General features: G+C 46.1%; 1 long non-coding RNA gene across 3 annotated transcripts; it reads right to left on the reverse strand.

Annotated features, from left to right (window-relative positions):
* Positions 1 to 45,795: 45,795 nt before the first annotated feature.
* Positions 45,796 to 121,000, reverse strand: LOC104002349 (uncharacterized). 3 transcript variants are annotated; one of them, XR_674595.5, is made up of 6 exons: positions 120,858 to 121,000; positions 71,060 to 71,106; positions 48,912 to 49,016; positions 48,056 to 48,185; positions 47,138 to 47,179; positions 45,796 to 45,927 (listed from the first exon to the last, which is right to left on the reverse strand). It is a non-coding gene; the product is annotated as an uncharacterized LOC104002349 (long non-coding RNA). The 3 variants fall into 3 exon arrangements; XR_010151763.1 differs by lacking the exons at positions 71,060 to 71,106; positions 120,858 to 121,000 and adding an exon at positions 95,754 to 96,353; XR_010151762.1 differs by lacking the exons at positions 71,060 to 71,106; positions 120,858 to 121,000 and having other exon boundaries at positions 48,912 to 49,401.
* Between the last annotated feature and the right edge of the window lie 896 nt (positions 121,001 to 121,896).

Below are 121,896 nucleotides of genomic sequence, written 5' to 3' on the forward strand. Positions count from 1 at the left end.
TGAGTTGACTTCAGGCAGAAAAATAAAGGGGAGGGGGTGGTGCTTGAGTATAGAGCAACATATTCCAAATTAGGTTCACAGAACACTAATCCCAGAAGGGGTTTTGTGGTATCCATCCTCCCCTTCTTTCTTACCCATAGACCTCAGATTCCATTCAACTGATAATGTGCTCCTTAGAAATACTCACTCTCCCAGGCTCCTTTGCAGCTACAGTGATCAAGTGACATACTTCTGGCCAATGAGATGTAAGCAGAAGTCAGCTGGAGGATGCTTCCAGGATATAAAGGTTCAAACTCACCTTTGCACCTTGCCTTCTCCTTCTTCCTGCCTGGAATGTAGCTGTGGTGCCTGAAAGGGCTGTGGTCGTTTTGCAACCATCAGGATGAAAGCTACATGTTAAGGAGGGCAGAGCAGGAAGCTGGAAGGAGTCTGGTTTCCCAGTACCATGACTGAGCCACCACATCAGCCCTGGACTGCTTATTTCTGTACTGGTTCCTGGCCACTACTGAGGGAGGTGGTTCTCTTATTTGCAACTCAACACATTTCTAACCAATGCAATGTTTAATGATAAAAGAGTTCTAAGGACCAAATCAGTTTGTGTATACCAATTTCCACTGTCAGAGATTCACGAAATAGATTATTACAGGTTCTGAGAAACCTTAACTTGAAGATCACTGTCTAACCCAATGTTTCCCAAAATGTTTGTTCACCAGCACCTCCACTGCCAGGATGCCAATGGGCATGCCATGGAACACACTTCAGGAAACAAGCTATAGAGAAAGGAGTATGGGCTTCTGAGTCAAGAAAGATCTGGGTTATAATGCTGTGTGGCTTCAGGCATCTCACATAACCTCTCTGAGCCTGAGGTTCCTACTCCATAAAATGAGGGAGGGACATTACAGGTTACAGGTAATCCAGGTAAAGTGCTCGGCACTGTCTGTGGCTCCTAGTCAGTCGTCAACGATTCTTATTAGCTGCTAGGATCATGTTTTGGAAGGAAGATAGCATCAGAGACGGAAGACCCTGGTTTGAGTGATGGTTTGCCACTTCCTTTCTCTGTGACCCTGGGCCAGTGACTGCACTTCTCCGAACCTCCGTGTTCTGAATGGCAGAGGAGGAATTATAATGTCTACTTGGGCAAAAGGAGATATGTGGAAAAGCCTGGCCCTGGGAGGACATTCCCCTAGTGCAGGAGCCCAGAGCTCTGCCACCAGACCCTGCCTCCAGTCCCTGCAGGCCACCCCTCTGCCCCAAAAAGGCTACAACATTTGGCTTCTGCCTTTTCATTTGTAAGGCGTCTGCCTCGCCTCCCTGCGCACTTGTCTATCTTCCCTCAGGGATCGCCACTGAACCCTCCTGGTTGCTCCCCTGTGCAGAGCCTCCACTTCAGCCAGCTCTGTCTCCTCATCAGTCACACCTGCAGTGCCCAGTGCAGCCTCCCAGCCTTGGCTCAGGCCAGGGTCCCCTCCAGCCCTCCCAGGCAGCCACATTAAGAGGCTCAAACAAAAGCACAGGTGCGTGGCCTGAAGACCCAGACTGCATCTTCACGCTGTGTGCGAGGCCTTGGGGAAATGGCTTCCCCTCTGAGCCTCAGTTTCCTCCTCTATAAAAAGAAGGGGTTGCAACAAATAGAATTGAAAATGAAGCTGATAAGACTTGCTTCACAGAGTTGTGAGGAAGATTAAATGAGGAAAAAAAGCATATCTATACGTGCATTAATGATAACATATAATATTCATTGGTTACTATTATTTACATTTTATTTTCCCAGCCTTACTTTTGAGGCCTTTCATTCTCCTTAGTTATCCTCTCCCCTCTTCAGAGTGAGCTTGACTTTTTATTTGACATGTGCTGAGTGTTAACTGTGTGCTGGGTACACTGTTTGTATTATCTTATTTCATCTTCCCCCAAATTCTATGAGGTAAATCCTCTTTTTCTTCCTATGTTCCAGTTAAGGAAACAAGCTCAGAGAGGCTAAGTCATTGCCTTGGGTCAGATGGCATATATATAGCAGATCTGAGGCTCGAATCCAGGTATTCTGGTGTTAAAGCTTATGCTTCTAACTACAGCACTATCCTGCTTCCCTACTGGCTGTCAAAACCTGTCTATCAATCCTGACTCCAGGCAAATGAGGCAGATATTAACTTGCTCTTCTGTCTCAGGAACAGATCTCATGCCATATTAGTCATTGACATGTTAGTGTGAACTGAAACCTACTTTCTGAAGTTATTTTCTGACTCATCTCAGGCAGAGGTCCCTGCTGCCTCCTTTGTGCCCCCAAATGTCATGTAATTCCCCAGCTTAGCCTTGCCATGCTGCATGGGACTGGTACCTGTCTGTCCCTCTGAACTGAATTTGTGGATTGGTCAAGGATTATATGTATTCATCTCAGTGTCCCCAGTGACCAACACAGCACCTGCCACTAAGCAGACACCCAATTAAATCTGATGAATGAACAAATGAAGTGAGTTAATCATACCTCCTAATGAAAGCCATATGCATACGTGAATCTTGAGGCAGTTTTCATTTTAGTGAAATGACAGTGATACGTACTTAGAGTCAGGGCTGGTCCTACCAGGAAGGGGCTATAAATTAGGGAGCCCCCAAAGTTCCCTTCTATTCCCAGAAATGCTCCCTCACCTCATTGCTGCTCACTGTTCTAGCTTTCCTTTCACTGTGGGCAGACTTTCCTTCCCCTGGAAAGCCCTCTCCCTTCCTTTAAACTTCTGTTCAAGTCCCACCTCCTTCCAGAAGTCCTCCACCCAAATCCTGATCCATCCCCCTTGTCTCTGAACTCCTGGGTTCGATTGCAGCTCATTTTGTAGCCAGACACTAACAGAAACTAACCATGTATTAAACACGGAACACATCGGAAGGCTCTTGAGCAGTGCTCAGAGCTGATGCGAAGGCGGGAGACCCAGGCATAGGAGATGCACAGGGGTGAGGGAAGCCAGGTGTTCCGTCCCCAGCTGGATCCACACTGCAGGGATTACCTGGTGAGGTGGCCACCACTGGCCCTGGGCCTTGCTGCGAGGATGAGTACAGAACTGCCCTTACTTCTTCTCATCACTCACTTATAATCCGCCTCCAGCTTGGAAGAAGCAAAGGGGCCAAGCTTAGATCAGATGTCCACGTCCTCGGCGCAGCAAGGTGGGGCTATGTTCTGTACTGGGCCACACACCAGGGTGTGTTGCACAAATGCAGCAAGGGGTTGGGACCACGGCAGTCCAACCCTCTGGCTGCCCAGCCTTCATGCCCATCCCTCTGCTGTTCTCATGGTTTGCTGGGGCATGAGAAGTGAGCACATGCAAGAGCTTTTTAGGAGGCAAACTCAGCAAGGCTTGCAGATGAATTGGATATGGGATGAGGGGAAGTACTAAAGCCGCCTGCTGGGTTTCTGGCCTGCAGAGCTAAGGGGATGGAGATGTCATCAGAGGTGGGACCACTCAAAGAGGACTTAGTGTTGGAAACAGGTCAATAGCTCACTCTCCGTACACCCCCTCCAAAGCTCCCAGACTCACCTCTTCACCCAGAGCAGTTTCTCCTGGCTCTGCTCCATGCTGTCCTCTGGCCACACCTCTTTACCAGGCCACTATTTCCCATTTTAGGTTCCCTCTTCCTCAGCAAGGTCTCTCTAGCTTCAGCCATTGGTGCTTTTTCTTTCTTTAGCAATATATAGCCTGTAATCCCAGCACTTTGGGAGGCCAGGGCAGGTGGATCACTTGAGTCCAGGAGTTCAAGACCAGCATGGGCAACCTGGCAAAATCCCATCTCTATAACAACAACAAAAAAAAATTAGCCAGGCATGGTGGTGTGAGCCTGTAGTCCTAGCTATTTGGTGAGGCTGAGGTAGGAGGATCGCTTGAGCCTGGGAGGTCAAGGCTGCAGTGAGCCAAGATCGCACCACTGCATTCCAGCCTGGGTAACAGAGCAAGACCACATCCCAAACAAACAAGCAAACAAAAAACAATACATATAGGCCGGGCACAGTGGCTCACACCTGTAATTCCAGAGCTTTGGGAGGCTGAGGTGGGAGGATTGCTTGAAGCCAGGGGTTGGAGGTTGCAGTGAGTTGCAATCGTGCCACTGCACTCCAGCCTGGGCAACAGAGTGATACTGTCTCAAAAAAAAAAAAAAAAAAAAAGGCCAGGCATGGTGGTGCAAGCCTGTAATCCCAGCACTTTGGGAGGCCCAGGCGGGTGGATCATGCGGTCAGGAGTTCGAGAGCAGCCTGGACAACATGGTGAAACCCCATCTCTACTAAAAATACAAAAAGCTGGGCACGGTGGTGCGTGCCTGTAATCCCAGCTACTTGGGAGGCTGAGGGAGGAGAATCGCTTGAACCCTGGAGGTAGAGGTTGCAGTGAGCCAAGATTGTGCCACTGCACTCCAGCCTGGGCAACAGAGCAAGACTCCATCTCTGGGGAAAAAAAATCCCACATTGTACTTTATTGCGTGTCTACCATGCACCTGGCATTGTGCTGGGGGCTGAACTCACCTCCCACCCATCCTGCTTATGGGCTGGTGAGGCAGGCGCGAGCTTGCTCATCACAGGCAGAAACTCAGGTCCAAAGCTTCGAAAGAAACTCACCCAAAGGTTCACAGCCACCCCACAGCAGGGGCTGGACTCAGCCTCACATCTTTGTCCCTTGTCCCAACACAGCCCACCCCACTTGGGGCTGCCTCTCTACAGGCCCTGGGAAGAGAAGCTTTTTCTAATTGGCTAATTCTGTGGAGAAAGTTGAGGGGGTGTTTGGCAGGTAGGGATTGGCGTGAGAGAGGGGTGATGGAGTTTGGCTTCATTCTGGGACCCCCAGGCCAGGCTTCCTTCTGGTGGTGCTTCCCCCCTAGGAAGAGAAAGCATGAGGCCACTTGCACAAAGCCCTCTCTGAAAGCAGCTGCCCAGGCTACCAGAGCCTGCTCTAGAGACAGGCGCCTGAACCCCCAGCAGGGCCAGCTCTGGGGGGCAGGGAAAGGGCCCTGCTCTCCCTCTCTCATCCCCACATCTTAATGCCAGAGCAGGGGCCATAGGGAGAAAGGGGGACTCTGTAACCTGTACAGCATTGAGGGCCCCTTAGGATGGTCAGAGTGGAGAGGGGAGGATGGGGAGAGGAAACCAGAGAGGGATGGAAGTGGCTCCCCACCTCCCTGTCCTGTCTCCCTCCCTCCCTCCCTCTTCTTTCCCTTCAGAGTGTAGGAGCCCAGGGCCCCCTGCGAGGTCACAGTGCTGAGCCACACTACCTGGCTCCAGGCTGCGGCAGGGGGCCTGGTGGGGCTGGTTTGTGTCCATGTCCAGTGTGTGTCAGGGGCAGGGGCAGGGGCAGCTGCCAAGCTGTCTTCCCAACTGCAGCTTCCTCCAGAGCCCGCACCTGCCCTGAGAGGCCTGACGGTTCCCTCAGGACACTGAAGAGCCTGAAGATGCAGCTGCTACCTTGATACGAATCTCTCCCAGCCCACAGCGTCACCATGTGTTCTCTGTAAGTTATGCTTTAAGGTAAGACCTTCTATTTGGACTCAGTGACGTGTGTTAAGCACAAAGCAGCTGCCAGGCTCCCTGCACACACCCATTTGTGGAGTCTGCCAAGGAGGCCAGGGCTGGCGAAGGATTTTCCCATGCAAAGGAGGACTCTGCAACCGGAGCAACAAGGCCAGGCCCCAGAGGCACTGTGCTGGGCCGGGTGTCACTTGGCACCTTTGCTCTCCCCTGAGGTTCAGAACTGCTTTTCCCAGAACCCCCTTCTCTGTAGGGTTCAAGTTGGCAAGATCTGCAAGGTGGAAGTGAAGTGCAGGGTGTGGGGCCAGGCCAGGGACACGCACAGAGCAGTCCTGGGGCCCTGGCTTGTCCCCGCCCCGGCAGCAAACAGCTCCTGTTTCTGACTGCTGACCCTACCACCCATCAGCAACCCCCAGGCTACCACCAGGTGCCTCCACAGGGTCGCGGTCTTCCAGGCCTCCTCACGAGCTCTCCCTCCACAGCTCCAAAGGCCAGGGCCTGAAACCCAAAGAGGCCCAGGGAATGAGCGGCCGAGCTGGAGTAGGGCGCAGGCAGGTCGTGGGGTGTAGTGGCCACAACACAGACAGACAAATCCCAGCCCCGTCACTTACCTGCCTGTAAGAGCTCAGCGGGGTCACGGCTCCCCATGGAGCCTCAGTTTCCCCATCTGAAAAATGCGGGTAATAGTCTCTGTCTACAGAGTGGATGTGAGGGTTTGAGATCCTGTCCCAAAGCACCTGGCCATGGAAGGTACCCCACTCAATGGCACACTTCACAATGACCTCCTGTCATAGAAACACTCATATTACCTGTTTTCTAGAACATATGCCCTTTGCACATGAATGTACATTTAAAAAATAATAATGAAGAAAAATGAAACTTGAACTCCAAGTCTCTGCTGCACCCCAAGCCCAGCTTCCTGAAAGCCTGCTCCCTCTCAGAGGAACTCACTGAGTTCCTACAGCTGGTCTGAAGCCTTCTTTACACTTGGGTCTAAGAAATGTCCCAGTCCTTCAGTTTTCTAAATCAAGCTCACCTGTATCCCCATGCCTTCCATCATACCCTCTTTACAAGGGCCAATTTCTTTCTTCTTCTTGTTTTTTTTTTTTTTTTTGGAGACAGGTCTCACTCTGTCGCCCAGGCTGGAGTACAGTGGCACGATCTTGGCTCACTGCAACCTCCACCTCCCAGTTTCAAGTGATTCTCCTGCCTCAGCCTCCCAAGTAGCTGGGATTACAGGCATCCACCACCACACCCGGCTAATTTTTGTGTTTTTAGTAGAGACGGGGTTTCACCATGTTGGCCAGGCTGATCTCGAACTCCTGACCTCAAGTGATCTGCCCACCTCAGCCTCCCAAAGTGCTAGGGTTACAGGCGTGAACCACCGCGCCCGGCCCACAAGGGCCAATTTCTAGAGCATTTCTGCAGCACTCTATATCCCCACCCCTTCTTCAATCCTACAAGAAGTTGCTCATGGACATGGTGTCCCCGGACACGGGGCAGGGCCGAGCCCGCAGCCCAGGCTGTGACATTGACATTGATGCTGCCCCTTCCTCTGCAAATGTCTGCTACAGGACCTCTGGTCCCTGCAGCATGGAGCCAGCTACTGATATGTTCCAGTCTGCTGGCTGTGCCCAGAGCCACCAAAGACCCCTGTCCAGTCCCCTGACCCCCACCACCAGCCCAACAAAGCCCTGCCTACACTGGGAAGCAGGCACAGGACCTCATCTCCGGAACTCACAACCTCCTCATCTCCTCTCCCAGCAGAGCATCCAGAGCCACCATCTTCTTCCAGGTACTTTTTCACCCTCTCCCTGATCCTGAGGGCACCCTATCCCCCCAGGCCTGCCCGCACCCCAGGAAAAGCCAGATCCACCCTAAGATGACCAAATCTGGTGGCAGCCCCCAAAACACAAACGCTGTCACTCTTGCTCACCCCTCACCCACCTCTGCCCCACCCTAGCACTCAAAGGCTTGGATTTCCCTTTCCAAAAAGAGGGACTGAGATGCTGCTTTCTTTTTCCTCCATCACAAAACTAAACTATGATCTTAAATATCTTTTTCAACAATTCACTTTGTAACCTACACACTCGGGCCCCTGGGGCCCAGCAGCCTGCCCAAGATCCTGGAGTTCCAGAGAAAGAGCTGCTGCCCTGCTAGCTGGCCACCAAGTGCCCAGCCCCCAAAGGTGGACCTAGCTCCCCTCTCAGATCGGACTCACTCTCTGTGATTTGTTAACGGTGACACTAACATGAGTTTGCATTCATTGCTCTGACAAGGGTCACGTCCAAAGTGGAATGGGTGGGAACAAACGATTCAAAAATCCATTAGGAAGTGAGCCCACAGGTGGCAGAGTGACTGTGTGCTTTATCGTTCACCTGGGATATCATCTATACTTGGTAGGGTGACCGGATGATGTATTTTCTGAACAGAGACACTTGTAAGCAAGAACGAGGGGTCATTAGTAATTACGCCGGGCAGCAGGTGTAAATCAGGCTTTCCCCAGGTGCCTTGGACATGTGGTCACCCATTAATTGGAAACTGGGACCCATTTTTTTTCTCTCATTAGCTCCAGTGAAAGTCTGGGCAAGTTTCATGGTTTCCAATGCAGAAATGAAGAAACGGAAGTTACAAGCAGGGAGGTGATGTGCCCAAGGCTGGGCAGAGGTTAGGGCCCTTCCCGCTGGGCTCCGTCCTCTGCAGCCCTTGTGGCTGGCCCAGCCCCTCAACACCGTGGCTCACAGCTTACTTCATGTCCAGAGAACCTACAAGGGGTATACCCCTCAGGGCAGTTCCCAGCTGCAGGGCCAGAAAGGGATTCTGGAACTCTGGAGGCTGAAGACACAGGTATCTTTATGATCTAGGTGAGGAGAAACCCTGGCCAGAGACAAGGGGTTGGATGAGATGACCTCTGAGGACATCTACAGCTGTAGAAGAGGAACCAGGTCCCCACCTGGACCTTCGTGCTGCATTGTGCCGAATAACCACACGAGGGCGCCCTCGCACCAACAAAGAAACATGCCTTCAAACGTTCTCCCAAAGCTAGAGCAAAGGCCCTTTCACTTTTTGTTACCTGTTAAGTTTTAATTATTTTTCATTTTGAAATAATGTCATACATGCAGAAAAGTTGCAAGTACAGTACAAGTAATTCTCCCCCTCTCCCCGAACCATTAAGAGTAACTTGCTGAAATCACTCCCCAGGTTCGCCAAATTCTTCTTCTTTTTTTTTTTAGATGGAGTCTCGCTCTGTCGCCCAGGCTAGAGTGCAATGCCACAATCTTGGCTCACTGCAACCTCTGCCTCCTAGGTTCAAGTAATTCTCCTGCCTCAGCCTCCAAAGTAGCTGGGATTACAGGTGCCCACCACCACGCCCGGCTAATTTTTGTATTTTTAGTAGAGACAGGGTTTCACCATGTTGGACAGGCTGGTCTCAAACTCCTGACCCCAGGTGATCCACCCGCCTCGGCGCCCCAAAGTGCTGGGATTACAGACGTGAGCCACCACGCCTGGCCACCAAATTCTTTAGTGCCTGTTTCCTGTAAATAAAGTTATCTTCTAACTAACCTCTCTATAGCCATCAAAATCAGCAAATAAACAGTGAAGCATCACTGCCACATAATCTCCAGGTGCCGCACTCTTTTGCTATTTTCCCCATGATGTTCTTTGTAGCAAAGAATGCAGGTCAGAATCATGCTTCTCGTAGTTGTCAAGTCCCTAGTCGGCTTCTGTTTACAACAGCTCCTTGGCATTTCCTTGACGTTCCCACCACCGCGCTATTGTGGGATGTCCCTCAGTCTGGGGTTGTCTGATGTTTCTCATGACTAGATTCAGGTCCTGCATCTCTGGCGGGAATTCCGCAGGGCTGTTCTGTGATGCTGTCTCTTTGCTGCAGCCCACAGGCGGGGCAGGGTTTCCATCTGTTCCATTCCTGTTGATGTCCATCCCGATCACTCGATGAGGGTGGCATCTGCCAGACTTCTCCCTGAGACTTATTCTTTCACTCTTTGTAATTGGTATGTATTTTCGTGGGAGGCCCTTTGATACTATGTAACTATCCTGTTCAATTTATTCCTTTATTTATTCATGTGAATATGGACTCATGGTTTCTTATTTTACTCAATTGATTAAAACCTGTTACCGACATTACATATTTTGGTGCTACCAATGGGAGCCCCTTTGGGGTGGTGCCTGTGCCCTTTTGACATGTCCCCATCATTCTGTGAGCACTTCCTTGCTTTCTGGCCCCACAAGATGCTCCACACTCATCTTGCACTTTCTCTGCCCCAGTTCTGAACCAGTCGTTTCTCCAGGGAGTCCTGGTCTACAAGGCATTTCAGAGATCTTCAAGGGAAGCTCAGACCTAGATGCCCAAGTATCCAGAGAGGCGCCTGTGGGACCTCTGCACTTGCTGCCCAGGGCTGCCTCAGGACTCCGCTCCTTGTATTCTGATGCAGTGCCCCTTGGCTGTCCCAGCAATGACTCAACCAGGCCCAATGGCAGCTCGTGCTGCAGCTCTGAAAGGCACAGTAACCCTTGGAAGCAACCACATCATGCTGACTCTGCAGACGCATGGAGTGCATGAGCTGTGGGGCCATGGTGGCCTCCATCTAGATTTCAGAAGATGTCATGTGATAGCCTGAGGGCCTAGATAGAAACCTGCCACGGGGGCAGAGCTGCCATAGCCACCACAGAAAGTCCCACTAGTGCAATGCCTACTGGAGCCATGAGGGTGGAGCCACTCCTGAGACCCCAGAATGACAGAGCTACCAGTGTGCAACACATTCCCAGGAGGGCTGCAGGCACAAAACTCCTATCCATAGAGCCGCATTGTAGGCTGAGCCCAGCAAAGCATAAGAGTGGGGCTGCCCAAGGCCTTGGGGGCCCAATGCTACTCCAGTATGCTCAGAAGTTGGGACATGGAGTCAAAGATTATTTTCCACTTTAAGATTTAACATGCACCCTGTTGGGTAGTGGACTTACTTGGGACCAGTTACCTCTCTTTTCTTGCCTATTTCTCCCTCTTGGAATGGCAATGTCTATCCTATGTCTGTCCTACCATTGTATTTTCGAAGCACATAACTTGTCTAATCTCATAGGCTCACAGCTGGAAAAGAACTTGTTTCAGAATTCATCATGCCTTGAGTTTTACCCATATCTGATTTAGATGAGACTCTGGACTTTTGGGGCTATTGTGATGGAATGAAATTTGTATGTGAGGACATGAATTTTGGAGGCCAAGGGCAGAATTCCGTGGTTTGAATCTGTCTCCCAAATTTCATGTGTTGGAAAGTTAATCCTCAGTGCAACAGTGTTAAGAGGTGAGACCTTTAAGAGGTGATTAAGCTGTGAGGGCTCTGTTGTCATGAATGGATTAATGTTGTTATCATGGGATTGGGTTTATTATCGTAGGAGTGGTATCCTTATCAAAAAATCAGCTCAGCCCCCTTCCTTCTCTTTCTCAAGTGCTCTCTCACCCGTGTGCTGCCTCCCACCATGTTATATCAAGGCAAGAAGCCCCTTGCTAGATGCACACCCTTGATTTTAGATCTCCCAGCTTCCAGAACCATGAGCCTTTTTTTCTTATTTTTTTTTTGGGGGGGGACGGAGTCTTGCTCTGTCACCCAGGCTGGAGTGCAGTGGCGCAATCTCGGCTCACTGCCAAGTTCCGCCTCCCAGGTTCATGCCATTCTTCTGCCTCAGACTCCAGAGTAGTTGGGACTACAAGCGCCCGCCACCACGCCCGGCTAAATTTTTTTTGTATTTTTTAGTAGAGATGGGGTTTCACCGTGTTAGCCAGGATGGTCTCTATCTCCTGACCTCGTGATCTGCCCGCCTCGGCCTCCCAAAGTGCTGGGATTACAGGCATGAGCCACTGCGCCCGGCCAATAAATTTTTATTCATTATAAATTGCCCAGTCTCAGGTATTCTGTTAAAGCAACAAAACATAGACTCAGACACTGGACCACCCCAGACCCCCAGCTCTAAGAACACACCTACCTACGTTATGCTGCTCCACCTAATGGCTTTTGAACCATTGAGAGGAAGAAAGGAAGTGAAAAGAAAGAGCTATTTTTATAATTTTTTCATAGGATCCTGTTCTTATTTCATGATTATAACCTCATCTGTTAAATTAAGTGTATCCTAAAGGCATCTTCTTACATATTTTAAGTTTGACCTACAGGTTTCTCTGTACATAGTAAACTGCAGCCTAATTGGATGTGTAAACAGACTGTAACCTACTCTTGTGCCAATCACCAAGTTTTGGCCAATTAAAGATGGCCAACTGTTCAAACCATGTTTATATAAGGCAAATGCCAAGCTGTAACCAATCCAGCTGTTTCTGTACCTCACTTCCATTTTCTGTACATCACTTTCCTTTTTATGTCCATAAATCTTCTTTGACCAAAAGACGATGCTGGAACCTCTCTAAACCTGTTCTGGTTCCAGGGCTGCCTGATTCATGAATTGTTCCTTGCTTGATTGAACTCTGTTAAGTTTAATTTGTTGAAGGTTTTTCTCATAGCACATCTCATCTATTTCTGGAGTAATAACAGGTTTTCCTTGTTTATTTTGTAATTTCTTCCCTTGCAGAGCCTTATTCCTCCAAATTGCTCTATGTGTCTACATAGAGATCTTTCATGTTAGAGGCTGTCTTCAGCTGCCTGTGAATCTCTGGCTGTGGGCTCATGTGTGATGATGAGGAACGAGCCAGCTAGCTGGAAGTGGGTCGTCAACTGCCGGTGCCCTTGTAAGGAGGCCTGCCGGGTCACCTAGTTGGGGAGCTCCTAAGTCAGCATCCCTTTCTTTTTGAGGTGCTCAAATTCTTCAGGAAGGACTATTCCAGTCTCCTGCCTGAAAGGAGAAGCCTGGCTGCCAGGGCTTGGGTGGAGAATAGGGGTGGAGGGCTAGGAGGGAGGTGGTGTCAGCACCAACACGATACACTCACTCAATTCTCCAGCAGGTGATATGGGACCTCTGCCCTCAACTTTTGCTGGTACCCATCTGTCAAGAGACCCTCCTATATTACCCCTTCAAGAAAATAACCCTCCAATCTTTGAGGAGAGTGAGAGATCTAGCTGTAGACATCAATTTATTTAGAGGTAGAGAATCTGAGATCTGTCTTTTTCTTAAACAGACTTTCAGTCAGTTCCCTTATTTAGCCCCTCTTCATTTCCACTTCCAGAGGCATCTGGAGCCTCCAGTTTCTGAGCCTTCTAAAAATTCTGAATGTAATCCTGGTTGACTCTTGCTTTTCCCACTACTGGGTAAGTATTCAATTTTCTTGGGTTTCATTTACAGTGGCCCATCTGCTTTCCATCTTCCAATATTTTGTTGCTGTTGTTTCTTCTGCTTCCCAATCTTTACAGATATATAGATATATTTAAAGCCACTATTTACTGTTTTTCTAATGAGTTCTGAGAGGCAGCAAAAGTAGATGTGGTTGTTCAGTCATCTACTTTTCTAGTCCTAAGGACAGACTGACTCTTTAAAAAAATTTTTTTCCTTTTATTTTTACTTGACACATAATAACTGCACGTATCTATGGGACACAGAATGATATTTCAATACATACATACAATGTGTAATGATCAAATCAGAGTAATTAGCATATGCATCACTTTAAACATTTAGTCTTTCTTTGTGTTGTGAACATTCAAAATCCTCTCTTCTAGTTTTTTGAAAATATACACTAAATTATTGTTAACTGTGTTCACCCTACAGTGCTACAGAACCTTAGAAGGTATTCCTCTCTAGTAGTTGTAACTTTGTATCCATTAACCAACCTCTCCTCTACTCTTCCCAGCCTCTAGTAACCACAGTTCTACTCTCGACTTCTACCAGCTCATTTTTAAACTCCCACATATGAATGAGAACTTGCAGTATTTATTTTTCCATGCGTGACTTATTTCACATAATGTAATGTCCTCCAGGTTAATCCATGTTGCTGCAACAGAAAGGATTCTATTCTTTCGTAGTTCAATATATTCCATTGTGTGTGCCACATTTATCCATTTATCTGTCTATGGACATTTAGGTTGATCCCATATCTTTGCTATTGCGAAAAGTGCTTCAATCCAGTAAACATGAGGGTGCAGATATCTCTTCAATATAGTGATTTATTTTCCTTTGGATAAATGCCTACTAGTGAGATTGCTGGATCATATGGTAGTTCTATTTGTAGGTTTTTGAGGAAGCTCCATACTGTTCTCCATTGTGGCTTTACTAGTTTATATTCCCACGAACAGTGTGTAAGAGTTCCCTTTTCTCCACATCCTTGCCAGTATTCATTATTTTTTGTCTTTTGTTAGCATGATAGCCATTCTAACTTGGTGAAGTAATATCTCATTGTGGTTTTGATTTGCATTTCCCTGAGGATTAGTGATGCTGAGCATATTTTCATATACTTCTTGGCCATTTGCGTATCTTCTTTTGAGAAATATCTATGCAGGTTCTCTGATCATTTTAAAATCAGATTTTTTTTTTTGCTGTTGTGTTGTTTGAGTGCCTTGTATATTTGGTATATGAGTCCCTTACTGGATGAATAGTTTGCAAATGTTTTCTCCCATTCTACAGGTTGTCTCTTCACTGTGGATTATTTCCTTTGCTATACAGAAGCTTTTTTGTCTGATATATTCCCTCTTGTCAATTTTTGTTTTGGTTGCCTGTGCTTTTGAAATCTTACTCATAAAATCTTTGCCTGGACCAATGTCCTAAAGCATTTCTTCTATGTTTTATTCTAGTAGTTTTGTAGTTGTGGGTCTTACATATAAGTCTTTAATCCATTTTGATTTGATTTTTGTATATGGTGAGATAGGAGTCTAGTTTCCTTCCCTTACATGTGGCTATCCAGTTTTCCCAGCACCATTTATTGAAGAGGGTGTTCTTTCCCCAATGTGTGTTCTTCGTGCCTTTCAGACTGACTTTTTGATTGCCATTTGTGTTCATCCCAGCTCCTCAGCTGGACTGTAAGGCTTTGGCTAGACATCTGGGAGAAACTTGGTACCTGCTTGTTGAACAGAAGTGTCCTTTCCACAAAGGATTTGGCCAAGAAGGGTCCTCCCAGCTCAGTGCCACCTCCTCCAGGAAGCCTTCCCTGACCACACCACCTGGAAACACTTTGTCATTTAATCATTCCTTTAACATGCCACAAATTAAAGTGGCCCTAGCCAGGACATCCATCCCAAAGGCCTGCTGACGTCATCCTGTCCCTGGAGACACTATAACCATCCCCAGGCTGCTTCTGAGCCCTGGGCAGCCTTCTTCAGGGTCATGATGGTGCCAAAGAATGGGCTGAGCTTTGGGGCAACCATGACTGCATTAGCTCCCAGCGTGACTACTCCCTTGTGTGCCCATGGGCAGGCTTCCAACTGCCATGCCCACAAATGTAAGATGGGAATAATTAGTACTGTTCTTCCCCTGCTCCTGTTTCCAAGTGTTTCTCAGCACCTGAGTGATTGCACGGGGGTCACGTGACTCATTCTGGCCAATGGCTTCTGAGCAAAAATGATGTATGTCATTTCTGGGCTGGCTCATGTAATCACTGATGCAAGGCCCTCCAAGCCTTTTCTCTGCCATGGGGACCAGCCGTGTTTCTGATGGCAGCTGCTCTGCCAGTCTGGGTTGCAGAGTAAGAACAAAGAGGACGTGGAACAGAAGTCCCCGCCAGCCTTCAAAAGTCATAAGTGAGAGACAAACCTGGTAGAGGCCATGGAAATGAGAGGTTGCTGGAGCATAACTTAGCTTCCTTCACTGACACACCTGGTGGAGCTGTAAGGAGTCAGTGGTGACCTACGTGAACCCGCACAGGGCTCTGCCTGGCACTACGCAGGTATTCAAGAAATGTTATCTTGTTGGTGGCTCCAGGAGACCTGAGAGGCAGAGACTGTGTGACTCAGGCAGATGTTCCACATCCAGACACAAGAGTCAAAGGTCACTGAGGGGGTCGACAGGGGCTCCTCAGGGATAAATAAATACACACTTATTCTGCTCCCAACTCCGGGCTGGGCTTAACCAATGGGTACTGTGCAACCGCCTCTCCGAGGAAGGGAGACTCTCACTGAGTCGATTGATGGGCAGGGGAAAGGCGTGTGATGGGAAGAGAGGGTACGTGATGGCACAGGGGAGACTATGGGGATTGCAGGCTTGCCCCATCCCCACAGCAGAAGGGCAGTGGCAGAGACCTGGGTGAGTGGCAGTGCCCTTTCTGGCTTTTTAACACCTGACTGGAGCTCTCAGACAGGGTGTCCCCACCACTGCCTCACCCAACAGGCTGAGCACAGGCACCTGAAATTAGCCCCATCATCACCGTTAACTGGCAGTTTGACCCTGGGCCTCAATTTCCTCATCTGTAAAATGAGGATCATATACACGCTTGCCCTGTGTACCCCACAGGAGCCCTGTGAGACTCAAATATGAAAATGGGTATGACAGGCCTTTTAAAACATGGCAGTTCTTTGAGAATGCAAGTTTATCTCAGAAAGTTAAACCTTACCCTTCCCACGGAGCTGAGCAGAGCAGATCATTTTATCCCCATTTCAGAGACAAGGAAACAGAGGCACAGAGGTTAAGTGACTTGCTCAAGGTCCCACAACCGATGGGTGGCAGAGCTGGGGTCACGATCTGGGTCCTGTGAGTCTGAATCTAGTCTCTGCTTCCCCAAGTCATCTCCCTACAAAAACCCCCATGGAAAGAAAATCTCTGTGGATCTGAGCCCACTGGAAACGACTTCCCCAGACCTCAGGATCCATTCTTCTGGAAGCAGGTGAGGAGACACGACCCACAGGTACAGATAGGAGTCCTGCCTGTGGCTAACCTGACGCCATGGTGTTCAGGGGACAGAGTGAAGTCCATCATGGCCCGAGGCTGGAGTTGAACAATATGGAGCAGAAACAGCTCACTGGCTGCACCTTCTCACAGTGTCAGGCTCTTTCTGATCATGAAAGTGGCCTTGCCCTCAATTCCAGATGCCGAGGAGCTGGGCGACTCACAGAGCCCTCAATCTGCAGTTGTTAAACATGTCAGACCTCCATCTGCTTCCCAGTCTCAGCCTCTGTGCAGCCACCTGTGACTACACCTTCCTTAGTCAAAAAGCAAGTCAATATACTGGGGACATTTTGTGGGTAAAAGCTGTTGAAGATGTTGGGGGGCTGTGTGCTTTTTCTGGCATCAGGATCAAGGTGACTAACGCAGGCATGCATAATCATGGGAACAACCCCTCCTACTTAGGCAGCCTTGATAGTCTTCAAACATTTTTGCACACATGATCTTGTTGATCTCTGCAAGTATTTTATAAGGGGGGAAGACAGAAATATTCACCCTGGGGCACAGAGAGGCTTACGGGGGCAGAGACAACAAACAGGTGGAGCTCAAGCCATTCCTCAATTCCTTTGCTAGTGGCAGACATCATTAATCAATCATGCCATTCTTTCCAGTTCATCTGGGATGAGGCCTCAGAACGACTCAATACAACCCTTCAGGCAGCCACTACCAATCGATTAAGGATTGCTATCCTAGGTGTAGTAGATGTCAACTACGTGATCAGCTGGCTGACCTTGGGCAATTCTTACTGGTCTTCCCAATGGAAAAACAGGAAGATGGACTAGAAGTCCTGTGTTTCTGTGGAACGGCCTGTTGATAAGTCCTGTTTCATCCTTCTTTGCTTCTTTCCACACAGTGGTAGCTCAGTATCTTGCTACCTCTTGCATGGAATCCCTTGGTGGCCTCCTTTCTGGGCTCTAGTGCATTGTGGAAACTGTTGCCCGTTTACCCTTCTTAACATTGTCTGCTCAAGAACTTCCACAGGGAGGGTAACATCACATGCCGGGGCCTCTCAGGGGGTGGGGGGTAAGGGGAGGTAAAGCATTAGGACAAATACCTAATGCATGAGGGGCTTAAAACCTAGATGACGGGTTGATGGGTGCAGCAAACCACCACGGCACATGCATGCCTATATAACAAACCTGCAAGTTCTGCACACGTATCCCAGAATTTAAAGTAAAATAATAATAAAAAAAAGAACTTCCAAAGGCTCTCCATGCCCTTCCCAAGAGAGTCCCACTGCAGAGTGGCCATGCTCTGGCCCTTCTCCTCATCTCCAAGGAGATGCCAACTTGGCAACTCAATGCCAAGACTCCTCTTTACCCATCTCAGCTTTCAGCCAAAGGGCACATCCGTTTGTTCCTGTGTGTGGCCCACACTATCCCCATCCCACCCCCAGGCCTTTGCCCATGCTGTTCCCTGTGCCTGGGGGGGCCTGCCCCCACCACCATTCCTCATGTCTGCTTCTCAAAGCCTCCTCCATCTTAAAGGCCGTCTTAGCCAATGCTACCACATGCTTGACAACTTCAATGAATTTTCCACAGCAGGGGGTACCCACTCCCTCCTCTAAAATATTAGTGCATTTTTTTTCTCTTTCCACATGCCTGTTCCTGCCCCTCCCTCAACCTTCTGACTTACTCACCTAGGAAACTCCAGGTGACTCACAGCCAGCACTCTGGGCAACAAACAGGAGATTTGCCTTCCTTTCCAATAGCAGTCATGATGGAGGCATTTCCCGAGACCTACTATGCACAAGATGCCAGGGTGGTGGGGAGGAGCATCTGGCAGGGGTTCTTGGCAGCCACTGGAGTTCTTTCTCCCTAGGAGGGATGCAGCTATCAGAGGGGTGGCTTTAGTTCTGAAGGGAGATGGGCTTTGCAATGTCTGCACTTCTGAGGGGTATGAGGAGAGGGAAGAGAAAGACTGAGGCCAATGAGGGAACACAGCTCCTTTCTTCTCTCTAGAAAGCCCACGTCTTCCTCCTCTCCAGGAACCATCACTAACCATGCACTCTTACAGAGAACTTGCTGGAGAGAGTGAGGACTCAGACCCTGCCTTAACCATAGGAACAAAAGTGACAGACACTCACAGGCCTTAGTGCCTGTGCTCAGGCTATTCCTACTATCGGGGCTGTACTTCCACTCCCTCTCCTCAACCCCTTCTAGGTCCTCCCAGCTCAGTGCCACCTCCTCCGGGAAGGCTTCCCTGACCACCCCACCTGGAAATGGCCTGTGCGCGTGGACTTCCTTAGCCCTTTAGCCTCTGGTAGAGTATTCAGCCAGTCCCACCTCCCTGTCGTCACTTATGTTGAAGAGACACTGCCATCACCTAGTTCCATAAGGCCTTTGAGGCTAAGGTCTGTTTCTGAGCCTCCCTGACTCCCCTGGGCCTAGACATGCTGACACATTGGGCACCCAGAAAAGTCTGCCGTGCAGAATGATCAGTGAGCACCAGGCGTGAGGCAGAGGCTCTGGAGGATGTCTCACGGTGTCCTTTCTGGGAATTTGTCTAACCCTTGCCCTACCTTCCAGGGGAAATGGCCTGGAAAAGCCAGCTGGGCCTCAGAGAGCAGGAGAAAAAGATTTTGGCATCCTCCGCTGCCCCTCCTGGCTGAATACCTTCATGCTGAATCCAAGGGAGTGATCATAAAAACTGGAGCCTCCTTGACTTATTTCTAGGGCCAAATCCAGGTGTCTGGGCTTCCCTTCATACCTGCTCTCACACCTGTGACACCAGTGGGCCTCAGGCTATTTCACCTGGAGTGGGGGGGACCCAAGAAGATGCCAGCTAACTCAGAAGGGCTATGTGGCAGCCCTGGGTTAAATCCTAGCTGTCACTAACCAGCTGGTGACTGTGGGCACGGGGCTTAGTCTTTCTGAGCCTCCATTTCCTTCCTTTATTTTTTACTTTCATTTTTGAGACAGGGTTTGGCTCTGTCACCCAGGCTGGAGTGCAGTGGCACAGTCACGGCTCATTGCAGCCTCCATCTGCTGGGCTCAAGCAATCCTCCCACCTCAGCCTCCCAAGTAGCTGGGACTACAGGTGTGCACCAGCACACCTGTCTAAATGTTGTATTTTTTGTAGATATGGGGTCTCACTATGTTGTCTAGGCTGGTCTTGAAATCCTGAGCCGAAACGATCCACCCACTTCAGCCTCCCAAAGTGCTGGGATTACAGGCATGAGCCACCGCGCCAGGCCCCATTTCCTTCCTTCCTTCCTTTATATTTTTATTATTTATTTATTTATTTATTTATTTTATTTTTGAGACAGTCTTACACTGTCACCCAGGCTGGAGTGCAGTGGCGCCGTCGCTGCTCACTGCAACTTCCGCCCTCCCAGGTTCAAGTGATTTTCCTGCCTCAGCCTCCTGAGTAGCTGGAATTACAGGCACCTGCCACCACGCCTGGCTAATTTTTTGTAGTTTTAGTAGAGATGGGGTTTCACCATGTTGGCCAGGCTGATCTTGAACTCCTGACCTCATGATCTGCCCGCTTCGGCCTCCCAAAGTGCTGGGACTACAGGCATGAGCCACCATGCCCAGCCTCCTTCTTTTAAAATGGAGCTAATAATCACAAGAAGACAAACACTGTAGGATTCTACCCACGTGAGGTTCCAAGAGTAATAAATTCATAGAGACAGAAAATAGGATAGTTACTAGGAGCTGGCGGAAGAGAGGATGGGGAGTTGGTGTTTAGTGGGCCCTGAGTTTCAGTTTTGGGGATGATGGAAAGTTCTGCAGATGGAGGGTGGTGATGGTTGTATGGCAATGTGAATGCTCTTTCTACTGAACTGTACGCTTAGAAATGGTTATGAGGGGCTGGGCGCGGTGGCTCACGCATATAATCCCAGCACTTTGGAGGCTGAGGCGGGCAGATCACGAGTTCAGGAGATCGAGACCTTCCTGGCCAACATAGTGAAACCCCATCTCTACTAAAAATACAAAGAATTGGCCAGGCGTGGTGGCATGCACCTATAATCCCAGCTACTCCGGAGGGTGAGGCAGGAGAATCGCTTGAACCGGAGAGGTGGAGGTTGCAATGAGCTGAAATTGCGCCATTGCACTCCAGGCTGGGCGAAAGAGCGAGACTTTGTCTCAAAAAAAAAAAAAAAGAAAGAAAGAAAAGAAATGGTTATGAAGATAAATTTTTGGTTACATGTATTTTATCCCAGTTAAACATTTTCAAAAATCTTTTAAAAAGAGGAGCCAGTGAGAGCGCTTATCTTTACCTCACGGGGTTGTGGTGGGAATCGATGAGCAGATCCCACCATCACTGGGTCCGGTGTCTGGAATGGAAAGGACACTTAATAAGTCCTGTTCCCTGCCTCCCAGTCCCTTCTCTCGGGAGGGGAGGCCAGGGTCCCTGTGGCTGAGGCTGCAGCGTGTGTCACAAGGCAGTGGCAGTGGCCCAGCTGCCCGCAGTGGAAGTAGTGAGCTCCCCGACAGAGGCAGTGTGCGAGTGGTAGAGGCCAGGCAACTACACGTGGTGGTGGATGTGGGCTCTGAGCTCCCTTCTCACCTGAGAGTTCAGACAGTTTCTCAGCTCGACCTGTCTTGCCCTACCCCGCCACCATCTTCAGTGGCTGCACTAGGGTGTCCTGGCCATTCTGTCCTCTGCCAACCAGACCACGTCCAGGAGCACCCACAACACACCTCCCTGGGCCAGGCAGGCTGTAGGGGCTACAACCAGCCTCCAGGAGCCTATGGTCAGGTGGAGGTGAGCGAGGGAAGGAACAGGGGCAGAAGCAATCAAGACAGGTGGCACCTCCTAGGTCCTGGGTTGGGGACAGAGCAGGGACAGGAGGAGCAAGGTGAAAAGAATGGCTAAAACCGCAGGGCAGACAGGCATGGGCTCCATCCAGCCCTCTAGTCTCTGAGCTGGTCTCTTCCTCTGGAAAGGGACCTGATCATAGCACCCCTTCCATAGGGCTGTGACAATAGACGACACAATGCAGAAAGCGCTCAGAGAACAGCAGACCCTCAACAAATGGTGATGGATGTCGATTGTTAGTTTTTGAGTGTTGAGTGATGTGTGTGTGTGTGTGTGTGTGTGTGATTTGTTTTTGACAGACAGAGTCAGAGAGAAGAGCCCAGTCCTCACCTCAGGAAGCTGGCATCCCTCTTGGGGCAAGATGTCTTCCAAACTGCCCTCCCCACAGCTCAGCCACCACCACTGTCCCCTCCCTTCTTCGGAGCAGGATAAGAAGCCCAGAGACCCAGATCCCCAGAACTTCTGCGAGCCCCTAAAGAAGTCCCCACTTCAACAGTCCTCCTTCCCTGCACAGTCCTCCTTCCCTCTTCTCAGCCCAAGAAGAGCCCCCTCCCTGCCCATTCACCACAGAGGGTCTTTGGCTCTGCTGGCCTGCCAGATGTAAATGGAAAGCTCGCTCCATTTTCTTTGTCCCAGGGGAATTTACTCAACCATAGAAAGCTCTCAGTCAAGAGGAAACCTCTGCTCGTTGTCAGAACGCAATTCAGAAGTGACAAATTCCCAGGAGTAGTATTGGAAACCCACCCCAGGACAGCCCCTGGCAGGTGACAGTGGAGAGTACAGTGGTAATCAATTCTCTATTTAACTTTCTATGAACACCCCCCAGTTCCCAGTCAGAAGCCAGGAGGGTATGGTTTAGGTGAGGTTAGGGTTCAAATGAGACTGAAAGCCAGGACCAGCCCCTACAGTTTCCCACTGGCATGGTGACAATCATCACAATGATTGTACAGTAACACCGACAATAAGAAAGTTTATATCTTTCACCCACTTTTTGATTAGCTGGTTTGTCTTCTTGTTACTGAGTTGTAAGAGTTCATTGTAAATTCTGAATATAAGTAATTTCCTGGGCATATGTTTCACCAAAAAAAAAAAAAAAAAAAAACCTAACACATATTGTGTACTTGCTGTGGGTTGCAACAGTGTTCTTAGTGCTTTGGCCTCAGTTAGCTCCCACAATCTTTACCATGACGAATGAAATAGACATTATTATTACTCCCATTTTACAGAGGAGGAAACTGAGGCTCAGAGGAGGGAAACCCAAGCTACATAGCTGGCACATGGAGCGTGAGATTCCAGAGCCCACCTCACAGCCCCCCAGGTACAGTGGATAAAGGAGACAATCCCCTGCCTCAGACACCTGTGGGGGTCAAATGAACCAGTGTGTACAATGGTACTTAGTAAACTGTGAGTGTGAGTTCGGAATAAAATAACGGGTTCCTGGACAGGCGTGGTGGCTCATGCCTGTAATCCCAGCACTTTGGGAGGCCAAGGCAGGTGGATCACGAGGTCAGGAGTTCGAGACCAGCCTGACCAATATGGTGAAACCCCCTACTAAAATTACAAAAATTAGCCAGGCATGGTGGCACATGCCTGTAATCCCAACTATTTGGGAGGCTGAAGCGGGAAAATCACTTGAACCTGGGATGCAGAGGTTGCTGTAAGCCAAGATCATGCCACTGCACTCCAGCCTGGGTGACAGAGCAAGACTCTGTCTCAAAAATAAATAAATAACAACAAAAAAATAACGGGATCCCTCTCTAGAGGGCTCCCCCAAACCAAACACATAACCCACCTTTTCCTTCATGAACAGTCAGCAAGGTCAAAGGAGGCCAAGAAAGGAGTGGGCTGAGTTGGAACCGGGCTGGACTTATTAAAACCAGTCAGCATTGCTTTGATCTGAACAGAACTGGTTTGATCCCGTTAGATTTAGCCAGAACCCCTTAGAACCAGTCAGAATTTGTTTTAAAAGGTCCAAATTGGTGTGATCCAGTCATATCATGTTAGAACCAGTTTACGTCCTGAGATGATTGATGTTGGAACTGGCTTGGACTGGTTAGAAGCAGATTGAGCTGCTTTTGTGACTGGCTAGAAGCAGCCACTGGCTCTGGTTTTACACCAGCATGCTTCAGTAATGTATTTATTCAAAGATGGGTTGCAGTGGGATGAGATGTGAGTAGGAAGAGGGAAGCGGCTTTGGAAGGTTAGGGAGTTACAGCCAAGCTTGGCTCTGCCTGGGGAGGGCCTTGAATGCCGAGCTGAAGTGCATATGATGTCACGTCCATATTCAAGCCATACATAACCCTGTGGGGTGCTGCACGGGCCACATGCTGTAAATCAATTCAACTCTCACCCAGTGATTAATGGGAGTGAAGCTTTCATCACTTGTTCTGGGTAAGTTATTGCATATGGAAGCACATCTTTGATTTTATGAGTTCTTGCTGGAGCATGAAATTTCTTGGAGGCAGTTCCCTGAGGAACGTGGAGCCCCGACAGTCCCTGTTCTCCATCCCCTCCCCCCTCACAGATCCCACTCCCCACTTTCTCCTTGCCCACTCCTCCTCCTGCCCGGCTTTGTCTCTCCGGGAGCCTCTGCCTCACCTCTCCAGGCCAAAGGGCTCACCAGGGCTTGGAGGAAGGGCTGGGGGAGGCAGTGCTCGCTGCCACCTTCCGCTTAGGAGAACAAGGACTGATGGTGCTTTGTAGACAACAGGTGTGAGGAAGGAGGGAGGAATGGCACAGGGCAGAGACCAACTTGCTATCCTGGACAAGATAGAATCCAGATAGTCCAAGCCAACCTACTGAGGGCAGGGACCCGAGGAGTGGAGCGGGGCCAGGACACCCAAGTGGCTTCCTGCAGTAGCTGCTCTACAATGCCTTGGTGGCTCCAGATGTGAGTCCAGTTAGAAATCCAGACAGTTAGGAATTCTAGAGAAGATCCTTTGAAATGCACATAGGTCGGACCCTCATTTTTCCCAGAGTCCCTGAGTGGGAGGGACTTGCCAGGCTACACGACCCAGACGAGAAGCCGCTCCAACCCCCAGTCCAGAGGGCTGCCTCCCTGAGGAAGTGATGTCTGTCTTTTGGGCTGTTTCATCCACCCTGCCTGCACCTGCAGGACTAGGCTGACACTTCTCAGAGTCCCTTGGAGACCTTGTGAGCTCAGATCACCATGACATTGAAGCACACGGGGCCTACAGGCTCTGGAGCCAGACAGACCTGAGTCTATGACCCTGCTTTACTAGCTGTGTGACCTTGGACAAGAGTCTTTGCCTCTCTGAGTCTTAGCTTACTTGGCCACAAAATGGGATCACACTAGAAGTCAGCTCATGGCATGGTTGAGAAGTTTAAATGAACTCATATGCCCAGTTGATGATATTGCATGTTCACCTAATGGTGGAATCAATAATATGTATTGTTAGCATTTATGATAATGATTATAACTATCATTGAGCTTTTGTCCTGGGTCATGGAGGCACTAGATGAGGACTCTGAAGACTTGTGTTAGAGTCCCTGCTCAGGCACTGTCTCGCTCGCTGTGTGGCCTCAGTTTCCCCATCTTGAAAGTGGGGGTAAGTCCTTCTGCTCTGACTGCCAAAGTAGCTATGAGAATCCAGAGATGTGAATGGACTTTGAAAGCTGAAGAGTGTCAAATACACAGTCTGTTCTGCTGGACACAGAGAATGACTGCCCATCCCCCTCCAGGATGCTGCCGGCAGTGTGATCGGTGGGCACAGACGGCCCCAGCTGTCAGATCTTTCAGGGTCTGCCTGAGCCGCAGAGACCCACCTTGCCTGAGGTCATGCCTTTCCTGGGGCAGCCTACAGCTGGGGATTGAGCAAGGCCGAGGATAAAGACTCAGCCATTTGGGTCCACCATGGGACATTCTGATGGGCACTCGCTGAGGCTTTGCCAGGCCTGCCTTGAGGTTCAGCTTGTCCCTGTGCCCATCCTCCTTCCCTCCTCTTCCTCATGTGTAATGAACTCCTGTGTGTTCATCCCTCATATACATCTTGCACCCCAAATGTCACCTCAGTGTCTGCTTTGGGGGAACCCAACCTGCAAAAGCTATATAATAAAAAGGCTGCCTCTTGCTGACACAGCTATGCTTACCACACAGAGAAGGCAGCCCCAGGGCCTGAACACCCCTCCTCTAAAATGGGCTCTTTAACACCTGGCTCAGAATCCTAAACAATCTGGAAATACAGTTTGCCAGCGCTTAGACAGTTTAGATGGAGGCTCTCCAAGTGAGTTTTGTTAGAGTTGCAGGGAAAGCTCAAAGGCAGAGTGGAAGGTGAGGAGAGCTGCAGTCTTAACGCACCCCTCTTACTAGAAGCCCCTACAGAGGGACCCTCAGCAGTGAGTGTTTTTTGCACAGCAATGACCTGATACTCACTGGTCTACCAAGGCCACTGGTCAAACCACTGACCTCTGTGGGTGGAAATAGAGTTTGCCAATTCACCATGAAGTGAGGGAAGTTGTGATGATGTCATGAATTTTAGGGAATTAATTATACTTATCATAATTTTTTTGCTATTAAGAGAACTGCGTAATGCTGATTATAGATTGCAGGGAGTTTCGTTTTGTTTTGTTTTTAAGGTCCTCGCTTGGCAAAAGAATGAAGAAAAGGAGCACTGCGTCTTAGAAATCCAGGTCTGGGATGCACCGAATAGTTCCAAATCACCTGGACGAGGCTCCTCACGGTGCTGAGGTGGAGAGCAGGGCTCTTTAGCCATGGACATTTCTGGGGCAGCCAGTGGTTTGCAACTGCCCTTCTTGGGGCCTCACCCTGTTCATGGCTTGGACTGTAGGCAGGGAGACCTCAGTGCCCTTCCAACTCCAAGATGTCTGCGGGGAGACTCAGTGCTCTGCATAAGGTTGTGCGCTGTGACACTAAGCAGGCCTTAGGCACCTGCCCCTCTGCCCCCTTCACACAGGTCCTCCACACCTGGAAGGGGTCATGAGGGCCAGGATGGGTCAACAGCACCCCTCAGTGAACTGTGGGCCTTCCCACCATCACTCCTGAGCTAATTGCCACCTGCTCGCCTGCCGGGTGCCTGCCCGTGTGTCCCCAGCTCTGGGCCGCCATTAATGACATGTTGCAGCAGTTTTACGAAGCGTGGCTCATAACAATTTTACACCTCATTTGATTTATGTTCTGGGATTCCTTCCTCTCTCAGAGCTTCCCTCCCTCTGGAGAGACAGCATGTGTCACCCACCCTAGTTCCCCTGTGCTCCCACAGAGCAGACAGACCCCAGGTCCTGAGCAAATAGCACCATGACCTCCCTCCCAGGCTTTCTCTCCAGGTGACGTCCTTGAGCCAGGACATCTGTGACTGAGGCCTTCTCAAGTGGCTCAGTAATGACCAAGAGAATCCCAGAGCAAGGAACAACCTCAGAGATGGGTAACCAAACCCCAATCTACAGGCGAGGAAACCGAGGGTTGGAGAGAGGCCTCGGGTCCCTTGGGACACTTCTGAAGGTCACAGAGCCAGTCCATGTCTGGCACCTGCCTCCTGTCTCTGCGGCAGAGGACAGGGTCTGCACTGGGAGTTGAGGCCAGCCACGAGCCGACCTTCCAGGCGGCAGAACCACTAGACTAGACTCTCCACGGGGCAGTGATCTTGCTGAGGCGGAGGAATGGGCAAGCTAAAGGATCGCTTGTCTACCTCCCTCATTGCAGAGGAGGGAAGGGAGGCATAGAGAGGGAGAGTGACTTGCCTCAAGACACACAGCCAGTTAGGTGCAGAGTCAGGGTTAGAACACTGGCTTCTAGAACTCCAGGATTTCATCACTTTCTCCCTAAGAGGCAAGATCATTTCCACGGCTGGATCCTCTCCTTCATTCATTTTTGGTGGCCTCCCAGGAGCCAGGCATGGTGTCAGGCTGGGAGGATATGGTGAGGACATGGCAGGCCCAGTGGCTGCCCTCACAGCCTGCAGCTCCGCGGTGGAGGTCAATAAGCACTTGGGCTATGACGGTGCAGGGTGGTGAGGCTGTGAAGACAGAGTGTGGATCCCAGAAGCAGATCTTTTCCCCTCTGCATTTGGGGAACTCACCTCACAATGACTCCTGGTTGAAGGCCAAGCCCACCTCCCACTATAGAAGTTGGTATGGCCAGAAACTCACCATCCCACCCTTCCTGAGGTATGTGACCAAGGTTCATCCAACTAGAAGTACCTGTCCCAGTTTAGACTCAGGAGCTGATGACATGAGGAAAGAGAGGGCAAGGGTGTTCTCTGTGGCCAAGGGGCAGTTATGGTGAGGTCGAGGGCCCAGGGACGGAGGCAATGCAGATGGCATTGGTGGTGCAGACCACAGTGTCCTGGGTTCAGCACCATTCTGGAGGTGACCGGTCGTGGAGCTTGAACATGGATGATGTTCCTGCTGTGTAGCTCTAGGATAATGATGCCCCAGACCATCTAGAGGACACATGAGGCTCTCGATATCTTTAAGAACTCTACCTTTTGGTCTGGAAACTTTCAAACATGCACCAAGATAGAATAGTACAAAGATGGTTACCCTCAGGTAGCCACCACAGAGCTTCAACAATCATCATCCGCCATTATTGTTCATTTTCCATCTATGCCTCTCTACACACATTTTTTTCTCAAAATAATTTTAATTAATAGACTTCATTTTTTCAGAGCAGTTTTACAAAAAATGGAGCAGACTGAACCAAAACTTCCCGTATACCATATCTCCCACCCCACACATAATTGCCCCTATCATTAACATCTTGCATCAGTAGGGTACATGTGTTACAGGTGATGAACCAATAGCAATACATTTATTGTTATTATTAATTATTATCAACAAAAGTCTATGCTTTATTCAGATTTCCTTAGCTTTTATTTAATGTCCCTTTGCTCTTCCAAGATTCCATCCAGGATCCCATATTGCGCTTAGTCTCTATGTCACCACAGGCTCCTCTTGGCTGTGACAGTTTCACAGACTTCCCTTGTTTTTAATGACCTTGACAGTTTTGAGGTGTGTTGCTCAGGTATATTGTGGGATGCCCTCTACTGGACATTATTTTTCCTCAAGATTAAACTGGGGTGATAAGTTTTTGGAAGGAAGATCACAGAGGTAAAGTGCTATTTTTATCACATCGTATTCAAGGTACATACTATCAATCATGATTAATTGCTGTTGATGTTGACTTTGATCCCCTGGACGAAGTAGTGCTTGTTAGCTTTCTCCACTGTAAAGTTTGTCTTTTTTCCCTGCTTTCCATATGACTCTTTGGAAGGACGTCACTATGCATAGCACACACCTAAAGAGTGGGGAGTTGTGCTCCCCTCCTTTAAGAGTGGAATATCTACATTTTTATTTTATTTTATTTTATTTTATTTTATTTTATTTTATTTTGAGACAAGTTCTCACTCTGTTGCCCAGGCTAGAGTGCAGTGGCATGATCTCAGCTCACTGCAACCTCTGCCTCCCAGGCTCAAGCAAGTCTCCTGCCTCAGCCTCTCAAGTAGCTGGGATTACAGGCATACACCACCATGCCCAGCTAATTTTTATATTTTTTGTAGAGATGGGGTTTCACCACGTTGCCCAGGTTGGTTTTGAACTCCTGGGCTCAAGCGATCCGCCCATCTTGGCCTCCCAAAGTGCTGGGATTACAGGTGTGAGCCACCAAACCTGGTCATAATTTATTTTAAAGCAACTTCCAGACAACCCATCATTTCATTCATAAATACTTCGGTATATATCTGTAACAGATACAGACTTAACCCACACACACAACTATGTTAGTATATTCACCCAACACCATTAGCAATAATTCTTTAATATCATTTACTATCCATGTTCAGTTTTCCCTAGTTGTCTCCAACATGTATTTCTATGGTTGGTTGTTTCATGTCAGGGTTTTCATTTTGATTAGAGTCATTTCTCCTAGAGAACTTCAAACATTCTGGTCTTTGCTGGTTGCTGTATTATGGTTTTATTTAACATCTCCTCTGTCCTCTGTATTTCCTGGAAACTGGTAGTTATGTCAGAGGCATGATCAAATTCAGGTTCATTATTCTGGTAAGAATCTATCGTAGTGATGCATTCAATGTCAGATGTCCCTCTTTTCGTGTTGCTATGATTGCTCAGGGGTTGAGACTTATCAACATTTCTCCTCATGGATTTAGCAGCTGCTGATAATTGATGCCTAGACTCATGGCCTCTTAATAAATTCCTTTCCTTCTTAAAGAAAGAAGTCGGCCAGGCGTGGCTCATGCCTGTAATCTCAGCACTTTGGGAGGCTGAGGTGGGCGGATCACTTGAGGTCAGGAGTTCGAGACCAGCCTGGCCAACATGGTGAAATCTCGTCTCTACTAATAATACAAAAATTGGCCAGGCATGGTGGCGCATGCCTGTAACCCCAGCCACTTGGGAGGCTGAGGTAGGAGAATTGCTGGAACCTGGGAGGTGAAGGTTGCAGTGAGCCTAGATTGCACCACTGCACTCCAGCCTGGGCGACAGAGTGAGACTCCAAAGCAAAGGAAAAGAAGAGAAGAGAAGAGAAGAGAGGAGAGGAGAGGAGAGGAGAGGAGAGGAGAGAAAAGAGAGAAGAGAGAAGAGAAAATAAGAGAAAAGAAAAGAAAAGATCTATTTCTTGTGACAAAAAATATGACGGGTAAATCCTGGATGCCCAGTCTGGTGCTTTTCAAACTCCACCTGGCAGATGTCTGCCTAAGTGCTTGCTCCTGAAACAGGTATAGCATGGAGGTTTAGAGTGAGGACGGTGGACCCAGAACTGCCTGAATTGAGGTCCCACCTCTACCACTTATTAAATGTATGCTCTGGACAGCTTTCCTCGGTTTCTTCATCAGTAAAATGGAGATGCTGCTGATAATATCAATGCCTAGCTCATAAGATTATAATCAGAATTAAAGTACTTAATATATACAAAGCCCTTAGGCCACTGTCTAGCACACAATTAAGCACCAATAATTGTTAACTGATAGGATAATAACACTAATAACTTTTTTTTGAGACAGAGTCACACCCTGTCACCCAGGCTGGAGTGCAATGGCACGATCTCAGCTCACTGAAACCTCCGCCCCCAGGGTTCAAACGATTCTCCTGCCTCAGCCTCCCTAGTAGCTAGGATTACAGGCACCCACCACCAGCCCAGCTAATTTTTGTATTTTTAGTAGAGACACGGTTTTACCGTGTTGGCCAAGCTGGTATCAAACTCCTGATCTCATGATCCACCTGCCTCAGCCTCTCAAAGTGCTGGGATTAAGGCGTGAGCCACCATGCCCAGCCAACAATAGTAATTTTAAATTTTATTTTATTTCCTCATTCTCCTCTGACTCCACATCTTCTCCTTGGGTAATTCCACCCATTCCTGTGACGTTGACTATCATCGTCCCTGATACCTCAATGCCAAGAACTGACTTGACTGAAAGATACACCGTCGATATAGTAAATTTATTATGAGGGGTGGGGACAATCTAGCAGACTTTTGGTTGTGGCCCTTCCTAGTCATACGGTTTGATTTGCATACATGCCCTAGGGAAAAGGACATGTGAAGAAAAACTTGGGCCTTGGCCCAAGGCTCTGGGTGGTGGAAACTCTATTACCAGGACAATTAGATAGATTTGTCTCTGCTACACTTTGGGGGTGGCCCTGGGCAGAGGGAGAAGAATTCACTCTTAGATAAAAGGTGTCAGTAGCCATGGTGACCCACCAGGACGAGGCTGAGAAAGTGGTCCAGTGTCTGGGTTATTGAGTGGCTATTCCCAGACACAAAGTTAAGAGATCTGGACATTTTCATTTTCTTTTTTTCTTTCTTTTTTTTTTTTTTTTTTTTTTTGCAGTTACAAGATTTAAGAGAGTGAAAACAGATCTCCTATACAAAGGGAGGGGACCCAAAGAGGGTAGCCATTGCCGGCTCGAATGCCTGGATTTATATCCCGATCATTGTCCCTTCCCCATGCCCTCAGGCGATAGATGATTGGCTATTTCTTAACCTCCTGTTTTTGCCTAATTAGCATTTTAGTGAGCTCTCTTTACTACCTGATTGGTTGGATGTGAGCTAAGTTACAAGCCCCATGTTTAAAGGTGGATACGGTCACCTTCCCAGCTAGGCTTAGGGATACTTAGTCAGCCTAGGAAATCCAGCTAGTCCTGTCTGTCAGTCCCCCCTCTCAACAGGAAAACCCAAGTGATGTTGGGGAGGTTGGCCGACATCCGCTCTAACTGCTTCCTGCTGAATTGGGGCATAGTAGGGGTTATGCAGTTGAGATTTCCTCGGGAGGGGTGCCTTTGATGTCATTAACATCAGAGCATGGGCTCCAGGCTGGTCCAGGGGTCCGCAGTAGATCTTAGTCATGGACTGCTTCTGGGGCTCCAATTGAAGAACCATTTGTAGTTTTACAGCTTTGATTCTGGAAGAAGCAAACTTAACAAGGAGGTTAAAGATACAGGCATTGAAATGTATGGCCTGCAGTGTAGGGGACTATTTCTTTGGCACACTTCACAGGCCCTGACTATCTGCTTGACAGTTTTGAAAAGGCCTGGTCCAGTAAACAATGATTTGGCCATCTGATGGGTGCTAACAATGCCTAAGTGAAAGGTTTGGTGAAGGGTTTTAAGTAAGGTTCCGTTGGTTAGCTGCAGGCAAAAGTATTTTTCCTTCTTCGGTGGCTGGCCATCCTGAGGGGAGGAAACTACTCCTCGTGAGGTTCCCCATTCTATTTATTCTGCTGAGTACTGGGGCTTGATTTTCCAGAGGGGATTACCCCATACTAGGGGTCCTTCTATAAACATTTCTAATGGAGAGTCCCACTTTGTGGCTCTTTTGGCAGTTCCCTTCTATTTCCCTTTCCTTTCCTTTCCTTTCTGATGACCCCAGCAGTGTAAGACTGCCTCCTCTTTAGGTTTCTGTACAGCCAATAATAATAATCTCCTAATGGCTTCCTGATGTTTGATAGGTGTTCCCTCGGAAGTTAGGAGTTCCCTTTCTCTCCATATTGCTGCGTGGACATGGAGGACTAGGTAAGCATACTCAGAGTCTGTATATATATTTACCTTTTTTCCTTCTAACTCTAGTGCCCGAGTGAGGGCTATTAGTTCTGCCAGCTGAGCGCTAGTTCCTGGAGTGAGAGGATTACTTTCAAGTATTCCATTATTACTGACCACTGCATACCCCGCTTTTCCAAGTCCTTTTTCTACAAAGGAACTTCCATCCGTATACAAGTTGAGGTCAGGATCAGTCAAGGGAACTTCTAGAAGGTCCCCTCGAGCGGCGTAGGTTTGAGCAATCACCTGTTGACAGTTATGTTCTATCTTTTCTTCATTGTCTGGAAGAAACGTTCCTGGGTTAAGAGTTGCACAAGTGCAGGCCGGGCACAGTGGCTTATGCCTGTAATCCCAGCACTTTGGGAGAAAAAGGCAGGCAGATCACAAGGTCAGGAGATCGAGACCATCCTGGCTAACATGGTGAAATCCCGTCTCTACTAAAAATACAAAAAATTAGCCAGGCATGGTAGCGGGCGCGTGTAGTCCCGGCTACTTGGGAGTCTGAGGCAGGAGAATGGCGTGAACCTGGGAGGCGGAGCTTGCAGTGAGCCAAGATCGTGTCACTGCGCTCCAGCCTGGGTGACAGAGCTAGATTCTGTCTCAAAAAAAAAAAAAGGGGGGTTGCACAAGTGCACAGTCGCAGCACTGGCCCTTCAAGTAATAGAGCCTGATATTTAAGCAAATGGTTGTCCGACAGCCACAAGTCTCCTTTAGCAGTGAGTATATCGTTTACATCATGAGATGGCCACACAGTAAGATCTCTTCCCTGTATTATTTTAACTGCTTCAGATACTAAGATTGCTACTGCCGCCACTACCCAAAAACAATGAGGCCAACTCTTTGCCACTACATCAATTTCCTTACTCAGGTGTGCCATGAGTTGCAAGCTGGTCCCTCGGACCTGTGTAAGGACTCCTAGAGCTATTCCTGTTTTTTCTGTGACATATAAAGAAAAGTCTTGCCCCATTGGCAAGCTTAACGCTAGGGCTTGGGTTAGGGCCTGGAAAGCCGCTTCTGCTTCAGGTGTCCATCTTGCTAAATGGGTATAGGCTGTCTGAGTTTCCTTAATTAGTGTATATAATGGCCTGGCTATTTCACTGTGCCTGGGAATCCATATTCGGCAGAAGCCTGTTATGCCAAGGAACCCTCTTAGTTGCTTTAGGGTTTGGGGATGAGGATAAGCCAGTATAGGCTGGAAACGTTCCTCACTGAGGGCCCTGGTGCCTTTGGATAATTTTAGCCCTAAGTATTCAACCTGCTGTGAGCAGAGCTGAGCCTTTGGTTTGGAAACCTTGTAGCCACAGGTAGCAAGGAAATTTAAGAGTGCTTGGGTGGCTTGATGGCACAAGGGTTTTGAACGGGCAGCTAAAAATAAATCATCCATGTACCGAAGGACAAGAGTGTCCAGGTATGAGAACTGGCTCAAGTCTTGGGCTAGTGCCTGGCCAAATAGATGGAGGCTATCCCTGAACCCTTGGGGTAAAACAGTCCAGGTGAGTTGAGACATTAGGTTCGAAGGATCTTCAAAGGCAAACAAGAATTGAGAGTCAGGATGTACAGGGATGCAGAAAAAGGTATCCTTAAGGTCCAGGACTGTAAACCACTCTGCTTCCTCTGGTATTTAGGAAAGCAGAGTATAAGGGTTAGGTACAACTGGGTATAGAGGGACAATGGCCTCATTCATAATCCTGAGATCTTGCACTAACCTCCACTGTCCATTGGGTTTCTGTACTCCTAAAACTGGAGTATTGCAGGAGCTATTCCATGGTTTTACTAGGCCTTGGGCTTTTAGGTCCTTAACAATCTTTTGGAGTCCTTGTTGGGCCTCGGGTCTAAGGGGGTACTGCCTTTGGTAGGGAAAGGAGGTGGAATTATTTAACTTGAACAGGATGGGCATTCTTTGCTCGTCCACATTGCCCTTCTGTTGCCCAGACTTCAGGATTAATTCCTTCCTCAAGCAGGGGACAACAAATGGGTGTTCCTTCTCCTATATTCAGGTGTATAATGGCCCCTGCTTTTGCTAGAATGTCTCTCCCTAACAAGGGAGTGGGGCTTTCAGGCATAATTAGAAAAGCAAGTGAAAAGAATAAAGTTTCCCCAGTCACAACTTAGTGGCTGGGAGAAGTATCTAGTGACTAGCTGTCCTAGGACCCCTTGGATAGTGACAGATCTGGAGGACAGTTGTCCGGGACAGGAGAGTAAGACTGAGAAGGCCGGTTCAGTGTCCAGGAGACAGTTAACCTCCTGGCCCTCAATGATCAAGCATACCCAGGGCTCTGTGAGGGTGATGGCATGGGCTGGTGCTTGCCCCGGGCACCCTCTGTCCTGCTGCTGGATCATCTGGTTAGTGGCTTCTGACTCAGAAGACCTTCGTCCCCTGGGACAGTGGGCCTTCCAGTGATTCCCTTGACATAAGGGGCATGGACGAGGGGGCAGATTATTTCTATTCAGACATCTTTTTTAAAGTGTCCTTGTAGACCACACTGGAAGCAAGCCCTATTAGGCATTTGATTTGCCCAGCTTTTCCCTTTCCCAGAGCCTCCAAAGTCCGCTTGCCTGAGGGTCATGACTAAAGTGGTGGCCTTTTGTTTTAATCCTGTTTGTCCCATTCCGCCTGCTCCTCCTGATCTCTATTATAAAAAACCAAGGTTGCCAAGTGCAATAGGGTTTCTAAGTTTTGCTCCGGGCCTAAGGCGGACTTTTGAAGTTTTTTTCTAATGTCTGTAGCTGACTGAGTGATAAACTTATCCTTTAGGATTAGTTGGCCTTCAGTAGAGTCAGGTGACAGAGAGGTATGCTTCCTCAGTGCCTCCCTTAGTCTTTCCAGAAAGGCAGTAGGATTTTCTTCCTTTCTCTGTGTTATAATGGACATCATTGAATAATTCATAGGCTTCTTCCTAGTTTTCCTTAGTCCTTCTAGCACGCAAGTTAGCAAATGTCTGAGGCACCAATCTCCATGTTCTGATTTTGCATCCCAGTGAGGGTCTACACTGGGAACTGCCTGCTGGCCTGTGGGGAATTTTTCTCTTTCTTCTGTTGTCATCCTATCATTGACCTGACTGAGATACCAGAGATCGCCAAACTCTCAGGCTGCAGTTATGGCGGCACTTCTCTCATTTGGAGCTAGTGTCTGATTTAGCAGTAACATTATATCTCTCCATGTCAGATCAAAGGACTGTCTTAACCCTCATAAAATATCAATATAGCCATCAGGGTTATCAGAGAATTTACCTAGGTCTATTTTAATTTGCTTCAAGTCTGAGAAGGAAAAAGGTACATGCATTCTGGCTGGGCTGAATTCTTCTCCTTCCACTGCTTGGAGGGGGCATAATTGGGGAATATTGGTACTCTTTGGTTTGTTGTTTACCCCTTTGTCTATCTCCTTTTGGACTGTTTGGGTTGAAGGGGGATTCTTATTAGTTGGGAAAGGAGTCAGGGTGGGGGGCCACTGGGGTAGGGAGGCAGACTCTGAGGGCTTCCTGTAGGGCATAAATCACACTTTTTACATAATTGCGAGTTGTCTGTTAATGAAAAGAAAGTTTGTACATACAGCACTTCACTCCATTTGCCTTCTTTTCTACAAAACAGGTCTAGCTGTAAGATGGTGTTGTAATTTATACTTCCCTCAGGAGGCCAGGTTCCCCCCTTGAAGCGGATATCTGACCAGGCGGTACTGCAGAAGAATATAAGTCATTTCTTAGCATCTGAGGGTCAAATTGGTCCCAATTCTCCAGAATACAACTTAGGGGCGTTTTTGCCTTGGGGGGAATGTTTCCCATCTGAAAAAAGAACATAGGAATGCCAGCAGCCCTAGTCATTTTCTGATGAGCATTAGTCCTAGAGCGTCCTCTGTGGTCCTAATGTTTATTCCTTTCCAGGGTGCGTAACCACCCGTGGACTTCTGCTTGTCGGATTAGTTACGCTCACCAATGTAGCAGTCCTGCACCTGTTTTCCCGCCTTTCTTGACCACAAAGAAAGGGGTGTGGGCTGCTGGATTCTAGTGGTCCTTTACCAGCATACCCAACATTGCCTTTGTGCTCAGAGGTGAGTTCTAGAGCTGGGCTGGGTTCTTGAATATTTCATAGCAACCCAGTTGCCCCATCAAGATGCATTCCCATAAACAACAGTTGTTATGCAAATTCACTTCAGAGAGGGTGTAGGTAACCTTTTGAGTCAGGATTGAGATAGAGTTTTTTGATTCTGTAAGTACTTTAAGGCTTGGCTGAGTCCAAACAACTCTCACGTTTGAGCAGAAAAATTATTAGGCAATTCTCCTAACTCTGCTTCCACAAGAGTCTCCCTATCAGTTACTGAATACCCATTGTGAGTTTTTTTTTTCAATCACCTGGGAGGAACCATCTATCATCCTGTCCTGAAGGGAGTTCCTCCTAGGTCTGGTCGGATCTTTGTATGGTAATTAAGATTTAAATCCCCTGTTAGGAAATTTGCTGGGTTAAGGGAATTTTCAGTGGTTAATGTTAAATCAACTTTTTCTAACAGAAGAGCCCGATACTTTAAGCTTTTAGTTAGTAAGCTACCTTTTTGCTTTTTTGACTTAGGATAATTCTGAACTGGTGAGGTGTGCTCACAATGAGGTTTCCTCTAAAGGTTATTTTTCTACTTTCTTCTGTTAGCAAAGCAGTTGCTGCTACAGATTGAACGCATTTGGGCCATCCATTGGTTACTGAGTTAAGGATTTTTGATAGGAAGGCTACAGGTGGTCAGTGGTCTCAGTGTTTTCAGGCTACACCCTTGTTTACACTGACAACAAGGTAGTATTGGAGTATTATAGGGTCACGGAGAAGACCTTCAATTATCAATTATAGGTTTTAAATTTACCCTGGCTTTTAAAGGAATAGGGCACACTGTTTTTTCTTTACTACTTCTATCTTTCTCTTTCTCTCTTTGACTCCCTCTTTGTCTCTCTCTCTCTTTCTCTCCCCTCTGTCTCTCCCCTCTGTCTCTCTCTGTTTCTCTGTCTTTTCTCCTAGCCCTTTACAAACTTGGGGCCCTGGCAAGGGTAGAAGGGAATGGGTCCCACATAACTGCCCATGTCGAGAGCTGTATGCCTAAATTGGGAGAGACACCAGAGACAAGATTCTCTGGGTCCATAGCCTAGGGGCCTAAGGACTCAGCGTAGAGCTTCCTTAGATCCCTTTGGAGACACAACTTGCTAGAGGAAATGAAAGTCTGAACCATTAGTACCCAGGAGGCAGGGATCGGAGGAAGTAGATTCAGAGGTAAGGAGAATTTTGGGGCTACACTTTCAAGAACGTCATGGTCGGATCCAGGAATTATGGGTCAGAAGGAAAGGTAGGGGTGAACGCATGGGCGACTGTTGAGTAGAGACTTCTGGCTGCACCATGATCTCAACCAGCTAACATCGGGAGTTCGGGACGACAGCTTTTTACCTCTAGTCGGCCCTCTGCTTCCCCAGGAGAATTGAAAGCGGAAGCTGCTTCAAGGCAGACCAACATACCCAACCCAGAAGGGTTGGGGGTTGTTAGAAAGCCCTTTCCCAGACAGCCTCACACCTGAGTCTTAATTCTGGCGGCCACGCTAATCATTTTTAACTGGCCAACAGGTGCCCAGTATTTTCCTCCAATTCTAAGGAAGGATAAGACAGAATAGCAAGCAAAAGTGGTCCAATATTACTCAGTGCTTTGGAGATCCCTTCGTGGTTGCCAAAATGTTACAGGGAGGTCCTTGCTCCCAGAGCTCCCAAGATGGTGGCGGGCCGCTTCCAAGATGGCGGCAAGCCTCCTGTTCTCTGACCTGGGGTTCTTGGCCTCATGGATTCCAAGGAATGGAACCTTGGGCCATGCAGTGAGTGTTATAGCTCTATTAGAAGCCATGGGTCATGGAAGAGAACCGTGGAACCCAGCGACTAGTGTTCGGCTCGATTAGGATGAACCCAGGTACTTAGCCTTGCAGGAACAATGGCAAGCTTTTAGCCCAATCAGGAGCGGCAATGGGCGCCTTGCTGGATCAGGAGCACAGCGGACACCCTGCTGGATCCGGAGGGGTGGAAGTCAGTGGTGGGTCTGCAACAGTGGCAAACAGCAGTAGTGGATGGTGAGAAAAGCTCAGCTCGAGCAGTAACAAACATGGACCAGAAGAGTGTGCAGTTGCAAGATTTAATAGATTGAAAACAGAGCTCCCATACAAAGGGAGGGGACCCAAAGAGGGTAGCCCGACATTTTCTTTTAACAGAGTTCTGCAGCAGTATAACTGGTCTTAGGGAGCTCACTAGGAATCCCACTATAAGTGTATGTAGAGAGAGACCTGTGGACAAGGGATGTGAGTTGTGCTGACAGGTAGGCATGTCAACACTATTGCTGGAGGCAGCTCTTCAGCACTGTAGTTCCACTCAGGATGCCCCCTGAAGGGCAGGGGGTGAAGGGAAACCCTCCCAGGGACAGAACTTTGAGCAGGGCACCTGGTGTTTATCTTGCCTGGAAGAAAAGATAACTAAAGGATTGGATTAGATCTATGTTGATTTATGGACAGAGGCTAATAAATGTTTGGTCAGGGACTTGGAGGAAATGCAACTGGAAATTTGATGACAGGGAGGTATGGAAAGGAGATATTTAGACGGACCTCTCCAAATGGACTCAAAGGTGAAGATATTTGTATTCCAAGTAAATGCTTAGCAAAGAGCAATCTCAGCAAGCATGATCTTAATAATCAAGTGGGCAAGATGACCCATTCTGTAAATGTCGGTGGACTCATAAACAGCATTCAAAACCTCAATTCATGCTATTGTGCCTACAGCTCATATCCAGCATGGAATGAGGTTTTGCATGGGCCCAGCAACATGGACTTCCATTTATCAAAAGCAATCTGGTTACAATCACTGCCGAATACCCAACCTACCTACCAATAGCAGAGACCAACATGGAGCCCCCAACATAGCACTACTCTCTAAAGGGACCAGCCAACACCTGGTGGCAGGTTGACTAGGTTGGACCACTTCTATTTTGGAGGCAGTAGCCCTTTTTATCACTGGACTAGGTATGTTTTATGGATGTGAGTTTGCCTTCCCTGCCCACAATGCCCCTACCCCCATCACCATCCATGGACAGAATATCTTATTTACTGTCATGGTATTCCACACAGCATTGCTTCTGACCAGGGAACTCATTTCACAGCTAATGAGGTGCATCCATGGGCTTGTGCTCATGTAAGTCACTGGCCTTAAGCATCCACCTAATAGAATAGAGGAATGGCCATTTGAAGACTTCGTTATGGTGCCAGTTGGGGGGAGCTTTTTGCAGGACTTGGGTAATGTCTTTTGAGGTGCAATATGTTTACTGAATCTCAGTATATGGTGCAGTTTCCTCTGTGGTCAAAACTCAGAGGGTGCAGACAGACTTCAAGAGGTAGAAATGGCAGTGGTTCCCCTCACTGCTATTCCTAATGACCCACATTTTTTTCCTGCCCCTGCAACTTTGAGATTCTCTGGTTTGGAGGTCTTAGTTCTCATGGAATTTACAGAAAGAGAAATACAAATGGGTAAGACACATGTGCAAAAATGATCAACTCACAAGCAATCAAATAAATGCAAGTTAAAACAATAAATATCACTTTACCTCTTACATTCGTAATGATAAATGGTAATATCTAATGTTGATATTGGTGAGGATAAACAGATTTTCTTGTATACTCTTTCTAGAGAAAAATATATTCCAAAGGTCTTAAAATGTGCATCTCTTTGATCAAGTGATTCTACCTTTGGGAATTTAGTTTAGTGGCTCCAGTCTGGTTTAAAGCCCAGTTTTTGGAACCAGACCAACCTGGGTATGAGTTCTGTCTCTGACAAATACAGCTGTGTTCATTGGGTAAGCTGGATCTCTTCCAGATAAAGTAGAATACACACCAAATATATGGTAGCTATTATCATCACCTTTAGCAAAAAATTATCGGTGTTCCCAAAGAATTAGCCACATGGATGTTCATCATAGTATTGTTTTTAATAGTAAAAACTTGGAAACCAGTTGGGCATGGTGGCTCACGCCTGTAATCTCAGCACTTTGGGAAGCTAAGGCAGGCAGATCACTTGAGGTCAGGTGTTTGAGACCAGCCTGGCCAATATAGTGAAACCCTGTCTTTACTAAAAATACAAAAATTAACCAGGCTACTACAAAAATTAGTCCCTGTAGTCCCAGCTACTTAGGAGGCTGAGGCATGAGAATCACTTGAACCTAAGAGGCAAAGGCTGCAGTGAGCTGAAATCATACCACTGCTTTCTAGCCTGGGTGACAGAGCAAGACTCTGTCTCAAAAAAAAAGAAAAAAAATTGGAAGCCACCTAAATATTCATTAATTGAAGATCACCTAAAAAATTACAATGCATTGGTTGAATAAAATACTATATATCAGCCAGGTGCAGTGGCTCATGCTTGTAATCCCAGCACTTTGGGAGGCCGAGGCGGGTGGATCATCTGAGGTCAGGAGTTCGAGACCAGCCTGGCCAACATGGCGAAACCGCATCTCCACTAAAAATACGAAACATTAGCCAGGTGTGGTGGCAGGCACCTGTAATCCCAGCTACTTGGGAGGTTGAGGCAGGAGAATTGCTTGAACCCAGGAGGCGGAGGTTGCAGTGAGCTGAGATCATGCCATTGTACTCCAGCCTGGGTGACAGAGTGAGATTCTGTCTCAAGAAAAAAAAAAAAAAACCTATATATTGATTAAAAATATTTATAGGAGTATTTAATGAAATGAAATGGAAAGATATTAACAATACACTATTAGATGAAAAAGCAAGTTTTAAAATATATACTATATAATGTCATTTTAATGTTTTTTAAAAGTTATATGTTATGCATAAAACTAATGCTTGCATGATGTAAAATATAGTGGACATAGTTATTATTCTGTTTGAGAGACAGGAAATTAGATGATTTTCATTTTCTCCTTCAACTACTCCATATTCTCCACATTTATTTTGGAAATAACTACGTATTGCATTTGTAATGTTAAAAAAAAAACTCCCCCCTCAAACCAATGTGGGTTTAAAGATTTCAACTTTTATTTTAGATTCAGTGGGTACATGTGCAGGATTGTTACAAGCATATATTGCATGGTGCTGAGATTTGGGGTATGACCAAACCATCACCCAGCCTTCCCCTTCCTCCCTCCCCTTTCTCATAGCCCCCAGTGTCTATTGCTCCCTTTTTTTTTTTTTTTTTTGAGATGGAGTCTCACTCTGTTGCCCAGGCTGGAGTGCAGTGGCACAGTCTCAGCTCACTGCAACCTCTGCCTCCCGGGTTCCAGTGATTCTCCTGCCTCAGCCTCCCAAGTACAGGCACGCGCAACCACGTCCGGCTAATTTTTGTATTTTTAGTAGAGATGGGGTTTCAACATATTGGCCAGGCTGGTCTCGAACTCCTGACCTCGTGATCCACCCACCTCAGCCTCCCAAAGTGCTGGGATTACAGACGTGAGCCACTGTGCCCAGCCTATTGCTCCCATCTTTATGTCCATGTGTACCTAATGTTTAGCTCCCACTTACAAGTGAGAACATGCGGTATTGGGTTTTCTGTTTCTGCATTAATTTCCTTAGGATAATGGCCTCCAGCTATACCCATGTTGTAGCAAAAGACATGATTTCATTCATTCTTTTTTTTCATTCTTTTTTTTTTCCCCCGAGACAGAGTCTCGCTCTGTCACCCAGGCTGGAGTACAATGGCGTGATCTCAGCTCACTGCAACCTCCGCCTCTTGGGTTCAAGCATAGTATTCCACGGTGTATATGTACCATATTTTCTTTATCCAATCCACTGTTGATGGACACCTAGGTTGATTCTATGTCTTTGCTATTGTGAATAGTGCTGTGATAAACATACAAGTGCATGTATCTTTTTGGTAGAATAATTTATTTTCCTTTGGCTATATACCCGGTCATGGGATTGCTGGGTTGAATGGTAATTCTATTTTTAGTTCTTTGAGAAATCTCCAAACTGCTTTCCACAGTGGCTGAACTAATTTACACTCCCACCAACAGTGTATAAACATTTCCTTTTCTCCACAGCCTCGTCAACATTTATTTTTTGACTGTTTAATAGTAGCCATTCTGTCTGGTGTGAGATGGTATCTCGTTGTGGTTTTGATTTGCATTTTTCTGATGATTAGCGGTGTTGAGCATTTTTCCACATGTTTGTTGATCGCTTGTATGTCTCCTTTTATGAAGTATCTGTTCATATCCTTTGCCCACTTTTTAATGGCATTGTTTTTTGCTTGTTGATTTAAGTTCCTTATAGGTTCTATATATTAGACCTTTGTCAGGTGCATAGTTTGTGAATATTTTCTCCCATTCTGTAGGTTGTCTGTTTACTCTGTTGACAGTTTCTTTTACTGAGCAGAAGCTCTTTGGTTTAATTAGCTCTTACTTGTCAATTTTTGGTTTTGTTGCAATTGCTTTTGAGGACGTAGTCATAAATTCTTTGCCAAGGCCAATGTCAGAAGAGTATTTCCCGGGTCTCATCTAGGATTTTTTAGTTTTAGGTCTTTCATTAAAATATTTAATCCATCTTGAGTTAATTTTTGAATATGGTGATAGGTATGGGTCCAGCTTCAATCTTCTGCATATGGTTAACAAGTTAACCCAGTGCTGTTTATTGAATAGTGAGTCCTTTCCCTATTGCTTATTTTTGTTAACTTTGTCAAAGATCAGATGGCTGTAGGTGTGCAGCTTGATTTCTTGGTTCTCTGTTCTGTTCCATTGGACTATATGTCTGTTTTTGTGCCAGTACCATGCTGTTTTGATTACTATAACCTTGTAGGACAGTTTGAAGTTGGGTAATGTGTCTCCAGCTTTGTTCTTTTTGCTTAGGATTGCTTTGGCTATTCAGGCATTGTTTTGGTTCCATATGAATTTTATAATAGTTTTCTCTAATTCTCCAAAAAATGACATTGGTAGTTTGATAATAATGGCATTGAATTTATAGATTGCTTTTGGCAGTATGGCCATTTAAACAATATTGATTCTTCCAATCTATGAGCATAAAATGTTTTTCCATTTGTTTGTGTCATCTATGATTTCTTTCAGCAGTGTCTTGCAGTTCTCCTTTTATTGATCTTTCACCTCCTTGAATAAATGTATTCCTTGGTATTTTTTGGTATGGCTATCGTAAATGAGATTGAATTCTTGATTCAGCTCTCAGCTTGAACATTATTGGTATATAGAAATGCTACCAAGTTTTGTACATTGATTTTGTATCTTGAAACTTTACTGAAGTTACCCAGTCTAGGCAAACCAATGTTTTAAATTCAGGCAGATAGAGAGGGGAACAGGTGAACTCTGCATACCTGATCCCAGGCAGGATGCATTCTCCTGCATCTGGGAGGAGGCTGGCTGGCCAGAAAGGGGATTTAACTACATTAATTCTGTGACTTTCAGTTCACAGCCCCTCCTTGGCATGATCCCATCCCTATTCCAGCTGTCCCCAGGATGCTGGGTCTGTAATGGCAGGGAGAGAATTCCCTGGCTCTGCTCACTCACGGGATGGGAGAATGTCCCAGCAGCTGCCTCCATACCCGAGACCAGACATGCCATATTCAGGGCATCTGACAGGAATGTGGCTGCCTGGGAGAAACAGGCCCTGACCCAACACCCCCGGCCTGTGTGTATTGGCTGAGGTTCACAAAGACGCTGGCCTTCAGTCCGGCAGATCGAAAATATTTTTCAATGGAGCCCCAGTATTTGACTGGAGAAACAATAATATTCCTTCTCTGGATGTCAAACATCCGGATAAACAGAAGCCCTTTTTTTCCGCCTCCTCTCTTCCCCGAGTGTTACAAAGGATGCTCTGACATAGGGTTTTGGAAGAGAATTCACCCAGCCAGGGTGAGGGCCAACCTGAGCCACAAAGAGTGCTTATTTTTTTAAAACAGGGGGAAATATGTGGCCCATTGCAGGTTTGCTCAAATGGCCTGGTTTCTTCAGGAGCAAGAGTGCGAGACCTGCCTCTTGAGATCGGATGACTCAGAGTGGTGTGGTGGCTGCCACTGCCACTTGTGGCCTGGGGGTCCGAGCCCTATCCCCAGCAGAAGGCTGGGACGTGGGAGAGGTTATCTTACCCAGAGGTAGGGTTGTGGTGCAGCCAGAGGCAGGGTGCGTATGGGGTCAGGAGTAGAGAGCGAGGTGGAGGGCAGACATTAATTGAAGAACTCCTATTATTTGCATTGAACTGGAACCCAAGGATTACCAAGCCACAGAAAGTCAATCTCACCAACAGATGGACAAATCCAGTGGATGTGGCTAAGCCCAGAGGTTAAATGAAGGCATTCCTAACAAGTCCTTTATGAAATAGAACACATTCAGGAGATCCATTGGAGAATTTCTGGGAAAGAAAGGAGAGGGGATAATGACCCCAACCCTTCTCAAGTCTCACAAGGGATCATTAAAACTTTCCCAATTCCTTGGGTTCCTTTGAGCACCATCTTAGCCCAGTTTAGCCAGTGACCCCTCAACTGGGCTTTTTTTCCCATAACTCATTGGCTAGCTCCATATCACTGGCACATTCTGCTTCCTGACACATGGGCCCTGGAGCCCTTCCCAGAGCCAGGGCCAAAACACCTCCTTGCAATGCTTCATCCTGGTGTCTCATCCTGAGACAGCTGACAGCCCTTGGGGCCAGACCCACTGACCTGTCTTCCCTTTGGTGAGACATGTTGGCTTTCCCATCTTTGTGTCAAACCTTAACTCTGTAATAATCACATTCTCACAGGCAGAACTAGTATTCACTCAAGTATCCTTCCATCAAAGATGCTCAAATTAAGACTTAAGTGCTCTCATGTGATGGGATAAACTTGAACCTCTTCATCAGAACTTCTTGGAAAACCTAGTACAGAGTCCTCCATGTTTATACGGACTGGATTTAGCCCAACCCCTGGCAATGTGTAGAAATCCTGACTCCTTTGCAGACTTCATCACTGAGCCCTGTTGATTCCACTATGAAACACCATCGCCAATCTGTCCCTTACTCTCTACCTTCATTGCCTCTCCTCTGGTTCAAGCCACCTTTATCTCTTTGCCTGAGTTATTGCCATAACCTCCTGCCTGCTTCCACTCTGGTACACATCAAATCCCTTTGCTGCACAAGCAGTTCCCCTGCTTAAAACTCTTCCCTGGTCTGCCATTGCCCTGAGAATATGATGCAGGATCCTCATCCAGTGGCCCTACCATCTGTTCATTGCTTGCAGCTCACCTCCATTCATGGTTCTCTTCCCACCAGCCCCAGCCACAGTGGCTTTCTCTCTGCCTTTCTATATGCCCACCATGTTCTTGCTCTAGTACTGTTCTTACTCCAGTACTGTTACCACTGCCTGGAACAGCCTCCATCCCCAGGCTGGCTCTTTGTTACACTTTATCCTATAAGTTCAAGCTTCAGAAAGGCTTTCTCTGACCATTCAAGACAAGAAAATTCCTCACGGTATTCTCCTCTTTCCCCTGTGGCACTTACCAGACATTAAGTTGTGCATCTAACCAGGCTTTCACTTGTTCAATATCTATCTTGACTGCTGGCCCATGAGCTCTTTTACAGCAAAGATGATGTCTGCATTGTTCATCCTTTTGTGGTGTAATCCACATAATAGATGCTCAAAAATATTTCCTGAGTTAGTAAGTAAGTAGGTAAACTGTCTTTGTCTGTTTTGTGTTGCTATAACAGAATACTTGAGGCTGGGTAATTCATAAAGAAAAGAGGTTTATTTGGCTCATGATTCTGGTCGCTGGAAAGTCCAAGACTGGGCAGTTGCATCTGGTGAGGGACTCACATTGCTTTGACTCATGGTGGACAGGGGATGGGGAGCCAGCATCTGCAAAGAGATCACATGATGAGAGAGAAACAGAGAAAGCAACCGAGGAAGCCAAACTCTTTGTAACAACCTGTTCTCAGGGTAACTAATCCATTCCTGTAAGACTGAGAACATGCTCACCCTCACAAGATGGCATTAATCTATTCATGAGGGATCTGCCCTGATGACACAAACACCTCCCACCCAACCCCACCTCCCAACACTGCTACATGGGGGATCAAATTTCAACATGAGTTTTGGTGGGGGACAAACCACATCCAAACCATAGTATAAACAAAAGAGAGAGAGTAGGCTACAGTAAGGCAAAGGACACCAGGAGGCAGCTGATTTAACAACCATCTGAGCTCTGAGCGTCCTTTATTGGCATCTGAGATCAACCACATTCTAGCTGTGTGACATTGGGCCAATAACTTAACCTCACTAAGCCTCAGTTTCCTCATCTATAAAATAGTAATTATAAGACTTTCCTCACTAGGTGATTTTGAAAATTAAAGGTAATGTATATTGAGAGTCAGACCCAATGCCTGGCACTAAATAGATCTCTTCATTTATGCTAAAAACACATATTGAAAGCATCCATGGGCTGGACCTGAGCTGGGGTCTAGGGGCCACACAGGACCTGCACTCAAGGAGGATACCAGTTAGAGGCTCTGTAAATTGCAGCTATTCATAGTAATGGAACTACTAGTAGTATTAATAAACAAAATGTTAGGAAATTCTCTAGCCAGAGTGAATGAGCCAAGCCCTGTGGAAGCCTGCCTGGGAAAACCAAGGACATGAGAAAAGGGAACACAGTGTGAAGCAAAATACAGGAGCAAGGGTGTGTTTTACTATAAATTGTCCTTTGATCTTTTTTTCATGGGTGGCTTCAATTTTCCATTTAATCGAATTCAAGAATCCTCTGACGAAAGTTTTCATTCATAGAATGGATATTTACGTGTAGGTTGCTTTCAGCAGAAGGAGGTTCAGAGGTGACTGCAACATGCTCTCTGCCCTCAAGAAACTTATAGGGGAACAAGACACACAAAAAAATCCAATCACAAGTCAAACCTAAAAGACACACAGGTGAAGGGGATGGAGATTCAGAGGTGGGAGCCACAGGCTTCATGGCATGTGGCATTTGAGTAGACTGGAGGACACACAGGAAGAGAGAGCGTGGCAATGGGAGAGGTTTGGGATATGGAGTCGGATGACCTAGCTTAAAATTTACCCTTAGAAAATCCATAGTTTCTCTGAGCCTTGGTTTTCTCACCTGTAAAATGTGAATAATAATAGTAATAAAACTTCTCTGCATTGTTATGATTATTTTATGTCATCATCATCATACACACACACACACACACACACTCACACACTAAGGTTTCCTGAGAAATGTCAGAGCCGTGGGACTGAGAAACATCTCTTGAGATTCTGGTGAGCTCCCTAGCATCTCGTCCTCATTCATTTCGTCCCCTAGCAGTGGCAAGGTAGACTTTCTAGGCCTGGAGGGCATGTGCTTAGTGACAGGTGACAGTGGTTGATGACAGTTGTGCCGCCTCGTGCCTGGTTCACTGCTCCACATCCTTCTACTTAATCCATCTGAGATAGAAATAACACTTCTCAAACTCTCAAACCACTCCCATCCAGTCAGAGGACTTTCAGGAACACTTGGGTGGGTCCAGCATCTGAGCCCGGGTGGGCCATCAGCCCAGGCTGCCAGAGATGCCAGTGGGCTAAAGTGGGGCAGGGCAGACACTGGCCAGCTGTCCACCCAACCCATTTCCAGTTCATCCTGAGCACACGGCTAGACTGCATTCTTGCAGCTGAGTGTGGCCAAGCAACCTAATTTTAATCAATGAAAAGTGATAGACGTGTGCTCTTCTCAGGCCTGATGGATAAAACCCTTCCACACTCCTTCTCCTTCTGGTTAACTCCTTCTGGTTAACAGTGCTCTCCAGCATGACTTTGGAGGCCAATTTAAAGTTGGCATGCCTGCCATCAGCCAAAGTCTCTGAACCACTGCATGGAGAAGGATGCCCTCACGCTCACCATGTCTGACCCCAAACTAGAACAGCCCTGCAGTGTTAAATGAGGCATGACATAAACTTGCATTATGTTTGGGTCTGTTTGTTACAACAGCAATACTCACTAATATAGAAGAGCAGGGATCCCCTGCCTGAGGAGGACCAATGCAGGAAAGGCCAAAGAGCAGTTAGAAATCAGCATCCCGAGAGAACACAAGATGTTGTGACCAAGGTGTCTAAATATCAAACGCAAGTCTGTTGGGAGTATAAATGGAGTTGAGGGTTAGCGTCTAGGCAAGGCAAGGTCAGAAATACAAGGAGATGGGTTACAGGTGGCTGTTGAAAGCAGTGCTGTTGTGCCCAGCTTGTTCTCATGGGTTAAGGAGATGTGTTACAGGTGGCTGTTGAAAGCAGTGCTGTTGTGCCCAGCTTGTTCTCATGGGTTAAGCAGATTTGAAGGTTGAGGTCAATACTCTTGTTGTTGGGCCTGTCCCACATCTCAGCTTTTACCTTCTGTACTCAATCTGTTGCCTGAAACCCTAGGGCCTGGTAACTAGGACCCCGTAACCCTCCCCTGGGCCCTGGGACAAGATTGATAGCTGATATTTGGTCTGATGGTCCAACCCTGTTTTACAGATGAGGAAAAGCAGACCCAGAATAAATGAAGGGGCTAATTCATAAAGCCCAAATTGATCTTTCCACCTGGTCTTGGCCAGGGCACACTGTTTCCAGCAAAATCCTGCCTTTTTAATGCCCTGGCCAGAGCCTCCCCAAAAGGACCGCTTCTCTCCTCCCTCCCGTTCTTCTGGCAAGCTAGGTTTCCAAGCCTGGCCATTGAGAATTTAAAAGAGCTGGTTTCTTCTGGTCCCAAAGAAAAACAAGCTGGCCAATTTTCTGTTAGTCCCAAGGCAGCTCCTCACTGCCCTGGAGCCAAGCAGACACTGGCCAGTCTGTGTAGAGGGCTGAGGCTGCAGTACCCACCAGGTGGTAATGACTTCTCGGAGGGAGCTGGCTTCGGCTCAGGCCATTCCGGGTGGGGGGAGAGGAAACTGAAGACAAAACTGTGCTTCTCGTAAAGGTCTAATTCTAAAAATAAAGACAGAGTTAGCCTAGTGAGTGTCTGCAGGGATGCTTGTCTGAGTAGAGAAGTAACAGAGCCGTGCCGAGGTTCTTGAGTTAGGCAACCAGACTAAGAAAAGCGTGCAAAGTAAGCCTTCTCCTGACAACATCCGCATCCCAACAAGATCAGAGCTTTCAGCTTCTGATAAATCTGTTAAGAAGAGGAAGAGTCTGAGAAACTTAAAGCTTGTCTCGAATCTAGTAAAATAATAAAGAGAAATTATTTGTTTTGTATCTGGAAATTTCAGAAATGTGAGCTTCAGGCAAGGTTTGATCCAGTGAGTCAAAGATGTCACCAAGTATCCGTTTCTTTATGTCCTTCTTTCTGCTTTCCATGGAATCACTGGGTTGCTAGAAAAAGGAAGAAAAAAATACAGGATGTCTATTTAAATTTCACTTTCATATAGACAATTTTTTTTAGTATGAGTATGTCCCATGCAGTATTTGGGACATAATTATACTAAAAAATTACTTGCTATTTATATGAAATTCAAGTTTCATAGAGTGTCTAGTATTTTATCTGACAGTCTTACCCTAAGATGAGCACATATTCTCCCTCTCTCTCTCTCTCTCTCTCATAGTTCCTTGTGGTTGGAGATGAGAGAAGACAGTTCTCTTTCAAAACCTCAAGCAGACACCTCCTTGTATCTTCTTGGACTGAAATGGCTATTTCTGAACAAGTGTCTATAGCTGGAGAATAAGATAAACTGATTGGATTAAGGAAAGGAGACAGACTGAAATGGCCAAATGGAAGCCTCCACTGATCATCCTCCTTGCAGGAACACCAAATTGAACAACTACTATCCACACAAAAACACCTTCTTAAGAACCAAAAATCAGCGTAGGTACTAGCTTGGTCACAGTGGGGTAGAGCACCAACTACGCTGTTGGGGTCCCAAATTCCAGGCCCCAGCTCTTGGATGGCATTTCTGGACCTGCCCTGGGCCAGAGGGGAGCCCACTGCCTTGAAGGGAGAGTCCCAGGTTTGGCAGCATTCACCACAAGCTGGCTGAAGAGCCCTTGGGCCTTGAATGAACATTAGCAGTAACCAGGCAGTACTTGCTGAGGCCTAGGGTGGTGATGGACATGGGGAAAGGCTCCTCTGCTTGTAGAAAAAGAAGGGAAGAGTAGAAAGGACTTTGTCTTGCCTGGGTGCCAATTCAGCTGTAGTAGAAATAAAGTACCAGGTGGTTTCCTAAGGTTTCCGACTCTAGGCCCTGGCTCCTGGATGGCATCTCTGGACCCATCAGAACCAGGGGAAACTCACCACCCTGAAAAGAAGGATCCAAGTCTGGCTCGCTTTGCCACCTGCTGATTGTAAAGCCCTAGAGACTTGAGTGAATGTAGGTGGTAGCCAGGCAGTGGTTATGGCAGGCCTTGGATAAGACCTAGTGCTGTGCTGGCTTCATGTCTGACCCAGTGCAGTCCTAGTGGTGGTGGTTAAAGAGATGCTTGTGTTACCCCTCCGGCAGCTCTAGGAAGCTCAACACAGAGAGACTCTGTTTGGGAGAAAATAAGGAAAAAGAACAAGAGCTCTGCCTGGTAATCTAGATAATTCTTCTGGATCTTATCCATGACCACCAAGGCAGTACCTCTATGAGTCTGCAAGAGCCACAGCATTACTGGGTTTGGAGTATCCCTAATGCAGATATAGCTGCAGTGACCAAAAACTTAGATCACAGCACCCAAGCCCTTTTGAATACTTGGAAATCCTTCCCAAGAAGGATGAGTACAAACAAGCCCAGATTGCCAGACTTTGAAGACTACAATAAATACCTAACTCTTCAATATCCAGACCTCAATGAACATCCGCAAGCATCAAGACCATCCAGGAAAACATGAGCTCCCCAAACGAACTACATAAGACATCAGTGACCAATCCTGGAGAGATAGAGATAAGTGACCTTTCAGACAGAAAATTCAAAATAGCTGTTTTGAGGAAACTTAAATTCAAGATAACACAGAGGAGGAATTCAGAATCCTATCAGATAAATTTAACAAAGAAATTGAAATAATTAAAAAGACTCAAGCAGAAATTCCGGACCTGAAAAGTACAATTGGCAAACTGAAGAAAGTATCAGAGTCTCTTAACAGCAGAATTGATCAAGCAGAAGAAAGAATTAGTGAGCCTGAAAACAGGCTATTTGAAAATATACAATCAGAGGAGACCAGAGAAAAAAGAATGAAGCATGCCTACAAGATCTAGAAAATAGCCTCAAAGGAACAAATATAAGAGTTATTGACCTTAAAGAGGAGGCAGAGAGGGAGATAGGGGTAGAAAGTTTATTCAAAGGGATAGTAACAGAGAACTTCCCAAACCTAGAGAAGGATATCAACATTCAAGTACAAGAAGGTTATAGAAGAACATCAAGCAGATTTAACCCAAATAAGATGACCTCAAGACATGTAATAATCAAACTCCCAAAGGTCAAGGATGAAGAAATGACCCTGAAAGCAGCAAGAGAAAAAAAACAAATAACATACAACAGAGCTCCAATGTGTCCAGCAGCAGATTTCTAGGTGGAAACTTTATAGGCCAGGAGAGAATGTCATTACATATTTAATGTGCTGAAGGGAAAAAAAAAACCTTTTACCTTAGAGTAGTATATCCAGCTAAAATATCCTTTAAACATGAAGGAGACACACTTTTCCAGACAAACAAAAGCTGAGGGATTTCATTAACACCAGACCTGTCCTACGAGAAATGCTAAAGGGAGTTCTTTAACCTGAAAGAAAAGGATGTTAATGAGCAGTAAGAAATCATATGAAGGTACAAAATTCACTGGTAATTGTATGTACACTGAAAAACACAGAATATAACACTGTAATTGGTGTGGAAATCTCTCATATCTTGAGTAGAAAGCCTAAAAGGTGAACTGATAAAAAATAATAACTACAGTAACTTTTCAAGACATGGACAGTACAATAAGATATTAATAGAAATAGAAACGACAAAAAGTTAAAAAGCACAGGGATGAAGTTAAAGTATAGAGTTTTTATTAGTTTTCTCTTTGCTTGTTTGTGAGTTTGTCTATGCAGTCAGTGTTAAGTTGTCATCTATTTAAAATAATAGGTTATAAAATATTATTTGCAAGCCTAATGGTAACCTGAAATCAAAAAACATACAACAGATACACAAAAAATAAAACACAAAAATTAAAACATACCACCAGAGAAAATAACCCTTACTAAAAGGAAGACAGGAAGGAGGGAAAGAAGGAAGAAAAGACCACAAAACAACCAGAAAGCAACAAAATGCAGGAGTCAGCTCTTACTTCTTAATAATAACATTGAGTGTAAATGGAGAAACTCTCCAATCAAAAGACATAGAGTGGCTGAATGGAAACAAAAACAGGACCCAGTGACCTGTTACCTATAAAAAACACATTTCACCTATAAAAACACACATAGACTGAAAATAAAGGGATGGAAAAAGACAGCCCATGCAAATGGAAACCAAAAGAGATCAGGGGTAGCTATATTCATATGAGACAAAATAGATTTCAAGATGAAAACTATAAAAATAGACAAAGAAAGTCATTATATAGTGATAACGGGATTAATTCAGCAAGAGGATATAACAATTGTAAATATATATGCACCCAACACTGGAGCACACAGATATTTAAAGCAAATATTAGAACTAAAGAGAGAGGCAGACGCCAATACAAAAAGAGTTGAAGACTTTAACACCTCACTTTCAGCATTGGGCAGATCATCCAGACAGAAAATCAACAAAGAAACATTAGACTTGATCTGGACTATGGACCAAATGGACATAATGGTTATTTACAGAACATTTCATCCAATGGCTGCAGAATACATATTATTCTTGGCCGGGCACGGTGGCTCAAGCCTATAATCCCACCACTTTGGGAGGCCGAGGCTGGCAGATCACGAGGTCAGGAGATCGAGACCATCCTGGCTAACACGGTGAAACCCCAACTCTACTAAAAATACAAAAAAATTAGTTAGGCGTGGTGGCGGGCACCTGTAGTCCCAGATACTCAGGAGGCTGAGGCAGGAGAATGGCGTGAACCCGGGAGGCAGAGCTTGCAGTGAGCTGAGATCACGCCACTGCACTCCAGCATGGGTGACAGAGCAAGATTCCATCTCAAAAAAAAAAAAAAAAAAAAAAGACATATTATTCTCCTCAGCATGTGGATCATTCTCAAGAATAGACCATATGTTAGGCCACAAAACAAGTCTTTAAAAATTCAAAAAAATTGAAATTGTATTGAGTATCTTCTCTAACCACAAAGGAATAAAACTAGAAATCAATAACAAGAGGAAATTTGGAAACTATACAAACACATGGAAATTAAACAGTATGCTCCTGAATAACCAGTGGGCCAATAAAGAAATTAAGAAGATATTGAAAAATTTCTTGAAACAAAAGATAATGGAAACACAGCATACCAAAACCTATGGGATACAGCGAAGACAGTACTAAGAAGAACATTTGTAGCTATAAGCATCTACATCAAAAAAGCAGAAAAACTTCAAATAAGCAACCTAACTACGCACCTTAAAGAACTAGAAAAATAAGAGCAAACCAAACCCAAAATTAGTAGAAAAAAAAGAAATCATGAAGATCAGAACAGAAATAAATGAAATTGAAATGAAGAAAACAATAAAAAAGATTATTAAAACGAAAAGTTGGGTTTTTTGTTTGTTTGTTTTGAGACAGAATCTCACTCTGTCGCCAGGTTGGAATACAGTGGCGTGATCTCTGCTCACTGCAACCTCCGCCTCCCAGGTTCAAGCGATTATCCTGCAACAGCCTCCAAAGTAGCTGGGATTACAGGCACGTGCCACCACGCCCAGCTAATTTTTGTATTTTTAATAGAGACGGGATTTCACCATGTTGGCCAGGAAGGTCTTGATCTCTTGAACTTGTGATCTGCCCACCTCAGCCTCCCAAAGTGCCGGGATTACAGGTGTGAGCCACTGCACCCAGCCGAAAAGTTGGTTTTTTGAAAAGATAAACTGATTGGCTTGGTAAGAAGAAAGAGGAAAGACAATGGATGTTTGAAAGTGCCCAACATATATATACTACAGTGGACTTCCCAGTATCAGTCACAGAATCCAAGTTCCCCAAGGTTAGATGGGGCCCTAAAGATCACTAGAGGATTAGTTCAAACTGCCATATGAATGACAATTTGAACTACAATATAGTTCAAATTTATAATATCTATATAGTTATAGTTCAAGTTTATAATATCTCAGCCTTTATGTTCATCTCTCTACTATCAGGGATGTTACTTCCTTCCAAAAAGCTCATTCCATCTTTGGTTGTCCCTGGCTGTTGGACATCTAGTTGAAATCTTCTTTTCTTGTATCTTCCACTCATTGGTTCCAATGCTAACAGGAGGGATCTCTCTATAGGGCAGTTTCTAAACCAACTCCAGATGAATAATCACCTACTACGCACAAGGTCCTAGGCTATCTGCTTTAACATTGTCCATCTTATTTAATCTTCCCAACACCTTTGAATTAAGCAAGCCCCTTTTTATGGAAACACAAACTTGGGAGTTAAGCCACTCATCCCCAGAATACACAACTAGTGGCAGAGCTGGATTTGAACACACATCAGACTAGATCCAAAGCCAACCCTCTTACCCCTTCATCACGATGAGGAATCAACAGCTTTCAAATATCGGATGGCAGGGTCCCAGCTCCCTTCCTCTCCAGACTGAGCATTCCAGAGACTCTAGTCCCTTAAGTTTGTGCCCCAGATAGAGCATGCTGCTCAGATGTGGTCAGAAAAACAGAACGTAGCCAGGGATAAAAGAACTATGGGGATGGAGAAGAAAGCAGCCCTGAGAGCTTCACATACAAGTTACTCATCACTTGATTTCATCCACTTGTTGACATCAAGTTGAGTGCCTGTTATGTGCAGACACCACGTGAGGCAATAAGGATGAAGAGAGAAAGAGAGAGAGTGAACAAATGAGTGAAGAACAGAGAGAGGAAGGGAAAGAGAGAGAAAGAGAAGGGAGGGAAGGAGGGAGGAAGGAAGGAAGGAGGGAAGGAAGGAAGGAAAGAAGGAAGGAAGGAAAGAAGGAAGGAAGGAAGGAAGGAAGGGGAAGGGAAGAAAGGGAGGGAGGAAGGGGGCCCAGTGTGGTGGCTCATGCCTGTAATCCCGTGTAATTCCAGCAGCACTTTGGGAGGCTGAGGCGGGAGGATCGCTTGAGCCCAGGAGTCTGAAGCTGCAGTGAGCTATGATTGCACCACTGCACTCCAGCCTGGGTGACAGAGAGACCCTGTCTCTATTAGAAAAATAAAATAAAATAACAATTTTAAAAAGGAAAAGAAAGAAAGGAAGAGCCTAAAGCATGAGGGAGCTCGTGGCCCAGAAAAGAAAACAGATGTAAAATCAATAATTACTGTAAAATGTTATATATGTGTGTATTTATATCTATATATCAATATAGATATATGTTGATATATGTTTACTTATATATATCAATATAGATACATGTTGATATATGTTTACTTATATATACATCTATATTTATATTGATGTATATATAAATACACATATATAGAAACATATACAGAAACATTTGAATATTTAAATAACAGCATAACTAGGGTGCCGTGAGTCTGGTCATGGGGCAGTCCATGGGGAGATGGCAGGCAGGCCAGGCAGGAGGAAAAGCCTAGGCATGGCACAGAGGGGCAGACATAGCTTTCAGACAGCTGAGGATTCAAGAAGAACCTAGATGGAAAAGTATTCCATTCAAAGACTGCCGTACACCAACGGGACTATTCTTACCTTAGTGTTGGAATGACAGGACCTTTGCTCCCAAGGCACCCCTGAACTGGGCCTGCCTTCCTGAAACCCCAGGCTGTTTCTGCAGCAAACATTCTCTCCATACATTTAAAAAATTGATGATTCATTCCCACAGAGAGGAAACTTATTTTGGCATTTGAAAACATAAATGGGCGAAGGACACAGGCGGCTCACATAAAAGGAAGCATGGTTAGTAAACAGACTCGAGGAAACACAGTCAACCTGGCCAGTAATCAAAGAAATGCAAATTAAAACAACTGAGGCGCACATTTCCACCTATTAAATTAACAGCCATAACAAAAAGGTTGAGATGATTATATTCCATTCTGGTGAGGTCTGGGGGAAAGCAGTAGCTCTGACGTTGTTGGAGGTAGGACCAGCCCCGTGATCTGCAGAGTCCAGTGCAAACTGAAAATGTAGGGCCTCTTTTTCAAAAATCATTAAGAATTTCAAACGGCCAGGCGCAGTGGCTCATGCCTGTAGTCCCAGCACTTTGGAAGGCCAAGGCGGGCAGATCGCTTGAGCTCGGGAGTTCAAGACTGGCCTGGGCAACATGGCAAAACCCCATCTCTACAAAAAATACAAAAATTAGCTGGGTGTGGTGGCATACATGTGCCTGGAGTCCCAGCTACCCAGGAGGCTGAGGCAGGAGGATCATTTCAGCCCAGGGAGGTTGAAGCTGCAGTGAGCCGTGATCGTGCTACTGCACTCCAGCCTAGGCAATAGAGCCCTGTATCAAAAAAAAAAAGAAAAAGAAAAGAAAAGAAAATTCAAGATTGCAACAGCATAGAATTAAACCAAATGCTCTTCTAAGTCCTCACTGGAAGTCCTATAAATGAGTGCAAGCCTGTTATGGGAAAGGCATCCCTTCCCCTAACAAAGTGGTCTCTTCGCCTGAAAGAAGATGTCATCCTCTCCCACCTATGTGGAGACTTTATCATCAACTGTCACTTCTCCCTTTACATTCACCCTGCTGCTCTCGACTCAGATTTTCCCATCAGCATTCAACATACACACAAGTCCTCCTTTCTGAAAAAATATATGAAACCAAAACTCCTTCCTCAAGCCCTCACTCTGCCTTCTATCCTCCCACTCTGCCGTCTCAGTCACATTCTGGAAAGGCTGCATAAACACACTACTCCCATCCCCCTATTTCTCATTCATTTTCCCACCCTGTTTGTTCATCATTATGTCTTGCCAAGGTCACCATGGATTGACTTCCATTTGCTGAGGCCTCTCAGCAGCATTTGACACTAGCAACCACTCTCTCCTTCCTGTCACACTCTTCTCTTGGCTTCTGTGACATCATGTCCTCCTGATTTTCCTCCCACATCTCCTGCAGGCTCTTTGGCCAGCTGTCTGTGTACTGACGACTCATAAGTTCATGGCTCTTACCTAAATTCTGCTCTGAGTTTCAGACACACAGTCCAGTTGCCCACTTGCTGGTTCATCTTGTCTATTCCAAAGACACCTTGAATTCCTTATGTACAAAACTACCCCAATCTCGTCCTCTTCCATTGATCCTTACGTCTGTGGATGGTGCTATCATTCCTCTTTCTTACACCAGGAATCATCCTTCAGATTCCCTTCTCTCCTCTCCTTCCCACTACATCTTAAGTCAAAGCCACTACCAAGTTTTACCAATTTTACCTCCTCAATACTTCCTAAATGCATCCCCTTATCCCCATCTCTATCCCCATGCTCATCATCTAAGCAACTAGCATCCTTCATCTGGACAACTGCAAAGCTCTCCATTGGTACCCCCATCCTTTCTCAAGCTCCCTCCCACTACACAACAGCCAGAGTGTTTTGAAGCACACGTCCTGTTCAGTAGGATCCCGTTGCTCCCAGGATAAAGACCAAAGCTCTTCACATGGCCCACAGCCCATGCATGCCCCATGCTCCCCCACCCATTTGGCTCCAGCTATTGCGGTCTTCTTCCGGTTCCATGTGCTTTACCAAAAGGCATTTGCACATGCTACTCCCTGTGTCTAGAATTTTGTTCCTTTCCACCTTTGGTCTAGTTAGCTCCTAGTCATCCTTAAGCCCCAAGCACAATCACTTTTTCCTTAGGAAATCCTTCTATTAACCAACAGGCAAAGGAGAGTTCCACCATCAAATACTCTTACAGCTCCATGCCTCTCTCCTTACTAATACTTAGCATGGTTATAATTGCATCCATCTGTGCGATGACCTGATGGAGTATCTCTCTGCAACTAGACGGCGGGATCTATGAGCATGGGCTGTATGTTTTTCCTCACCATTGTAACCCTAACACTTATTCAGTGTCTGGCAAGAAGAAAGTGTTCAATAAATATTTGGTGAGTGAATGAATGGAAATCCCTTTGACAATATATTTTGAGAGTTATAGAAATTACAGCTATAGTTATGTTTTGATTCAATAATACAACTCCTAGAAATTTATCCCAAGGAAGTAATCCAAAAGAAAGAAAATATTAAATATATTTATATATATGGAAATATTAAGTACGAACTTTTTCTAATAGCAACATTTTAAAAAACACATGGATATGTTGAAGTGTGGTAAATCCACAGAAAAAATAACATGGTCATTAAAAATAATTGTGAAGACTAAGTAGCAATGTGAAAAACAGATTACAATATTACAATTGTTTTTCAAAAGCTGAATGCAAAATTGGATTTCTACAACTACGTAACAATGTTTTATGCATGCAGACAAGTACCAGATGGGAACAAGGAAAAATAAATGAGTTGAATTGTCCAAAGAGTACATTATGGTTGAATTTTCCATTTCATTTTGATTTCTCTTTGTGTGGTTATAATATTGTTTTTACATAAATGGTACTTTAGTGTAATCTATACATTTTATCTAGCAATAGGTTGAATAAAACAGCAATTTTAAACTAAGAAGCCATCAAAACATAGCTAGTTACGATTGATTCACTGCTCAGCGGAGTCACAAATGCCTAATAAATAATGTTATTTGAGAACAACCTTATTAGCCACTTTTAAAATAGATCTCATAACCATATATATATATATATATACATATATATAAACCCTATGTTTATAATGTTTTATGAACATTCATGTACATGTCTTTGTGTGGACATATGTTTTTGTTTCCCTTGGGTAAATACCTAAGAATAGAACGGGTGAACTATATGGTAGGTATGTGTTTAACTTTTTAAATAACTATCAAACGGTTTTCCAAAGTGATTGTGCCATTTTACAACCCTACTAGCAGTGCATGAATGCTAGTGGAATGCAAATGTTCCACATTCTTACCAACATGTGGTATGATGGTTGGCCTTTTTAATTTTAGCCAGTCTAGTGGGTGTGTATTGTGGTTTGGATTTGTATTTTTCTAATGATTCATAATGTCAAAAATATTTTATATTCTTATTTGATATCTGTATCTAATGTTTGGGGAAGTATTCATTCAAATCTTTTGCCCATTTTTAAATTGAGTTATTTTTCTTTTAACTGTTGAGTTATAAGATATATTTATATATTCCAAATACAAGTTCTTTATTAGATATATTTCACGAATATTTTCTCCAGTCTATAGTTTGCCTTTTCACTTTCTTAATATAACATGGTCTTTTGGAGAGAAAATTTCAAAATATTTATGAAGCATAACTCAGCAACTTTTACTTTTATAGCCTGTGCTTAGCCCATGATCACTAGATTTTTTTCCTTCTGTTTACAGAAACTTTATAGTTTTAGGTCTTACATTTACGTTGGGGGCCCATTTAGAGCCAGGTTTTGTACTTGGTGTGAAGTAAGCATCAAGGCTCACATTTTTGCATATGGATGTCCAATTGTTCCAACACTATTTGGTGGAAATATTAACCTTTCCTCATTGAACTGCCTTAACATCTTTGTCAAAAATCAATTAACCTGGGGAAAGAATAATTTTTTCAACAAATGGTGCTGGAACAAGTAGATATCCAGGTGCCAAAGAATGAAGTTTAAACCCTACCTCATACCATGTACAATAATAAACTCAAAATGGATCAGAAACCTCTAAGTAAGTGCTAAAACTATAAAACTCTTAGAAGACAACATAGCAGTAAATTATTACCTTGAGCTAGACCATAGTTTCTTAAATATAAAAATTAAAGTGCAAGCAACAAAAGGAAAAGTAGATAAGTTGAAACACATCAAAATTTAATTGTTTTGCAAATATTAATAATAGCATCAAAAAAGTGAAAAGCAATAGCAAAGACATGGAATCAACCTAAATGTTCATCAATGGCAGATTGGATAAAGAAAATGTGGTACATATACACCGTGAAATACTATGCAGCCATAAAAAAGAATGAGATCATGTCCTTTGCAGGAACATGGATAGAGATGAAGTCCATTCCCCTTAGCAAACTAACCTGGGAACAGAAAATCAAATTCTGCACATTCTCACTTATAAGTGGAGCTAAATGATGAGAACACATAGAACATGGATAGAGATGAAGTCCATTCCCCTTAGCAAACTAACCTGGGAACAGAAAATCAAATTTTGCACATTCTCACTTATAAGTGGAGTTAAATGATGAGAACACATAGACACAAAGAGGAGAACAATGGACACTGGAGCCTATTTGAGGGTGGAGGGTGGAAGGAGGGAGAAGATCAGAAAAAATAACTATTGGATACTAGGCCTAGTACCTGGGTGATGAAATAATCTGTAAAACAAACCCCCATGACACGAATTTACCTATATAACAAACCTGCACATGTACCCCTGAACCTAAAATAAAAGTTTAAAATATTTTTAAAATAGTAAAAATAATATTTTTTAAAAAGTGAAAAGACAATCCACAGAATGGGAGGAAACATTTGATCACATATCTGATAAGGAACTCGTGTCCAGAATACATTTTTTTAAAAACCAATCTCTTACAACCTAATAATAAACAGACAAATAACCCAATTTAAAAATAGGCAAAGGCTTTGTAGACATTTCTCCAAAGAAGGTCTACAAATAGCCATGAATAACATGAAAAAGTGCTCAGCATCATTACTCATTAGGGAAATGCAAACCAAAGCCACAATTAGGTACCACTCCACACTCAGTAAGATGACTACAATAAAAAAAAAAAAAGAATAATAACAAGTGTTGGTGAGGATGTGGAGAGAGTGGAACTCTCATCCATTGCTGATGGGACTGTAAAATGGTGCGGCTGCTTTGGGAAACAGTTGGGTAGTTCTTCAAAAGTTAAATATACAGTTACCATATGACTCAGCAATTCTACTCCTATCTACCCGAGAGAAATAAAAACATATGTCCACACAAAAATCTGTACATGAATAGTCACAGATGTATTATTCGTAATAGCCAAAAAGAGGAAACAACCCAAATGCCCATCAATGATGAATGAATAAACATGATGTGATATATTCATGCCATGGGACATTATTTATCAATAAAATGGAATAAAATATGGATACATATACAATATGGTTGATCCTTAATACATTATGCTAAGTGAAAGAAGTCTACATATTGTATGATTCTATTTTTTTAAATGTCCATTTATATCAAAAATATGAGGCAGAATGGGCAAATATATGAGATAGAAAGTAGACTAGTTATTGCTTAGGTCTAAGGGTTGAGTGTTGGTGGAGGAAAATGGGGAATGACAGCTAATGAATATGGGTTTTGTTCTTAGAGTAGATGAAAATATTCTATAATTAGATTTGTTGATGATTGCACAACACTGTGAATATATTAAAACCATTGAGTTGTGACTTAAATGGGTGAATTATGTGATGTAAATTATCTATCAATAAGATTGTTAAAAAACCAATTGATCATATATGTGTGGATCTATTTCTGGATTCTATTCTGTTCCATTGAGTGATTTGTCTACCTTTTTTTTTCCCCAAGCCAAACTGTATCCAGCTTTATGAAAGATATTTTCCATAAACAATCATAATATTTCAGGCAGGACATGGGCAGACAATTGTTAACAGTGTATGACAACTTTCAAATTCCCTTCTTCAATGGACTACCAAAAATCAGAAAGCCACTATAAAACCCAAGAAGTCTTCATCTGATGCTCTGAACAGGGAAAGTTCAGAGGGAAGGTTGACATTTCACATTTAGCATGTTGTTTAACAGCTTTTCACAAGCTGACCCTGACTTTCAGGAAGTGAAATAAAAATGGCAGAATTTATCTGAAGATCCACAATCTAGAAATGGAACCACTGCTTTTTTGAGGGGTTCCATCTCAGTGGCATCACTGGAAAGTCCAGATTGCCTGACACACCAGTAACCAATAATTGAGGGTCATTCTCCAACAGGTGTCTGGGCTTAAGGGAGTTAAGTCTATGCTGAAAGGTGGAAAGGGAGAAGAGGACATAAAAACGAATTTGTTTTTCCATCCCACGAGGCTTTTGTGCCAAGGGGCCTTGTGTGTCAAAGTCAGGGAATCCCTCCTCCTGGGAGCCAAGAGCAAGTCTCTCAAAACTAGAAGGGAAAGGGGTTTTCCCCACGTCAACCCAGCTTCAGAGACATTCTGTTAGTGACATATGCCCCTTCCCCAAAAAAACACAATGAAGTGTTCTGTGTGCTAACAACATAGCTTAAAAAAAAGGTAAAACAAAATTCTGCATTTTTATAAAACTTGATAAAAAATAGCATTTCAAACTGTACAGTCACCAGAAGTACACAGTTATCAAAAATGCACACACTTCACTTGGCATCTGCAGCACCTTCAGCTTTCTGTGTCCGGTCTGTTTGGGCATCTCCATTTTCTGCAGGGTTATTCCCCTCCTGGCCAGCCTCAGCTTTTCCCTTTTCCCTTTTGGTACCTTCTCTCCCTTCTTTGCAGGGGCCTTTTTAGGTTTGGGCTCTGGCTTTGGAGGAGCAGGCTTAGTAGAAAACCTCGTGGATCTTCTCTGTGGTTTGTCCTTCATCTTCGCTCTATCTGCTTTAGCATCACCTTCAGCCTTTCTCTTGGGCACTGTGGTGGCGGCAACAGCGGGGGGACATAGGCGCTGGGCGCGGGATGCAGCACGGCACGCAGGTGTTGGTCTGTCCAGGGGTCGTTCTTGCCTCTTGTTCTTCACCCTGCTCCGATTTGTCTATCTTGACACCAATACCACGCTATCTTGATCATTGGAGCTTTTTAGATGTGGAAATTTGTGCAATTTCAACAACTTTCTTCTTCTTTTACAAAATTGTTTGGGCTGTCATACGTTGTTTTTAGAATCAATTTGTTATTTTCACAAAAAACAGCATGCTGGGTTTTTTATTGGGATAGTACTGAGTCTGTAGATCAACTGTAACAGAATTAACAGCTTAATATTACTGAGTCATCTGATCCATGAGGATATATATCTCTTCACTTATTTAGGTCATCTTTGATTTCTCTCAGCAATATTTTCAGTGCATGGGTCTTACACATCTTTTGCCACATTTGTCCCTAAGGATTTCATATTTTTGATGACCCACAGAGTTTTAAAAGAAATATATTGGCAGAAATACTGCTAGATTAGACTGAAAGGGACAGAGACAGTACAAAATGAACAGAGGCTCTTTGAACCCCTCAAATTCTACTGGCAGGGAGCAGACTGAGAAAGCTGCTCAGTTGTGAACATGTGCAACTTTTCCTTTAAAAATATTTTTGGTTTTTTTAAATTTTAATTTCCAATTCTTTGTTGCTGGTGTATAAGAATACAACTGATCATCCAAAAAAATTGATCTGTATCCTATACATTTCTTTTTTCTTTTTTTTTTTTTTTTTTTGAGAGGGAGTCTCACTCTGTTGCTCAGGCTGGAGTGCAGTGGCGTGATCTAGGCTCACTGCAACCTCCACCTCTTGGGTTCAAGTGATTCTCCTGCTTCAAGCTCCCAAGTAACTGAGATTAGCCATGCCTGGCTAATTTTTGTATTTTAGTAGAGACTGGGTTTCACCACGTTTGTCAGGCTGGATTACAGATGTGGCCACCACGCCCGGCCTGTATCCCATAAATTTCTTAAATTCAGTTATTAGTTCTAGCGGCTTTTTTGTAGACTCCTTATAATTTTCTACCTAGACAATTGTGTCATCTGCAAATTAAGAGTTTTATTTCTTCCTTTCTAATTTGAATGCATTTTATTTTTTGCTTTATTGCACTGGCTAGAACTCCTACTAGAATATTGGGTTAAAGTGGTGAGAGTACACATCACTGTCTTATTCTAGGTGTTAGGTGAAAGCATTCAGTGTCTTAACTGTTGTGGTAGCCAGCCTCCAAGATGGTACTGATGATCTTCATCTGCTGGTGTTCATATCCTTGTTAGTCCCTGTGTGTCTGGATTGGTTTGTATGACCAATAGAATAAAGAAGAAGTGATCATGTGTGAATGCAGAGACTAGATCATAAAAGGCATTGTTACTTCCCTCTTGGTCACTCTCTTTAGAATAGTTTCTTTTGAGGGAAGCCAGCTGTTATGCCAAGTAGCCTTCTGGAGTCTCTTATGACAAGGAACTGTGGCCTCCTGACAATAGTCAGTGAGGAACTGAGCCTCTAGCCAACAGCCACATGAAAGATGCCATGTTAGAGGTGAATCCTCCATCCCCAGTCAAATCATAACAACTGCAGCCCTGGCCAGCAACTTGGCTACAACCTATGGAAGGCCCTAAGCCAGAACCACCCAGGTTCCTGGCCCTCAGAAACTGCACGGAGGAAAAAAAAAAAAGTTTAAGCTGCTAAGTGTTGGGTAATTCTTTATAAAGCAATAGATAACTAATAAAGACTTTGGTATTTAGAAGCGGGAGGCTGCTGTAATAAAAACTTAAAATTTAGGAATGGTTTTGGAACTGAGCAATTGGTAGGAGCTGGAAGGACATTGAAGAGACTGCTGGTGAGGACTTAAAAGTAAATGAGGAGCATGTTATTGGAAACTGGAGGAAGGAAGATTCTTACTATGTAGTTACTATGTAATTTTTATTATGTATTCTTATTATGTAGTTAGCAACACTGTCAGCTGTGGTTTTGTGGAAACTAGAGAATGTCACTAGTGAACTAGGTAATTGGGCTAAGGACTGTTAGCCAAGACTGTTGAGGGTACTGCCTCATAGCTTGCTGCTTATAGTAAAATGCTGGAGGAAAGATTGTTTGTTTGTTTGTTTGTTTGTTTGTTTGTTTTTAAAAAGGAGCCAGGCACAGTGGCTCACACCTGTAATCCCAGCATTTTGGGAGGCTGAGGTGAACAGATCACTAGGGCCCAGGAGTTTGAGACCAGCCTGGGCAATGTGGCAAAACCTCATCTCTACAAAAAATTCAAAATTTAGCTAGGTGTAGTGTTGCATGTCTGTAGTCCCAACTACTCAGGGGGCTTAGGTGGGAGGATCGCTTGAGCCCAGGAGATCGAGGTTGCAGTGAGCCATGTTCACGCCACTGCACTCCAACCTGAGTGACAGAGCAAGACCTTGTCTCAAAAAAAAAAAAAAAAAAAAAGGAGACAGGGCTTGCTATTTATGAAGATTCCCACCTCTCTAGATAGCAAACAATGCTAACATTAAGAAATAGCTTCTGGGGCAAATATTAAACCCAGGGGCCTCTCAGGAAATTGTGTTCTTAGGATGAAGCTGAGGGAAGAGTGTGACTGTGAAGTCCTTTGTTAAAACCTAAGGAAGATTCAAAAGGCAGTGTTTCACAGTACCGTTCAGTCACACTGCAATTCTGAAGATTTCACGGCGTGACTCACTAGAAGTGAATCACTAACTGGGACAAGATTCCAGAGCCAAATAACTGGATGAGCAAGAGGACACCGAGAGGGATATGTGGAACAGGTAATCCTTTCCAGGAACTGCTAAGAGAGTAGAGGTTGTGGCCATGAACATGGCTCAGGTTCGAATCCCAGTTCTGCCGCTTATTGGCTATGTGACCTTGGGTAAGACACAATATTTCCTTAGCAGTAAAATGGGCATTAAATTACATACTTTCTAGAGTTGTTGTGAAGGTTAAATGGCTTAATATACATAAGCACTCAGAACAATGCCTGACATCTAGGTTATGGTAAAGAAGTAATAGTTGTCATCATTATTTAGGAAGGTGAAGTGAAAAAAACCTATATTTCTTATAGCAAAGCTGGATGTGGCCCAGCTGTTAGAATTCGAGCAACAAAAGGAATTATGATCTCATGTGTTGTCACAGGCTATGGAGGCTCTCAGAAGCTATCAAAATAGAGCAGTCAACCAAGGGACAAATGTGAGACCAGGTCCCAGAGGTTTAATTTGCATCTGGCAATTCAGTGACACAAAGAGCTGGGAAGTGAAAAGGAGAAGTTGCTGTGGTCTGAGAATACTTAGAGTCAACTAGAGCTGGAAGGGGTTTTTTCTTTGTTTGTTTGTTTTGGAGATGGAGTCTTGCTCTGTCACCCAGGCTGGAGTGCAGTGGAGTGATCTCAGCTCACTGCAACATCTACCTCCTGGGTTCAAGCCATTCTCCTGCCTCAGCCTCCTGAGTAGCTGGGATTACGGGCACCCATGACCACTCCCGACTAATTTTTGTGCTTTTAGCGGAGACAGGGGTTTCACCATGTTGACCAGGCTGATCTTGAACTCCTGACCTCAGTTGATTCACCCACCTCAGCCTCCTAAAGTGCTGGGATTACAGGCTTGAGCCACCGTGCCTAGCCCGGGAGGGGTTTTTATATAAGCATGTCCAATATGATCATTTCTGTCAGAGAAAGGAGCTTAGAGGGGAAGTGACTCTGCTAGTGGTGGCATAGCTGGGCCTGGCGCTGAGGAGTCCATGGTCTCCTGGTGCCTGCAGCACTGAAGTGGACATCAGCACCCCCTTTCCTCTGTGATAACCAGCCTGGGCAAGGCCTGCTCAAAAATGGCTGGTACTTACTGTCAGAGAAGAGCTAATAACAAATGCTAATATAATTTTCTATGCCTTTAGCTTGCATTTATTAAGCACTTACTATGTACTAGTCATAATCGTATTAGAATAAACCATTTGGGGCCTATAAAAATGACAGTTTCACCAGGCATGGTGGCTCACGCCTGTAATCCCAGCACTTTGGGAGGCTGAGGTGGGAGGATCACAAAGTCAGGAGTTCGAGACCAGCCTGGCCAATATGGTGAAACCCCATCTCTACTAAAAATACAAAAATTAGCTGGGCGTGGTGGCGGGCGCCTATAATCCCAGCTACTTGGGAGGCTGAGGCAGGAGAATCACTTGAACCCAGGAGGTGGAGGTTGCAGTGAGCCAAGATGGCGCCATTGCACTCTGGACTGGATGACAAAGTGAGACTCTATCTCAAAAAAAAAAAAAAAAAAAAAAAAGACAATTTCATATAGGTCAACCTAATATTTTACTTCATTTAATCCTGATAAAACTCTATGTGGTATATACTATAATTATCTCCATTTTACAGATGGAGAGACTGAGGCACAGAGAGGTTAAGTGTCTTACCCAAGGTCACACAGCTGGTAAGTAGTGGAGACAGTTTACCAATCCAGGAGGTCTGACTGTAGAGCCTATACTTGCAAACCCCTTCTTTATACACTAAGGTGGCTCTGCCCACAGTCTTAAGGGGCTGGCCCTGGCACCTGTCCCCTACTCCAGCCCTCAAAGCCTGGTAACCAGCTTTCCTCAGGGAGTTAGACCAGCCCTAACCCTCCTGGAGCCTTATCAGAAAGAACTCATGCTAGATCAGCCCTGTGATCTCTAGCTGGCTGGGCTGCAAAACAATGGAACGACTCGTGCGCATCATGCGTTGCGGTGGAGACAATGCATTTCTCCAAACACAAGCGACCAGAATAACAAACACTGCTGACTTCCATAGCACCAAAGTCTAAATATTGAAGTGGAGCATCCGTGCCTCGCCACGTGTGGTAATATTCCAGTGGAAAAAAACCGGCAGCTGCTATTGTCTGGATTCCCCAGGGGGAAGATCTGAGGCTGTTTCTCTGGTCTTGTGAGACTTCTGCTGCCTCTCCCAAGGCCCCAGCCTGAAAGAGGGATTGTTTGATGTCAGACTAACTTGGGGACCCCAAACATCCCCCTGCAATCTGCACTGGTCTATAGCAAAACAAGCAAATAATGACAATGTGGAGAGGTTTTCCTAAAACAAAATGTATTCCATTTAAAGAGTCCTATTCATGATGCACAGCTTCCTTCTCACAGTGGCCCCTGCACTCTGTGTCAGCTCCATTCCCCTCTCTGTACTTAGCAGTTTCCTCCTCTGACACACACCCTCTGCATTGCACAAGGGCCTTCGCCAGCCCTAACTATACTTCTTGACTTGTCAGTCTCAATTTCCATTGCTCACAGCCTCAGTCTCTCCATATTTCTTTGCTCATATTCTCTTGAGAGAATCTGACTGGCCTATATGCCTCTTTTTAAAATTTTTTCAAATTTTGTAGAGTTAGGATCTTGCTATGTTGCCCAGGCTGGTCTCAAACTCCTCACCTCAAGCAATCCTCCCAGCTAGGCCTCCCAAAGTGCTGGGGTTACAGGTGTGAGCCACCACACCCAGCCCTAGCATGCCTCTTTTTAACACCAGACCATGTTATATGTTGTTGGCCAGCCAATCAACCACCTGCCTTGGGGCCAGGTGGCCACGATGGGTCCAATAAGCTGGCAGGGTTATATGGCCCTAAACAGGGTTCCCTTTTGCAGCAGGTAGTGGCAGCAGGCCAGCTCCCCTCAGAAGGGATGTAAAAGGCAAGTGCTATGATTGACATGGCTGGTACAAAAGTCCGGTTCTAAGGTTTCATGCCAACACTGTATTGGTATTTCTCAGCCCAGGAAGGTCAGAGTCGTGGCTCAGGAAGATCCACCCGAGACACACAAGGGATACCAGAGGACTGGGCTTGTGGGGAGAGGAAGCCAAGGGTCAGACACATGCTAAATGGACAGGATTCAGCCCAGGGGGGTGGTTGCAGAGTCAGAGAAGAAGACACAGATTTAGACCTGTCTAGGAAGAAATCAGGAAGCCTTGGTGAATAATAGATCGATGGTGGCATCGTTCACAGAGAAAAAGGACAGGAGAAGAGCAGATTTGGGAGATGAAGGAGACATGGGCATTCCCTTCTGGCATGAGATATGAGACATTCTACTACATTTACCATCAGAAAGTAGGCTGTTCAAGTGCCAACTTTAGGAAAGAAGTCGGGGTTGCAAGGACAGATGTGACAGATGTGGGTGGACGAAACCATGGAGTGGGTGATGTCGCCCTGGGAGAAGTGGAGCATGTGACCGACAGCGAGTGAATGAATGACCTGGTCAAGACTTGGGACTTGCTCATGTTTCATTCTTCCCCAAGTGACAAGCACTCACTGAGACCCTGCTCTCAGATAAGGCAGAGCGGTGAATGGAAAGAATAAGGATATGGGCTCTGAACACAATGCCAAGTTCAATGGTGGGCTCTGAAATGTACTAGCAATTGGTCTTTGGGCTTTGACCTTAACCTCTTGCAGCCTTAGTTTCCTCATCTCAAAACGGATGTAATGATATGTACCTCGTCAGGCTGTAGTGAGGATTTAAAAAGGTAGCAACAGTAGAGTTCCAAGCAGAGGATTTGGTGTGTGTAGTAGGCATTTAACAGAACTTACAGGGCCAGGCACAGTGGCTCACCCTGTGATTCCAGCACTTTGGGAGGCCGAGGCGGGCGGATCACCTTAGGTTGGGAGTTTGAGATCAGCCTGACCAACATGGAGAAACCCCGTCTCTACTAAAAATACAACATTAGCCGGGTGTGGTGGTGCATCCCTGTAATCCCAGCTACTCGGGAGGCTAAGGCAGGAGAATCGCTTGAACCCAGGAGGCAGAGGTTGAGGTGAGCTGAGATCATGCCATTGCACTCCAGCCTTGGCAACAAGAGCAAAACTCCATCTCAAAAACAAAAACAAAAACAAAAACAAAAAACAGAACTTACAGACTCCTGCCTCCTGCTGAACGCAGCTGTGAAATACTCACAGCATATTCTGGTAAAGAGCAGAACAGAGATTCTGGGGATGCCATACCCCTATAGCCAACGGCCTCTCCAAGGGACCCACTGACTGTCAATAATCTCATCTGGAGATGTCAGTAGTCTACATTTGAGGCCTGGGCCAAATAGTACTCCTGCTCCCCACCCACATGCCTGGCACATGCCCTCTGTGCCAGGCCGTGCCCATTCATGTGGGCTCACTCCCCAGTGGGGGCTTCCCTCTTGCAGGACTCCCTCAGGCCCCCAAATCTGCGTACCCCTGGCCCCATCCTCCCCCTGCCTGCAGCTACCCAGGTACTGGCCACTCTCCAAGGGTAGTAACCAGTTTCCAAGTCTTCCAAACTTCCCATGAGCCAAGAGCTTCCATTCTGATGTGTATACTAGTGTCATGCAGATAGAAGTCACACAGGAAAAGGTATTCCCTTTAGTTAATGTCAAACATTCAACACCTGAACATTAGTTTACTTCATGTCATAAGATTTCTTCAAAGAAGTTCATAGAACTCTCTTGGGAGAAATAAATGAAGATGAAAATAAGAGGAAGGTATGCCCATTCCAGCCTAGAAGACTAGAAATAGCAAAGGCAACAATTTACCTTAAGTTTCTGTATAGATTTATTTATTTATTCATTCATTTATTCATTAATCTTGTTAGTATTGTTTTTGGAAATGGAGTTTCGTTCTTGTTGCCCAGGCTGGAGTGCAATGGCACAATTTCAGCTCACTGCAACCTCTGCCTCCCCAGTTCAAGTGATTCTCCTGCCTCAGCCTCCCAAGTAGCTAGGATTACAGGCAAGTGCCACCACACCTGGCTAATTATGTATTTTTAGTAGAGACAGGGTTTCATCATGTTGGTCACTCTGGTCTCGAACTCCTGACCTCAGGTGATCCACCCACCTCAGCCTCCCGAAGTGCTGGGATTACAGACATGAGCCACTGCTCCCAGCCAGATTTAATGTACTACCTATCAAAGCCCCTAAAGGATACTTTATAAGACCTTGATTAAATGAATAGTGATGTCGTTACCAGATTAAATGGTTAAAAAGACTAAAGCTTCTCTTGAAAGGGTATGACAGTAAATTTAGCCTACCAGATTTCATAACATATTACAAAGTGACAATTATCCAAACTATATGGTAACAATGGGGAAAAAATGATCAATGGAAAAGATTAAACAATCCAAAATTAATCCAATAAATAGTAAAACTAAAAATAGTTCAACAATCCAGTGAAGAAAATAATTATCATATAATAAATGATTTGGAGAGAATTGTAATGTGGAGAAGAGTTACTTACACTTTGTACCATTTTCTGCAATAAATTGCATGAGATTATGTTCCTGTCTGAAAAACAAACCATAAAAAAGACTTGAACATGCAATCCCACATTGATCGTATTGGAAGAAAATCCATAATCAGAGACAAAAAAATTAATTAAAAAATAGGAAACTTTTATTGAATAAAATATAGGACAGTCACAAGAGGAAAATAACAGCCTGGAAGAAATAACCAACCAGCGATACATCTAAAATTTATTAATTTTTGCTTTTTTACAAAAAGCTAAAATCAGTGCCCAGATTCTACTCCGTAAGCAATAAAGGAGGTGAACAGACAGTTTACACAGGAAGCACAGATGGTAAATCAAAACATGAAAAAGTACATAGTTCTACCAGAAACGAGAGGAATGCAAACACACAAGCTCTGGGTATCAGTGCATGCTTACCAAACTAGTGAAAAGAAAATGAAATCATCAAACCCTGAATGGTTGGGGCTGTGGGAAACAGGCAGGATGGTATAGAGAGGCTCAGGGCTGACCTGCAGCCAGACAGCTGGATTAAACATGGGCTACACCTTGTGCCACTTCTGAGACCTTGGGCGACTTATCTCTCTATGCCTTGGCTTCCTCACCTGTCAAATGGGGTGTAAATGAGTTGATATATATAAAGTGCTTGGAACAGTGCTTAGCATTTAGTCAGTACTCTATAAGTGCCAGCTATTATTAATATTTGTGTGGGGTGGTGGTTTTCTCTCAACTGTAGTAACAGGGCATGGACTTTGGAGCCAGAAAGATCATTCTTTCAATAAATATTTACCAAATGCCAGATCCAGGTGCAAATCCCAAATCCATTAATTACTAGTAATGTCACCTTGTGAAAACTGCTTAGAAATCCTGAATCTCAGTTTCCTCCATCAGTAAAATGGAATCATAAAATCTACTACCTAGTGCTGTTTGAAGTGTAATGAGATACTACATATAAATTCCTAGGATGGGACAGGCATGTAGACATCCTTAACACATATTGGATTCTTCACTCCTCCTCCTAGAACGTCAGCTCAGCCCAGGTGTCCAGCCCAGATCTGTGATCATGCAATTTGCCCTCCACTGCCTGCCAGCTCAACCCAGCTAAGATCTTTAGAGCCCCAACCCCTGAAGGCCCATTATGCCATCTACCTCCAACATATGTAAATCAAAAGAATAACATCACCAATTCATAAAATAAATGTTTGTGCTTTTTCTTGTTGTCGTTGTTGTTGTTTGTTTGTTTGTTTTTGAGACAGAGTCTCACTCCATCACCCAGGCTAGAGTGCAGTGGTGCAATCTCGGCGCACTGCAACCTCCACCTCCTAGGCTCAAGCAATTCTCCTGTCTCAGCCTCCCCAGTAGCTGGGATTACAGGTGGCTGCCACCACACCTGGCTAATTTTTTGTATTTTTAGTAGAGACAGGGTTTCACCATGTTGGCTAGACTGGTCTCGAACACCTGACCTCAAGTGATCTGCGCCTGCCTTGGCCTCCCAAAGTGCTGGGATTATAAGTGTAAACCACCGTGCCTGGCCTAAATGTTGGTGTTTTGATGTGCCATGCAACTTACACATGTGCTGAAATACAGTTGTTTATTTCTGTATTATCTTTCTCCCTCTCGATTACTTCTTTTGGTCTGCCTGTTTGTTGCTGACCTTTTGCAGGTGGCTAAGCCAGCCCAGTGGGTCATCCCTGCCGCTACCAAATCACCCCCATGGCATGCAGGCCACACCAACTTCAGATTCCTCCCTCCCCAGGGGAATTTACATTTTAGGTGGTGGGGAACAAGAGCTCCTGGGGGCCAAAAGCCTGTCACAGAATCGGCACCCAGTAAATATTTGTGGAATGAAGGGGTGAATGGATACATGGAATGAAGGGGTGAATGGATGCATGAAATGTTTCTGAACAGTAGAATTTGAGCGCCATGGGAGGCAGAGGGGAAGGATAGCAATGCTATTTTTGCTATATTTTAAAATCCCCACTTCTCTTTAATGGAGAGACAAAGTAACCAGAACTCTTCAAATCACACTAGGTAAATGCAAGGCTGATATTTAACAGGTCGAGTGGCACAGATACTAACCAATCAGAATAGACCTGGAGAGCCGTGCTGGACTCAGCACAACCCCTTTGCTTGTGGATAATGGAAGCCCGGGGGTTCTGAAGGCTGGGGCTACAGAGGAGGGGACACTAAGGGCTTGAGGCAGCTGCTAGTCATCAACTGGTATGAAAACATTTCAGTACTCAAACAGCAAGCACAGCAGTGTCACACACATGATTATTAAACGTCAGCTTGGGTTAGGTAGCTGCATGAGAATCAAGAAACTTCTGCCACTTCCCCTCCCTAGGCCCCAATTTCTCATCTACAAAACAATAAAACTTACTAGTCTTCAGGTTCACTCTAGTTGTGACTACCTGTGATTTTAATATAATAATAAGGAGAACAATTTATAAAAGCCAGCCTGGTATGGCAGAAAAGGCACATGCTCTGAAGCCGGTAGACCCAGTTCAAATTCCAGCTGTTACTTACTGTGAGGCTTGGGTCCAAATCAATTAACTTCTCGGAACCTCCACTTTTTATTAATTCAACTAACATTTATGGAGTCCTTTTTATGTACCAGGTCCTAAGGACACTTTTGTGAACAAGACCCAGTCCCTTGCCATCATGGAACTCGCTGTTCTACCGAGGACTCTTTGGATGCAAGTGACAGAAACTGGCTCAAGCTAGCTTAGGCAAAACCAGAATGCATCATAAGAATGTAGCAAGCCTGGAGGGGCCCAGGAGGGAAAGCAACCAGACTTTGCTTAGAACCTGGACAGGAAGGCCACCAGCCTCTCTACCACCCTCAGCTACCTGCTGCATTACTCTCTCCTCCCCCTCAACCCCCTCAGTTCTGATAAGCCTCAGTTAATATGACATCTCAATTTTAAATTCTCCACAAAGAATCCCAGCACTTGGCTGGGCGCAGTGGCTCATGTCTGTAAGCCCAGCACTTTGGGAGGCTGAGGTGGGTGGATCACCTGAAGTCAGGAGTTTGAGACCAGCCTGACCGACATGGCAAAACCCCGTCTCTACTAAAAATACAAAAAGTAGCTGGGTGTGGTGGCTACTCCGCACCTGGGATCCTCCACACACACACTCTGCCTCCCGGGAATCTCTTGAACCCAGGAGGCAGAGGTTGCAGTGAGCCCAGATCGCACCACTGCACTCCAGCCTGGGTGACAGACTGAGACTCCATCTCAAAAAAAAAAAAAAAAAAAAAAAAAAGAATCCCAGCACTTTGGGAAACCAAGGCGGGTGGATCACTTGAGGTCAGGAGTTCAAGACTGGTCTGGCCAACATGGCAAAACCCTGTCTCTACTAAAAATACAAAAATTAGCAGGGCGTGGTGAGGCACTCCTGTAGGCCCAGCTACTAGGGAGGCTGAGACAGAAGAATTGCTTGAACCCGGGAGGCAGGGGTTGCAGTGAGCCGAGATCACGCCACTGCACTCCAGCCTGGGTGACAGAGTGAGATTCCATCTCCATAAATAAATAAATTCTCCACAAAGAGAACCTGATTGGCCCAGCTTGAGCCACATGCGCACTCCTAATCTAATCACCTATGACCATAAGGCGGGACCACTAGGTACAAACATGGCCTCAGGGACTCACCCATGTGGATGGGGGAGGGGTCCAAATTCCCAAAACAGGGAGCTTGTAGATCCTGGTGTCCACTTCACCGCCTCATAGGGTGGATGTAAAGATGAGATGAAATTCCATGTAAAGTGACTGGCACATAGCCTGGCAGACATAGCTGGAGCCCTGTGCCTCTGTGCCTTGCTAATAATTGGTGCTTGACTAAAACATGTGCTGAATGGGGGAACAATATTATTAACAATGATACCTTTCATGTGTCCACCAACTTTATGTCCATTCCATTCGTTACTTCCTCTGTTGCCTGGATCTCGAGCCCCACCTTGCTGAATGGACTTAAAACAAGTTAGTTGAGCACATGTGGCTCCCAGGCTGGGTGGCATCCACATGGTGGGTGCCTGATGTGCTGAATGGATGAATGAGTGAATGTTCTTCCACCCAGCCCTCAGTGCTCTGCTGAGGCAGGATGGGTGGCTGGAAAAATGGGGTCTTTGGAATTTGTCTCCTTTTCACCTAGATCTTTGTTAGATCTTTTTCCTCCTTTGTTTAGTAACCAAAGAACCAAGAACTCAGGAAGAGATCAAGGACTGGGTTCAAGTCCTCCCACTCCCCCCACCCCCCATCTAATTTGATGACTATCATTGAGATACTGACCTCCCCTCTCTGGACTCGGTTTCTTTACTGGCAAATGGATATGGGCGCACTGATGATGCCTGCTTGGCTCTACGCGTTTGGGAGGATTGGCCAAAGTTAGAGGTGGGAAAGGACTTTGACAAGGCCTGGCCTCAGCCCTTCCCCACCACCATCCACAGGGGAATCTTGGGTCTCTCTGATCAGACCCCTGCAGCCTGGCGGGAAGAGATCTCCAGGCCTTCCGCCCAGCTGCTCCGTGCCCTTGGGAGCCCCTGCGTCGCCAGCCCACGACCAGCCGATGACTTTACCAGCTGTGTGGTTGAAACCCGAGCTCTCTTGCCAGGACTTGAACAGGAAGTTTTTTCCTGTGGTGGAAGCTTTTGTTCTCCAAGTCGAATTTCCCTCAGCTGACGTCAGCCCCAACTTAGGCCCAAGCCCATCGAACCTGCAGGGGGGCTGAGGGAGGGCTGCCTTGCAGGACAGAAGGTGCAGGGTTTCAGGCACCGATGGCTGTCACCACCTTCCTCTTCTTCCTGCATTAGCCCACCATGGCCTGGGGTCAGCTCCCTGTCCATTGGCTCCGAAGGAAAGTTGCAGGAAGCTCATTCATTCTGAGAGGGGTTAGAAAGGTGGGTGGAACGTGTTTTCTAATTTTGGTCCAGTCACTTACTGTTAGCTGAGTGACTTGGGCTGGACACGTAACCTCACTGGGACACGTAACCTCACTGGGACTCAGTTTCCTCATCTGTAAAATAGGAATAATAGTCCCTCATACCTCCTAGTAGTGGGTATCAAATGTAAATCATTAAAAACTGCCTGGTACATAGTAAATGCTCAGTGAATATGAGCATTAATTTTTGTCCTTATAATGTATCCCTCTGGTGAAGAGGAAATTAGATGTTGTGTGTGAGTTACCTACAGAGGGTCCAGCTCAAAGACAGAGGCAGAAATAATCCCTTTACTAAGGGAAGATCATTCTTTTCTGCTGTAGGAATCTGGCTGTGCTTTCCTTCCCAGAAGCACAAGGCTTCACAAAGATGACTCTGTTTGTTTGTTAAGACTGCCATAACAAAGTACCACAAACTGAGTAGTTTAAATAACAGAAATGCATCCTTTCATAGTTCTGGAGGCTAAAAGTGTGAAATTAAGTTATCCAGCAGGGTTAGTTCCTTTCCAGGGTTGTGAGGGAAGGATCTGTCCAGGTCTCTCTTTTTGGCTTGTAGATGGCCGTCTTTTCCCTCACACCATCTTTCTTCCTTCTATGTGTATCTCTGTGTCCAAATCTCCTCTTCTTTTTTTTTCGCGGGAGGCCAGTGGGGAAGGGCAGGGTCTCGCTGCATCACCCAGGCTGGAGTGCAGAGGTGCGATAATGGCTCACTGCAACCTCAAACTCCAGGGCTCAGGTGATCCTCCTGTCTCAGACTCCTGAGTAGCTGGGACCACAAGCACATGCCACCACACCTGGCTAATTTTTTTTTTTTATTTGTAGAGATGGGGTCTCACTATGTTGCCCAGGCTGGTCTCAAATTCCTGGGCTCAACCAATCCTCCCACCTCCCAAAGTGCTAGGATTACAGATGTGAGCCGCTGTGCCCGGCCCAAATCTCCACTTTTTTTTTTTTTGAGATGGAGTTTAGCTCTTGTTGCCCAGGCTGGAGTGCAATGGCGTGATCTCAGCTCACCACAACCTCCGCCTCCCGGGTTCAAGCGATTCTCCTGCCTCAGCCTCCTGAGTAGATGGTATTACAGGCATGTGCCACCATGCCCGGCTAATTTTGTATTTTTAGTAGAGACTGGGTTTCTCCATGTTGGTCAGGCTGGTCTCGAACTCCTGACCTCAGGTGATCTGCCTGCCTTGGCCTCCCAAAGTGCTGGGATTACAGGTGTAAGCCACCGTGCCCGGGTTCCACTTCTTATAAGGACACCAGTGTTGTTGGATTAGGGCCCACCCAAATGACCTCATTTTGATTTGGTTACCTCTGTGAAGGCCCTGTCTCCAAATGATGTGACATACTGAGGGTTAAGACCTCAACATATGAATTTCAGAGGGACTAACTCAACCCATAGCAATGACCTGGGGGAAAGGACAAACTTGAAGGTGGATTTCAAGTCTTAACACGAGAATAGAGAAGATAATTTGGAGGAGAAAGGCCTCCTTGAGGCCTGTCAAATCCGCCCTCGAGCATGGCTATTTACATAAATCCAATAGTGTCATGTTTTCAAAGCATCAGAACCTAGTTATGGGACCCAAATAATTAAATTACTTGTTTTCCACTCTAAACCTCTGTTCCCCATTCCTAATTTCATCTGCCAATATCAAACAGGAAATCTGAGATTCCCCAGTAAAAACTATGCCATCCTCAATTCCTTGGCAATGGAGTTGCAAAGAAGGAGCAATGGATAGGGAGTTAATGGAGCTAGACCCACGCGCTTGCTATGTGATCTTGGCCATGTGACCACCTCTCTGGACCTCAGTCTCAATTGTAGTTTGTGTGATTGTGTATGTGTGTATGCACAGGTGTAAGAAAGGTGGAGGGATGGGCCGGGTGTGGTGGCTCACGCCTGTAATCTGAGCATTTTGGGAGGCCAAGGCAGGCAGATCACGAGGTCAGGAGTTTGAGACCAGCCTGGCCAATATGTTGAAACCCCATTTCCACTAAAAATACTAAAATTAGCCAGGCATGGTGGCGCACCTCTGTAGTCCCAGCTACTCAGGAGGCTGAGGCAGGAGAATTGCTTGAACCTGGGAGGTGGAAGTTGCAGTGAGCTGAGATTGCACCACTGCACTCCAGCCTAAGCGACACAGCAAGACTCCTTCAAAAAAAAAAAAAAAAAAGAAAGAAAGAAAAGAAAAGAAAGAAAGAGACAGAGAGAGAGGGAGAGAGGGAGCGAGGGAAGGAAAGAAAGAAAGGTGGAGGGAGACGATCTGACTTCTGACTGCTGCTCTAACGGGAGGGTCATGGGACAAAGCTGGTGCACCTTCTTTGAGTGTCAATTTCATATGAAGGTAAGCAATTCCAAATATAATTTTAAAACCCCAAAGCACCCAAGTATGTCAGAGTAGGATGCAACACTGCATGCACTTTTATGCTAAAACATGAGGTTTTAGAGAAATTAGAGATACACTAGGCTTTTAGTGGCTGCCGCATACTTCATTTCATAACCCTGATCCCTGGTGTCTGAGCTGTTTCCTGTGTGCCAGTAGGGGCTCTTCATTGGAAAAATCTGAAATGCTTTGGACTAGATAATGGCGAAGACATTCCAGTTCAGAAACCAGAAAGCTTGGACCTGAACTCACTTCTGACACTGACAATCGCCTCCCTTTGTTCAGCCACATTTTCACTATGCATGCAACAGCCAGGCCAATTGGGAGGTCTGCACCAATCAGAAAAGATGCAGCTGGACTTTGGGAGGCCAAGGTGGGCGGATCACCTGAGGTCAGGAGTTCGAGACCAGCCTGGCCAACATAGTGAAACCCTGTCTCTACTAAAAATACAAAAAATTAGCCAGCCATGGTGGTGGGCGCCTGTAATCCCAGGTATTCGGGAGGCTGAGGCAGGAGAATCGCTTGAACCCAGGAGGCGGAGGTTGCAGTGAGCTGAGATCCTGCCATTGTACTTCAGCCTGGGCGACAGTGTGAGACTCCATCTCAAATAATAATAATGATAATAATAAATACAAAAATTAGCCGGGCATGGTGGTGTGCACCTGTAATCCCAGCTACTTGGGAGGCTGAGGCAGGAGAATTGCTTGAACCCCGGAGGCAGAAGCTGCGGTGAGCCAAGACTGTGCCATTGCACTCCAGCCTGGGCAACAATAGCAAAACTCCATCTCCAAAAAAAAGAAAAAAGAAAAGATGCAGCTGGGAGAAGAGGTGCACAGATGGTGGGCGTGGAAGCAGAGGAAGTGGAATCAACCACTGGAGGAAGCAGGCTTTGGCAGTTTTGTGGGGAAATGTCTCGGGGCTTCCCCAATCTTCCAGTTCCTCTGATGGTCAAAATGATAGGAATTTGAAAGCGAGAGCTGGCTGGGCGTGGTGGCTCATGCCTATAATCCCAGCACTTTGTGAGGCCAAGGTGGGAGGATTGGTTGAGCACAAGAGTTCAAGACCCCCCTGGGAAACATAGAAGGACCTTGTCTCTATAGAAAATAAAAATAAATTAAAAAATTAGCCAGGCATGACTGTGCATGCTTGTAATCCCAGCACTTTGGGAGGCTGAGGCAGGAGGATCACTTGAGCCCAGGAATTCGAGGCTGCACTGAGCTAAGATCACACCACTGCACTCCAGTCTGGGTGACAGAGTGAGGCCCTGTCTAAAAAAAAAAAAAACAAAAAAAAAAAAAGAAAGAAGAAAAGAAAAGATAAAAGAAAGTCAGAGCCCGCCTTTCTCTCAAGCTCCAGCCCTCTCTTCTCTCCTTCACAGCCAAGCTTCTTGAAGGTGATGTGTATCCTTCTCCACTTGCTGTACTCTGGCTTCTGTCCCCCAGCACCCACTTAAACTTGATCTCCATAATGTACTGAGCACCCACCTCCTTGCTGCTAATGACAGTGAGTCCTCTTCAGTCCTCATCTCACTGGCCCTCTGGCAGACTCTCTGGCTTAACAGTTAATGCCTGCCCTTGGATTTCCTCCTTACTCTCCAGCTGCTCCTTCTCAGCCACACAGAAGCTTCTCCTTCCCCTGGCAGCTCTTCCTTCTGCACATCCTCACCTGCTCTCCCAGATCAACCTGTCTCTTTACAGTGATGGTCCCCAGTGTCCATCCCAGGCCTAGAGCTCTGCTGGACCTTCCAGCCTGGCCACCTGACTTTCCCCTGGACATCCCACAGTCCTTTCAAACTCAGCAAGGATCAAGGGGGGTCAAGGCCTTCCCCTGGACCCCATCCTTCTTCCATCTGTGTTCCCAGGCACTGAAACCAACTGCAGAGCTACCCATGGTGCCTCCCTCCCCTTTGCCCTCCTCTCGTTTTGTCTATAGATTAATTGGTTAGCTTCAGTCTCATTCTGTGAATTGCACCTCTTAGCATTCTTCATTTCCACGTTTCAGCTGTTCTTGACCACATTTGGGTTCCCTCCAGCTGCTCCAAATCCCACAGCTGCCACTTAGCAATGCTCGTTCTCTTTCCTGCAGTGCCTGCCTCGGTCAGGCCTAGGTGCATTTCTAGGTGCTGATTTCAAGACAGCTGAGTTCCCTTTGGCCGGGCACGGTGGCTCACGCCTGTAATCCTAACACTTTGGGAGGCCGAGGCAGGCGGATTGCCTGACCTCAGGAGTTCAAGACCAGCCTGGGTAACATGGTGAAACCCTGTCTCTACTAAAAATACAAAAAATTAGCCAGGTGTGGTGGCACGAGCCTGTAATCCCAGCTACACGGGAGGCTGAGGCAGGAGAATAGCTTGAACCTCGGAGGTGGAAGTTGCAGCAAGCTGAGATCATGCCACTGCACTCTAGCCTGGGTGACAGAGTAAGACTCTGTCTCAAAAAAAAAAAAAAAAAAAAAAAAAAAAAGACAGCTGACACAGGGTCCCTGAGCCCATGAGAGGGGCACAACAGCACACAGAGCAAGGCAGGAACAAGGCAAGCCCCTGACAGATCTCATGAATAAAAACCAGGAACCAGCCCAGGACTCAGGACTAGACATAGCAAAGAAATCTCGCTCCTCATCCAAGCTCTCCCACTGCAATAGATTTTGGTCACCTGCCCATGAATGTCCTGTGTGGTCAGCCGGTCAATAAACCTATCTCCACCTCTCCTCTGTAACACATAAGCAAGAATTGGATTTAAGGAACTGGCTGGCAAGCTGGGCTGGGATGAATTTGTTTGCTCAGGCCAGATTGATTCTAGATGACTGATACATAGGATTTTTAAATCTAAAGGCCAAGGACCCTAATGAAGATCTCCTTGGGAGAGCTGGTATGAGCAGCACTCTCGAGTCTCCCTTCCAGATGTCTTGAAAATATCCTGTCTGAGGCCATCAAGTCCAGCTCTGCTTGGCAGGGCTTAGCGGTGAACAACCATGGTGGTTCTCAACAGTGGTTCTCCACAGGGGCATATTTGGCAACTTCTGAAGACACCTGTGGCTGTCACATCTTGAGTCAGGGAGAGGTGCCACTGGCATCTAGTGGGTAGAGGCCAGGGCTGCTGCTAAACATCCTACAATGCACAGGAGAGTCCTCAACAAAGGATGACCTGTCCCAACAGGTGATCAGTGCCAAGGTTAAGAAACCCTACTATGAAGTCAGACAGCTTGGCTTCATACCCCAGATCCACCTGGAGCAACTCACCTACTTTCCACTGGCTTTGGTTTTCTCCACTTTTAAAGGGCTGGATATTTATCTCTACCCATAGGGTTGTTGTAAAGAAAAAAATGAGATAACTTGTGAAAGGTACTTGGAAACATTCTTGTTATACAATAAAGCACTCAAGAAAGTATCCTTTTTGCTGCTAACTGCAGCACAGTGAAGATACGGATCTTCACTGCCAATGCATTCAGATATAGATGAAGATTTCCATCTTGTCATCACATTTGGCAGAATCAGGAAGTCCCCATCTCACTGTGGAGGCTTCACTTCACTCTAGATTGAGCTGTGCCTCTGAGACCCACAGGGACAAAGCACACAAGCTTCCACCTGGATGGATTTAGCAGCTCCCCTCCTGGCTCCCTGGGCTTGCTTCCTTGTCAGTCTCTGCAGACACTGACCCAGAATCGACCCCAGACTCCATGGCTGGGCTCTTCCCCACTGGCAGCTGAGTCCCAAGCTGCTCCAACTCAGCTGTTCTTGACCACGTTTGGGCTCCCTGACCACCCTCTGGCTGGTGCTGTGGCCTCAGCTCACTCCATTATTGATGCTGACCGCCTGAGCGGCCTCAGCTGGCTTCCCATCCAGCTAGGGCACTAACAAACACTGGAGAGTGGTACATTTCTGTTTTTCTAGCTTTTAGTTATACCTGATCTGTACTTGGAATTCTTTTTTTTTAATTATTATACTTTAAGTTTTAGGGTACATGTGCACAACGTGCAGGTTTGTTACATATGTATACATGTGCCATGTTGGTGTGCTGCACCCATTAACTCGTCATTTAACATTAGGTATATCTCCTAATGCTATCCCTCCCCCCTCCCCCCACCCCACTACAGGCCCCAGTGTGTGATGTTCCCCTTCCTGTGTCCATGTGTTCTCATTGTTCAATTCCCACCTATGAGTGAGAACATGCAGTGTTTGGTTTTTTGTCCTTGTGATAGTTTGCTGAGAATGATGGTTTCCAGCTTCATCCATGTCCCTACAAAGGACATGAACTCATCATTTTTTATGGCTGCATAGTATTCCATGGTGTATATGTGCCACATTTCCTTAATCCAGTCTATCATTGTTGGACATTTGGGTTGGTTCCAAGTCTTTGCTATTGTGAATAGTGCTGCAATAAACATACGTGTACATGTGTCTTTATAGCAGCATGATTTATAATCCTTTGGGTATATACCCAGTAATGGGATGGCTGGGTCAAATGGTGTTTCTAGTTCTAGATCCTTGAGGAATCGCCACACTGACTTCCACAATGGTTGAACTAATTTACAGTCCACTTGGAATTCTTTAAAACATTCAACAAAAGAAAAAAAGATAACAGTAGTGGAAAGTTTGTAAGAAGGAAAAAAGAGGTGAAAAGCATTTTAAAAATTTTTTGAATTACAAATATACCTACCTTACTTTTCACATGTACTGTATATAAAAAAGCATTGTGGCTAAGTGTATTGGTTTCCAAAACACACCCCGCCTGCTGCCAAACATGCTTTAATTATTTAGGTAGTAGAGTTGGGAGGGGAGGCAGAGGGAGAGAGAAGGAGAATATTAAAAATCCTAGAATTTGTATAAAAGGAGAACCAATACTTTCATGGGTTAAGTAATGAAAAAAAAAATAGCTAACCTTTTATTTTAAGGAAAAGTCAGTCTCCCAAAGGCAGAGATTGAAATGCACTATCACTTAGGGAACAATCAGCTTGACCAAGCATCCCCAGCAACTCCCTCCTAGGACTCTTGCAGTCTGAGGGGTCAGGCTGCATTCTCCTAGTGGCAGCACAGCAGGCTCTGAAGTGCCTGACAGTGAAGTTGAAGGAGCAGAGTGAGGCAAATTCCTGCTCCAAACCTGCTCTTCCATTCTACAGACAGACAGGAAGAGGAGTGACACAGCTTGCCAACTCAGCCAGTCATAAAAGACTGATCCGTTTCTTCCAAACTGATGGTTCCTCCCTTTAGGAAATTGGGCACTTGAAGAAGCTTCTCCCATCCCAGTTGATTCTTCTGTGCCCATTTTCTCAGTAGCAAGCCATTAGCATGATGTTCAAGGAACAATCATCTAACACATGATGTACTGACGCTCTGTTTGATCAAACTGGGGCTTAAGAACAGCTGTGAAGGGCCAGGTGCGGGTGGCTCATGCCTGTAATCCCAGCACTTTGGGAGGCCGAGGTGGGTGCATCACCTGAGGTCAGGAGTTCGAGTCCCAGCCTGGCCAACATGGTGAAACCCTGTCTGTACAAAAATTAGCCAGGCCTGGTGGCAGGCGCCTGTAATCCCAGCTACTTGGGAGGCTGAGGCAGGAGAACCACTTGAACGGGGGAGGCAAAGGTTGCATGCAGTGAGCCGAGATCGCGCCACTGCACTGCAGCCTGGGCGACAGAGAGAGACTCCATCTCTAAATAAATAAATAAATAAAATAAATAGAATAGCTGTGAGATGGAAGAGGTTGCAAGTTTCCCTGGGAGCTTGTGGCACACAGAAGACCCCAGGACCTTGGCCTTAATGGGGTTAAGTTGCTGGGACGGGGGCTGGCTACTTCCACTCTAGAATAATAGTACTGAAGACCCCTTTGTTCATTTACTAGTTCATTCATTCAGAGAATATTTATTGAGCATCTACTATGTGTTTCCAGGCACTATTCTAGGCACTGGAGTTACAGTAGAGAACAAAACAGAAAAAGTCCTGCCCTCATGGAGCTAATATTTTAGTGGAGTGAGATAGATAATAAATAAAGTAAGTAAGATATATACTCTGTGAGCGTGTTAAGAGCCATAGAGAAAAATTAAGTAGTGGAGGGGGCAGGGTGTGTGGGGAAGAGGTGTTGCCATTTCAGAGAGTTCTTGGAAAGCCTCACTCAAAGCTGATGTTTCAGTGAAGACCTGGGAGGTGACAGGTGCTGTACTGACACCTGGGAAAAGAGTGTCCAAGGCAAAGCAAACAGTCAGTGCAAAGGCCCTGAGGTGGGCATGATGCTGGTGTATTTGGAAGACCAGGGATGACATCAGATCAGAGGAGAAGTGGGGGTAGAGGTAGATCATGCAGGACTTCACAGGCTGCTGCAAGCCCTTTGGGTTTTTCTCCAACTGAAATGGAAAGACACTGGAGGGTTTTATGTGGAAGAGTGACACCAAATGTTTTATGAATCACTGTTAGCTCATTTCTCAATTATATTATTACCACCATTTTAAAGGCAGGGAAACTGAGGTTCAGAAGGGTTAGGAGAGTTTCCCATAGGCACACAGCATGAGCTGCCAGAACTTCTCTCCTTTACTAATTTATTTATTTTGAGATGGAGCCTCGCTCTGCAGAGTGCAGTGGCGTGATCTCGGCTTACTGCAACCTCCGCTTCCCGGGTTCAAGCGATTCTCCTGCCTCAGCCTTCTGAGTAGCTGGGACTACAGGCGTGCGCCACCACGCCTGGCTAATATTTGCATTTTTAGTAGAGACGGGGTTTCACCATGTTGGCCAGGATAGTCTCGATCTCTTGATCTCATGATCCGCCCGCCTCGGACTCCGAAAGTGCTGGGATTACAGTGGGGAGCCACCACGCCTGGCCAACTCCTCTCCCTTCTAATCCAGGGCTCTTGGTGCTCCTGCATGTGGTTTCCAAATGTTCTCAACTCTTCTCCTGCTTGCGAAGGGGAGACCAGAGCCTTGGAGCTGGGAAAGGGGCAGGCAGGGCTGACTCTTCTCGAACCTGGATTGCTGGGCACCTGTTGTCCAGCATCATTTGAGGGCACGTATGGAAAGTGCTCTGGAAATTTATCAAGTATGGCACACATGGTGAGTGTTATGAGAGACTATCAAGATGCTCTCAATGATTCCTGCTGAACCCAGGTCCCGAGTGCCCAACAGGCCTCCATTTGAGCAATGGGTTGGCCATTGCTTGCAGCTGCTATTCATCTAGGAAGGTCCCAGCACCGGCCCCTGTTTCCACCTCCCCCAGCCCTCACATGTGGATCCACTGGTTTCACCTACAGCTCCAACCTTGGCCTGGTTCACTGATCGATCAGCCTGAGGCTAGAAGCACTTACACAGCTGGAGAGCAAGTCACTCTTTCTACTGGCACCCAGCACTGTGCCTGCAGCACAGACGTTGTCACACACCTGTCATCCCCTTGGGCACTGGGCCTTGCCCTCCTGTGTAGCCCTCAGCTGGGTCAGCCTGGCTCCTCCTGTGGGGGCGGGGGGCTGGCCCCAGAGCTGCCCTGGCTAAGGCCACAGGGTCATACTGGAAGTGAAGAGACCAGCCTCAACAAATCCAGGAAACAGACCCAGGTAGGAGTATGAAGGGCATGGCTGTAGTGTGGGGTGTGGAAGCCCAATTCTGGGCTTCCCAGAATTTCCCAGCAGGCTTGGGGCAGGGGTGGTGGCAGCCGGCCCAGTGGAAGGGAACCTCCATCCACCCTAGAAAGATTGTCCCACTTTCCTTGTGGGTCAGCACCTCACAATGTCACCACCAGAAGGGCTTTCTTCCCCACGTGGATTACATAGCAGGTAGATGGATTTCTGCTTGCAGACACAGAGGGGCCAGAGTTTTAAAGGCCGTCAGTACCCTATGGCCCATCTCAAAGAAAAAGACAAGGATAAGCAAAATTAGAAGGAAAGAAAGAAAGACTGTAAAAGTTAAACAAAACCACCCACAAATAGCTTGAGGCAGAAAAAAGATTGTACCATATCATGGCAATCGTGGACAGTTTGGCAGCTGAGGGAAAGATGACTCATTCCCAGGCTCCGCTTGCATAATCCTCCCCAGCCCAGGCAGGAGAATGAAACTAGGAAACTAATGCAATGACATTTAGTAGCAAAAAGGAAGCCCACACAACATTTGTGCAAGGCCATCCAAAAATAGCGGGCTCCTCCATGCTTGGGTTTTGAAACTATGCATTTTGCTTGAAATGCCTGAGTCGTGGCACATTTTTCTTGGGCCACCCACACCCTAATTCAGTTCATTTCAATTTAGCAGACATTTAATGCAGGCCTACTGTGCTCCAGGCTCTGTGCTAAGGATTTGGGAGTGGCAAATACAAGGATGGGGGAGACACTAAAAGGAAAGTGTGAAGGGAAGAATGAATGGAGTCAAACCCCACCACGATCCCTTACCAGGTCTGAACCTCAGTTTTTCTGTCTATAAAGTGGGAACAATGCCCACCTCATGAAATTGGGTGAGAGTTAAATGAGAAGAGCAAAGCCACAGGGGCTCATGAAAGGAGTCCTCAACTCTGCTCAGGGTGATCAGGAGGGCCAGCATGGAAGAAGAGGTCTTTGAAATGAGCCTTGACTCGTTTTAACTGAACCAAACTGCCAGACTGAATAGTGGCAAGTATTTCTTCTGTGCCTGCTGGGTGTCAGGCCTGGTGCCAGGTCCTGAGAATGTAAGGACAAAGGAGAGAAACCCATCATCAAGCAGTAATAATCCTAACAGTAGAAACAGTAAAAATAATACAGGGAAGCAGCTAGGCATAACGGTTGTGGGTGCTAGTTCTGAAAACAGACTCTCTGTGTACAAATCCTAGTTCTTTTACTCTCAGCTGTGTGGCTTGAGCAAGTTCTTTAACCACTCATTCTATGCTCCTGTTTCCTTTTCTATAAAATTAGTATACAAATAGCAATTCCTTATAGGATTGCTGTAAAAATTAATTGGAACAGTGCTTGCAAAGCACTTACCCTAGTGCCTGGTAAGTGGTCTGTCAGGGTAAGCTGCCACTATTTTCATTGCTACCATCACCATTATCTTCATCACCATTATCACCATCACATATCACAGAAGAGAGGGAGGTACAGAGTCCTCCAAGCAGAGGAGAACTTGGGAGAGTCTGGGAATGCCAGAGGAAGGAATGGTTATTCTTGAAGTGAGTTTTGAAAGACAAGGAGAAGTTTGCCAGTAGGATTCTGGAAGAAAGAGGTATTCCAGGCAGGGGGACAATATGAGAAAAAAGCATGAATGTGCAGAAGATAAATGTTCAGGAAACAGGAAATGGCTCAGGCCGACAGCCAGGCTGAAAGGATGGCCTGACCAGGGAGAGAGAGCGCAAGCGGGAAGGGAGTGAAAGTCCTTCCTTTCTTGGCCTTTTGCACACACCCTCCTGGCACATGCCAGGCAGTTAGGAAGCCCTGGGCCTGGACATGAGCACTAGCTCTCTCACAGAGCCCTTTCTGACCTTGGCTTCCTTCCAGGAGATGTTAAGACACAGCCTTACTGAGAATGCAGCCACGGTTACTATCACATTTATTGAGAAAACTATCCCTTATGTTATTCAGAGCTCTTTGCATACAGATGCTCAAGATAAATTCAACTTAGAATTCAGCCAGGAAAAAACATTGATAAAAATAATTTATAACTTTCATTCAGAGTTTACAACATGCCAGCCTCTAAGTGCTTTACATTATTAGCTCATTTAATTCTCACAACAACCCTATGAAGTAGGCACTATGATTGCTCCTGTTTTACAAATAGAGGAACTGAATGATAAAGAGGTTAACTCATTTGCCAAAGCAACATAGCTAGTAACTGGCAGAGCAAGGGCTCACGTTCTGGGAGTCAGGCTTTAGAGCATGTATTCTTTTTTTTTTTTTTTTTTTTGAGACAGGGTCTTACTCTGTTGCCCAGGCTGGAGTGTGGTGGCACAATCTCAGCTCACTGTAATCTCCACCTCCCGGGTTCAAACAATCCTCCCCCTCAGCCTCCCCAGTAGCTGGGACTACAGGCACACGTCACCACGCCCAGCTAATTTTTGTATATTTTGGTAGAGGTGGTGTTTCCCCATGTTGGCAAGGCTGGTCTTGAACTCCTGACCTCAGGTGATCTGCCCACCTCAGCCTCCCAAAGTGTTGGGATTAATGTGTGATCCACCGCGCCTGGCCAACATGTGCTCTTTCTTAACTCCTTTGTAATAAACAGAACTCTTGTCCTTTCTGTGTTTCCCTTTTTGCTTTGGCCACTGTCAGGGTTGACACTTCCCACTACATTCTTCCTTGCAATTTGTGCTCCAGCTGCTCTGGGCGCCTCACTTTTTCCAGAATTCCTTTGCATTGTCGTACCTCTATGCCTTTGCTCATGCCAGTCCTCCTACCTGATATGACTTGCCCTTTTTTTTTTCTTTTTTTAAACTTAATGACATGGAAAATTTATCATTTTGTAAGTGGAAGAAGTAAGTTACAAAACTACATATATACAAATACAGGCTGGGCACAGTGGCTCACGTCTGTAATCCCAGCACTTTGGGAGGCCAAGGCAGGCAGATTGCTTGCGGCCAGGAGTTCGAGACCAGCCTGGCCAACATGGTGAAACCCTGTCCCTACTAAAAATATAAAAATTAGCTGGGCATGATGGTAGGCACCTGTAATCCCAGCTACTCGAGAGACTAAGGCAGGAAAATTGCTTGAACCTGGGAGACAGAGGTTGCAGTGAGCAGAGATCACGCCATTGCACTCCAGCCTGGGCCACAGAGTGAGACTATGTCTCAAAAAAAAACAAACAAACATAAATAAATAAATAAATAAATAAACTTCCATTGTTGGTAAATAATATTTGAAGTGAATATATGAAAAAACCTCTGAAGATTTACGCACCAAAATAACATTGTTTAGATCTGAATGGCAGAATAACAAATTATTTTATTTATTTTTTTCTTGGTGATTTCTATTTCTTGAATGTTCACAGAAAATACATATCATTAAATTGTTACTTTTAAGAAAAATGTAAGTTAATTTTTTTCCATTAAACAATTTTTTAAAAAATGACTTATTACCCAACCAGGCGCAGGAGCACTTTGGGAGGCTGAGGCGGGCAGATCACGAGGTCAGGAGATTGAGACCATCCTGGCTAACATGGTGAAACCCTGTATCTACTACAAATATGAAAATTAGCCGGGCATGGTGGTGGGTGCCTGTAGTCCCAGTCACTCAGGAGGCTGAGGCAGGAGAATGGTGTGAACCTGGGAGGCGGAGCTTGCAGTGAGCCGAGATTGCACCACTGCACTCCAGCCTGGGCGACAGAACGAAACTCCATCTCAAAAAAATAAATAAATAAATAAATAATGACTTTTACCATTTTGACCCTTTTTAAGTATGCAGTTTTATGACATTAAGTACATGTGCATTGTTATGCAACCATCTAGGATGATGTTCTAACCTCATTTCCAGCTTAGCTGCATTCACTATCTTTCCAGGACTAGGGTAGTTTTCACCTTCTGTTTAAAACTTTCTCTGTCTCCTCCCATACCCCCAGCAGAAATGATGGCTCATCTCTCTCCACTCTCCTGTTATGGGGAGTGTGTCATTATGTGTCACTCATATCATTCTGCAATAGTGGTCAAGTGAGCAGCCCCTAGAGCCTTCATTTCCTGTATTTGATACCTACTATTTGTGTCCTAGGATAGCTGGGGCAAGTCACTTAATCTATCCGTGCCTCAGTTTCTTCAACTTTAAAAATAGACATTATCAGAATGGCTATTACTACAACATCAAAAAATAGCAGATGCTGGCAAGATTGCAGAGAAAAGTGAACTCTTATACACTGAAAGTGGGAATGTAAATTAGTTTAGCTGCTTTCAGTGGAAAGCAGTCTGGAGATTTCTCAAATAACTAAAAATAGAACTACCATTCGACCCAGCAATCCCATTTCTAGGTATATTCCCAAAGGAATATAAATCGTTCTATTATAAAGACACATGCACACATATGTTTATCTCGGCAGTATTCACAACAGCAAAGACATGGAATCAACCTAGAGGCCCATCAGTGGTGGACTGAATAAAGAAAATGTGGTACATACACACCATGGAATACTATGCAGCCATAAAAAAGAATGAAATCATGTCCTTCGCTGAGGCGATTATCCTAAGTGAATTAATGCAGGAACAGTAAACCAAATACCACATGTTCTCACTTATAAGTAGGAGCTAAACATTGAGTACACAGGGACACAAAGAAGAGAATGATAGACACCAGGGCCTACTTGAGAGTAAAGGGTGGGAGGAGGGTGAGGACTGAAAAACTACCTATCAGGTACTATGCTGATTACTTGGGTGATAAAATTACACCAAACCCCTATGACATGCAATTTACCTATGTAACAAACCTGCACGTATATCCCTTGAACCTAAAACTTGGAAAGGAAAAAATAGACATTATTAGTTTTATTTCACAGATAAGGACACCAAGGCTTACAAAGGTTAAGTTTGCCCAAGATCCCAAAGAGGGTAAGTAGTGAAACACTTTTAAAGCAAGTTATCTGTCCCTAGAATGCACATGTTTAATCTGTGCCCCTCTAAATAATAACAATGCTGCCATTTATTGATCACTTATTATGTGGCAGGCTGTCAGCAAGGTATGTGGTGCAATAACCTATTTAATCCTCATAAGTAGCCCCATAAAAATGGTTATTCGTAGCCTTTCTTTTTTTGTTTTGTTTTTTTTTTTTGAGATGGAGTCTCGCTCTGTCACCTAGGCTGGAGTGTAGTGGCGCGATCTTGGCTCACTGCAACCTTCTCCTCCCAGGTTCAAGTGATTCTCCTGCCTCAGCCTCCTGAGTAGCTGGGATTACAGGCATCCACCACCATGCCAGGCTAATTTTTTTGTATTTTTAGTAGAGACATAGTTTCACCATCCTGGCCAGGCTGGTCTTGAACTCCTGAACTTGTGATCCACCCGCCTCAGCCTCCCAAAGTGCTGGGATTACAGGCATGAGCCACCGCGCCCTGCCCCGTAGCCCATTTTACAGATGCAGAAACTGAGGCCCAGAGAGGTGAAGTCATTTGCCTAAATTCCTCAGCAGAATCAGAATTTGGTGACTATAAAGAATGCCTTCTTATTCACTACACTATGCAAAAACGGTTTGATTTCTCAAGTCTGTAACTGAGGACTCAATTGATGACTACAGATCGTTCTTATGACAGAGAAGGGCAAGGCTTTAGAGTTCAAAGACAGGGATTCAGCAAGGACTCGAAAGTATGGAGAAGCCTTCACAGAAGAGGCTGCACTGAGCCCTGCAGACTGGCGGTGGCGGGCCCATCCTACCTGGGGCTGGCAGTGAAGGTGGGACTCCTCAGAAGCTGTCAGTTCTCAGTTAAGATTAATGAGACAGAAGTGGGATCTGGGCCAGGGCTATTGCCCAGGAGATACCACTGGAAGCCAAAGCCCAGCTAGAGATGGCCAGTGTTAAAGATGAGCTCAATTCGGGAGATGCCCAATTAGAGCAGGGAGAACACTAGAATTCACAGGTGCACTCAGCAGGTGTCTGAGCAGATGGCTGGGTGTGGGAAGGGGAGAGTGTGGGAAGACTCCAAATGGGCCTCTCATGGGGCCTCCTTTCCACAGTTACAGGCTTCTCTCCTGGAAGCCAAAGCCCTCCCCACCATGGGTGCCCCTCTGTCAGCCTTAATGACAACTCAGGCCTCCAACAGGGTAAGATAACAGGAAGCATTCCAGGGAGCCAAAGGATAAGACGTGCGCAGGGTGTGATGTGGAAGAGTGAAAGGTGGAGATAGAGGGGAGGAGACAGGCAGAGCACAGAAAGGGGGAGGGAAAGGGCACTTTGGAAGCAGCTGTTTATTTACAGTTGAGGCCTTCCTGGGAAATCAAGGTTACCTCTTCCTAAAGCCAGTTCTCCAGGCTCTGCTTGTCAAAGCTTTGCTAGTTGTGTTCAGGCTGTGTGCTTGAAAGTAACACTGCTGCCCTTTGGAGGAAATGCTAGTTAACTCAGGCCTTCTGCAGACAAAGCCTGGCCTTCCCACCTGCTGACCCCTTTCTTTTCTGGTGATCACCTGCTGGGTTCCCCCATTATGTCCACTCTACAATGTGCACGTGATGTGTGTGTGTGTGTGTGTGTGTGTCTGTGCGTGTGTGTGTTTCCAAAGGAAAGAGGGCTGAGCACGAATAACAGCAACTACATCTATCATCCTTTAAGCTTTACCCTGATCCAAGATTGCTCTCAACAAATTCTCACAATGATCCCTCAAAGTAGATCTTTTTATTAACTCTTTTTACAGGTACAGAATCGTGGGTCACACAGCTAAGAACTAGCTGAGCTGGAACTTGAGCCCAGGCCTGCCTGATTCCAAGACAATTAGTCAAAAAGTCCTCTCTGGGGGTGCGCTGAGGTGGGAGCTTCATCTTTTCTGGTTTCATCCTGAAACACTACCACGTGTGGTTTACTTCATCATCCCCTTTGAACCATTAACTCTACCCTCTACCCAGCCCTGGAGATGTACAAAAGCTAAAAAAAATAGACAAAACATGGTAACAGGGTATCAACAGAGACTCTGAGGAGCAGTACTTGGTCCAGATTGAGGGGAGGCTTTTAGGGACTATTTCTTGAAGGATGAAACATCTAAGCTGAAACTTGAAGGGTGAGTAGGAACAGACAGGGATAGTGGAAAGGTATTTAGGCAGAGATGAGAGTCTGTGCAAAGGTCTGGAGGCGTGGAATACCAGGGCTTCTTCAGGAAACTCACTGGTCATTTGGTATGGGCAGACCCCTGGGAGTAGCAGAAATGCAGTTGGTGAAGGTAGCAAGTACTTACCTATCCTCCTAAGGAACTTGGACTTCATCACAAGGAGATGACGGGGAGGCACTGAAGGATTTCAGACAGGAGAACAATGAGTTCAGACTCCTGTTTGAGTTGAGCACTGCTCTTTCTACTTTCAGAAAGGCAGCTGTGACACTGTGGACAGCACCTGGAGCCCTGATGTTTAATTCCGAATTGGACCTTAAGCAAGTCACTTCCTCTCTTGGAACTCAGTTTCCTTATTTGTAAAAACTGAAGAGGTTGACCAGATGGCCACTTGGATCATTTCCAGCTCTTACATTCTAAGACAAAAAACTATGACCTCTCCAGGGGAAACAATGAGGATACCAGATCTCTTTCTGGTTTTTTGATTCCTCTAGAGTATACTATAGAACTGAAGAAGGCAGTTGGATGTAAGAGTTTAGAGTTCAAGACAGAGGTCTAGCGGGAGAGAAGCATTTAGGAGCCCTCGGTATACACAACATTTGAAACCCTACGTCATCTCACCCAGTCCCAAGGCTTCGAACATCATCTATACCAAGAGATCTCAAATTTCTCTCTCCAATCATACCTCTGTTCCAAACTCCAAATCACACATCCCACTGCCTTCGAGGCACATCTACTTGGATGTCCAATAGGCACCACCAACAAAACATGTCCAAAATGGAACTCCTGATCTTCCCGCTCTACTACCCTAACCTGCGTCACCCTCACCTTTCCCTATGTCAGTTCATGGCAACTCTATCCTTCCAGTTGTTCAGGTAAAAAATGTACACATCAGCCAGGAGCGGTGGCTCACGCCTGTAATCCCAGCACTTTGGGAGGCCGAGCGGGGTGGATCACGAGGTCAGGAGATCGAGACCATCCTGGCTAAAACGGTGTAACCCTGTCTCTACTAAAAAATACAAAAAAAAATTAGCCAGGCATAGTGGCAGGCGCCTGTAGTCCCAGCTACTTGGGAGGCTGAGGCAGGAGAATGGCGTGAACCCAGGTGGCGGAGCTTGCAGTGAGCCGAGATTGTGCCACTGCACTCCAGCCTGGGCGACAGAGCGAGACTCTGTCTCAACAACAACAACAACAACAACAAAGTACACAATATTCTCAGTTCCTCTATAGCTCTTATACTCCCTATTCAATCCAACCTGAAATATATCCAGAATCCACCTCCATCACTACCACCAGGTTCCAGCCAACATTATTGTTTACCTGGATTAGTGAAACCATCTCCTTATTCCCCTCATGGTCTACCCTTAATGCTGCTTTTTAGAATATCAGCTAGGTCATGTTAGGACTCCCCAGTGACTTTCTTTCTCATCAGAACAAAATTCAAAACCCTTACCCTGACCTACACGGCCCCACGAAATATGCACCCTCCACTTCCTCTCTGACCTCATCCCCTACCACTGTCCCCTTCACTCTGCGCCCTCCAGTTCTTTGAACTCCTGCCTCAGGGCCTTTGCACTTGCTGTTCCCTCTGCCTGGAAAGCTCTCACCTGGAGCACTACAGCTCCATTACTTGCTTTGGGTCTCTGCCCAATGTCAGCTTGTGAGAGAGGCCTTCCCTGATCACTCTCACTAAAATAGCACGCCTCTGCCACACTTTGTCCCTTCACTCTGCTACAGTCTTCATTTTAACACTTATCACCATCTAATGAAGATATTTATGCATTGTCTGCCTCCCCACCTACAATGGAAGTTCCATCACCACCTGGACCTTTTGTTCACTGCTTTGTCTGCGATGCCAAGAAAGTTGTCTGGTAAGTTCTCAGTAAGTGCTTTTCATACGAATATGAATAAAACAAAGTGACAAGGTCACATGTCTAGAAAGCATAGGGCAGAGATTTGAATCCGGACACAACCTGCTTGAGGGCTTCAAGCCCAACCACTGTGCGGTTCTTCCTGTTGATGACGGGGCGGGCTGGGGAAATCTGAGGTCCCTCAGCAATTCAGTCCTATACTTAGGGGAAGAGCCGCGGGGCTGGGGGGTGGGTAGGTAAGGACAAGAACACAGTGTGGCTTTTCCCAGCCCTTCCTCTACTCGCTGCGGGGTGTGCTTGGTTTTAACAGCACTGGCCATGGGGTCGTGTGGGCGCAGGGGCAGTCTTCAGGGAAGACAGGATGGGGGTACATACGGAGGGACACTTCTGTCCCCTCAGGGCAGCAGAAAGCACGGACTCTCCGAAGGAGAAAGGCCAGGTGGGAAGGAGGCGCCAGACCTTCGCCGAATTACCTCCCCGGAGAAAATCCACGCGGGGACCTTGGGCAGCAGAACCCTAATGAAGGGACCCTGGCAGGAGGCAGGACCACAGAAATTCAGAAGAAAGAACGAAACAGAGCGAGACTGCACGGTGGGGCCTCCCGGGACGTTCTTCGCGAAGGACGCGCACATTGCAGGGCGCAAGCGTGCCCGGGACGCTGCTGGAGGCGCCGTCGCTCCGCGGCGGAGGCGGCCCCGTTTCCCCGCTCTAGTCCTCGCCACTTCCTCTGCACGGGCTTCCAGGAGACTCGGCCTCCGTCGGCGACGCTGGCCCGCGCGCCCACCGCCCCCCGCCGCGGCCGCGCTCTCCCCTTGCACGCGCGCCGCCCGCCCACCCCGTGCGCCGCCGCTCACCCACCCACCTGTGCACACCCTGGCTGGTCGTGGAACGCATCTCCCAGGAGTCCCCAGCAGACTCCAAGACTCTGGGGTCTCGCTCTTGGCTGCAGCGTCAAGACTGGCTGCACAGATGGCCTTGCTGCACATGAAAAAAAGCCATCGGCAGGCTGGGGACCCTGAGCCCTCTGATCTCTTGGCGAAACGGGATTCTCTGTCCACGAGAATCTAAAGGGCCTGGTTTCTTTGCCCTCTACCTCCTCCTCCGTGCATGTGGAGCTGGGGAAAGGCTGAAGTCTGGAAGTTGGGCCACCCGGCTTCCTGTCTCACTGCTGTCTCTCGCTTGCTGTAAGACCTTAGACCAGTGACTCCCGGTCTCAGATTCCCTAACTTTAAAGCCAGCAGTGTAGATAAGATGGTCTCTCCCGTTCCTCCAGGACAGGGATTGGGTCCTATTTTTTCTCATGATCCCCGGATTGAAAAGTGGGAGAGTACATTCGGTTTAAGAATGATTGTTCCTATTGTAATGTATTCCTGTTGGGGGGTGTGTGTGTGTGTGTGTGTGTGTGTGTGTGTTATTTGAACCAGATGTTTTCATCCCATGTGCAAAGTCCTAAATGGCCCCCATTGTCCTGCAGCTGGGGACACAGAGCAGAGATTTCACACACATGCCGAATTCATCTTAAGGTTCAGTTAAACCCCGAGCTCAAGGGACCAAACCACAACCCACCTGGCTAAAGTTTTCCGTTTCCCGAAAACTCCCCTGCACCTTTGAAGAGGGATGATGTCCCAGAGTTGTGGCTCTGTCCCAACCCCCTCCTGAGAACAGATGAGCCTCAAGGTCGAAGCCTGGGGGAGTGGAGAGCAAGCTGTGTGGGAATCAGGGTGAACCTAAAGTGAGGCCCCAGTTGGAAAGACCGGGTCTTCTCAGTGGCAGGTACTCAGGAGGGGACAGGTTTTTAGAGCTTCAGATGGAAGCCATCTAGAAAATTATACCTTACAGCTGCAGCCATACCTGGCACTTTTGTAAGCACCTCTCCAGTGCCAGCATCGTCCAAAATAAGGGTGTAATGTTGAGGTCATTACTGTGGGCAAAAGGGGGCTCACCTCAGCTGGAACCTCCTGAGAAGTGTACAGAAGTCCTCCCTGACAAGTATGAAACTGGGGTTCAGAGAATTTAAATCGCCTGCCCAAGGTCACACCGCTGGGGAGTAAGGCATTGGCCAGCAGGGATTAGAACCTTCTGTTGTCAGAGCTCGTGATTTTCCCATAATACTACAGACCAGGGTCTAGTTAGGCTCTGACTCGTGGGGGACTTTGGGCCCATCACCTGACCTCCCTCTGGAGGTGGCTCAGTTTCTCACCTGGGCGGGGGATGATGAAGGACCTAGGGAGAGAAATCACAGAAACAGGGGAGGTGCTCACAGCATAGCAGAGCATGAGCAGGGCACAGGGTTGGGGCTGTCATCCTAGGCATGGGGTGTGGGTGGGGGTGTCATCCTGGGCATGGGGTGAGGGTGGGGTGTCCTCCTGGGTGTGGGGTGGGGAGGGGTATCATCCCAAGCACCGGATTGTGGTGGGGTGTCATCCTAGGCATGGGGTGTGGGTGGGGGTGAGTGTCATCGTGGGCATGGGGTGGGGATGGGGGTGTTATCATGGCACGGGGTGGGGGTGGGGTGTCCTCCTGGGTGTGGGGTGGTGAGGGGTATCATCCTGGGCACAGGGTGGTGGTGGGGTGTCATCCTGGGCATGGGGTGGGGGTGGGGTGTCCTCCTGGGTGTGGGGTGGTGAGGGGTGTCATCCTGGGCACAGGGTGGTGGTGGGGTGCCATCCTGGGAATGGGGTGGGGGTGGGGCTGTCATCCTGGGCACCGAATGGGGTGGAGGTGTCATCCTGGCCACGGGGTGGGGGTGGGGAGTCATGCTGGGCATGGGGTGGGGGTGGGGCTGTTATCCTGGGCACAGGGTGGGGGTGGGGGTGCCATCTTGGGCATGGGATGGGGTGGAGGTGTCATCCTGGGCTTGGGGTGGGGGTTTCATCCTGGGCACAGGGTGGGAGTGGAGGTGTCATCCTGGGCAGGGAGTAAGGGTGTGGGTGGGGGTGTCATCCTGCTGTGTACGGGCACCAAGGAAAAATGAGGAGCCATGTATGAAGGGAGACTCTGGGAGGCCAGGCTGCCCACCTCACTTCCCTTCTCCTCCCCCTCCCCCAGCCACAGTCTCCCCAGGCTGGGAGACCTCAAGTCTGATTGCACCAACACCTGGTTTGCATTAAGAAGTTCCTGACTGCTGAAGGAAGCCTCCCATAGAGACTTACTCTTCCCGATTACATAGGGCTTTACAACTTACCAAGTATTTCCAATCATTTTTTATTTTTATCTTCCCACACCTCTTTGAGGTGAGCAGAGAAGGCGTTGTTATTATCCCAATTTTACAGCTCCATGGAAGGGAACTTGCAGACCACAGCCCAGCCCCCTCCCATTACAGACACATTAATGTGGCCCAGAGAGGAGAGGCTACTTGTCCAAGGCCACACAGGTAATGCATGGCAGAGTCAGGACAAGAAATGAACTCTCTTGGCTGATAGGCCGATGTTCTTGCTAATGCACTGACCCAGGACATCCAGACTCCCGGGATTTCCCTGGGAAGTTGCTTAGGCTGGGCGCAGTGGCTCATGCCTGTAATCCCAGCACTTTGGGAGGCCAAGACAAGTGGATTGCTTGAGGCCAGGAATTCGAGACCAGCCTGGCCAATATGGTGAAACCCTGTCTCTACTAAAAATATAAAAATTAGCCGGGCGCGCCTGTAATCCCAGCAGGTGGCTGAGGCAGGAGAAGTGCTTGAACCTGGGAGGTGGAGGTTGCAGTGAGCTGAGACTGTGCCACTGCATTCCAGCCTGGGCAACAGAGCAAGACTGTTTCAAAAAAAAAAAAAAATCCCCTCGACTGGGCATGGTGGCTCATGTCTGTAATACCAACACTTGGAGAGACCGAGTCGGGAGGATCACTTGAGCCTAGGAGTCAAGAGCAGTCTGGGCAACATAGGAAGCCCCCATCTCTAAAAGAAAAATAAACAAATTTAAGCTGGGCATGGTGGTGCATGCCTGTGGTCCCAGCTACTTGGCAGGGCTGAGGTGGGAGGATCGCTTGAGCCCAGGAGGTCGAGGTTGCAATGAGCTAAGATTACGCCATAGCACTCCAGCCTGGGCAACAGAGCAAGACACTGTCTCAAAAACAAAACAAAACAAAACAAAAAACAAGTCCCCTTAACAGCATTTTCCCCAATGTCTGCCTTTTCTTCAAGAAAGTTGGGTGAAGATTAGGGAAGAAAGAAGATTGTGTCTTGACTTTGGCCCTGCCTTCCTGTGCTGGGTTAGGTGAGGGGAGGGGGCTGGTGAAGGGTGAGTGAAGGGTGTGGTGGCAGCCAGCTGGGGTTCCCATGGTGCCCTGCAGCCACACAGTCAGTGGTGGCTAACCCCTACCCTTCTCCTTTTCCATCCTATTTTCCAACCCTGGCCTGTGGTTATTGATGACCACACGGCTCCTCTGTGGCCTACAAGAACCCTCTTCGCAAGGATTCACTTAATCACAACCAGAGGGCAGAAAAAGTGGACTCGGAGATTTTTTTAATAACCAGCAGCTACAAAGAGGACTGAAACAAATTGAGTTTTATTAAAAGAATCCTCCATTAGCCAGAAAATGTTATTACCTTGCATCCTCTCCTCCCTGAGCTTTCTGCTTAATAGAGTATTGATTGAAACATACATTTCCAAAGTCTGGTCTCAGAGGAGGGGAAGGGGAAAAACCCAAATAATTCAGAAATGAAGAGACCTCTTGCAGAAATGCAAGAGACCTAGCTGAAGTATTATTCTCTGATAGATTTTGGAGGGATGCTGGAAAGAAAAACAATTAATTAAGCAAGTAACAGGCTGAGGTCTGGCCTGAAGCAAAAGTTTTGTGGCTGAGCTATAAAAAGGTTAAGTGTCTAAGGGAAAACCCAGAAGCATTCTAACCAGCTGCTCAAATGGGTGCTGCTATAATTCCATAGTTTGCACCTGACCTGGGCAACAGCTGGCTCTTGGCTCCCAGCAGGGAGAGTGTGTCCCTACTGATTGATCCAATTGAGAAATTCCTCTTCCACTTTGTACTTTGAAATCCAATAACTTACCTCCTTTCTTCCTCCTGCAACCCCAAAGACAGAAAATTAGCCAGTTGGGTGAATGGACTTCATAAGTGATTCATCATATCAATATCATATCAGGGATGCTAAAGACTGCCCTTTGAGGGTAAGTAGGCAACCATCTTGAGCTCAATTTTCCTCCCCCAGTATGATCCTGAACATCCAATGGCTCCCTGCTACCTTTAGGATAAAGCCTAGGCTTCTTTGCATGCATCTCAAGTCCTCCAAACTGAAACTCACATTATCTTTCCAACTTAATCTAACAATTCTACATCATATGCCATCTGCCCCAGCCAAGCTACTAAGTCTTTCTTACCTATTCATTCAGATTCTTCCCAAAACATGTGAGGGCCAGAGAAAAAAGATTATCTCAATGAAACCTTCCCAGGATAGACTACAGACTTTCTGACCTTCCTCTCCCATTGCTTCCAGGATATGCCCCACCCTCCCCAGCCTGACTTCCCAAGCTTTTTTCAGCTTTGCTTCCCTGCCCTGCCTTCAGCATGGATGCTCTGGGTCCTGTTTTTGACCTTACACAATTACAAATGTGACCAATTTAGTCCATCATCTGCATGTATTGTATTTGTCCAACCACACAGTAAAAATACTGAATTTCTGAATGACGGAACAAATGAATTTGCAATTAGCCCTTCACAAATACTTCATGGCAAGGCAAGGATAGAATGATTTGCTCAAGGGATCTTCAGTCTAGGGATTTGCTCAAGGGAACTTCATACACAGAGAGGTGAACTATGATAATAATCCATTAGTAGCCTAAAGGTTAGTTCATTTAACTGACCAGTTTAGTTAGGGGTTGTTGGCACATCAAAGCAATGTTTATTAAACCTGGCAAAGTGTCACATTGTGCTTGGGTACCTCAAACTTTTCTAGAGCTAGATGATAACATCTGCTTTCTTTTCAAGAGAAAAATAGTTTCCTTTCCCTGAGCATACAACATCTTTGTTTCCTCTGTTAACTAAGATGTCAGGCTGCCTTGAGTTATTTAAAGAGACAGAAAATGTCTTTGTTTCTCAGCAATATTCCCCTTGGATTCCTTTCACTGACAGCAAACAGCTACCTTGTTATAAGATGTATTTGCTTGCTTTAAAAAGGATATCACTCTATCTATCTAAACTTCACTTTCTGGTTTCCATCTTTACTTAGCATTTCTCTGGTCCCCTAAAGTCATTTCTGTGTATATTGCACTTCTTCAACATTGATATGGAAAGACCCCAAGCTTCATGTTCCTTTTCCTGAGAAAAAAAAACACCCTCCTCCTCCTTTTTAAGGGCTAATAACTCCATTTTGCAAACATCCCATTTCAACCCCAGCAGTTGAAACCAAAGGATGCGGCTGCTTTGCTAAAACCAGATAAATGGGGCGGCTGCCCTGGTTACCGCAGAGACAAAAGCCCACTTTCCAGGAGAATGAGGGCCACATCTGGGAGCCTCAGGCCTCGCCCCTTCCCCCTTGCTGAGGCCCCTTGCTTTCTGCTCAAATAGGAGTGGAGGAAGAATAGTTTCTGCTGCTGACTTGTGACTTTGTGGCGCCTCAGCAGGGGAGCAGAGGGGAGGGAGCACTAACCTAAGACTTGTCTGGTCTAGCGGGAGGGCCCTGGGCTGGGGGCCTGGAGGCCCAGGCTCTCGCCTAAGCCAGCTGTTTGGTGACCTTAAGCAAATCATCTTCTCCTCTCTGGGCCTCAGTTTCCCCAGCCATATAATGAGGGACATTTATGAATTATTTTGGTTTCAGTTTCCCCAGAAGCTTGAGTCAAGGATTCAAGTGTGAGTAATAGGTCATTTAGAAGGTGATCCCTAGAAACTCAGGTGAAGGGTGTGGAAGTGAGATAGAGAACAGAAGGAAGCCAATGTGAGGCATGCTGCTGAGCAGGTTGTCACCACAGGCAACTGGTGTTGGAAACACTCTGGGAGACAGAGTTGGAAAACACACCTCAGAGTTCATCTGCCCAAGGGGTAAGGAAACTGGGGATTTATCCACCAAATGCTCGTCCCTCATTCATAGAGGGCTGTTTGCCAGGGACATCAACTCTTGGGCACTTTGGGCTTTGCCCCACGCTGGCCACAGTGCTCATGGGTATTGGATGTGAGCGACCTGAATTCAGCGTGGAGGTGAGTGCTGAGGAGATGGGTCAGGGCACCGACAGCATCCGCTCTAATAATTGACCTTTATAGCCCTGAAAAGCTGTGAATTTGCACTTGGGCAAAGTAAGCAAACCTAGGGCTTTGGTATGATAGGCAGGGCAAAAGAACTGTATTCTGTGCAATCAATGACAGTCCCCTACTTCCTTCCCCATGGTTCTAGACCTCTAGGCTGTTCCCAGGGAGAACAGAACAGAAATAAAGTTCATCTCTAACTATTTAGAATGGTGAATTTACCCACTGGCCAGAGAAGATGATGAAACTATAGAGACTCCATCCCACCTTCCTTTCCCATTGCTTCCAGGATATGCCCCACCCTCCCCAGCCTGGCTTCCAAAGCATTCTCAGTCTGATTCCAAGATATCTTTTCTTTTCTTTTTTCTTTTTTTTTTTTTTTCTCGTTTTTTGCTTCCCAACACAAACCACCCACCACTGTTAGGTTTTCTCTCTCCTCACTTCTACATAGGCCATTCCTACAGATACCCCTACAGTATCTTTCATCTTATTGACTGGTCAGAATTCTAAATGTCTTTCAAGGACCAGTGCTATTTCACCTTCTCCAGGAAGTGCTTCGTGACCATTCTCGGGTTAGAAATATCCCTCTTGGCCAAGCACAGTGGCTCACTCCTGTAATCCCAGCACTTTGGGAGGCTGAGATGGGAGGATGACTTGAGTCCAGGAGTTCAAAACCAGCCTGGGCAACAGAGTGAGAACCCCCTGTCTCTACAAAAAATTTAAAAATCTGCCTAAAAGCAGCCACCAATTAAGAAAGTGTTTATGCTCAACATCTGACTATCTTTAATTCCAACCAGTAGTCCCAGCTACTCAGAAGGCTGAACAGGGAGGATCACTTGAGACCAAGGCTGCGGTAAGCCAAGATCATGCCACTGCACTCCAGCATGGGCAACAGAGAGAGATCCTGTCTCAGAAAAAAACAAAAACAATACAAAAAGAAAGAAAGAAAGACAGAAAGAAAAAGGGAGAAGGAAGGAAGGAAAAGGGAAGGGAAGGTAGAGAAGGAAGGGAAGGAAGGGAAGAAGGAAAGAAGGGAAGAAAGAAAGATCCTTCTTCTCTGAGTATCTATTGCCTCCAGCATGCATCCAGCCTATGCACACTAGACTGTGTCATTTCTCAGAGGCATGCCTGGCCTCCCTCAAATGGGAGACAACTTCTTTATACTACTTGGGTGCCTATCTCCCAGTCCCTAGCAAGTATCCTAGAGACAGGAAATGTTGAAATAAAGAACAGTTTGGCAAGTATTTATTGAGCACCTGAGTATACAGACACTGTACAAGGAGCAATGGGGTAACTCAAAGGTAAGTAAGATCCCACCATGGCCATAAAGAATTTCAGAGTCAAAGTTGTCCTAGGTAATAGAAAGTCAGGATTTGCAAGAATGGCTCTTGGGGATCATCAGCTCTAAGTGCCTCCCTTCATAGATGCAGAATCACAAAAGAAAATGACTCACCTAAGGTCACATAGCTACTGAGTAGTTCTACATTAATTTGTTACTAACAGAGGGCCCCAGGCTGTCTTTTTTTTTTTAATCATTTGTGCAAGTTCAGAAACAATCTTCTTTCTTTTCCTTTGTCTTTTTTTCCACTTTAAAGGAAAATGAAACTTACTGGCTTCTCTTTCTAAAGAGAAGGGGCAAGGAATAAAAATATCAGTTATGTAATAGTCATTTGCCTTAGTCATGCAGCCCTGCCGGAGTGCTGTTCGAACAGAAAGATGATTAAGTTAAACACTGCATATTTATTCCCCTGCGGTCACCCTAATTGGTTCTGCCGCTGTAATTGATTTGACAGGTTATTTTTACTCAGAATGAGCTGGGTTCCTCTGCTGGCTTGCAGATTTGCTCTTGCTCTTGGAGTCCAGGCCGGCAATTGTCCAGATGGCCAGATGTGGGCTGATTTCTACCTGAGGAGGGGGAGGGGGGTCCTCAACCTAGCCTGGGGAGAACTGAGCTTGCAGTATGAATGTGTGAAGGTATGAGTGCTTGTGTGTGTGTGCGTGTGTGTGTGTGTGTGTGTGTGTGTGTGTAGGAGTTGATGGGGGAAGAAGGATAGAGAAGCTCAATGTCATGCTTCAAGGGATCAAACTGGGAAGGAGCTAGGAAAAAATTCAACATGACATGAAACTATGTTAAGGATTTTATTCTGAGGGCAGAGAAAGTCTTATATGGCTTGGAACAGAGGAATGGAAGACCATGTGGGGAAGAGCTTTTTGCCTACAGAGGCTTCTGTACTTTTTGTCTATTCCAAGCAGCCACCTCTTCCCACCACTGCAAACTGCTCCCCAGAGTACAAAGTACATAGAACCAGTGTTCTCGGGTAGCCTGCAGCACCAGCCACCTACACATCCTTCCTCAACTTTGCACGCAGCTCAGTGCCTCCCGCTTTGCCTGCTATGAGGGGAGAGTGTGCTGGCAAATGCTCAGAAACCCATGGGAGACCTCTAGAAGTTGGCAGGGACCCCTTGAGGGAGCTGGCCCCCTGCAGAGAGCCAGGCCATGGATTATTAGAACCATCTCAGTGATAATGTGTGACTTCGAATATCAAGTAACCTTTGAACTTCAGAGTCTTAATCATCTATCAATGTGGGATAACCATAGGCTCTGTCCCATCCCCTCACTAGGTTATGACAACAGTAACCACAAGTAATAATCACGGTATGTCAAGGTCTGAATCAAATGCTTCCTGCCGTGCACAATCACATGCTATCTTCACAGTGTGATCGAGAAGGTGTTATTATTATCATTCCTTACAGATAAGGAAGCTGAGGTTCAGAGAGTTGAAAAACTCTACTATGGGAATACAGCTCATGAGTGTTAGAATTCAGGCAGGCTGGCCCCAGCCCTTGTCTCTCTCTCTCTCTCTTTTTTTCCTTTAAGTCAGGGTCTCACTCTGTCACTCAGGCTGGAGTGCAGTGGTGTGACCTCAGCTCATTGCAGCCTCTATCTCCCAGGCTCAAGTGATCCTCCCACTTCAGCCTCTCAAGTAGCTGGGACTACAGGTGCATACCACCATGCCCAGCTAATTTTTGTATTTTTTGTGGCAATAGGTTTTCACCATGTTGCCCAGGCTAGTCTCAAATCTCTGAGCTCAAGTGATCCATCCACCTGAGGCTCCCAAAGTGCTGGGATTACAGGTGTGAGGCGCCACGCCCTGCCCAGCTACTGTCTCTTAACACTACAGTACTTCGTTCAATATATGCCAGAAAAAAAAAAAATTGAAACTTGCTGAATGGTCAACTGCTATGAAGCATGTTAATGTGAAATTGTTACCATATCCAGAGTACTAGAATGCTGTGGAGACAATGTGTGGGAAGGGCAGCCCCACTATCTGCTAGTTTTCTAACTTCTCAGACATTATCCTTCTCATGTGTAAAATGGGAAAAATAATATCCATCTCACATAGTCATTCTTTTTTTTTTTTTTTTTTTTGAGACAGAGTTTCGCTCTTGTTGCCCAGGCTGGAGAGCAATGGCGCGATCTCTGCTCACCGCAACCTCCGCCTCCCAGGTTCAAGGGATTCTCCTTCCTCACCCTCCTGAGTAGCTGGGATTACAGGCATGCACCACCACACCCGGCCAATTTTTTTATTTTTAGTAGAGATGGGGTTTCTCCATGTTGGTCAGGCTCGTCTCGAACTCCCAACCTCAGGTGATCTGCCCGCCTCGGCCTCCCAAAGAGCTGGGATTACAGGCGTGAGTCACCGCATCTGGCCTCACACAGTCATTCTGAAGAGTGTAAGCCTAGCACAGGGCCTGGTATAGAGTAAGCACTCAAGAAACACAACTCCTTTCCTCCCTTCAACTCATCAAGAAAGCTGAGCCGAGGGACATCCACTTCCCCCAAGCCTCCCAGAACAGGGAATTTCCTCTGTGCATTTAACTTTGAGCAAGGGTATTGGGGTTTGACTCTCCAAAATGGGAAATGATCCATGGCAGTGACCTGGCCAAGCCCTGCTCAGTGGCCTGCCATGATCTGGTCCAGGCCCACGCTGTTGCCCTCCTGCCCACTGAACATTCAGGACTGGAGAGGAGGCTCACCCTGGAGCGGGCTAAGGAAGTGAGGTCATAGCCTGTGACAGCAATTTGGAAGTTGGGAGAGGCCTGCCAGCCCCTGCCAGCCCCTGCCAGTTCCTGGACCTTCACAGAGCAGTTGTTTCCTATGGTTCGGCTGGAATTTCAGGCAGGAATGTTGAGCAGACGGCAGTGGGGTAAGTGTAAATTCCAGAGGCTGAGGCAACATTTTGCAGAGGAGTTTTTTTCCCCTGCCAGCCTCTGGCCTCAAGCAAGGCCTTCCTGGGAGTGGGAGGAGTTCGTTGGGCTTGGATCGCCTGGGATGCAGCTTCTCCTATGGTGAAGGGGAAATGATGGGTGCACTACTATGAGCCAGGCACTTTACATGGATGTAACCCTTATATGGTCAATGGGATTTAACCTGCAAACTGAAGTCAACATTATTTTCTTTTTCTGTCCTTTTCAGCTTGCTTGCTTTCTTCTTATCCCTAAATAAAATCTCAGGCAGGTCTTGTAGGTTTTCTGGGCCCCTTCAGTTTCCAAGACAGTCTTAACCTTGTTTTTGTTTTTTGTTTTTTTGTTTTTGAGACAGGGTCTCACTCTGTTGCCCAGGCTGGAGTGCAGTGGTGCAGTCAGAGCTCACTGCAGCCTCCACCTTCTAAGCTCAAGTGATCCTCTGATGTCAGCCTCCCACTACAGGTGCATGCCACCATGCCTATTTATTTATTTATTTATTTATGAGACGGAGTCTCGTTCTGTCACCAGGCTGGAGTGCAGTGGCATGACCTCAGCTCACTACAACCTCCACCTCCCGAGTTCAAGCGATTCTCCTGCCTCAGCCTTCCGAGTAGCTGGGACTACAGGCATGCACCACCATGCCCAGCTAATTTTTGTATTTTTAGTAGAGACAGGGTTTCACCACATTGGCCAAGATAGTCTCGATCTCTTGACCTCATGATCCACCTGCCTCGGCCTCCCAAAGTGCTGGGATTACAGGCATGAACCACCACGCCCGGCCAATTTTTTGTATATTTTATAGAGACAAAGTCTCACCATGTTGCCCAGGCTGGTCTTGAACTTAAGTGATCCACCTGCCTCAGCCTCCCAAAGTATTGGGATTACAGGTGCGGGCCATGGCACCAGGCACAGTCTCACTTTGGTAAACGGGAACATCTGGGTTGTTTTATATCACAACTCACAACTCCAAGGTGATTTCTCCCTCCCCACATAAGGAACGGTGCTGAATGTAGTGTTTGCCCTGAACTTTGTAATTTTCATTCCCATACATATCTTTTCATTTTGTAAGTTTTTAATCAAAGTATCACTTGCATTAGGTGCACAAATCTTAAATGTACAACTTGATGGATTTTACCAATGAATATGTCTGTCTGTGCAACCACCACTTGGATCAAGCTAGGAAACATGTCCAGAACTCCAGAAAGCTTCCTCAGGAAGTACCAGTTCAGTGTACCACTGGTCTGACCTCTACCACACGGATGAGTTTTGCCAGCTTTTGGCCTTCCTAAATGTGAAATCATACACATGATTCTCTTTTGCGTCTGGCTTATTTCACCTGTAAGAGTCACCCTGTTGTTTTGCACAGCAGTAGTTCATTTGTTGTTACTGCTGTGTAGAATTCTTGTGTGACTATACCATAATTTATCCATCCTACTAATGATGGACATTTGCGTTATTTCCAGTTTAAGGTTATTATGAATATATAAGCATTCTTATACATGTCTTTTGATGGACTTAATGGCTTATTTCTCCTGGGTATGTAACTAGGAGTAGAATTTGGGAGGATGTTTACATGTGTTCAATAGTGAATGCTGTCAAACCGTTGTCCAAAGTGGTTGCACCAATTTACTTTCCCACCAGCAATGGATGAGAGCTCTGATTAATCCGCATCCTTGATAGTACTGGTGTTGTTAATCTTTTAAATTTTAGCCATCCTAATGGGTATGTGGTGTATGGCATTATGTTTTAATTTGCATTTTCTAGGTAATTAGTAAGGATGAACACCCTTTTATATGCTTAGCAGTCTTTGAATATTCTCTTTTATAAGGAGCTGTTCAAGTTTCATTTTTAAAAAATTGACCTCCTTCCCTTTTCATATTGATCTACAGTTCATTGTGTAACTTGGAGGAGTTCCTTCAATATATATTGCAAATCTCGTTTCCTATTTTTTGTATTCCTTTTCAGTATTTCTTCAATGTCTCTTTTCATGAACAGTTCTTAATTTTTTTTTTTTTTTTTTTGAGACAGAGTCTCAGTGCCTCCCAGGCTGGAGTGCAGTGGTGCAATCTCGGCTCACTGCAACCTCCACCTCCTAGGTTCAAGCGATTCTCCTGTCTCAGCCTCCTGAGTAGCTGGGCCTACAGGTGCACCCCACTATGGCCAGCTAATTTTTGTATTTTTAGTAGAGACTAGAGACTGAGTTTCACCATACTGGGCAGGCTAGTCTCAAACTCCTGACCTCAGGTGATCCCCCCCGCCTCGGCCTCCCAAAGCGCTGGGATTACAGGCATGAGCCACTGCACCCGGCCACAGTTCTTAATTTTAATGAAATCGAATGTATCAGTTTTTTATGGTTAATGCTTTGTGCCCTATTTAAGAAATCTTTGCCTATCCCAAAGTCATAAAGATATTCTCCTATGTTTTCTTCTAGAAGCTTTATTTCCCATGCACATCTTCATACTCTAACTATGTGTATATGTATCACTAAGTATATATAATTTTTTTAGTTTTAGATTCGATACAATGTAGCACATATTCTGCAACTTATTCTTTGCACTCAGTAGTGTATTTGAGAGCTTAATCTTTGTTGATACATGTAGCTCACATTCATTCACTTTCACTGTAGCAAAGTTAATTACACTGTGTACGTAGATCATGACGTATTTACCCTTTTTCTTGCTGATGGACATTTAGGTTGTTTCCAATGATCATCACCATAAGTAATGCTTCTATGAACATGCATGCACGTGCCTCCTGGTGTGAGAGTGTCTCTGGGATACATGCTTCACAGACCAGGAGGCTGTGGTTTGGAAGCTGTAGAAACTCTGCACTTGGAGGGGGTGCCTCTGGGGCTGTTGAGGAGTAGGAATGGTGAGATAGACCAGTGAGTGGGTGGAGTGGGGGTGCTACATAGTCCTGGCTCTGGGCCCAGACCCCTGTTTCAGCCAGAGCAGATTTGCTTTCAAGCTTTATAACCTGGGGTTCTGTTTAACTCTTTGTTTGAAAAATCAGTTCTGCTTTAAAAAAATAGATTTCTTTTAAACAAGTGACTGTGTTAAGGCATTGTTCCCAAAGGGTTATAGGTTAAAAAAAAAAAAAAAAAGGACTCTAGGTTTGGTGGCTCATACCTGTAATCCCAGCACTTTGGGAGGCCGAGGCAGGCAGACTGCTTGAGCTCAGGAGTTCAAGACCAGCTTGGTCAACATGACGAAACCCCACCTCTACAAAAAATACAAAAAACTAGCTGGGCATGGTGGTGCGCACCTGTAGTCCCAGTTACTTGGGAGGCTGAGTTGGGAGGATTGCTTGAGCCTGGGAGGTGGAGACCACAATGAGCCATGATTATGCCACTGTACTCAGCCTGGGTGACTGGGTGACAATGCAAGACCTTGTCTCAAAATTTAAAAAGGATGAGCCCTTCAGCCTTCAGCCTAAAAGTCTGCTCACCACTGTCACTCTACATTGTGAATTAACCCTTCACGTGCAGCCCTCCCTCTTCTCATCCCCAGCTAGACGGCTTATTGGTGTATCCTCAACTGTCCAGCTAATAGGCTTGTTGATACGTTGATTCACTGATGAATGACCCTTTGAATAACTTGGCAGCATCATCTCATATTTGTACATTGTACAGTTCACAAAACAGGTTCATAGCTATCCTTTGCTTCAAAACTGCCAACACAGAGCCTCAAGGATTATGTGGTGGAAGAATCACTATCCTCACTTCACAGAGGTGATCCTAGGTCTCGGGGAGATGAGGAGGCTTGAGGTCTTGTGACCGGGTGCTGGCGGATTGGAACTTGGACCCAGGCCTTTGAATCCCAGCATTGTGCCAACTCCACTGTTGAGTGTGGCCTGAAAACACGGCCTTAATCCAGCCGTTAATTAATAACTAACTTGTGTGTTGGCCTCTGCAGTTTACAAAGTCTCTCCCTTAGGTCATTTCTTTTAATCTCCACAATCCTTTGGTGGCTGGATGTTGTTATTATTTTCCCCCAACCCGTCCCTTTGCAAAGAGGGGAAACTAGTGCTCAGAGGGTTGAAGTGTCTTACCCAAGGGCACACAACTATGGCTACAGAGCTACACTCAATACCCAGCTTCCAGCTTCCCTGTCCTCTGTTCCCCATCCTCTGTTCCATCCCTCACATTTCTTCCCATGGGCAGGCCCTGGAGATGTCTGAGCATGTGGGCTTTTCAGCCACCTTCCAGCAGCCTGAAGGCCTGGCTCTCCTGGGCAGGCCCAGGAAACGCCTGGCTCAGTGGTGCTGAGCAGCCCCTCCCATGAGGCCTCGAGTTGTTTTTCTTATCTAAATAAACTCTACACAAACATGGGCACATTACTCATGTGTGAGTTATTTGCGATAGCATAGCCCAGAGATGGGGAAATCAGTTCACACTGGAACTATGTCTCAACCTGGTCAAAAAACAAATGGGGAAATGGAGTTCTAGGCCCAGGGCAGCAAAACTCAAACCCACACCCCATCTCAAGCCCGGGGAAAACTTCTGCCCCTGGTCACATGCTCTGTGGACCCCACTGGAGGGAAGACAGAACCCACCTGTGCCTAGGGAAGGACATGAGGGAGCTCCAAGGGGTGGGCTCTCTCTTCCAAGGCCAGCCTCTCTTCCCACAGGCCATCTTGAGGAAAGACAGAGACACACCCGCAGAGCAGGAGATCTCTGCTTTATCCTCTAAGCATTTTGCAAAATGAGTGCTGGAATCCATACCTGGTCCTTCTCCCCACATGTAATTAGATTCCTTCAACTTTTGGACTTGGATCTTTCACCAGAAGGCCTTGAGATCAAGGGAGGGGCTTAAGGAGCTGCTATATAAATGAAGACGTGTAACTTAGCTCAGTGCCTGGCAGGGACCGGCTGCTTTCATTACGGTTGAGGGGCAGTTGGTTGTGTGTGTGATGGGAAAGAGAAATGATGCTAAAAGCTGTTTATCTTGGCCCACCATCACATACCTTCCCAAAGGCTTACACACCCACTCTCTCAGGCATGTTTATTACCTCATCATTTAGGTGAGGGCCTCTCAGAGAAGTTCTATGATGTGCTGGAGGTACCCACGGGATGTCAATCATAAACCATGGAATGTGGGTTTTGTGTTTGCAAAGGGCTCTTGGACACAGGATCTCAAAGGAATTCTTGACAGAGCTAGAAAAAGAGCCTTAGCCCCCTGACCCCTAGATCAGCAGATTTTGCTTCCAGAAAATGTTTCTAGGATGCCCAGCTCTCTGGATATGACTCATATTGGTCCCAAGGAATGACAGCCCTGCACATGGCTTCTGCCCCAGGGCTCTGGAATGGCGCTGCCTGGCCCCTGTGGTCACAGGGATTCCTTGCTCCTCTTTACCAGCTTCAGACCAAGGGACTCGAGCTTGGAGAGGCTGTGGTTACTGTGCTGCGTGGGTCTTGTCCTGGAGACCTTGTGTGATTCATCTTCGTGTTCCCACAGGGACTGTCACTAAGACAGGGCTGGGTTAAGACCCTTAGATATCCTGAAAGATCAGTCCTCCCTCATATGAAATTCAAAGAAAAACAATTCTAAATCTGAAAAAAATGCCACCCATCCATGTGGGCTGAGCTCAAAATAGCTTCCTTCTAGAGATTTTGATTGCAAAATCCTGGATGAATGCAATAAAGCTGAACTTTTTTCCTTGGCCTAGGAGTGGGGCAAGGAAGGGAGGGGTTTTGCCATTGGTCTAAGCACCTACTTGCTCTGCTTCCTGAGTCACCCAGATTGCCAAGGGGGTCTTGTACGTGGTAGATGTCAGCCCACGTCTTCTAAATTGAATGACGTGTGCCCGCTTCCCAGAAGAGGAAGAAATCCAAGCAATAATGTGTCAAAGTATGGGCACAGAGTCTGAGCCAGCAAACACACACACACACACCCATGTGCACCCGCGCACACACAAACACAAGCCCATGCAGGTACACAGAGGGGAAGGGGAAGAGGGGGGAGGGAAGGGGGAGGAGGGAGGAGGAAGATAATGTGTGGGGACCCAGCAACCTTTCTCAGTTCCAGTTTAAATGAACAGCAAAATAAAAACATGTTGTTCTCTCTCATAATTAATAGATGTGCTTGGAGTTTCACCTCTTGCCAGGCCCCTCCCCTCGTGCTAACTGACCCTTTATGGACAAGGTTTCCACAGAAGGATCAGCTACTAACCCTGAACCACGTGGCTGGAAGGCTGGGCCTGGAACTTTTAACTTCACGGAAGATGCAACTCCACAAAGGGATTTTAGAATTTCCTGTTGCAGCCCCAAGAAGAGGAATGCATTTCTACCTAAAACGGGCTTAGATCTGCTTAAAAAAATAACAACAACGGTAAAAATACACTTAATGAATGTGTAACAAACCACAAAACCCACAGAAAGTGGGGTTTGAGTTTGAGGGGGAGTGCATAATTGTGTGTATTTTAGACATTAAATTAAGGTAACATGGTCTCATTTGGAAAAATCTGAGGGGAGGAAGGAAAGCACCATGAAAATGTGAGTTCCATGCTGGCTGGGAGTTCAACTCTACCGTACCCAGTGAAGCGTCAAGGGTGGAGAGTGTTCCTTTGTCAGTGTGTGTGTACATTTGTTTTTCATTCATTCATTCAAATATTTACTGAGAGACTACTTTGTGCCAGGCACTGTCCTGGACACTTGGCAACAGAGCCATTAATTAGATATACGAGTTCCCGCTCTGGCTACTCACGTCATTGGGAACAGAAATGATATTTTCTGGCTCTTGTATTAAACTAACTGCATGGTACTCAAGGGCAGCAGGCCAGGCTCTTCTCTTGTGGCATTTCTTCTGCAAAGCACCCTGAAGTGTGTGCCCACAATGGATGCTCAGGCAATAGGCCCAATGTGTGCCCTGATGCCCTGGTAGGCACTAGACTTCCTTTTCTTCTATCACCTCCTCTCCTGCTGTTATCTCCTAGGCCTCCTGGGTGGCCTTGGCAGAATAAGGCCCTGAGAGTTTAGCTGTTGATTAAAGCTGGCAAGAACTTGAGGTGTTACTCTCTCATGGTCATTTGCATCTAGTTATGGGAATTAGGTCAGAGCTAGGAGAGTCTCAAAGGCAAAAAGCTTTTAGCTAGAAGAATGACAGCTCCATGGCAGGGTGGAAAGAAGAATTCCAAGGCAGAGAAGAACCCAGAGAAGAACTAAGTAGCAGTGTCTGCAGTGGGTAATGAAAGGAGGGCACTGAGTCACGTATTTGCAGCTTGCAATGGCAGTCGGCTCCCTTCATCTTACAGATGAGGAAGCCAAAACTAGGAGTGTAAACAGCTTGCAAGCTGGGAGCAGGTCCATTGCTAGGACCAGGCCCTCCAGACCCCTGGGCACTCCAGTTGGTCCATTAATCAGGTCCTTAACTAGGCTTCAAGAACTTCAGATAGGGCCAGGTGCAGTGGCTCACGCCTGTAATCCCAGCACTTCGGGAAGCCGAGGCAGGTGGATCACCTGAGGTCAGGAGCTCGAGACCAGCCTGGCCAACATGGTGAAACCCCATCTCTACTAAAAATAAAAAAATTGGCCAGGCTCGGTGGCTCACACCTGCAATCCCAGCACTTTGAAAGGCTGAGGCGAGTGGATCACAAGGTCGGGAGTTTGAGACCAGCCTGGCCGGCATGATGAAACCCCGTCTCTACTAAAAACACAAAAAAATTAGCTGGGCATGGTGGTGCGTGCCTGTAGTCCCAGCTACTCGGGAGGCTAAGGCAGGCGAATTGCTTGAACCTGGGAGGTGGTGGTTGCAGTGCGCTAAGATTGCACTAAAAAAGAACTTCAGATAGTTTTCAGGCAAAGAGACTCTTTCCCCAGGTTGCAGCCATCCTCTTCATCTGTAAGTGAAGTCAGCTCTGATAAAGGGCTGTGTATCATCCTGTACTATGTGCCTATGTTTCTTCTGGTCCCTGTCATTTCCTAGTAATTATTTGAAGGCAGTGAAATATAGTGCAACTAAAACTGAAAAGAAACCATACAAGAAACAGCAGGATTGTGATCCAAGTCACCTAAATTTTAGCAGTTGGCACCTCAAACCAATCTTCACTTATATCTTTCCATGTGTACACTACAGATTAGACCTAGGACATCACCTAACCTAGTGGCAGGATGAACACGGGACTGAGAGTCTGCAATGTAAGTCCAGAGGCTGTGTGTCAGTTATGAGATCTTTGGGCAAGTCACTTCATCTTTCTAGGCCTCAGTTTCTTTTTCTCTTTCTTTCTTTCTTTCTTTTTCTTTTTCTTTCTTTCTCTTTTTCTTTTTTTTTTTTTTTTGAGACGGAGTCTCTCTGTCTCCCAGGCTGGAGTGCAGTGGCACAATCTCGGCTCACTGCAAGCTCCGCCTCCCGGGTTCACGCCATTCTCCTGCCTTAGCCTCCCCAGTAGCTGGGACTACAGGCGCCCGCCACCAAGTCTGGCTAATTTTTTGTATTTTTAGTGGAGATGGGGTTTCACCATGTTAGCCAGGATGGTCTTGATCTCCTGACCTCGTGATCCGCCCGCTTCGGCCTCCCAAAGTGCTGGGATTACAGGCATGAGCCACCACGCCCAGCCGTCTTTCTTTCTTTCTTTTTTGGAGTCTGGCTCTGTTGCTCAGGCTGGAGTGCAGTGGCATGATCTCAGCCCACCTCCCGGGTTCAAGTGATTCTGCTGCCTCATCCTCAGTAGCTGGGATTACAGGTGCCCACCACCACACTCGGCTAATTTTTGTATTTTTACTAAAGACAGAGTTTCACCATGTTGGCCAGGCTGGTCTTGAACTCCTGACCTCAAGCGATCTGCCCTCCTGGGCCTCCCAAAGTCCTGGGATTACAGGTGTGAGCCACCATGCCTGGCCCTCAGTTTCTTGATGATTAATCAATTCATCTGCCAAACATTGGTTCATCATCTTTGATGTACTTAGGTACAGGCACTGAGGGGAAAAAAAAGGCAAGACAAGGTCCTTGACCTTAAGGGGCTTAAAATCTAGTGTGATGGATCAGTTCAGTAAACAAATAAATGCACTGACGGGTATAGGTATTAGTTGGAATAGAAGTCTGAACAGGGCAGAGTGGGGCTCCGCCCCTCCCTGGGAGTCAGAGAGGAAAAGGCTTCAGGAAGGGGGTGATGCTCAAACTAGTCTTGAGCAGAGGAGGAAGTGTTCATCTGGCTGAAGAGGTGGGATGTGAGGATTGAAGGGATGGACAGACCCCAGAAGGCAAGACAGGAGGGGCCTAAGCAAAGGTACAATGGATGAAAGACTCGGGAGTATTTGTGATTTGCCTGGAGAGAAGATGTGATGTGGGGCATAACAAGAGGGATGAGGCCAGAGGTAGGGCAGGTCGCATCACCCAGTGCCTTCTATTCCATGTGAAGGACTAGGGCTCTAGTCTCTGAATCTGTGCTGTCCACCAAGGTAGCCATTAGCCACATGTGGCTACAGAGCACCTTAAACGTGGTCAGGCCAGTTTGAGATGTACACGTGAAATACACAATGGATTGCAAAGACTTCATATGAAAAATAATATAAAACAGAGATAATTTTATATTGATTACATGTGGAAATGATAACGTACTAGATACACTCAGTTAAATAAATATATTATTGCCGGGCACAGTGTCTCACGCCTGTAATCCCAGCACTTTGGGAGGCTGAGGTGGGTGGATCATGAGGTCAGGAGTTTGAGACCAGCCTGACCAAGATGGTGAAACCCCGTCTCTACTAAAAATACAAAAATTAGCCAGGCGCAGTGGCAGGCGCCTGTAATCCCAGTTACTCAGGAGGCTGAGGCAGGAGAATTGCTTGAACCCGGGAGGTGGAGGTTGCCTTGAGCCGAGATCACGCCACTGCACTGTAGCCTGGGCAACAGAGCAAGACTTCGTCTCAAAAAAAAAAAAAAAAAAAAAAAAAAAAAATATATATATATATATATACACACATGTAATTAAAATTAACTTCACCTTGTTTTTTCTTTTTTAAATGTGGTCTCAAAAATTTTTAAATTACATACATCACCCCTATTATATTTCTATTAGACAGCACTGCTGTAAATAATGGCAAATCGCTAAAAGCATACTTTATTTTAAAGCAAGAGAGATGCAAATTCGACTTGTGCTTTAGAATGCTCACTCTGGCAGCAAGTAGAGAATGGAGACAATTAGAAAATTATTGTAACAATTGGTAGCAAGCAGTGATGGGGGCCTGAATTAAGATGAAGGCTGGGTGTTGGGGCGGTGGATTCCATGGTGCTTGAGGTGTGAGAAAGGTGGAGTCCCCAGGCTGCTGGCTTCTGTGACTGCAAATTATGGTGGAGTCCCTAGAGGAGGGAAGGTGGAGGAGGAGGTTCATGGAGAAAGATGACAAACTCAGTTCCGAACCAACTTTGAGTTGACTGTGGGCCACCAAACGGGAGGTCCAGGTGATTTGGTCTGATGTCTGAGCCTGTGGCTCTGGAGAGGAGTCTGGGCCAGATACTTGGATATGGGAGTCAGTTTATAAGGTTAGGTGAGACTCAAGGATGAGTGAGATCACTCAGGGAGAGGACAGAAAAGAAAAGAGGCAAGTACTTGGCTCTGAGGAACACCAATACCTACAGGAGGGCAGGTGAAGAGGTCTGAAAAATAGAGCCTTCTACTTCCTGACAACAATGACATCCTATGATCCCTCACCTTAGGGCAGGTAACTCTCTGCTTCGTGCTGGGAGGTCCTTCAGTGGAGCCTGGTTTTCATTTGTTGATTTCAGAAAAACGACAAAAAAGTCACAGCTAAAGCTGAAGCTTTCCGGTCCCCTTGAATGCAGCTATTGATGATGAAGTGAGGCAGTGAGAAAATAATCTGCCCCAGGTGCAATGTCACTTTTTAAAGCTGATGTGGCAAGACTAAGCTGGGGCAATCACTTTTCAGAGGGCCATTTGGTAATGGCATAAAAAGTAGAATTCTCCTTTTAGGGAATTATTCTTAAAAAAATAATCAGGGATGTACACAAACGTGTATACACAAGAATGTTTAAAACAGCACTTTTAATAATACCAAATAAAATTGGAAAAAACCTCACTGTCCAAGTGTGGGAAACTGATTTAATAAGTTACGGTAGGCTGGATGCAGTGGCTCATGCCTCTAATCTTAGCACTTTGGGAGGCCAAGGTAGGCAGATTGCTTGAGCCCAGGAGTTGGAGACCAGACTGGGCAACAGGGCAAAACCCTGTCATAAGTTAAAAATATAAAAGATTAGCTGGGTGTGGTGGTGCATGCCTGTAGTCCCAGCTGCTTGGGAGGCTGAAATGGGAGGATCACCTGAGCCCAGGGAATTCAAGGCTGCAGTGAGCTGAGATTGCACTACTGCACTCCAGCCTGGGCAACAGGAATGAGATTCTGTCTCAAAAAAAAAAAAAAAAAAAATTATGGGAGATCCATGTGACAAAAAGCTCTACAGACTTTCAAAACAATGTAGGAAATACGTATGTATTGACATAGAAAGATATTCACAATATGTTAAAAGAAAATGCAGGTGAGTGCAATATGATTATTTCTAGTTAGTGGCTGTTTTTTGTCTTCATTGTGGTTAAGAGCAAGGACTTAGGTGTAGCAGGCTGCCTGGATTGACTGGGCACAGCCACTCCCTGGTCTGACCTTACCATCTCAGTGCCCTCTGCTGAAAAGGGGATGATAATAACAAGAACCACAAGCAGTCGTGAAAACCAAACAAGTGAATCTAATCCATAGAAGTGTGGAAAATAGGGCCTAGCACTTGTAAGACTTCAATAGGTGCTAACCTTCATTATTTTTTAAAATGTCGTTAGTGAGATATAATTTACATGCCATGCACTTCAACCATGTCAATCAGTGGCAGGAAGTTCTCATGGGCTGCAGATGCTGGGCTGTAAGTAAGGTGCAGACTATTCCAGATGCGATGTTATTTTACGAGGTCAGGATTCCACTCTTCCTCCTGTCACACACCCAGGGCCTGGCTACACTGAAGCACTAACAGGCCCTCTCTGAAGGCCAGTAACATGTTTACGCCTGGCCCGAAAGTGCAAATCACCATTGTCTCCTTCTGTGCCACTCTACAAGCCATGTTTCACACACTGGAGACACCTGACACTGCTTTTGCCCTACACATTTTTTTTTCTTCTCTCTCTCTCTTTTTTTTTGTTTTTTCAGATGGAGTCTTGCTCTGTCACCAGGCTGGAGTGCAGTGGTGTGATCTCATCTCAATGCAACCTCTGCCTCCCGGGTTCAAGGGATTCTCCTGCCTCAGCCTCCCAAGTAGCTGGGACTACAGGCACCCACCACCACACCCAGTGAATTTTTGTATTTTTAGTAGAGACAGGGTTTCACCATGTTGGCCAGGGTGGTCTCGATCTCCTGACTTTGTGATCTGCCTGCCTCAGCCTCCCAAAGTGCTGGGATTACAGGTGTGAGCCATCGCGCCTGACCTCCTTCTCTTTTTAAAATCTGTTTTTTCACTGAGTTATAACTTTTATACAGTATACCCTATTTCCTTTTAAAATTTATTTTTTTAAAGTGTGGCCCAATATACATAATAAAATTTACCATGTTAACCATTATGAAGTATACAGCACAGTGACATTATGTATATTCATCCTTGTTCTGCTCTCATCACACCATCCACCTCTGGAACTCTTTTCGTCTTGCAGAAGTTCTGTACGCATTAAATACTAACTCTCATCGCCTCTTACCCAACCCTCTGGAAACCACCATTCTACTTTTTGTCTCTATGAATTTGTTTATTTATTCATTTATTTTGAGATGGAGTCTTGCTCTGTCTCCCAGGCTGGAGTGCAGTGGTGTGATCTCCACTGACTGCAGCCTCCACCTCCAGGGTTCAAGCTATCCTTCCGAGTAGTAGCTGGGATTACAGCCATGCACTACCACACCCGGCTAATTTTTGTATTGTTAATAGAGACGGGGTTTCTCCATGTTGGTCAGGTTGATCTCAAACTCCCAACCTCAGGTGATCCTCCCGCCTTGGCTTCCCAAAGTGCTATAATCCAAAGGGATTACAGGCACGAGCCAGCACGCCTAGCCTGTATTTGACTACTCTACATATCTCATATAAGTGGATTCATAGAACATTTGCTCTTTTATGACTGCTTTATTTCACTTAACATGGTCTCAAAGTTCATTCACACTGTAGTATGTGTAAGAATTTCAACCCTTTTGCTGGGCGCGGTGGCTCACGCCTGTAATCCCAGCATTTTGGGAGGCCGAGGCGGGTGGATCACAAGGTCAGGAGATCGAGACCACGGTGAAACCCCGTCTCTACTAAAAACATAAAAAATTAGCCGGGCGCAGTGGCGGGTGCCTGTAGTCCCAGCTACTCCGTGGGCTGAGGCAGGAGAATGGCGTGAACCCGGGAGGCGGATTGCGCCACTGCACTCCAGCCTGGGCGACAGAGCAAGACTCCGTCACAAAAAAAAAAAAAAAAAAAAAAAAAAAAGAATTTCAACCCTTTTGAAGGCTGAACAATCCTCTATTGTATGTCTATATCATATTTTGCTTCTCCATCTGTTGACAGATGCTTGGGTTGCTCCCGCCTTGTGGCTACTATGAATAATGCTGCTATGAACAGGGGCATACAAATATCTGCTTAAGTCCCTGCTTTTAGTTCCTTTGGGTATATGCCTCTGTTGATTTTATTTATTTATTTTTTTGAGATGGAGTTTCGTTCTTGTTGCCCAGGCTGGAGTACAGTGGTGCTATCTCAGCTCACTGCAACCTCTGCCTCCCGGGTTCAAGCAATTCTCCTGCCTCAGCCTCCTGAGTAGCTGGTATTACAGACATGCACCACCACGCCCGGCTAATTTTGTATTTTTAGTAGAGGCAGGGGTTTCACCGTGTTGGTCAGGCTGGTCTCAAACTCCTGACGTCAGGTGATCCACCTGCCTTGGCCTCCCAAAGTGCTGGAATTACAGGAGTAAGCCACTGTGCCGGACCTCTACACCTCTGTTGTTTTTAATGTAAAAATAACATGCCTCTATTATTTTTAATGTAAAAAAATAAAAATAATTTAAGGTCATACACTCTCACTGCATTTGTAGAACTCTATTTTCATTTCAATGCATCCTCTTTGGTGGCTGTTCATATGCAGGTATTTTTAAAAGTAAATGCTACTATAATGAACCAACAATTTTCCAACTACTCTTTCTTATGTCCACATTGCTAACAGAACCATAGACCATGGGCCTGAGCCAAGACTGATTTGTGACTTTATTATCTTGGAAAATAGGAAAGGGAAAACACAGTGACCTCTATAAACATATATACGTACATACAAGATGTACGCAAGGACAAAAACATATGAATTCAGAGAGGAAACTCACACAACATGTACCCGTTTCACTTAAACAACTGGGGCTGGACTTTGAAAGAATGAGATGTGAACAAGACCTCAGAGGCACAGGCAGAGACATCTTACATGCACACACATGTGAATCTCCACAACACCCCTGTATGCATAGAGAGTGCAACACACCAGGACACACATAAATGGTAAAAAATAAACTCATACACACACAACCTCACACTTACCAGGATCTTCTCCTTGCCCCCAACTCCCAGACCGGCAATTTCTGAAGGCTGGGAAGGAGATCCTGCAAGAGAACTGAAAATAGCTCTGTGAACCCTGCCCTGGGCTCCGAGTGCCCGCCCACAGCCCTGTCCCATGCTCCCAGCTCAGCCTTGGCCCCATGCCTCGGTCTGCACACAGCCCCAAGTCCAACCCCCTGCCCCAAATCTTTCTGAGTCAGACCTGCTCTCTCTCAATACTTTCCTTGGACAGTACCTGTATCCAGCTCCTTCTGTCATAGTCATTCTCCCAAGGACACTCTGTAATCCACACCAGAAATTCTGCTGTGGGCTTTGGGGACATAGGGACCCACGCTGGGCTAGCAGTAAGGGGCTGGTAGTCCACGGCCAGTCAAGCTTGGGCCAACAACAGCTGAACTGCCTGCCTCTCTGGTCCCTCCTCCATAAAGCAGCAATGCAACAATCATCTTGTAGACACTGAGAACTTTAAACATGACCACATCCTTGAAGTCCCAAGCCCAGTCCTGGCATAGGGCAGCCCCACAAATGGTGTTAATCGCCTGCCCTCTGTTCCCTAAGCTGTCAGATAGGGCAACGCCTAAGCCTGCATGTTTTAGGGGTTGCTGTGAGACAGGAATTTTTAATAATTTTGACTAAGTTCTCCACATGTAAGATATCATGACCACCGAACTGAACAGTGCTGGAAGCCAAAGGTTCTATCTTTCGAACAAACTAGAGAGCAATTGGTCTATTGACTAATGTATGTTGAACACTACGTTAGAGCAGTAGGGTAAAGTTAGCCACACTCCTCAGTTACACACATCAGTCATACACACCTGAATGCACTTATTTATTTTCCCTCTTTAGCCTTATCCCCTATTCTCCCATACACCCACACTCAAACATCTATTCGACTCTGTTCAATATGTACCATTTTATTCCCACTTTATTTATTTATTTAGAGATGGAGTCTCGCTCTGTCACCAGGCTGGAGTGCAGCGGCATGATCTCTGTTCACTGCAACCTCTGCCTCCTGGGTTCA

Source organism: Pan troglodytes, chromosome 16 (genome assembly GCF_028858775.2).
Source record: "Pan troglodytes isolate AG18354 chromosome 16, NHGRI_mPanTro3-v2.0_pri, whole genome shotgun sequence".
NCBI lineage: Eukaryota > Metazoa > Chordata > Mammalia > Primates > Hominidae > Pan > Pan troglodytes.